Raw genomic sequence first — 144,179 nt, forward strand, 5'->3', positions numbered from 1 at the left:
AACCATATCAAAGAGATAAAAGGACTTACTCAAGATGGCACAGCCAGAATTGAAATCCTGGCCTTTCTGGGTCTGGAGCCCCGGGTTCTTTCCCAGAGGGACAAGCAGGGGCGTGCAGGCCCATCCTACCTGAAATCCACCAGGGGTGTTCATGTTTCCAGCCACCACTGCCCTCTGTCCCCCTGCCTTCTATCCCATCTTCATGGCAATTATTTTAAAACCAGGCTTTCTAATACTCAACATACCAATTTAGTCTCTAATCAGGGGTCCAACTAAAATAACTGGATCACTCTGTTACTACTTCCTGGTAATCAGATCCTGGTAATCAGATGCCAAGGGTGACTGCGTTCAGCCTGCTGGGCTAGTGTTCTGGAAATGACACTCCAAACAAGGGATATTTGTTTACTACAACTTTAATAAAATAATTGCAGGCAAACTATTCATTTTGTGAAATAGACCAAGTCAGTGTCTTTGAAGATCCAAGGAATCTTTACTCAGATCATTTCCTTGAAACAAACAAACACCCATTGGTACTTTTGTTCACTTTTAAAAAAATAAGGTGTTGCAATTTACCCCTTGTCATGCTCACTAATGAAGCCAACACAAATAACCTTCTTTAAAAAAAAAAAAAAAGTAAAAAACGCATGCCAAAAATACATTGCTTGGAAATTCTTTTTACCTTTTGAACTTCCTTGGCCTTATAACCTGTCGGCAGAGAAAAGTGGGGGCCAGTCTGCCACAGTCATAAACACCACCACCCTTTTAATAAGTCTTTATTCTTTGGAAAGGTACATGTGTGTGTTGAGAAGCATTAACTGAGAAAGTAAATGAGCAGCAAAATGATTATTTTGCATTCAGTGATAAGCTGCCTCTGGTCTGCTTGTTAACAAGGTAAAAACTTGATCGGCTTGGAAAGCTGACGCCTGCCTTCTCACCTGGGGGAAAGACGTCTCCTGACTTTGCACTTGTCCTGCCTGGACCTGTCCAACCCCAGAGCCTCAAATAATTGTTGCCCTAGCAGGCTGTGTCCCTGCTGGCCTCTCAGCCAGCCCTTGTAGTTCTAACCACAACTTAAATTGGAAATTTAAGGCAGAGAAAAGGTGAAAATAAATCCCACAGAGATTCTCTACACCCAAGTAGCTGAGGTGGCCTCCTTCCTGAACTCTCCTGATTCTGAGGGACGGGCAGGTGGGATGTGAACATACTGTTCATTCCCTTCCCTCTGCAGTCTTGTCTCGGGTGGCACCTGCTCCAGCTTAGGCCCACCCTCTCCATGGAGCCCTGCCCGTCTATACCTGGCAACTCTGGCAGATGAATGCATTTACCTTCACAGGAGGACAGGGCTTCCAGTAGAGAGTAAATAACATATGCATCCTTGTCGCGACAATGAGTTGTTACCAAATATTCAAAATAAATCAACTAAGTTCATTTTATATGAAAGTGAAGTGTATATTTCCAAGTGGTCACCTGGTACTGTAGACTGTTAGTCACTGTTAAAACAATCCTCTCCTGAAGGGCTCTGTTCTCTGCTACAGTGATGTCCTTAGGTGTGCTGCCCGTCTGCGGGAGCTCGGATCGGTGTGACTTGAGTTTCTCCTGCTTGTCCTAGTCGCTCTAGTCTTGCGCATTTGAGGAACAGTCAGTAAGTGCTAGGTGAGTTAGCTCATCATCACTGTGAACAAAACACCCGACAAGAACAGCTTAGAGGAGGAGTAAGTTTATTTTGGGCTCTTGGTTTCAGAGGTTTAGCCCATGTTCAGCTGGCTCCATTGAACTGGGTCTGAGGTGAGGCAAAACATCATTGCAGAAGGTTGTGGCAGAGGAAAGCTGCTCAGCTCATGATAGATGGAAGGAGAGAGAGAGAGAGAGAGAGAGAGAGAGAGAGAGAGAGCGCGCATGAGGAGCATACATAATCTCCAAGGGCACACTCCCATGCCCACCTGCCTACAGTTACCACTCAGCACAGTAGTACTCTTGATTTATTAATGCATCCACTGGACTAATTCACAGATTAGGTTACAACTCTCACCATCTACCCATCTCAGCTCTGAACATGCCTGCATTAACACATGAGCTCTCTGGGGTGACACCTCATATCCAAACCGTAACACTAGGAAATTAGAAAACTGAAATTTTATGAAGTGTTTAGACCATAAGAATAAACTGGCTTTGGGGGAAGTGTGGACCTCACCTCATGAAGTCTGATTGTCAAAGGTGGGATCAGGGAGGAAGGGACAGGGTGGGAGTATCTGGAGGGAATGCAAATGATCATCCCAGTGCCTGCCCCGCACTTCAGACCAAAGATGGCGGCACATGGAGGGGCATTAGGATTCCCTCCAGCTTTCCAGACCCTTCTCAATGTGCAGCCATGTCGACAAGCCCCTGCTCTCTCTGACCTCATCACCCATACTCTTGGCCAAATGAACCAACAGTGCCAACACATGGTGTGGAGGGAGATGACAGCAAGCTGGGGAGACAGCCTCCAGGCCAGCGAAGCCCCCAGCTCTGCTCTACCCACTACCACTTCAAATACAGAACATCCATCTTCATGAGAAAGGCTTTGCCTGAGCTGAATTTTCAGAAGTCATTTTTTATTCCACTCTTTCTAGAAGGGTGCACATTCTCTATTTGGGTCCTCAGGATGTCGTGGATACATTATAGTGTTTCTTGGTTTGTTTGTGAATTTTCAGAGGACTTATTTAGTACTGGATCTCTGAGTCATTTCCATTTCCATTTCAGAAAGTATGTGGTAAGCCACTTATTAAATGTCGAATGCTGGGCGTGGTTGTGGGGACACATGGTATGTGAAGGGTCCTCGAGACACTCCCCTGGTTGAATATTTGCTATGAGGAGTTGCAATATAAAGTTATGTTCACAGGTAAGATTATTTACAGTGGTGCAGGGAGGGTGCATAGCCCTACCAGAAGGGAAAAGGACTGGGGAAGTCCACGCACAGGCTTCCTTATGCTCTCTCCCTCCCAACAGGGGCCAGGCAGAGTGCCTGTAGGTGAGTGACAATTCAGGGTCATGCCTGTGATGCCTCTGCCCAGGGAAGCCCATTAGAGACTCCATGCCTAAGGCCATTTTGGGGGTTACTGGTGTAGGCACTCTCTGTTCACCTTGAATCAAAATTTTAGAGCACCAGGAGGAAAGCAGGTGTTCAGCATAAACCATGCTGCTTATCCCAGCAGGATGGTACAGAGAGTCACTCTGATCTTATCAGTATTTCATTCATTGTGAGGACCTGTTTACCAGATGCCAGCTGAAGATCAACTTTGCAAGCAGACCTTTCTAAGGACACCATCGCAGGTCTGCCATGATGATCCCTTCTGCATGAAAGAACACTAAAACGGACCCTGCCCGACAAAGCTCTGTGACCTGGGAGATAAACACTAATCTAACCGTTAGACCTACAAACAGAACGAGTCTCCCATAGGCCCAGGAAGGAGAGGTCAAGGATGCAATGACAGACTGGTTTGTCCTGGGTTGTGCTGTTAATAAAAAGCTATCCTAGATATTGTGATATCACAAGGAAGGTGGCAGGTAGGTTCCCAAATGGTACAGAACATCAGTTTATCAAGTCACTTTATGGGAAAAGGATTCAGTGGTAAAACATTTTTGGGAGACTGAAAAGAGCGGGCATGTCTAAGGGCTTTTACAGTGTCTGTTCAGATTTGTGCTCCAAAGTCAATCAGGAAAGAAATTTATTGAATTTAGCACAGCTCACCAACTCTGCCACAGCCCCTTTTCCTTTTCACAGGACACTTACTGCTACCTAGCTTCTTGGCAATAATGACACAAAGAAAAATGCGTCTCACTCTCCCAAAAATGCCTCAACAGTATTAAAGTTTTATAATCTCCTTCATTGAACTGTCAGATCATGAAAAAGCTGAGGGTGAAATGTGACACTAAGTTAGGATCCTGTAATTTTATGTATTTCTAGAAGTGGCCTAGACAACTTTGAAACCATTAATACTCCATCTTGACTCATCCCTATAAACCTCTTTTGAGAAACCAAGTGCTAGCACTCAGGAATCCAATCTCTAAAGTTCTTGCTGTGAAGTCGAGCATTTTGGCTAATGTTATGGTTTGGGTCTGGAATGCCCCCCAAGACCCATGTATTAGTGGCTTGGCCACAAGCCTGTGGTGCTATTGGGAGGTGATTGAACCTTTAGGAGGTGGGGCCTCGTGGAAGGAAGTTAGCTCATTGGTGGCTGTGCCCTTCAAGTTCCTTCCCATCTTTCTCTTTGATGAGCAGGCTTCCTCTGCCTCACACCTCCACCATGATGTACTGTGCCATCACAGTCCCAAAGCAATAAGACTCAAGTGACCATGGACTGAAACCTCTGAAACCACAAACCAAAATAAACATTTCCTTCTTCTAAGGTACTTGTCTCAGGTATTTTGTCACAGCAACAGAAAGTTGACTAATAGTTACTGTCTGCTAAGGAAAAAACTATGAACACTGAACACGAGCAAATGCAAAACATTCTGTTTTGTACCCTCCTCAGTTGGTTGTATGTTTTTCTTCTCCTCAATTTTGCAGACCAGAATAGTAACTCTCAGGCCTGGTGGTGATATACCCTAGAGCATCTGCAATTATTTCTAGGGCTCTAAGGAGAACTTCAAAGCAAAATTAATTGATTTCAGCATCCATGTTCATGTCCCAAACACGACATTAAAAACAAATCATATATTTCTGACTAGATAAGGGGGAAGGGTCAGGGAATCACATAGTAAGTATCTGAAACCTTTGAAGTTCTGGGGATAGAAGAAGAACCACTATTTGATTACTAGTAGCTAAGCATCATTTTATTATTTACTGAGCACCCACTTGAATATAAAGAATAGAATAATGAAATGTATGTACCATGATTCTCCAAAAACTGGCTAAATGAGGCACAACCTTTTTTATAATCTTAAGAGAGAAATAATTTTAAGGAACTAATTAACCAATGTGGAATTCTAACATTGTTTTTTATTAATGTAATAGTAATATGTTTATCATAGAAAATTCCTAAAAGAGGGAGGAAAAGAAAGAGAGAAGGAAGAAAAATTGAGAAAGGATGGGCAAGGGAAGAAGGGAGACAAAGGGAGAGGAGGTTGCTTGTATTTTCAGTAATGAATTTTAAATACAATTTTTCTAAGTCCTCCAATTTTAGGGTTTTTCCTGCCAATTATTTGCTATTTTAACAGTTCCACAATGAATGTTCTTGCAGCTAATCTTTGCACACATTTATGATTTTTCCTAATACTGTACTTCTAACAGTGGGTATTGCTGAGGCACAGGGGAGCAGAATCTCTGGACTTCTGATATTTATTTCCAAGTTGGCATCCAGAAGTTGTACCTTTTTATATCCTCACCAGCAGTGCCCATTTCCCACTTCCTCTCTAGCTCTGAACACGACTACTTTTTAAAAGTCCTTGGCAAGTTGGTGGGAAAGAGGATCTGACTTTATCTGCCCATCAGTGACTCATGCACTGAGAGTGAGGCACATGCAGTGTGCTCATCACCGTGGGCACGACTCTATTTGAGACCCAAGCCATATGGTGTCTGCACTCAAGTGAGTTGGCCATCCAGCTGGAACAGCCTTCCTTTTGGAAGCAGTGGGCGTGGAGAGGAAAGGACTTGAGAGTGCTAGGGTTTTATATCTGTTGATCTGTTATAATTTTAATTTTCCCACGAGACATTTCTGAAGGAACGATTCAGTAGAATTTGATTCTGAAATAAAATGATGGAGTGAATTGCAGAAACAGTAACTATAGGACTGTTACTTAGAAAAAGGACAGAAAATGGACAGTGGAAATTGGGTAACTAAGAGGTAGGGGTCCCTTTTGCTTTCTCTTTCAGTTGGAATGAATTATGAATTACTTCTGTAATGAAAAACAATGACATGAATTTTTGTCATTTTCATGGTGTTGAATGTGAAGTGTTCGCAGTTCTTAAAAGTTCAGAGGCCAATGGAACATGAACTTGGGGCACAAGTAAGAGAGCAAGGCTTCTAGTGACCACTTGGGCATTGCCAGTGTCCAGTGGCTTTGGGGTGTGTGTGTATGGAGACATTGAGAGACTGTGGAGAGAGGAGGAAGACAGAGAAGTAGAGGGTCAAACACCTGGTTGGTAAGTGAAGCCAGCAGTAGAAACAGAAGCGTAACAAGAAGTCTTCCACAAACTGGGGAGCCTTATGCCTCTGGGACCATGGAGTCCACCAAGAAGTCTCCCAACAGCAAGTCTGTCCAGAGGAAGGAGAGATAAGGGCAGAGGTCCACCTGCATCTGACAGCCACTATGGTAGCAGGCTTTCTGTCCCTGAGATGAAGTTCTGAGAAGATAAATAATTTGGTCAGACACAGAACCTACTCACCAGTAGCACCATAGAGTTGGCAATTGCTTTGTGTCAAAATATACACCGACCTCCAATGACAGTGCTTGGGACTGTACAAGGAGGGGTTGGGGAATGGCAGATTTTAAACTCCACACTGTGTGCAGAACCATGTGTCAGGTTCTTGATCCTTACCCAAAATGGCCTGGGTTTCAAACAGATCTTTCCATAGAGCACCACCTCCCAGAAGCCGGTAGTCTATCTAGAATTCTACATTGACTTTCTAGAGCTGGGGTTCTGGAGAGGAAGATTCACTTCTCACCTGTGGAACCAAAGGAATGTTATAAGTTCCTTGAGGTGAACAAAAATTTCGACATATGAAAGGAGGCATTAAAAAATTATAGACTACTTGCTAGAACCAGGTTCAGCTAACTTGATGGAGTTAGAAATTTAGAAAAGAATTATTTCCTAAAGATGAGGTTGGGGGTTCCATTAGAATGCAGGAAGATGAACTGAACCACAGTGACCCCACTCCTTCTGCACATCAAGTGGATGAGCCTGCTTGAACCCCTGGAAAAGTTTGCACACCCCACCCCCTCCTCCTGAAACTCATTCACTAGGCACTAGAATTTCTCCTAAATTACTTTTTGGCATCTACTTCTCATATCCTATGCCCTCACTTTAAAACATAATAATACACATACCAAACAAATCTTTTAAAAATGAAGCAATGTTTATGACTCCATAACTCTAAGCCATCATAAAATGCACATGTTTAGATATTGTTCTGAACCAGAAGCTGCCAAGTTGATAAGGAGTAAGGAAGGGTCAGGTTTTTGGTAAATATTTAAAGCAAGGGTTGAAACTTGGTTTGCTAGTGCTCCCAGTGTAGAATCCAGAGCTTCCGTTACCACGGACATATCAAAACACGCTGATCTGACCCTAGTGGGACAAGCCAATATGGTCAAGCCTAAGAAAATACTGTGACAGAGCCTTTTCCTCTGGACATCTTGATATCTGATGCAGTGTACTGAAAAGAGCCACACTCTTATGGGGGATAGGCCTAGGCAGAGGCGAGGTGGCTCAAATTCCTCAGATTCACTATGGGGATACCTCCAGCTCAAGGGGAAATGCCATTGCCTATTAGTGATCAAATAAATAAAGGTTTCATCCTTGGCCCCTTAAAATACACCTATCGGCACTTGGTGGTTTTCTAGAAAGATGGAAGACAAAGTTCTGGCTCTTGGAGGTGTCTGAAGTTGCACAGGAAGCAGCCAAGCCTTGCGTGGAACTGGGTCACTTGCCCCTTTTCACTCTTCGTGCTGCCATCTAGAGAGGAAAAGAAAATAGTCACCTGATAACCCATGCACCAGCTGCGGTTTCTAGAACAGAAGGGCAAGGCAGACTGTTCATACTGAGTTGGTAGCCGTGCATTTTCCCTTCCAAGAGAGGCCCTCAGGTGGAGGAAGGGGTTCCCAGGTGACCAGCACTGGCGAGCTCACTCTAGGGCTAATATCGGCCCCCTGGACAACAGGTCAAGAAGCACATTTTTTCCCCTAATGTTCAAAGGCTATAAAATAATGTAAAAAATACAAAATAATGTTAGCATCACCCAAACTTCTGGTACCAAATCCAACATTTTAGAAAAAAAATAGATAAATACACACAGAAAATAACAGGAGCATCAGATTCTGAGATGAATAATTCTTAAACCATTTTTATCTTTTTGGCTTGTTTTTCAGAGCCTGTTTCAAAAGTCTGAAGCATTATGTAGACTCCAATGTCTAACAAAATAGATGAGCACAGACTTATAGGTACACGTTAGTAATCCCTAATGTTCCTCTGAAGAAAGTAATTGATCAAGTGTAATTACTACCAATTTTTTTTTTAGTACAATGTTGAAAATCCTGAAACTAAGTTACAAAACAAAATGTGGATGGAAATCAGATTTGTGTACTGTACATAAGGTGGATAAGATACAAAGGCAGCAAAGCCTTCCTTGACTCCCAATCCCCAGATCCTGTCCTTACTCTGCTTCGCTTTTCCCAAAGCCCCCACACTACCTAATACGCCATCTGCCCACCTTAGAACAGAAACTTCTCAGGACAGGGATTTTTTTCTGCCACGTCGGCAGCTTCATATTCAGTACCTAGAACATTTGGCATGTAGCAGGTGCTCTGTGCAAATTCTCAGAGGAATAAAAGGATCTAAGCTTATTCCTTGGCTTTTTTTTTTTTTGCAAGAACTAACAACACGATTTTAGTTTTATACATATTCTGACTAAAACCCACATGTAACATAACAGTTCTTTTAATATCTATGAAGATGCTCTGAGTCCTTGTGTAAATCTCATTTGGTGCCTTCTCTCTTTTCACAAGGGCTTGATTAGCGTGAGACCATCAAAATCACATTTATTAATGAAAGTGTAGTGACTGATGATAAAAAGTTGACAGCTGAATGAAAGATTTGACAGGCAAACGCACCAGCTAAGTAGAAGTTTTTCTTACATTCTGGCTTGCCACTCTGCCAACGATCAGTTGACCTGTAGAATTCATTAAGAATACAGCAAGAAGACGAAGCAAAATAAATCTGCTTTTTTTTACTTTCTTAAAATGAAATTTGTTATTAGGACGGCCTATATAAAGATAAGTGGCCATAAGCTACCCAGACAATGGCATGAATAAGAGCCTGGGTAAAACAAAGGGAAAGCAGTCTGGGCTCACATGGAGCAGGGAGGACACCCAGGCTCTGACACTTACAGTCACTAAGCCCTCACTTTAACCACCTGTAAAAAAAGGGTACCACCCCTTTTCTGGTGTACCTTGAAGGGTTGTAAAGATTAATTTAAATACAGATCAGAGATTGCTGAGAAAATGTAAATTACTGTCATATATTGCTAGAAAACCTTTTGGTCGTTCTAATGGCCCCAGGGAATGTCTAAACCTGAGGAGTGTATAAAAAGGTTTAAAAATCAAATCAGTTCTTCTGGCTATTCAGACAAGATCAAAGCCACAGAATATCTTCCCAGCACACTAAGACAATGCCCTCTCGCCTCCCTGGGCCTGGGCTGTCTTCCAAGAGAGAGGTTTTGCCTGCATGATGCACCTAACTCCCAGGATCGTTGAATTTTGGGTTAGTCCTGTAGAAAGGGGTGACTGGGAGAAATATCCCTTTGTGATACAAGATGGCTAGTCAAATTAGACTGGCATAAGAACAGGAAAAGATGGTCAATCCCTAAATGACATGAAGAAGCTGTCCTTCAAATGTAGTGTTATGGTTTGGATGTGAGATAGAACAAGAAGGTTTGGAGGAGAAATGATTGGGTTATAGCCTTAACCTAATCAGTGAATTAATCCCTGACAGGACTAAGTGAGTGATAACTGGAGGCAGTTGTGGGGGTGGTTGGAGGAAATGGTTCATGGGGGTGTGGATATAGGTATCTGGCCAGTGAAGTCTCTGTCTCTCTGCTTCCTGATCACCAGGGAACTGCTTACCTCTGCCACACTCTTCCTCCATGATGATCTGCCTCACCTGAGCTCCGAGGAATGGAGCTGGCCTTCTATGGACTAAGACCTCTGAAACCATGAGCTCTCAAATCAACTTTTCCTCCCCTAAAATTGTTTTGATTGGGTCTTTTAGTCACAACAGTGAAAGAGTTGACTAAAACATATGGTGAGGAGGGACTTCCTTGGATGTGGCAGCAGTCTAGGGATGGCCTCTGGCGAAAGACAGTTTGGGGTGGTAGAGAGATCCCAAGTTGAAGTTCTGGCTCCTTATTTGCTAGTTAAGTGATCTTGGGCAAATAAGTTGGTCTGGCCTTGCTCAACTGTAAAATGGGAGAGATAAAATCACTTGTGCCATGTTTCTGGATGGATTAAGCACATAAAATCCTGAGAAAGGTGTTTTAAATATTGCAAAGTACTCTGCTAGACTTTGTGATTACTTTCTAGTAATTGTGGTCTTTGGAAATTGAAGGCAATAAAAATAAACACATATATCCCACAGACACTACAACGGTCAGTACAAGTGTTTTGGTGTATTTCCTTCAGATTTTCTTCCAGCAAAACTGATGATCATCCATCCAAAGAGCTTAGAGGAGCGCTGCATGCGTTGTCCACATCTCAGGAATGATCCCCCTAAATGCACCTTCCTCCCAGGAGTAAAGGAGATGAGGCGCCCCAAGAACCAGCGATTTTAGGAAAGAACATAAAATGACTTAGTGAGCTAGTCCCACGTCACAGAACAGGTAACTGGACCAGCAGTGCCAATGATGTGGACAAGGATCAGAGTTAAGGCAAGATGGGGACTTCAACCAGGAACAATTTGGCAACTTTAAATTCATAGGTCCTTTTGGAAACATCACCACTCATTTAGTCTCTTTTTCACTTCATTTACACTTAAGATTTAAGATATATTTACTGTTGTCACAAGTTTGCATACAAAATAAACAACACTCCATTTTGTAAGTAAATGCACGTCTAGGGTCCTACTTCCAGATTGCCTTCCCGTCTTATGAAGTTCCCCTCAAAAAAGATACACGCCGCCATGGAGACATCATGAAATAGACCAGACACAATCTGCCTTAAACCTACAGAGAAGAAGCTCCCTGGAAGTACAGGACCAAAGTACAAACCTTGAAAGGTCAATGGGACTGAAGATTGAGAATACAAGGAAAATTTAAATTGAAGATAAATGAGACATACAAAGGAAAGAATGTTGTTGGTAATCTGGGATCAGTTTCAGAAACATGTGTGGTCTGATGAAAATGATAGAGGCCCTTGTATGTATGTGCAAGTGGTTTTATAGTTTGCAGAAATTTTTTGAAGCTTTTCCAAACTCAGCACATTAATAATAATAATAATAATAATAATAATAAATGATGTAAGAGAAACAAGGGACCAAAGAATTGAGTAAGCTAAAGCATCCTAATGTTTGGTATAAAAAGTACAAAATGGCTGTAATTTGAAATTCCTTTAAAAGTTCAAAAGAAGGGTAGGCTACACATGTCTGTGTATAGGTACACATGTATGGGTATATTTATAATTATGTGCTTCCATGTAAGTCCAGATTGATTTGTTCCTAATATTATTACCCCAAACAGCATCTGCACCTGTAACATCTTTTGTTTTTCATTTTTCAAGTATTATCCAACTCTTGGTTAATGTTGCACATTGCATGTAAGATCAGAATCTTCATCTTGGTGTCAAAGGTTGCTACGGTTTGGTTGTGAGTGTCCCTGCAAAGCTCCCGTGTTAATGTTCAGAGGTAAAATAACTAGATTATGAGAGCTATAAGATAATCAGTGAATTAATTCAGATGATGGATTAATAATTTGAAAGGACTGTTGTAGTATGTGCTCTCAGCAGGTGGGGTGTGCTGGCAAGGTGTGGCTGAAGGTCATAGGTCATTGTGGACATGTCCTTATGGATTATATCTTGACCTCCTGGATCCTCCCGCTCTCTTTCTGCTTCTGGGCTGCCATGAGCTGAATCATTCCTTCGCCATTCCCTTCTGCCTTATCTTGGGCTCAGACAATGGAGTCGGCCAACCACGGATTAAGACCTCTGAAATCATGAGTCAAAATAGTTTTGCTCCCCTACATTGTTCCTGTCAGGTATTTTGCTCACAGCAATAAAAAGCTGACCAAGACAAAGGTAAAGTCAAATATGCAAGAAAACAAAGTTGCTTATTTCCCAAATTTCCATTTAATTTGTGGCTAAGCCATGATGTAAGCTTCTATTTAAAGCTCCTGGGAAGATAAGGATTTTATAAAATCTCACATATTCTCAAACTTTAAGAATTTAGGTTGTGGGCTTGTATAAATCTCTAAATCCCATGTGAAAGCAAATTTATTAGCATTGGCACATTATTGGAAATAATGTATTTTAGCTGTAGGTCTTGGGACACCCAGGTAAAATGACTGCAGCAAGTGTCCAATTCACAGCTCTTTATTCAGAGATTAATAATTCTACTTAATTTAATGACCAGAATCATTAGCATACGACTTTAAGGCTCATACACATTTTGCATGAGTTTGTGAATATGTCCTTGGACTTTAAATACTAGAGCACCATAGAAAACGCATTCACAGCATGAACCTTGAAGTTCAAGTTTCAGCTATGAGGTTGTTGAGAACTTCAGTGTACTGCAGAACACCTGCCTAGGTGTTCAGTGTAGATGGATTGATCGGCCGGTTAATCCCTAATGCAACATCCACCTCTCTTTGCTACCCTCTAGCTGAATATGTATTTGCGCAGCAGTCAGGCAAGGGCCTCTGGAGAGAGGAAAGCAGGAAAATGGGATGGAGGGTGTCTGAGTAGGAGCATTGTAGAGGTAGGCAAGGAGGTTAGGATTGCTTCCCTGATTTGGGCGTGATAATGACAAGATAGAACAAATCACCTGAAGAGCTGAAGAGGCATAGACACAAAATGGTCATACAAAGGTACCAGTGTGGGGAGAGCCTGGTGTATTCAAGGACCAAAAGGAAGACCAGAAAACAGCTCAGGCACTTTGAAAGGCAAAGTGGATAAAGAGCTTGATTTACGTCTTGGGAAAAAACAGTGGTCTCAACTAGTAAGGATACTGGTTAGGTTATTTAATTGTCTGCCTATCGAGTGCATACTCTGTGCCAAGCACACTGCAACAAGCAAATCTGAATAGTCCCTGCTGCTCGGACCTTCCAATAGGGATGATAATGCGAGTGTTTCCGTGGCCTTTCCTTTTGTCCTTTTCTCTCTGGGTTGGTGTCACTATTCTGGCTCCTACCATACCTCATCCTGCAACCACAGGAATTACATGAGTATTACATGCAGTGTTTAGATCAGTGCCAATCACATGTTATCCAGTGTCTGCTGTTATTATTGGTTGTTAGTAGTACTATGAAATGATTATGTGAGAAATAGCATACTAGCACAGTTCCTAAGTATCTGAAAAACTGAGGATCATTTTATAAAACAACCAATCAATACTCTCCAAAGTGTCAAGGTTCCTGAAAGACAAAACAAATATGGAGGGACTCTTTCAAATCAGAAAATATTGAGGAGATATGACAACTTTACACTGTGAGGTCATGTATTGGATTCTGGAACAGACAAGTGACATTAGTATAAAGAGACATTAGTATAACTCCAATAAGGTCATAAATTAGCTAATAGTAACATCATTGCAAATTCCCTGATTTTGATAATTGTACTGTGGTTATGTAAAGGGTTAATATTGTGGGAACCTGAGAGGAGGGTAGACTCTCTTTTTTAGTATTCTTGCAACTTTTCTATAAGTCTAAAATTATTTCAAAGTAAACAATAGTAATGGAGAGAAAGAAACAAATTGAAAAAATGGGCACAGAAATGACAAACTAACAGACATCTATGTAGCTACTTAAACCAGAGTATCTAAAGGAAAACACAAATATATGAACAGAAAAGTAAGAAGACATAAAAAAGATTCAAATAGAACAAATAAAAATTCACTAATGGCGGTTAGTGGAAGATGAAATCCTACATCCAAAATAAACTTGAAAATACAGCAAGAGAAACAACTGTCTACAAAAGGAACAGGGGAAAAAAAAATCAGAAGCTCCATTTCAGGACTGCTATCAAGTGGCTCAGAACACATGTAACTGGGGTCCCAGAAGCTGAGGAGGTGGGGAGAAAGGAGGGAAAATAACTGAAAAATATTTGAAGAAATGTTGGCCATTTTCCAAATTGCTTGAAAACTATAAACTCAAAAAATAAAGACGCTTAATTGACTCCCAAATAAGATAAAGAAAACCACACCAACATGTTGGAAACTAATATGAGGGATGGGACTGGACACATTATATGAAGTAGGAGAAATATAAGAATTAAAACAGATGTCTTATCAGAAATGATGCAAGCCAGAAAAAAATGGTTCTTCAAATGGATAAAAGGAAATGGTAAGCTTTGCTTGAGCTAATGAAGAAAACAAATGACATGATGACAAATATCAGGTATGAAAAAGGAAACATCATTATAGAAACATAAACAGTAAGAGAATACTACAAATATAAACAATTTATACCAAGAAATTTGACAACTGACATGAAATAAGAGACATTTCCTAAAGGATATAAATTACCAAAACTGGCACAAGAAAAAAGAGAAATCTTGAATAGTTTTATTTCTACTACAAAGATTGAAATAGTAATTAAAAACCTTCCCAAAAAGAAAATCACTGGTTCAAATGGCTTTGAAACAGCTTCTTCTTCTTATAGCTTCTCCTTTAAACTTGACAAATTTGAAAAAGACCTAACAATTGTCCTGCTAACCTGTTCTTCATTTCTCCATCTTAGTTTCCAACAGGCAATCATCTCATGCTGCGATCAAAATCTGAATGGAAACTGCACTCCAAAGCCCTGGCCCATGCAGCCAGGAGGATGCCATCAAGACCCAAAGACCCTAAATACAACCTACCTCTGACCCATAAGACTAACTAAATATACATATGCAAGTCTCTTCCCCCACCCGCAGCCTCCCCGAACTATTTATGTTCTTCTCCTATTTAATCCTAACTCTGCTGAGACCCCCAGTACCAGCCTCACTGGTGAATTTTGTTCCACACATAAGGAAGAAACAAAACCAATCTCACACAACTCTTTCAGAACATAGATTATGTAAAGGTATTTCCCCACTTATTTTATAAGGCTGGTTTTACTGATACCAAAATCAGACAAAATCATTACAAGTAAAGAAAACTATAAATCAAGATTCATAAATAGAAATATGTAAGTCCATAACAAAATGCTAGTAAATAAAAAATAAAACCCATTGTATATGAAAAGAATAGTGCATTATGACAAAATAGGGTATATTCTAGGATTATAAGGTTAATTTAACATTAAAAAATTGAGATCCAAGATGGCAGACTAGAGAGAGGCTGTGTTCCTTGTCACTCCATAACTTAGGTTTCAAGCAGAGGAAACTCTGCTTCTCTGAGGCAGTATTTGCTGCTCATTGATCCCCTGCTGTTTACCCCATTTGTCCACCTGGATCACCCAGCGTCTGCCAGCATATTGTCTGCTTTTTGAGTGCAGATCGCTCACTGACTGCCGCCTATCATCCTCCATTTGCCTGTTTGCCTGCCTCTTGCCTGCCTTTCACCTACCCATCACCCATCAGCCAAGGTCCACCTGCTGATCGTGTGCCAGTAGCCTGCCAGTGGATCGCCTGCTGCCCTATGTTGCCTGGAAGTCCATTGTCACAGTACCTGCAGGTTTGGTTACACATGGCTGCCACCATTTTGGGACAACAGCCAGGAACTGCAGGACCCCCGGTCTGACCAACTGCTCCCCGCCTCCAGGACTCCCAGCCCAACCAACCATCCCCACGCAGACTCGGAGCCCACACCCCAGGCAGTCAACATGTTTGGAAGCCAGTGCAGCCATCTTGGATTATCCTGGAAGTGGAAGCTCCCTTCTTTAGGTGGGGCAAATCCCACCCTGAGACTCATGCTGGAGACTGGAAGTTCATTGTCAGGTACCTCTCATGCATCAGGCTACTGAAGACTGGGAGGTTTGAATAGTATATGACTGTTAGAGTGTAGATTATTTTTCTGTCCTTTTTGAAAAAAAATTAACTTTTTATTTCTTTATTTTTCTTGCCCTATTTTCCTTTTGTTACCTATTTCCTCAGAGTCTCTTTCTCTCTTTTCTCAACCAATTTCTTTTTATTCCGTTTTCACTCTTCCTACAATCTAGTACTAATATATACTCTTTTCTCACCCTATTAACAGTTACATCCTACACCCCTTCCTATCCTCTTTGTTCACCATTAGAAACTATAAAACTCATTGCAAATCTATTGATTATACTGTAGATAACAATTGAACTCGTCCTCTCTGTTTATTATGACAGTACTGTTAATGTCTTAGTAGGGTCTGTTTGGTTTAGGGCTGCATATTTTCTGTACTGGGAGCTGCTAACATTGATCTCTGCCTTAAAGAAGAGGTTTTGGAAGCCTGCAGGGTCACTATAAGCCTATAGGAGGGAAACTGAAATACCCCAGATCCACACTGCTAGAGGGGAAGATATGTGAACAACATGAAGAAACAAGGGAAGAAAGTGTTCCAAAGAAATCAAGATTCTGTTATTAACAGAATCCAATGACAGCATGGTAGAAGAAATGTCAGAAAAGGTGTTGATCTGCAAATACAGACAATGAACCATCACTCCAACAAACAGTTAAAAGAGCAACTGCAGGAAGCAACAGATCATTTCAACAAAGAGATACAGATTCTGGAAAAACAAAACAAAACAAAACAGAAATCTTTGAAATGAAGAAACAATAAATCAAATAAAAAACTCAATGGAAAGTATCACCAACAGACTAGATCACTTGGAAGACAGAACCTCAGACAATGAAGACAAAATAGTCAATCTTGAAAATAAAGTTGACCAAACAGAGAAGATGTTAAGAAATCATGAACAGAACTCCAAGAACTATGGGATATCATGAAAAGACCAAATTTAAGAATTATTGGGATTGAGGAAGGTACAGAGATACAAACCAAAGGAATATTGTTCAATGAAATATCCGAAAATTTCCCAAACCTGAAGAATGAAATAGGAAATCAACTACAAGAGGCTTACAGAACACCAAATGTACATAATTACAACAGATTCACACCAAGGCACATTATAATGAAAATGCCTAACATCCAACATAAACATAGAATTTTAAAAGCTGTGAGAGAAAAGCATCAAATTACATACAGGGGGAAACCAATATGGCAATCAGCAAATTCTCAGCCTAGACCCTAAAAGCTTGAAGGGCCTGGAATAACATAAGTTCTGAAAGAACATGGCTGCCAACCAAGAATCCTATACCCAGCAAAACTGACCTTCAGATTTGAAGATGAAATAACATTAAAGAATCATTATAATTCAAATATTAAAAGGTACTCCTTTATTAAAGGAAAACTGTCAGGTTTGGTGGCACATGACTATAATCCCCAAAACTTGGGAAGCTAAGGCAGCCTCAGTAACCCTAAACAATTTAGTGAGATCCTGTCTGAAAATAAAAAATTAAAAGGGATTGGGGGTGTGACTCAGTAGTAAGTGCCCTCTCCCCCATTCAATCCCAGTACTAAAAAGGGAAGATTCTGATCATCTCAAAAGATGCAGAAATTATCTGACAAGTCAATAGCTTTTTATGATCCAAACTCTCAGTGTAGTAGGAATAGAAAGCTTCCTTAACCTGATAAAGAGACTCTACAAAATACCACACAAATACATATACACTGATATACTTGGCTTTAGAAATGCTGATCTGAGTATATAGTGTATATATGTATACACACACACACACAATTTCTGGCTTTGGACACTAAGCAGTGTTGTACCAATAATAATGAAAGCACTTACTGCCTAGCTGTTGGTTTCTAAACACCATTCTCTACTGAAAGGAATAGGGCTCCTTGGAAAAAAGGCTGATTCAGGCTTTGGGCAGGGAAAAGTTCAAAAAGAGCCTGGAATTCCCACTGCAGAAATAAGAAAGTACCAAAGAACAATAAAAACATACCAAAAAGATGTAGGAGCAAGATTAAAGGGTCTCCCTCTAGCTGTTTTGGAACAATATGAGCATTAAAATTAATACTAATACCAATACTACTACTACTAATATAATTCCCTGGATAAGATGAAAAGCTACAAATTCATACTGACATAAAATCATAAATGAATAAGTAAGTGGACAAGGAAGGCTCTTCCTTACAGGAGGATGCCAACCGATGTAGAAGACTTGCTAGTTAGAAAAATCATCAGTAGTTCCTAAAAGTAGTGAGTGAACATTTCATGTGGAATAGGCTATTTAAGAGTTCCAGGATGTTTACCCCCAAATTACTAATTAATTACAAAGATAATCAAGAATAATTTACAGTGGATAAGCCTATGGACAGCACCCTGAGTGACTGAGGTTAACAAGATTGATATGGAGCAAACTGTGACTCCTGATATGGTACAGTAAGAAAGCACTTCAGCACTTCTTCTGTGGGTGCCTGAAGTGTAAAATTTGGATTTAATCAAGAGGAAAGTCAGACAACCCCAAAGTGAGAAATATTATACAAAAAGGTGGCTTGTACTTCTAAAACCTGTCACATAAGACAAAAAATGGGTAAGAAATTCTTCCTGGTTAAAAGAAGTTGTAGTAAACAACAATAAAGAAAGCCTTCAGTGCTAGACAGTTTTGCCTCTGATAATCTTTTCAGAAATAGAAATAACCACCATGGAAATCAATATGGAGTTTCCTCAAAAGATTAAGAATGGAACTGTCATATGACATAGCTGAAACACTTCTTGATACCTTTGCATAAGAATTAAAGTCAACATTCTTTAGAGATATATGCATACCCTTGTTTATCAAAGCACAATTCACACCAGTCAAGTTATATAATCAATCTAGGTGTCTGTCAACAGATGACTGGATAAAGAAAATGTGGCATATACACAAAGGAGAGTTATTCAGCCATAAAGAACAAAATTATGTCATTTGCAGGAAAATAGATGGAACTAGAAAGCATTATGTTAAGCAAAATAAGCCAGACTCAGAAAGTCAAGGGTCATATGTTTTCTCTATATGGAAGTGAGAGAAAACATAAAAAAAGAAAATAGAGTCAGGGTCTCAGGGGGAGGGAGGAGGAGAGGGAAAAAGAAGGTATTAGGGAATTAAATGGATCAAATTATATTTATGTACAAATGTCACACCCACTATTTGTTAAAGTGGAAGATTCTGTCAACTTTTTTGAAATGTATTTCCATAAATATATATTTGAAAAATTTAGTTTTGAACCTGTAAACTCACATCTAAAAATCTATTCTAAGGAAGCAATGAAAGATATAGACAATATAATCTGATTCTTCAAACACTGAACATATGTAAATAAATGTTGAAATAAGGACATTTATTAAATAATCAAATACTGAATGAATGAAAAGGATATTGTCATTTAAAAATCATATTTGTGAAGACTACCTAGTAGCCTGGGAAAAATCTCACAAAATGATGTTATAAAAATGGACGTTCTAAAATTACTATTATAATTTCTTTAACATTTTTTTAATATAAGAAAATATGCCAAATTGTTTCTGGGGAATGAGAAGGTAGATTACAATTTTTGTTTTATTCTTTTCACTATGCTTTTTTTTTAAACTAAGAACATATATTCATAAAAACAGAAAAATTCCAATAAATGTAAAATTTACGAATACTATTCTATTAAAAACCAGCAATTTACCTGACAGTTTTGTTCTTCATTTTCTCAGTATACTGAAAACCATGTTGTTAAAGCTACTGTGTAGCAAAATTACATAAAATAACAATAACTCTAATATTGTCATAGGTCAATTAACAGGACACTGTGATGCTATATGTTAATTCTGTTCACTTGATTACTTTTCACTGTGTCAAAAACTCCAAAGGCCACAGTCATAAAAACCACACAATGACTTTCCCATATTTTGTTCAGAAACACAAATATCAAATCCAAAAAAATGTTCAAGGGAACCTGAACGTTGCCATCTCTTTTTCTCCAAAAGGTGGTGATCAAGGGTCAGGAAGTACAGCAGCATGAAGAATGAAAATGGAACACATAAAAAGAAAACATGTGTTTTGCTTTATTAGACTTTATTTTTTAGAGTTTTTAACATTTCCAATTTTTTTAAAACTTTTTGTGCCAAAAAAGGTATCGATACTTTTCATTCCACTCTTGTCAACTTTAGCCAAAGCCTTCTGAGCTGCAGTCAGTTTGCTAGTTTTCTGTTTATGAAAATAACAGAGAAATATGGTATGAATATAACATTAGTAAATCACATATGCAAATCAGACAATATTGTGCATGTCTCAAGGTTCATCAGGGAGGAAAGCCCTGCTACTTACATACTTTCTAAGAGAATGAATACAGTTCTGATATCTATTCATAATTCAGATGCAGAATATGTTAAGACAAGACTGCTGCCGTCTAAGGAGTGAACTGTTACAGTCAATGGTCTACTGTGGGGTGAATAATTCTGGAGGGTGCATTAAGTGTAATAACACAGACAATAGAACTGACACAGGCGGAGATTGTCAGAGGGAGGAATTACAGCCTTGTATTATTACCACTTGATGAATAATTCACATCAATTTACCATTTGATTTTATTCATTTGCTCTATGGGAAACCAAGGACAATTCTATTATATTCAAAAGATGACCTATATTACAAAACATCCACTGGTTTTCAACTAGTACTGAGAAGTACTTCTTCAATAAAGAAATACTTTCTAAAAGCTGACTCCAAATACCTCTGCCTTTTGGATTTTTCTCTCTTCCTGGTCACTGTATTATTCCCTACCCTATGCCCTTTAAAAGTACTAGAAGATGGTAAATAGCAGCTGATTTTACTCAATGCCTCACAACTTATTGAGAAGAAGCATAAATAATGGAAATCAGTAAAGAAAAAAAAATCATCTATCTCCCTGGGAACTGTAAGACAAGTTCAAGGGCACAGCATATGATTCCTGAAATCCCGTTTCTCATATTCAGTCACATGTCATTTAGAAGCCTTAATTTTTGATGGGAAGGTGAAAAGTGGCTGTCTAATCCAGAAAAATTGTTCTGGGTGTTTATTCACCTGCCATCCTGGTCCAACCCTCTTTTCTTACTGGTGCTATGCTCAAGTGGACACACTGGGCACTGGGACAGAAGGATTTGTCTCAAAGAAATTCAAAATGTCCCTGTTTACACAGAGCATTGAGTTGTTTAGGTAAATCTTAATGTTGGATTATTCTTTGATATCATGTGCCCCAATAAATGACATATAAACTCTAAGCAGACTATGCACTGCTAAAATCTAAATGAAAGCTAACTTATCTTGGGGTGGGTAAGGCCTTTCTAAGCATAAAAACATACTATACCTCAGAAAAAAATTTAAAACAACTAAAACATCAAATGAAAAGTTTAAAAACATATTGGAAAACTTATTTGTACTTTATATGAATCACAAAAAGTGTTAATAGTCTTAATTTAGAATAAGTTCTTAAAAATCAACAGAAAACATTATTATCCCAACATAAAAACAAGGGACACAACAGACATTTGCAAAAAATGTAAATTAACAGTAAGTGATTAGGAAGACAGATCTTTCCAGTTAAAGAAACTTGACAGGAAAATATTTTCAAGAATAAAAATAATGCTTTCAAGAATGCTAGATAAACAGTTATTGGCAATGATGTTTGGGACTACAAATTTCTGCTATATCTTTGGAAAACGATTTAGCTATATATTTTAATGAAAGAGTTCATGTTCTTTAAGCACTTACTCTTAGTTCTAAATTGTGTCTAATGAAATAAACAGAGATGCAGATTGTAAATAACAATGTCTATCACTTCATTAAAATTTTTTTTTTAAAAAGCCAGAGTACTCCATCTAAAACATTAAAGTATATAAATTCTATAAAAGTGAGTTGACAGAAAGTGTACTGCATATATAACTGTGAAATAATGCATATGTGGCTATATCAAAATAATAATTCATTTGCTGTCCTTACTTGGAAGTTATTTATTATGCTAATATTTTGATGTGTTTCTGATAATCAGTATATAATTGAATTAAAAATCTAATGTAAATTCCATATCTTTAAAAAAAAAAAAAAAAAAAAAAAAAAGCCAGAGTAACCTGTAAGTCCAAAACCAGGGGACTGATTCCATTCCATTCCATATGATGAAGTAAATTAACACTTGTGATTGGATATGAAAGGATGATCAAAATTTCAAAGTGTTTAATAACATGTGAACATTTTCACAAATAATGCTAAATGGAAAGGCCAGAACCAAAAACTATGTAAGCATTATAAAAGCTACATGTTACTTACAACGCACATGTAAGATAAAAAACTTAGTACAAAATGTTACCCAAATAACATTTATGGGCACATGCTAAATGGTAGAGTTATTCATAATTTCTGGGACAATTTTGGGCAGTAGGATTGACTTAGGATTGACTAAAAATTTATCTGTAGAGACTTCTTCCCTTACCACCCATCACTCTATGAACACTTGGTTAAGTGAAGGTACACCCTTGGCAAGTGAATTGCTCTTCTCTGATTTGTAAAAAGTTTGAATTGCTTAACATTTTCATTGTCATGCACAATTTTGAGTAAATGAAGCCACAGGTATGCAAGTTAATTTTTCATGGTCAAAACTAATCACAATCAAGTGTGCAACTGTTCCTGATGTCTACGCACATCACCCATGGCGAATGTACAGGATACCACCACACCTGGACGCATACCTTTTCAGTCTTCAAATCTTTCGTGTTAAACTTAGTGTAATCTTCTTTTGCTTCGACAGGCTCATCTGATAACTTTAGTTTCTGCAACGTTAGAGCAGTGAAGAGGTGTCAAATGTCACCTTGCCACTTATATGATCCATTAAAAACTAACAAATGTGCAATTTGGACTCACATGGGCCAAATGGAGCACAGACTTGGCAATGGATTTGCTTTTTACAAACTCCTTACATGCTGACAACTGTATAGTGAACTGAGCCACATATCACTTCCAAGAAGCAGCCGGGGTGATGGGATATGACTAGGTAGGTACATGACTCAATCTCTCATCCTGTCTAGCAATAGAAATAAACTCTCACTTTGTGTATGTCAGGTCCAGTGAGAAACTAGGTGGTTTAGACTTTAGGGACAGCGTAGGGCTAAACTCAACACGTGGACGTCAGAAAAGAATTCCTTAAAAGTGGATCAGATATCCAATTGCAACTCTCACTTCCCTCACCTCCTAGGCTGATTAATATCCACTGAGGAATACGGGAGCAACATTATTCTATTATTACCATTGTTGCATAGCTTCGTCTCCTTACTTCCTTTCAATTTAATTATTTTATCCACATAAGAACTGTATAACAAGGAGCAAGAGAAGGAAGTGAAATTAATAGCTTCAGGATCTTAGTAGAGGATGTGGGGTGAGATTTCAATTTTTATGCAAGTATTCTTCCCATTAGGTCCAATGCAGCTACGTTGGACCGTCCCTAAATATTTTCACCTTTCACATGAGTGTTTTGCACCAATATATGCGAAAATCCTGTCAGGAGCTGGACTGCGACCTTAATGACCACTTTTTTTTTTTTTTTTAAAGAAAAAAAAAAGAAGAAAAGAAAGGTTGTCATGCAGGACTGACTGTATAAGACCACTGCATGGTGATCACAATGGACTTTCACAGATCTTCAAGCTCTTTGTGGAGATAGCCGGTGGGTAAAATCCAACATGGTTCTCCCCTGGGTAAACAGACTCACCCTCAGCTTAGTTCTTCACACCCCTGCTTTTCTAAACAAAGAACTCTAACAGTTTTAGTGCTAACATATGCCACAGCCTGTACCACACAGGGGATAAAACTAAACGAAATTCTGATTTTTTTTTCTGTGCAAAACAGATGAGCATCCTGAGACTATATCACATACTGTGGGAAAATCTCTTGACCACATAGCAACCTATAGCAAATCAATTGTGCAAAGCAAGTCCACTGGTTCTCTGCAGAAGGAAGAACAGGAACAAAGACCCTGAGGGAACTCAGCAAATGACAGACTAGCGGCACCCAGTGAACACTGGCTGTTCCCTGAGATTGCAGCTGCATCATGAGGTAGGAGAGCTGAAGGAAAGACCTGAGCTGCAAAAGGCTTGTCTGCAGCCACCAGGTGAAAACCAGAAATACTGGTTCTTGGAATAAGAGAACTGATAAAAGAAATGGTGTACACCAGCACAGGAGGCAGCCTGGTTGGGAAGGGGAGCTCCTTTCTGGTGAGCTGAAGCAAACTCTCAGGATTCAAAAAAATACAGACTCAGGCAAACATGGAGTCTTAGCACAAAGGAGATTTGGAACCTGCAAGGGAGCCAGTATGGGAAAGGAGGTTCCCTAACTGACCTCATGGTTTCAATGAAAACTGGAAAAGGGAGCCATCTTGAAAGGGACTTCATTGTCCAGATGAAATGTGCTAGAGATCACAAACTTCTAGCCTTCCTTCCTTCCTGTCTTCAAAACCCAGTGGTCACTTCTTTCCTTTCACTGGGTCAGTGGGCACTACCTCGAGTCTCAAGCTGGGATCAGGAGACTATGGCACTGATCTGTTGGCAGCTCTGAGAAGCACAAGGTGGAGGAGGGTTCCCTTTGAAATTGGTGACTAAACTTGATAATGAGGGGCAAACAGGTGGGGTGTGGACTTGGAATGGGAGTCAGAATGGGAGAGATGAGATTGGGTCTGGTGAAAAGCTTGCTGCCCAGCACACCATCCCAGCACAGACTCCAGAGGCATGACCACCCCACTACCTATACTGAGTCACCACTGCGAGTTGGACACTTTAAAACACAGAGAGAGAGAGAGAGAGAGAGAGAGAGAGACACACACACACACACACACACACACACACACACTAAGGCATTCTTCAGGATGTGGGGTGCCAAGCAATCCGGATCAGTTCACACTATATAGCCATGCCCATCCCTTCCTCTGGTATAAAAATCATAAGTGAATTTAGCTCTGAGCAGACCACGTTTCCACCACACTTGCTGTGGGGCAAGGAGAGGCAGAGCTCAGCATACAAAGTCTCTGAACAGGTTTGGCCTTCTTGAGTCAAAGAAGGAACCAACTGTACAGTAAATGGTAACTGTGTCCCACAAACCTCCCCATAACTGGTGGACTCAAACTGAAGCCCAGGAAAGAAGTGTCTCCATTGTTTTTAAAATATTTTTTGGTTGTCAATAGACATTTATTCATTTATTTATTTATTTTTATGTGGTGCTGAGGATCAAACCCAGTGCCTCACATGTGCTAGGCAAGCGCTCTACCACTGAGCCACAACCCCAGGCCAGAAGTGTCTCCATTTTAAATACCTCAGCACGGACAAATTTTAATCTTTTTACATTTATTTTTACATTCACTTTCATGGTCAATTTTATTGTCTTTCCTCACTGGGTTTTTATAGTTCTAACTTTAAGTGTTTTTATCAATGAATAATATTTTCATCATTCTTCTTTATCATTTAAATTCTCTTCCCTTCTTTTCTTTCTCTCCTTTCTTCTCATACCCATTTTTAAGTGTTCCTTTTAGAAATAATGACAATAGAATGTATTTTCACATATTATATATAAATGGAGCGTATCTTACTCTAATTAGTATCCCAATCTTGTGGTTGTACATGATGTGGAGATTCACCAGGGTGCGTTCATATACAAACATTGGAAAATTATGTCTGATTCATTCCACTGTTGTCCTATTCCCTTTGAAACTGGTGGTCTAAGCTTTGGGACGAGCGGCAAACAGGTGGGGTGTGGATTTGGGACAGGAATCAGAATGGAAGAGATGAGACTGGGTCAGGTGAAAAGCTTGCTTCCCTTCTAATCCATTGAACTTAAATTCTTTCCTTGCCTCCACCTCCCCCACCCCCTTGTGTGTTAGCATCTGCATATCAAAGAGAACATTTGACATTTGCTTTTTTTGGGACTGGCTTATTTCACTTAGCATGATAGTCTCCAGATCCAGTCATTTACTAGCAAGTCATTTTTTTAATGGCTGAGTAATACTCCACAGTGGATATATATATACACCAGCTTTCCTTTATCCATTCATCTTTTGAAGGGCACCTAGGTTAGTTCCATAGCTTAGCTATTGTGAATTGAGCGGCTATAAACATTGATGTGGATGTGTCACGGTAGTATGTTGATTTTAAATTCTTTGGACATATACCAAGGAGTAGTATAACTGGGTTAAATGGTGGTTCCACTCCCACATTCCCAGTTTTTTGAGGAATCTCCATACAAATGGTTACACCAATTTGTAGTTCCACCAGCAACATATGAGTGTGCTCACTCCCCCACATCCTCACCAACATTTTTTGTTGCTTGTATTCTTGACTATTGCCATTTGGACTAGAATGAGATGAAATCTTAGGGTAATTTTAATTTACATTTTCCTACTTTGCTAGAGATGTGGAACATTTTTCCACATATTTGTGAACCATTTGTATTTCTTCTGTGAAGTGTCTGTTCAGTTCCTTTGCCCACTTATTGGTTGTGTCACTTGTTTTTTTGGTGTTAAGTTTTTTGAGTTCTTAATATATCCTGAAGATTATGCTCTATCTGAGGGGTAGGTGGCAAAGATTTTCTCCCATTCTGAAGGCTCTCTTTGTACACTCTTATTTCCTTTGCTGTGAATAAGCTTTCTAGTTTGATACCATCCCATTTGTTGATTCTTGATTTTACTTCTTGCATTTTAGAAGTCTTGTTGAGGAAGTCAGTTCCTAGTCAACATGATGGAGTTTTCCAGTTTCCCCAGCACCATTTGTTGAAGAGGCTATATTTTCTCCAATGTACGTTTATGGTGCCTTTGTCTACTATGAGATAACTGAATTTATATAGATTTGTGTCTGTGTCTTGTATTCTGTTCCACAGGTCTTCATGTATGTTTCAGTGCTAATACCATGCCGTCTTGGTTACTATAGTTCTATAATATAAGTTAAGGTCTGGTATTGTGATGCCTCCTGCTTCACTTTTCTTGCTAAAGATTGCTTTGGCTATTCTGGGCCTCTTATTTTTCCAAATAAATTTCAGGACTGCCTTTTCTATTTCTATGAAAAATGTCATTGGAATTTTAATAGGAATTGCAAAAAATCTGTGTAGCACTTTTGGTAGTATGACTATTTTGACAATATTAATTCTGCCTATCCATGAACATGGAAGATCTTCAGTTTCTTTCTTCAGTGTTCTGTAGTTTCCATTTTACAGGCCTTTCACCTCTTTTGCTAGACTGATTCCCAAGTATTTTTATTTTATCTTATTTCATTATATTTTATGCTATTGTGAATGGGATAGTTTTCCTAGCTTCTCTTTCAGCTGATTCATCATTGGTGTATAGGAATTCAATTGACTTATGGGGGTTAATTTTATATCCTGTTACTTTGCTGAATTCATTTATGAATTCTAGAAGTTTTTTGGTGGAGTTTTTTGGGCCTTCTAAATGTAAGATCATGTTGTTTGTGTGTTTACCCACCTAAAGGTATGGATCTGAGGCAGTAGAGTTTCTACCCTGTGGATTGATAGTGTCCCTAAAGGTTTCCAGTTTAGGGGAAACAAAATAACAACAACAACCAAAGCAAAAAATATACAGCATTAAACCAAATAGTTCCTACGATGACATCTACAATGTTAATTGTAACAGTAAGCAGAAATGATGTGACCAGTTATTGCCCACATTAAAACAGTAAGTTTGCAAAAGGGTTTATAATTTTGAATGGTGAACAGGGAGAGAAGAGACATAGGATGTAAGGATTATGAGAAAAAAGAGAAAACAAAATTTAAAAATTAAAGAAAGAGTGAAAAAGAGAACAACAGAGTTTGGCTGTTATTAGAAGAAAAAGAGAATAAAGGGAAACAGATAAGTGATAGATAAAATTAAAAAATAAAAATAGAAGAATACAAAACAACACTGAAATATACTAATCAAACATTCTAGCCCTCAAAAGACTAAACCATGAAAAATAACTGTCTTCAAAAAATGCCGGAACTGAGAAAAAAAAGAGACAATATGTATAAGTGTCCATGAACCATTCAGTTCACAATTAAACAGAAGGAAAAAAAAAAGTGTTTGATGAAAAGAATTGTTTATGTTGGAGTTCAAAACATTCTCCACTTCCCTTCTCAGCAGTGTTAGGTGGGCAGGGCTGGAGTGTGGTGTCTGCTCCACACTCAGGCTGGAGTTGCGGGAGTGCTCTGTGAGAGGAGATCCCACGGGTAGAGCTCCTGGAGGTGGGGTTTAGGTCTACATAGGCTTCAGCTTCTTTGTTGAATGGCAATTGGTCTGAAGATTTTAAATCAGTGTACTTACAGGGTCCAGCAGGGCCCACACTGGGAAACTGCACTCCAGGAATCTTCCCTGGGTTCCACTTGTGTGGTGGAGGAGCCAAACTTTGTTCCCTCCATCAATCAGGGGCCCCATGTCTCTTGATTTCTCAGGTTCAGTCTCCAAACTCAGTCACTTCTGCCCCTGCCCTTTTGAATTCCTGGCCAGATATGGGCCTGCTAGCTGTCCTGCAAGCTCCCAGACTCAAGGGTGCAGGGGGAGCCAAGTGGTTTTCCACGACCAGTATTCTGTGTAAAACCCCGTTCATGTTTCATTTAGGCATGTGCTCTGTTGTTCTGTGTGGGTTTGCCAGACTCAGATTTTAGGGCATGTGTGGGTTTGCCAGAAATCAGCTCCCAAAGCTGCCAGGCAGCCCCACAGCATGGTTGCAAAATGGCTCCTTACTTTGTCCTCTAAGGTCAGCTGGGAGAGATGCAGCCTCTCTTCAAGAAAAGTGCAGCACAACTTTCAGGTTAGTCTGGCAGTATCTTTGATCTCTGATCTTTCCATACCCAGACATGCCACAGGCCTCCTAAACATGTGGGTTCCTTTAATTTCCTTATCCCTCCACTTTCCTCAAGGGGGCGGGGCCCACTCTGGCTGGCGCTGGCAGTGGTGGGGGATTTCTTCTTTATCTTATTTCATCCAAGTTCCTGAGTACCCAATCTGATTTGAATGTCCAGTATTAATTCCCAGTAAAGTCCTTTTTTTTTTTAACCCACCTTAATGAGAAGCTGGCTATCTGCTTTCTTGGTTTCACACCAAACCTGGCAGGATAGCAACCTCCTATATTCAGCCATCTTGACTCTTCCCCCACCCCATTGTTTTTTAACCTCTGCAAGAAATCTTAATTTTTCATGTTTTTATATTCCTTTTGTTATAAGTGGTTGTGTTTTCATCATTATTTGATTTTTCACAGTTCTAATTTCATGTATTCTCAACTAGATTTTTTCCTCAGTGTCTTTTCTTATTTATTTTTATTTTTTTCTTTCAATTTTTCTTGTGTTGCTCTTCACTACCCAACACTCTTTTCTTCATTTCCTTTCTTCCTGTACATTTTAGAATGAGACATATGAAGGTTAATGCCTCGTTTTACAGACTAATTTATATAGTCTCTTACCCACTTTCCTCTTTGGTTAGTAGAGTTGTGGAGAACATTATTAAATTTTTATTCTGTGTTGATATATGGTTTGATCTTAAGTCACTGCTGTTACTTGTGGTTATTCTCTCCTCTTAAATAAGAGTTGGTAGCTTGATCTCACGCTCTGATCATGCTCATTGGGTGCACTGATGCTGAGATATACCCCACAGCCTAGGGCATATTTTGAGAGACAACTGCTCACTAGAAAGACCATCACATGACAGAGGACAAGAAAGGCATCACCACAGATGCACAAACCACAAGGGAATCAGAAAGCATGAGAAAACAAGCCAACAACATACTTTCAAAAGTGCATAATGTCCCAACAACTGAATCCATAGATATTGAAGTGGATGAAGTGCTAGACAAAGAATTTAAAAAGCTCATTATTAAAATGATCAGAGAATTAAAAGAAGAACTAAGGAATGAGCCAAGGAAGTAAATATGGGAAAGAAAAATGCATTTCAATAGATATTCTGCAAAAGGATCAAACGAACCTTGGAAATCTCAATAAATCAAAGCAAAAAAGAAAACATACATGTCAATAAACTAAGCAATAGACTAAGCAGAAGAAAGAATATCAAGGCTCAAAGACTATGTGGATGAATTAGAACACTCAATCAGTAATAAAGAAAGAAAAGAAAAAAGAAAAAGCCAGGCAGAATATACAAGAATTTGGGGACAATGTTAAAAGGCCAAACTTTAAGACTCATAGGTCTTAAAGAAAGAAAGAAGATACACAAAAATGTTCTAGAAAACTTTTACAGTGAAATAATAGCAGAAAACTTCTCTAATTTGGGGTCTATTTCATAAAACATGCAGAACTGAAGGCATTTAGAACTTCATATAGGAACAAAAAAGGACCTCTCTACAACATAGTTAAATTATCAAAAAATTCAGAACAAAGATTCAATCTTAAAAGCTCCAAGAGAGGGCTGGGGTTGTAGCTCAGTGGTAGAACACTCACCTAGCACATGTGAGGCACTGGGTTTGATCCTCAGCACCACATAAAAATAAATAAAATAGAGGTACCGTATCTACCTACAACTAGAAAATATTAAAAAAAAAAAAAAGCTATGGGAGAGAAGCACTAAGTCACATATAAAGTCAAACCCATGAGAAAACAGATTTCTCAGAAGAAACTCTAAAGGCCATGAGAGTATGAAATTATATATTTCAAGTCCTAAAAGAAAATAACTGCCAACCTGGACTATTATATCCATGAAATCTGTTCAGAATTTAAGGAGAGGTAAAAACCTTCCAAGATAAGCATAAATGAAAGGAATTTATGACCACCAAGCCAGCACTGCAGAAGCAACTTAAAAATAGTAAACACAGAGGATGAAGATAAAAATAACCAAGAGAGCTTGGGAAAGAAGACATTTCACTAGAAGAATAGATAAGCAAATGAGAAGAATGATTCAAACATTAGAAATAAAGCAAATGACAAAAAGTTACACACACCTCTCTATAACACTGAATGTAAATGGTCTTAATTCTATAATTAAAAGACAGAGACTGGAAGATTGGATATGACCCAAATAGGTTGTCTCCAAGAAATACACCTCACAGGCAAAATCCTTCACAGACCGAAAATGAAAGGATGGAATATGAGATTCCATGCAAGCAGAATTCAAAAGCAAACAGTGTAAGTAGCTACTCTCATATTAGACAAAGCAGATTTCATGCTGAAACTAGTGAGATGAGGCAAAGAAAGTCATTATGTAATGGTAAAGGGAACAATTCAACAAGAAGATATAATGATTATAAATATTTATGCCTTAGATGCTTGTGCATCCTATTTCATAAAGCAAACATCAAAGACACCACTCTTACTAATAGGTCATTCAGACAGGGGGGTAAAGGAGTAAAAACACAACAGATTTAAACTAGTCTGTAGATCAAATGAACTTAACAGACACTTACAGAATATTTCATCCAATGACAATATACTTTCTTTTCATTCACTTAGAACTTTCTGCAGAATTGATTGTATAATAAGCCATTAAGCAAGTCTGAGCAAATACAAAAGAAATGAAGTAATCCCCTATATCTTTTCAAATCATAATAGGATAAAATTAGAAATAAACAGCCAGAAAAGTTACAGAACTACATAAATACACAGAAATTGAATAATGCACTTTTTTTATTGCTGTTTCTTATCTTTTTGTATTTAGTACCAGGGAATGAACCCAGGGGCACTTAACCACTGAGTTACATATCCATTTTTTATTTTGAGACAGGATCTTGCTTAGTTTCTGAGGGCCTTGCTAAGTTGCTGAGGCTGGCTTTGAGCTTGCAACCCTCCTCCCTCCGTCTCTCAAATCACTGGGATTGCAGGAGTATGCCACCATACCCGGCTGAACAATGAATGATGAGTGGGTCATTGAAGAAATCAGGGGAGGAATTAAAAAAATTTTGGAAACAAATGGAAATGGAAACACAACACGCCAGAATCAGTGGGATACACCAAAGGCAGTTCTAAGAGGAAATTATAGTTATGAGTGTTTCATTTTTTAAAAAAGAGAAAGATCTTAAATAACCTAATGATGTATCTCAAGGTCTTTAAAAAATAAGCCAATCCCAAAACTAGTAGAAGAAAAGAAATAACAAAGATCTGAGTTGAAATTAATGAAATAGAGACTTAAAAGAACAATATAAGTAATCACTTGATTGATTCTTTTAAAAGAGAAATGAAACCAATACGTCCTTAGTTAAACTAACTAAAAGAAAGAGTGGAGACACAAATTAACAAAATTAGAGACAAAAATGGGAATATTACAATAGACACAGCTGAAATCCAGAGGATCATTAGGGCTTATTTTGAAAACTTTTATTCCAAAAAATGGAAAATCTAGAAGAAATGAATAAATTTCTAGAAACATGATCTACAAGAGCTGACCCAAGAGGATATGGAAAATAACAAGAAAAATCAGACTGAAGAAGTAATAAGATACCTCCCAACAAGAAAAGTCCAGGATGAGATGGATTCACAGCTGAATTTCACCAGATCTTTAAAGAACTAACATCAATGTTCCTCAAATTATTTCATGGAACAGAAAGGGAGGAAATGCTTAAAAATCCATTCTTAGAGGCTATTATCACCCAGATATCAAAGCCAGATCAGGACACATTAAGGGAAGAAAATTACAGATAAATATTCTTGATGAACACAGACATGAAAATACTTAATAAAATACGAGCAAACTGAATTCAATAATACTTCAAAAAGACTGTCCATCATGATCAAGTTGGTTTCATTACAAGGATGTAAGAACTGTTTATAACTTATGCAAATCAATAAATATAATCAATAACCACATAAATAGAACCAAGGACAAAAATCACATGATCACCTTGATGATGTGGAAGAAGCCTTCCCCTAAATTCAGTACTCCTTCAAAACAAAAACCCCGAAGAAACTAGTGGTAAAAGGAAAAACAAAGGAACATCATGAAAACAGACGGAGGCCATTAAGATGAAAACAGGGAGCAAAGGGTATGAGATGCTGGGGAATGAAATTGATGAAATTACATTGGGTGCATATACAAATGTACCACATTGAAAGTCACATTCTACAAGTTGCCACCCTCCCCCCAAAACGCATGCAGAGGGGAAAAAAATAGGCTACTTCACCACATATGAACTACCTACCACTATAAAGTGGACATATACAATGAACATATACAACTTTTTTAAGAATACATGTTTCTGTTTAAATTGAGACAGTAAAAGGTGGTTAGGGTATATATATTTTTACTATAAAGGTATCCTCTCATGGTTCATAATACTGAAGGTTATCATTTTCAAAACTCAAAGAGCACAAGGTCATGAGGATGTCTGTGTTCCTTATCTGTGGTACAATGTTTCTAACACAGATATATCATTATAAATACTGGGACATTATTCACTTCATTGATAATTCAAATAAAAAATACCCATACCTAGAACTTAAAATAAAGGTACTTGTCACCAAAAAGAGATTTGAGATCTACAGGGGCAGAGATGTCTCCTTGCACCTTCCAGATTCTTGACCATGTTGCAGAAATGAATTTAAGAGCACATCAGGTTTAAGATAGCAGAGTAAGAGATTTATTAAAAAGGGAAAGTACACACACAGGAAAGGGAGTGCAGGCGACTGCAGAGAGCCCTGGGCAAGCCTCCCTGCATATAATGCCAACATTACTATATCATATGCTGAGTGATCATCACATATCTGTGGGCATGAGGAAATGTGGGAAGTCCAAGTAGAAACCAGTCACTTGATTAGCAGCTCATATCTCCTCCCTCGTGGGTTTTACTATTACAATGGGGGGGGGGGAGGTTTTTGGTCACATCTTGGTCAAAGTCCCTGATGAGCATGCTACATGGAGTTGTGTGTTCCTCTGGTTGCCTTGGAACTATTCTGTCACAATGTCTTTGGTGTTGTTTCACTGGCTAATCAGTAAGGATCCTCAGGGCTTAAGGTGACAGAACGCAGGTAGGTTTGCTCACGAGTTGTTTTGTATGTCAATGGTTTCACAGGCATGCCTCTGTTGAGACTCAGTACTCTCTGTACCCCTCAATTTACCTATCTTATCTCCTGCATGGAGACTTAGATCCCTATTCTTAACAGGTTGCTGAAGGAAGATGGTCTATCTTTTGGAGCTGCTTCAAGCTGGAATGTGATGTCATCCCTACTTATGCAGGGATCTAAAGTCTCTTCCTGCCTATCTACAGAAGACAGAGAGAGGCTAGTCTCAGTTGCTGGAAAAGGTCAAAGTCTATTCACTACCATCATTCTGGCTACTTGCCTAGAAAAACAAGTAGGTAGTTGAGATAGTATTCCAATGCCACAAAATAATCCATGGCACAAAAGTAACCCAACACCTATGAGGGTCATAAGGAACATTAATATTTTTTCCTAGCTATTTCCTTTATTCCAACAAGAGAGTCAAACATTTAGGCTAAGGGTAGAATCATCAGTCATCACCTTTACCTGGTAATGCAGATCTTACAGGGCTACAGTAATGTTGCCTCATTATTGGGGATACATATACAACATTTAGTTTTAATAATGGCACAGGCCCGTGACTGTGCAGATGTTAAGATGTCAAATGCCATATGATTCTGGAGCACTGTTTTTCTCACTAAGGCTACCTCAACACTTAATAGGGTTATTCGTTTGGTGGTGTCATTTAAAGCTCTTTGAGTAAAACTAATCAAGGCTTCTATGTGCCATATTACATTTTCTAGCCCCGTCTGAAGTACAAAGATGGAAGCTAAATGGTCATACCAGTAAAGGACAATTTGTGACCATGTGTCATGAACGTCTAGGAGGTTAATAAACTCACTTGTTAATCCAACATCTATGCATTCAGGGATATCCTAGGGTAACATCTACCCAATCACCAAAGGGGAAGCCATGGACTCTCTGGTAGGGCATTTCTAAACAGGTGGAAGCTGTCTCTAATTCCTTGAAGCAGCACCTTCCAAATATATTAAGCAGTTTCTATTGTGCCACGGTCAACCCATTCAAAAGTAAACTGTTCACTGTGACCCACGTTGTAATGGGATGCAAAGAAAGCATCCTTGAGATCAAGGCCAGTGAACTATGCAGATTAACTCATTATTTGAGTCAAAATAATGTATGGATTTGGGATTATGGGTTGAAGGGGGATTAAAGCCTCATTAATTGCCTGCCAAGCTTAGAGCAGTCGACAGCCCCCTTAGGTTTTAGGACTGGGAGAATGGGAGTATTGCATGGGGATACCATGCTTAAGATAGAGATAAGGGGTTAGAACCCTTGGCAGGCCTCAGGCTAGTAGGGGATTGTTGTTTATGGGGCTATGTCTTCGGGTCTTCTCGAAAAATAAAGATTGACTAGGCATTTATTGCCTTTCCTGGTATCTTAATGTCCCAAACTTGAGGAACCATTACCTTCAAAACGTCCTCAGGTAGACCTCCAATCTCTCCCTAGATGGTTCTGTTATCAGCGCCCCAATCAAGGGGGGGTGAATGTTTAGGTGCTAAATGAAGAGTTACATACATAGAGCCTAAAAATCTTTCCCTAGCAGAGGAGAGGGGCCTTCCAAGAAAACCAGGAAGACTTGAGTAATAATTAGTTCTTCAAATCTGAGTCAGAGATGCTATAAATCTTTTGACTTCAGAGATTCTGTCAATACCAGTCACAATACAGGTTTGATTAGAAAGTGGTCTAGAAAGTTCAAGTAAGGCAGAATATGAAGCCCCATATTCCATAATTTTACCTGCAATGTCAAGAATCACCTGAAACTCTTCATGAGTGATGTCCAGCTGGTCAATGGGGGCAATAAGAACCTTGGGCATACACAGTCCTCAAGAGCAGTCATCATGGGAGTGGCTGTCCATCCCAGCTTCCCTGTGGAGGCAGGGGCAGTCTCTCCCCAGTGTGTTCCCTTCCCCCTTTACATAGGGACAAAGTCAGTATGATGTGGTTACTGTTTAGGGCAATTTTTCCTCCAATATCCAGATTCTCCACACCTGAAACAACTGTCAGGTCTCCAGTTTTTCCCCTCTGGACTATATTTGCCTCTCACCCAGAGACTGCATGGTGCTTCTCATACCAAATGAAATTAATCAGCCTTGTTCTCTAGCCTTCTGTCATCTCCTCTGGGCCCTCGTAAACTCTTCCATTTATTCTCTGTGGAATGCCACAAAGGCCAAATCTTGCAGCTCCTTCAAGGACAAGAACTGGTTCATGGCCTTTTGAATCTCTTTTTTGATGTGTGAGGTAACCTGGTAGATGAAAAGTATCCCTAATAGCAATTGCACATCCACAGAGTTAGTATCAACAGAAGAATATTTCTGGAAGGTCTCAGTCAATTAAACAAAGCAGGATTTTCATCTTTTTCCTGTTTTACCTTCCAAATATTATCAAAATTTTCTTGCTTCTCCATATACTTTTTCATTCCTTTGATAAGACAAGCTATCTTGTGGTTACACCTAACAAGGTTGGTGTGTCCTGGTTGATAATTCCAGTTAGGGTCCTTATGAGGTATGGCTATATCTCCTAGTGGTTGGTTAAAGTCTTGGGTAGCCAGGCTGTCTGCATATGCCCAAGCTTCACACAAAATACCACCCTTTTCTTCGGGAATGCAATAGGAGGAAAATACTACATGTAGGTCAGACCAAGTGAGATTAAAGGTCAGAGTCAGGGTCTGAAATTCATCTATAAATCAGTTTGGATCCTCTGAAAATTGTCCTAACTTCTGTTTGCCTTGAGCCAAGTTTGACAGAGCAAAAGCGACATATACTTCCGTGATTTCTCCATCTCCATTTGAGACTTCCTCGAGTGGATGGAGACTGGAGAGTATGGGGTCTCCAGGAAGGTAAGAGGTTCTGCTGCAGGTTACTCCTGAAGGGCTGTTCCCCTTGGATAGAGGCGGGTATGTGAGTTGATGAGAAGGTGGGCTGAGAGGTGGACCAGATGGGATGGACTGAGAAACCCATGGAATTAGTCTGGGGAGAGTGGCAGGTTTTCAATGGGTTCGTCAGATCCCTTTGCTTGTAACTGAAGGGGAGGCACACATGGCATTCTAGGGCCACTGCTCAAAGTACATCCTCTAGAGGAGCACTCTCTTCCTGGACTTCAGTTAAAGGAAAATGGGCATTATGTAACTTACAGAGACCCTCAAGTTTTGGGTCCTGGTCCTCGTTTGCAAAAGAGATCCAGTTACAAGATGGTGTTAAGTTTTAAGGTCCCATTTTCTGGCCAAACTTCCCAACTTTCCAATTTGTATTGAGGCCATACCATGTTGCAAAGAAAAGTTAGTCTGCTTTTATTTATACTATCAGCCTTAAAGGCATCACAGTTATTTAAGATGCAGCCCAAAGGAGAATCGGTGGGCACAGATGAGGTATTATCCATTTGGAGAGGTATCATTATCTTGCTTAGTGATGAATATGCCCCTCTGCTCTGGAAAAAGAAAAGAGAAATTGAAATAAACAAAGTCCTGTCCACTAGGTATGAACTTATATCATCTTAACTGGTGTCTTATGACAGAAAAGTTAGATATCCTTGTCTCCAACTGACACCTTTGCTGCTAGTCATCCTTATCCTTGGAGCCCCAGGATCCTTCAAGTCTGCTTGAAGTCCTATATAAGAAGAGACAGATAGGACTCTGGAAGCCAGGCTTGGTGGTGCACACCTATAATCCCAGCAGCTTGGGAGGCTGAGGCAAGAGAATCACATGTTCAAAGTCAGCCTCAGCAACTTAGTGAGACCCTGTCTCAAAATAAAAATAAATAAATAAATAAATTTAAAAATGGGCTGTGGATGTGGCACTGTGGTTAAGCATCCCTGGGTTTAATCCCTGGTACAAAAAAGAAAAGAAGAAAGATCTACAGAGCTCTGAGGATGTCATTAATGATGAAAAAATGGTTCACATTTCTTTTATTGGCCCATGAGCCTATCAAGGATAAGGCTTAAGATGACCATAGGACCTTTTTGTGAACTGTCTCAAATCTCATAATCCACATCTCTCCCACAAGCCCAGAGCATATGAACAGTATATATTTTATGATCAAAAAACAAGTGATTCTGGGGTTTGCACTTATACCAAAAGGGGAACAGAGCATCTGGGTTGCTGGTACAAAGGAGTTTGGCAGTTGGAAAGATTATGAAAAAGAATCAAAGAAAGCCTTAAAGGAGGGTCTCTAGATACCATGATCACCCAAATCCCAGATCACACAGAGGATAATCAGTAACAGATGAACACAACAAGCAGCAATGATGGAGGTACTGTAAAAGGGTGGCAGAGCGACCCAGTAGGAAATTTACCAGTGCCTGGAAATGATGCAAGAATTCAGGTTTCCACAGCAAAGAAAAAAAAGTGAATGAATACAAAGAGCAAGGCTGGAAGGGAAGAATGCCTACCGTCCTCTTCATTATGCAGGGATTCTGCAAGGTTTGGATTACTGTGTTGATTTTGGAGGTCGCCTCTGAGGCTGTCACCCCCAACGTGAATTTCCTCTGCTGTGTCTCAGGTGTGACCTACATGTTTTAGGAAACATGAGGGTGCTGAAGATACTGAGTGATCAGCCCTTATGAGTGTCTCCCCAGATGAGTTTGTTAAGATCCACCTAACCCAGTGCCTCTTATCTTTGATATCTTTATGATCTGACACTCGTGTTGCCCTAAACCCAGAGGAAAGGAATCTGCAGATATTTCAGAGGGAGAGTAAGAAAGAGAGAAAGAGAGCGAGAGAGAGAGAGAGAGAGAGAGCGCCAATGGATTCCCATTCAATGTGGCATGGTACTTCCTAAACCCACAGGATGATGTTAGAAGTCACCTGTGTGGTCCTTGGATCTGCTTAATATAACGAACTAGTGCTGAACAGGGGAGCCACAACCAGATAGGAAGGTTGAGATTATGTTCATGGGGAAGGAAAAAAAACAGCTGCACTTTCTTAAGAGTGCAAGAAAAACATGTCAGGTCACTCACTGGGGGTCGGTTCTCACCAGTTTACCTCCTGGAGGGCTCACCAGAGCAATGCTACTTATACAAAGGTCCAAGAGATCTCCAGTAGTAGAGGACACCTCTACCTGGACCTTGCAGATTATTGACTATGTCACAGAAAAGAATTTAAGGATACATTTGGTATGAATAGCAGAGCAGGAGATTTATTAAAAAGGGAAAGTACACACACAGGAAAGGGAGTGCCAGGCGACTGCAGAGAGCCCTGGGCAAGCCTCCCTGCATATACTGCCAACATTACTATATCATATGCTGAGTGATCATCACATATCTGTGGACATAAGGGAATGTGGGAAGTCCAAGTAGAAACCAGTCACTTGATTAGCAGCTCATATCTCCTCCGTGGGTTTTACTATTACAATGGGGGGCGGTGGGGAGGTTTTTGGTCACATCTTGGTCAAAGTCCCCGATGAGCATGCTACATGGAATTGTGTGTTCCTCTGGTCACCTTGGAGCTAGCCTGTCACAATGTCTTTGCTGTTGTTTTACTGGTTAATTAGTAAGTGGTGGTCAGGGCTTAAGGCGACAGAATGCAGGTAGATTTTCTCACGAGTTGTTTGTTCTGTAACAAGTCAATGGTTTCACAGGCATGCCTTTGCTGAGACTCAGTACTCTCTGTAACCCTCAATTTACCTATCTCACTGCCACTGGAATATAAAACATTTAATAAGCAAAATGATTTCAATCAAGTGTTTTAAAAGCTCACAACCAAACAATGTGAGTTATAGGTTCTTCTTTAAAAAAAATAAAAATTATTGTGGTACCTCTCTGCACATAACTAGCTTTTGTTATTCCCAGCACATTGTTGAATATGTTGGAAAAAAACATTAATGGTGAAGTTTTGTTATTTAAAATACCCAATCACTATGGAGTGACAGGATATTTCAGCAGAAATGGACAAGTAGCTCAGAAAGACAGTACTAATAAGGATGTGACTAAATGGGTGCAAATCTGGGAAGAAAAGAACATACACCAGAGTAACATGAGGATTTGTTAGGCCTGGTCTTCTCACTATTAAAAAAGATTTGCAAAAAGGAACTTGGGAACATCTCTAAACCCACTGGTGACACCCAACTTTGCTAGCTGATAGTGACAAATTCAAAAGATTGCAGGGGAGGAGGGTAGGAAGCTGAGCTCAACAAAAGCAGAGATATGACAGTAAGGGAAAATGAGGCAAAACTAATTTTGATGGCAGGCTCCCTGCTGTCCATTCCAACTGACACAAGGATGCCTGGTGGCTGCTGGGAAGTATTTCCTGAAAATGATCACACATACTGCTATAAAAAATCAATTGAATTCTTGGCACAGACAGGAATGCTAGCTGAAGACATAGTCTATGCTTGCTTAAACTGTGGTACATTATCCAGTCCAGTTTGTAATGTGCATACCTCATCCAGGAGATAAGGTTGAGGCTTAGGAAGGACAAGATGCTGAGATCTGAATCAGAGCTTGGCAAACTATGGCCCACAGGCCAAATCCAGCTGGTCCTGGGTTTCATAAATACAATTTTATTGGAACCTGGTCATACTAATCATTTATGTATTTTCTATAGCTGTTTCCTCCCTACAACAACACAGTCACTGGGCTGTAACAGAGACTGTATGCTTCAGGGAGCTGAGATATTTACTGTATAACCTTCACAGAAAAAGTTTGCTGACCCTAGATTTAAATCAAAAATGACAAAACCACAAACGACTTAAATTTTGGAAATTAAAATAAGAAACAGAAAAATGGAACAGAGAATAAACTTATGAGTTACATTACTCTAGAAGGTATCAAAAGCTAGCACTTTCAAGACTTAGTTTAGGTCAATTCATAAATTATATCAGTTTCTAAGGAAGATAGATATGTGGGAGAAAGGAATGCACTTTGTTTTTTGAGGCAGAGAAACAAGAAACACTTTCAGAGCACCTATCTTCTTAGGTAGAACAAGACAATTACTTCACTCTGTCCCCTGGATACTGCAGAGACTGACTACTGCACTGGAAGAAGCATTGTCTGACCTAGGATGTCCTTAGGTCTTACAGCAACTGACTTCTGCCCAGTGCTCTTCTTCAAGGGGGCAAAAGATGCCCCTTCTCTGACAACCGCTGAACGTGGCCCCAAATAAACACGAATACACTTCCAATTTTCAATCCAAGTAAGCTCAACAAAAGCAGTTTTTTAAACTGCTAACCCCACCTCCAAACAGAACATGGTAGGAAAAAAATTCCTGAGCATGCTAACTACCAAGGCCAGCTCACTGCATGTACCGGGAAAGAAAAGTTGTTTTGCATCTGAGAGGTGACCACTGCACATTCTGAAGGCACACTTCCTCTGCGGCTGGAGAATGATCTCATTGAACAGCAGTGTTTCTGTTTATTCTCCGGCCTCAGAGTCGCACTTACTCAGCTGAGATTTGGCTTAGACTAAGGGATGCTACAGAGTAGGTGTGGATTATGACTAGCTTTTCTAGTCTGTGGATCTGGGAAATAAACAAGCTATAGAGAAGCTGGGGAGAGCAGTTTGAGAATGTTTGGAAGAGGAAAAGGATTCCCACTAACAGATGACATCATTTCAGATTCAGACTAGAAACATGGTTCTCCTTGTTCATCTTTGTGCTATAAAACTCATGCTCTATGAAGCTCTGGGCCAGTTGCAATTAGATTTGGCAAAATGAGTTTTAGTTATATCGTTCTGGGTCATTAATGAAATTAATCAAATGGTCTAGCTTAATCAAGAAGTCTTCATTTTAATTATATATCTATAATATTTTTATAGTGGTACCTTCTAAAATGAACTTGGTTTTCACATTTGGGTAAAATCTATGATAATTAAAAATACTGATGGAATATATATTCTATGTTTTACCACTCCATGCAAGATGAATTTTGTATGCTTTAATACATAGTAAAACAAATTACACTCAAAAATCTTGGTCATAGTTCCTTACCTTTGATGGAGGGTTTGGCAATGAAGCTGAAAGTTCTGGAAGCCTAACGAAGTTAAAAAAAGATCACAGTCATAAGTTTTCATAGGCAAATAGAGGCCGGGCCAACATAAGAGTTAGTGAGTCCTACTTTTCATATAGTTTTGCCACTACAGATCCTCCTGTTCAATCACCTCAGAATAAAGAATGGAATCTCTCTAAATCAACGCATCTTCATTTTGATACTTAATTCCTTATGTTGAAGCTGTTTAAACCGAAAAACAGAAAAACCCTGAACCCATTTGTTGAAACACAATTGGTTTTTGTTGGCCTCCACAGATTAGAGTTTTGGCACTAGAGTGTTTTTTCTTCATAAATTATGATGTTAGCATTTATTTAAAAGTGACAATCATTTTAACAGTTGACAAAAGCCACACAAACTTTACCTTTTCTCCCATTAAAGAGAAGTTTACCTGGCATAATCCTCTGCCAAAGTCTTTAACCCAAACTTGAAATTTTAATGGAAAGAAAAAAAAAATCTAAACAAATAATGGAATACAAAGATGCAGTCTCTAGTAAGACAAGCATCCACAAAATCCCAGGAAATGTTAAACAGAAGGATGGCTATCAATTTAAAACAAGTTTTCAAGATACTTTAGTAAAGGGACCAATTTTCACTGACTATTTTAAAGTGGGACCTGTGGAATTTGCTAAAAAACAAACAAACAAACAAAAAAACCCAACTCTATCATTATCTATTATGGATTTAAAAAAAACTATATTATTCCCTATTATGGATTAAAGAAGAAAAAGCATTTAATAAGGATCAGGAAAAACTATTAAATCATCCACACAATAAGCTCTTACTAATTGCTAAAATCTTGAAAATAAGCACATTTCTTCAACAAAAGTATTTTCTTTATATTATAGTAAAGATGTTTATAAAGAAAGGAATATAAATCAAGTCATTCTTAAAATTATTCTTCCATTCCTCAAGGACAGAGATTGTTTTTCATGTGACTTTCAGTTTGAAGTACTCAGCATTATGAAGGCACTTAGTGAACATCTAATAATAGTGAAAATGGTATAAAATCTTTAAATGCAATCTTCAAAAATATTCTACAAGGCATCTACCCTTTCCTCTCCCCTCTTTCTCTTAAAACGATCATAAAGAACCAAGTTAGTTAAGTCTCACTGGGGATAAAACTTTAAACATTTTTGTCCTCTAACATAAAAAGCAATAATTCCAATCCCCAAACCCGCTAGTTGCTGCAATCAGTTTCCACCACATCAGTTTGTTCCAATCGATATCTGTTATAAATCCTCTCCACTCCATATAGTATATGACAAAGCTCAAGAATAATCTCTTATTACACAGTTACATGATATGCCATAGAGAAACCTGTTGCTGGGGAAACCAAGAAGCACAAAGGTACTTGTTAATTAGGATTATACCAACACTTACTTTAAATATTTAGATAAGTCACCACTTAATTCTTTAGGGATGTAATCAGATACCAGACCATGGGCATAACGAATATAATCCTCTGAAAGAAATGAAAGAGAGTGAAAGAAGATAATTAGGAATAATTATGGTGGTTTTATAGTCAAATTGATCACAGTTCAAATTCTTAGTCTATCTGAACTTAGGAAACTCAATTAGGCTCTAACCTCAGCTTCCTTGTTGGTAAATGGTGATACTAATACTATGTGTCAGAGCAGAGACATGATGGATGAGATACAACACAGTATGATACCAAAGATATAATAATATAATATATAATACCTACTAAATTTAACAATACAAAAAGCAAAAACTCGGGGTTGCTTTGTTAGTTGAAGTCCTTGAATATAAATAAAATTTAAAAATCAGTTGTAATAATACAAAATATTAGTCTCTTTTTTCTAAAGCTAATCTTTTCTAAGTCTGCTCCAAGTGATTAATCATTGAATAGTAGTGAGAATACTCATTTAAGGTAAATAAAATATAAGTTAACTTATGACTTATCTGTTAGATATTAGCCTCATAAGAACTTTGAACATTACATATACTTCTAAACTAATAAAATGCCTTTTAAAAACTGAAAAACAACTCACACAGCAGAATATAATCATTAGTTCTAGAATATCTGGAATTGTAGTACTAAAATGCAGCTCTGCCATTGATTAAAAACAGACAATAAAATTTGTTTCTAAATGCTGCTCCTTAACTCAGCACTATATACAGATTATATGGGGCAATCAAACTTTATCAGGAAATGGGATAACCACGGGGGGATATGAACTATCAAAAGCAAAGCCTGGGTCTGCTGCAGAGATGTTCACTTGCTTCCTTTCTTCCCTTCTTTTCTGCCTTCGAGATAAAGGAACAATGTACCCTAGTATTACTCAGTAAATGACTGCCGTCTGGTAGTTAACTGATCTCGAAAATCTGTAGTAGGAGATTTTCATGGTTGATGTAGAACAGAAAGTTATCATTGGATCCTTCTTAAAATGTGCTTGTGATTCTGGGCTAGTAACTTATACAGTTACTCTTGAAGAGACAAAGAAAACTATCTTAAGAAAGTCAGCTTACAGGTTATTCTCTGCTTCTGGTACCATACATACCCCATGCTAAGAAATGTAAAGCTTATTTTATGGCTGGAACATTAGACAGCAACACAACCAAGCCCAGAAACTTAGATGTAAAGTCTTGGTGAAAGCCCTGGACTCAGAGCATAAGACCTTACTTATCAGCTAGGATAAGGCATCCACCTCTCTGAGACCACAGTCATCAATTTTTAAAGTAAGAAGATCTGTCTAAAAAACCCTGTAACAGGGCTGGGGAGATAGCTCAGTTGGTAAAGAGCTTGCCTTGCAAGCACAAGGCCCTGGGTTTGATCCCCAGCACCGCAAAAAAAAAAAAAAAAAAAAAAAAAAAAAAAAAAAAAAAACAACAACAACAAAAAAAACCCTGTAACATCCCTTTTCCTACCAAAAAACAAAAACAAAAACAAAACAAAACAAAATAAACACTATATATGTATATATGGCTCCACTGGTCAGCCTCCATCCATCTCCCCATGTGGTTCACTCCTTCCCCTTCTTCTGTCAAGGCCAATTAAAGACACTGACAGTTCATGAATTTGGTATGGAAGGCATGCTGTTCACCACCCCCAGAATGGCAATGGCCAGCTATGTCTCTATGAGCAATGAGTTATAAAACATATTTCTGCAAATCAAAGACTGTCTGAATAATCCATCAAAAAAGGTCACTGTTTCTCATGTTAATTTTTTTAATGGCTAAAGTGAGATATTAGAAGTTGTATACCCAGAACAAGGGAACACAGAACCTTGAAGCTAAAGGTCAGAATAATTTCCATCTCATCCTTTCAGAATGGTAATTGTATTATATAATTATTTTTATTTTTTAAAAAATGCACATACACATACGCTATACTGAAAAAAGCAAAAGAATGTAATACCTTAATAATCTAAAAGATAAGTGAGTCATTTTTCATCTAAAATCAAAACACTGAGAGCTATCTTAGGAATTATGCTTCATAGGAATAAGATGCAAAAAGAAGCAGCTCACTAGAAACCCTGTGCCAGAGGAAAGGTACAAGAAAAAGGCAAAAAGTGTGAGCTTAAGAGTTGGATAAGCTCCACCAGTAGTTCAGTTTTGTCATTTGCTGCTGGGTAACTGGACTGAGCCTTGACTTTCAGGACTTTCTGGGATGATCAGGAGACAATGTTTGTATGCTAGCAACCTAGGCTCTGGAACATAATATATCCTTAATAAATGACAGCCAGGGTTCTTAGGGTTGCTATTACTATTGGTACAAAATAATTATATGCTGAATGAATGATTCAAGTACCACTCAGCAACAGAACTGATCTATGTTAGAAACAGCATTTGATTCTGAAATACCATGCACAACTGCCCTAAGCTCTATGAGAACACTGTAGAGAATATGGAGCTTCAGTGACATTAAAGAGCTTTAAATTCTTAGATATGCATTTGCACATAAGCAACTTACTCAGACAAAAATTATTTCTGATGAACTGGTTTACTTACCTTCTTTGCTGTCCAAAACCTGGTCACAAGAGAAAAATGCAGATGACTGCACCCGAGCATTAACGTTGACATTATTGGTTTTTAAGGCTGCCACAGTTTGATTAACCTACAAAGCAACAGTAAGGGGAGAAATTGGGGGATCTTCAACTTTATAAATTCATGACTTTCAGATGGCCCTCAATCCCTTTAAGATCTGGGAAGAAGTGTTTGAGAACCTAGCAATAGCTCCACTGAATTCTGCATACTTGGAGAGAGGCTGAGAGCAGCAACATTTCAGGATGATCTCAATATGTGGACTTCCTGAGCCCACACAATATGAGAAGCAACGTACTGTGGTGACTGAAAGTGCCGACTCTGGAAACAAGCTCCTTTGGTTTGCTCTTTGACCAATCACTTAACCTATTTGTGCTTCTATCTGTGTAACAGGCATAAAAAGTATTCATCCCATGGAACTGCTGTGAGACTGAATGAGTTAAGCATGTAAAGTCCTTAGAAGTGAACCTGGTACAAAGCTTATAAGTAATTTCTAGACAGAACAAAAAAATATAAAATATCCCACTTCTTAGGAAACTTGATCAGTAAACATAAACTTCACTTTACTGGTCACGTCATTATCATTTGCTAAGAGCAAAAATGAAATGCCAAGATTTTGCTCAGCATTTTCACCTATATACAATACTGCTATAATATAGCACGTGGCAAGAGGAACTTGGTGCTACTTACTAAATTTTTATTACTTTGTACACCTGGAGCCTGATTAACTCTACAGTGTTCATTTGCATGTTTCCAGATTCCCAATGTGCTCAGTGATATAGTCCAACAAACAAACATGGCTTTCACACGTAGGATCCAAGGGAACCTTAGCAAACAGAATTATAACTACTGGTATCCATTGATTCTTTTTCTTTTGGGTACTGGGGATTAAACTCAGGGGCACTCAACCACTAAGCTACATCCCAGTCCTATTCTGTATTTATTCAGAGATAGAGTCTCACTGAATTGCTTAGTCCTTCGCCATTGCTGAGGCTGGCTTTGGACTCACAATCCTCTTGCCTCAGCCTCCCGAGTTGCTGGGATTACAGGCATGCGCCACCATGCCCAGCTCCACTGATTATTAATGCAAAGTACATGATACTTTCTTTAGACCAGTGGCTTTCAAAGTTTTTTTTTTTTTTCTAACTACAACCCATAGTAAGAAATATACAGCAATTCAAGATCAAACACACACACAAATATACATTTCATACAGTACTCCTTAACATTTACTCATACTCTGTGCTACATATGAATCCATTCTGTTCTACCCTAATTCACTTTGTCCTGCTCCATTCCAAGAGAAATACTGGTTGTGATGTATTAAATCAATTTGAAAAATACTGCCCTGGACCTTGTATTAGATCAAAATCACTAAGACATAAGGTTTCTGTCTTCAGTATTTGGATACTTAGAGTGGACATTGTCTAAGGTCTGAATACCTTTCTCCTGCCATCTCTTGCCTGGCTACGTGAGCAACATCACCCTGGAGATACCTGTGCAGTTAATACCAGCGAAGAGAATCAAGCTTGGTATTGTCTGACTTGGAATATTCAAATCTGTACTAATCAACAGCAAGAAATACTTTCATTCAGGACCAGGGAGAAATGAGGATTCAGGTCAAAAGAAAACACCGTTTCTTTTCAATCTTGTATATCTTTATACAGTTTTACCATTTTTATTACATATACAGGATGGTCTTTGAATTCAATCTCATTGCCTTATCTAAATATTTTTAATATGTGTACTTTTTTTTTTAATAAACACATTTAAAAAAAAATCACAAGGCACTAGAGAGGTACTATACCTTTTTTTCCAGCCACTTCAATGTCTTCTCTTTGCTATACTTGTAATATTTCTTGTTGCCTATTTCTGGATTGATGGGGGGAAAAACCCTTAGTACAGTGAGTTAAACAAAAAGAGAAACTCAAAGTAACATCATATACAAGTTAACAATTTTAAAGCTTTCACAATAGTTTATATTCTTGAAAAGCCCAACCTATAAACTTGAGAACATACCTGGTCCATTTAAAAAAAAAAAAAAAAAATCCCCAGAGTTTGGGTACCTCAGAAATTATCTAATCAAAGAATGAGTAGGAATTAAAAAAAAAACCCTCAAATTATACAAACGACACTAGAGAAAAGGTAATTTAAAAAATGCAGTAAACTAACATGATAAACAACCTTAATTTTTCTGAATAATTTTAAGTTCACCTCAATGTTTTTGAAGAAAAACTTTCCTTTCTAAAATAAAAATGGTAATCCCGGGGGGGAAAAAAACACTGGAATCAGGCAGATGCCTAAGAAGGTCGCTGTCCATGTTCAGGGGCAAAAATAAATCAAAAACATCTTAACTACTCAGTTTTGCCCTGGTGGGATTAATGCAGCTTAAAGACAGCTATATCCATCTTTCAATGTATTACCAAATATAATCATAGCTATTTCAGGGGAATTCAGATTTAGTAGGTTCAACTTGGCCCTTTATGGGTATAAAAGTTCTACCTCTTAGATATTGTACTTCTCTGCACCATCCACCTAGCTTCATACATTATGTCATTAAACCAGGATTTCCTCTGAAACATGTTTCATTCATGGGGTTTCTTCTTCCTGTGTAATTAGCAAAGGCAGCGCTCCCACTCCAGTCTTCTTTATGACCATATAGGAGTCATCTTTATGGCTACCGGAAACCCTAAGGTCAATGCAGACCACCATCTGTGAGCTATACAGAATGACACGTCCCCTTCCTCCCCTCCATATGGTGGAAAATGAAAATTGCTTATTCAGGGGTAGTTTTTTGCAGTCTGTTAAAAGGTTTGTATGGAAGAGAGGCTGAAGGCCCCCACCTCAGTCTATTTCCTCCCCATTTCTGCACGTAGCTGTCAACGTGGTGGGTAAAATGAGGCAGGATGGAGTGGGAGCTGGACCTCCGCACCCATCTCCTGAGGATGTGTCACTGGAATAACAAGGAGGAGGGACAGAAGCATATGACATTGTATCAGAAGTATGAGGATTTCTGCTCTCCTGGAGCCAGGACAGCCTGGAAAAACAGCCCGCTGCAGAAGCAAGGCTGGATTCAGCTTCTCTGGAGACAATATCCCATCAGGATTTCAGGGGAAATTTAACAGGCACAGCTCACCCAGTAAGTGTACACTGCTGAATGCCTTTTAGAAGTTCCATTCACCACCTGAGTTAGGACTCTAACAAAGCTCAGTGCAAGCCTCTCCTAAGAAATCCCACCTTCTGTGCGTCCACTTCTCTTGTTCCTACCTCCAAATTTTCTAAAAGAACTGCAACTTGCCGTAGTTTTTGTTCCTGGTTCCCACTCCCTGAATCCCCTAGGCAGAGCTCTCCTCTCCCTCCTAGAAATGGTCTCTCAGAAGAGGTGGAGAATACAGACAGCCATACTGCCAGGGCTCACGCACACCCTTGCATGCCTTGTCACCTTGGGAAGTCACTTCACTCCCCAAAACTGTGTTCTCAGGTGAAAGGGGAGGGTTATTTTGAGCATGAAATGGAATAACCCCTACAAATCCTAGAGCGCAATGCCCGTCAAATAGAAAATAGCTGATATTAGCTAAGCAAAAATGATGACAGTTGATAACTGTTAATAATAGTGTCAAAAACTAACATTTATTCAGGCTTTTTACATACACTTTCGCATTGATGGTCAGAATGGATTGCAAGTGAAAAGCTTTATTTGTACCCATCATAGAAAACCAGGTTTGAGTGACTTTAAGTAAACTGTCCACAGTCACTAGCAATTAAGAAGTAGCACTGGCATTCCCACTCAAGCTGTCCTTCCGCTGTGGATCTGATGCTCATTTTACCAAGAGCAATGAGCTCTACATGCTCCCTTAGGAACTTCTGTCCTCCCTATTCTCTGTGGGGAAAACCTCTCTAGCATGGTACCCACAAACTGCTTTCCTTTGGTTTTCTATGTTTCTGATGATTTCTCTTAAGTCTTTTTCCAACTCTCCTCCCGCCTTCTCCAAGGACAACTGCACCATTCTCCTGGAGTGGCTTTATGTCCTAGTTCAACAAGACTTTAAACAAACTCAACCAGTAAGTATAAAGCCCTGAGCCAAGGTTCAACGTGTCAGAAACCAAACTGGTAATCTTCTTCCTAAACCAGACTTCTGGCCGCCCAGGCTAGTCTCTCTTGCCTTGCCTCCCACACTGCAGCACTTGATCCCAAAGGAGATGAGAAGTGTGGAGAAGAAAGGAGTCAACCTTACCTTGAGGTTGGGGAGGGAAAAAATACTGAGTCAAAAATCAGGGGGCCTAGCTTCTAGTGCTAGATCAGTAACTACTTCATGTTTTAAAAATCAACTTTATGCAATCACGTCCTCATCATGTCTACAAGTTCCCTCGAACCTTTATGTAAACAATTCTCCCAGCCCTCCCCAGAACACAGGGAACCACTGAGCTATCTTTATAGATTGGTTCTTGCTTTATTCTGGAACTTCTTAGAAATGGAATCATATAGTGTATACTTTTTTGTGTCCATCTTCTTTTGCTCAACACAATTTCTATGCGATTCATCCTTTTATTACTATTTCAGTATGTTCCTGCTTGATTTAAGAAAGAAAAAAAGTTGATTGTACATAGCCTAAGGCAAGTCCTTCTAGAGGGATTCCAGAAGGACTGCTATCACAGGAGATTAACAATCTGTATTATTGCCCCTGAAAAATTTCTAAAATGGTCCAAAATGTAGAGGTGGCAGAAAGTGATAGTAATGATCATGCCTCTAAGTAGGCCTTAGCCTAGTATGTGTTTACATCTTAGTTTTTAACACAATTTAAAAAAAAGAACTACAACAACAACAACAGAAGAAAGCTTACAGAACAAAGATGTAAAAAAGAACCTTTTTTTGAGGTTATACAATGGGTTTGTACTTTAAGATATTATAAGTCAAAAAGTTTAAAAAAATTAAATTTATAAGGTAAAAAAGGTACAGGAAGCTAAGGCTAATACATTATTGAAGAAAGAAAATTTTTAAAAAATAAATTTACTGTAGCCTAAGTATACAGTGTCTGTAAAGTCTCAACAATGGACAGGAACGTCCTAGTTTCCACATTCCCTCACCACTCACTCACTCACTGACTCACCTAGAGCACCTTCCAGCCCTGCAAGCTCCACTAACAGTCAGTGCCCTGTGTAGGTGCAACAGTTTTAAAAAATTATACTTTTTACTGTACTTTATTTATGTTTCCATATGCCAATACTTACCACCCTGTTTCTACTCCTACAGTATTCACTATAGTAACATGGTATACAGATTTGTAGCCTGGGATCAACAGGATATACCAGTAGCCCAGGTGCATAGCAGGCTACACCACTGGTTTGTGTAAGTGCACTCTGTGATGTCCATGCAAAGATGAAATTGGCTAATGGAACATTTCTTAGAATATACCCCCACAGCAAAGTGATAAATGACTATGCTGATAAAACTGATAAAACTGATGCTTGTATGTTGAACTTATATCCTGAAACCCTGCTTAATAAGTTCTAGGAACTTTTTCTTGGTAGATTCCTATGGACTTTTTACATACATGATGATATTGTCTATGAACAAGGACAGTTTTACTACTAATTGTCCAATCTCTGTGCCTTTTCCTTTTCTCTTTTTCCCTTGTTGCATTGAACAGCTAGGGCTTCCACAATAGTGAATACAAGTGATGAAGCAGACATCTCTGTTTGAACCAAGTTCTAGGGGAAAGGCATGTTCAGTTTTTCACAATGATGATGTTAGAAATCTGCACCGATATCCTTTACCAGATTAAGTTAAGTACCTTCTATTCCTAATTTGCTGGAAATTTACTTCATGCCTGAATTTTGTCAAATGCCTTTTCCATATCCATTGAGGTAATCATACATTTTTCTTTTGTAATATGTAAATTTGTGAATTATCTAATTGATTTTTCTAATGTCCAACCAACTTTGCATTCTTGCAATATGTCTTACTTGAGTCTGACATGTTGGATTTTTCTAATATTTTGTTAAGGAATTTTCAGTCTATGAGGCCAAGGAATATTGGTCTAATTTTCTTTTTGTAACAATTTTTATTCTGGTATTGAAACACTTCTGGTTTTATAAAATTCATTTCATAAAATTCCTCCTTCATCTATATCCTGAAAGGGATTCAATAAGTACTACTTTCTTTGAATATTATTTCTTTCTTAAAATAGTGTAGAATTCACCAGTGAAGCCAGTTAGGCCTGGATTTTTCTTTCCAAGAAGTTTTTAAATTATAAATTTATTTTTAAACAAAATATTCCCTGGACAAGATGATCACTATCTCTCAGAATACTACATAAGATTCAGTGTATAAACTACAGCTTAATTTTGAAATTTCTAAATTTCTAAAAGCAAGGAAATCTAAGATATTCACGAAGACCACAGACAGCCCATAATTATGAAAAAAAGCATAGCATGTTCATCCGTGTCCTAAACTTAATATTTGTGAGACTCAGAAAGTTGGACAATACGTGCACATGCTGGATGGGTTTTTTCCCTTATGTGTCTGGTGCCTATAAAACTGGCCTCAAACATCTGGAAATACTGGGTTTACAAAATAAAGATGGAATAAAAATGAGTCCACAATTAAATAACATGTTCAGCAATTGGGTAATCAGTTCACAAACCTGAATTTCCCTGATGTATTGTTGAACAAACTGCCTAGAGCACATTTTTACTTCTGCTTTCTCAATGTTTTCCATAACTGAGAAACTCAGGCCGTCTCTTTTCCCCTGCCTTCTGGGGATAGAAACTTGGCAACTGCACTTGGGGTATTTTAATCAGGTAAGTTTTCCTGGCTCTTCCCATTAATTGCATCAGACAGTGCAACACAGCTCTGGCTTGCAACATGAAGCAGAGAGTTACGTTCAAGGCAAAGTCCATGACCCTATATTAGTTGTCTCCACTGAATGTGAGCTTCTTTGGGAAGAAATGTGCTCTGAGCCCTAGAGTTAGTAAGTAGAGCCTTTCCATTACTAATAAAGCAGGCAAGGCTAGGGTCATGGCCTTCATCATTCACAGCACCAGCAGCAGTGGTTGGGCTTACTCATCAGAGGGACCGAGAAATATTAAACATGTACATTTGATATGTACATATCGAATTTCCGGGAATTTGAGTATTTCAGGTTTTCCTCTAGCTGTACAATGCCTGTATGATATGGTTTCAATGTGAGGTGTCCCCCAAAATCTCACAAGTGAGACAATGCAAAAAGGGAGAATCAATTGAGATGTGAGTCTTAACCCAAACAGTGATTTAATTCCTTGACAGGGATTAACTGAAGTGGTAGGGTGTGTCTGGAGGAAGTGGGAATTAAGGTGTGGTTTTGGGTATAAGTATCTGGCGAGCAGAGTCTCTCTGCTTCCTGATCTCGTGTGAGCTGCTTCCCTCTGCCACACACTCCACCATGATGTTCAGCTTCACCTCAAGCCCCAAGGAATAGAACTGGACTTCTAGGGACTAAGACCTCTGAAACTGTGAGCCCTCAAATAAACTCTTCCTCCTCTACAACTGTGCTGGTCAGATCCTGTAGTCACGACAGTGACAAAGCTGACTGAAACACCTGTGCAAAGGACAAAAGTCCAAAAAAAGTCTCTCCTTTAATTTTGCCCTCTGCTGAGCATGTCACTTGACCACTCTTCAGTAGTCTTTCTTTCTTATTTAAAAATCTAGAAATAAATGACACTGAACAGAAACAAGCACTATTTTATCAATGAATGACAATTCAAATTCAAATAAACAGCCAGTACTCAACACAATCACTGAGAAGAACTGGAGGGCAATACAGTACCTAAAAACAACAAAGACCACTGCAGGGGTGAGAAATGTCTGTTCCTTAAGGAAGCTATTCCAGTTCTGTCTCCTTTCCTATCTTTTTGCCATGGAAAGCACAATCATTAAGAGGGGATACAAAAGATTTAAAAAAAAAAAAAAAAAGTGTTTTCTGTTTTTACAAGATATTATCTAAAAACTCTAGCAGAATGCCCTGGAAGTACTTTACAGCTCTAAGAAGGAAGAGCAAGTGTCACTTCAGACAGGCTTGGGTCCGAATCCTGGTTCTCCTACTTCATGTTCTGTGGTGTCAGGCAAGTTACTTAAACTCTCTGACCCTCAGTTTCCTTGTTTTTAAAAATGCAGGTTATAACAACAATGAAAGGGACTTACCGCAATGATTAAGTAATATATGTAAAACCATAAGCACACACCTTCTGCTGTAGTGTAGTGCAGATCCTATACCCTTCTCTCTTAGGACAGGCTATAACAACCAGTGGTAAACCTCAGAATGCTAGGCATTCCCCTGCAGATCTTCATGGAAAAAGACATTTATCTTAGTACACTGTCTGTGTACACAGACCTCACATGAAGAAAATATTTCATATATTTATATATTGAATGAAGGGATGAAGCAAGTATTATAGGGTTGCTTATACTGGAGTATTTTGATGAAGACAGCTGATGAGTATTTTGATGAGGATGAGGCATGGGGAATCTCATTTTTTTTTTTTTCTCCTTATTCTTAAATTTTTTTGGTTTTGCTTTTTAAACTTTCCATTATTTCTAATTTATAAAATGCAGTTCATTAAGGGAAGAGTCTGATTATAAGGAAACTGCCAAATCTCTAGGGCACTGCACATATCTTTTACTATGGGACATTTAATCTGAAAATATTTTGCTTTGCCTTACCATCACTTAAACACAAAGAAAGAAAAACTTGAGGTCTGGGGCTTTAAAATCTGACTTACACACTTTATAGAAAGGCTAATAATATAGCCACTTTGAAAAATGGAAGCACAAATCTTCTAAAAGTCAGGCAATGTTGAGAAGTGATGGAGATTGGGACAGAAGTCCACACAGTGATGCAGCAAATGCCCAGACAGAAAGGGCTGGGAGAGAGAAGCAGACTTCAAGTGAACAAACACAGAGGCATTAATACTGTTTCAGAATCATGACTGCTTTTACACAGTCCATGGAAGAATTCTGAATAGCAAGTTAATTGCATCTTCAACTCACGTTAAATTAACAAAAATTAAAATGACTTGTAATTATTCTTCATTACTTTAGTTTTCAAAAATGGTTATGGTCTACTTTATTTGACACCCACAAAAAGATGCTATCTTCTGCCAAGCTCAGCATCAGGGAATGCCTTTAATGGGGCTACTTTGATAAAACCTTGGCTCCACACAGTCCTCAGATGCAAACTGGAGCCCCAGGCATGGCCAAGTAGGAATTAGTAGCCCCTTCAACATGAAATGCAACCAGTGAGGCATTCCCCTTTCCCACTGTAAGCATACACTTCTTGGAATCACCACTTTCTTGGTCCCAGAAGAACTGTCATAGTTGGCAAACCATCTGTGACCCCAAACGGCCATAACTTGCAGGCCTGTTGTTCTGGTTCTCACACTGTTTCCAGATTAACCCTGAAACTACTTGGATGATTGTTTGAGACCCTGATGCTAAATGTGTACAGTGTTTTTAACTTGTTAAAACACAAAACTTGTTTAACCCAACACACGATATCTCACCTCTTCTTCTCAAAATTCAAAAGAGTAATATCTAGAATTCACCTCTTTGTCCCCTCACCTGCTCCTCTGGCACATGTTCCCTGTCTCCAGGATGTCACCACTGTACATCCTCTGGGTCAAGGCACAAACCCAGAAGTCATTCTTTACTCATTCTTTTTCCTGCCCACCATTCAATCACCAGATGTGGTGAGTTCTACCTCTAAATTGCTGCTTCCTACTAGTTCCATCTCCTAAGCTCAGGCTCTCATGACATTCTATCTAGATTGCAACTATAGCCCTGTGGACCTGGCCTTGGCTTTTTGAATATATTCTCCACATGGCAGCAATGTCTTGGTGAAAACCTCAGAGATGTGCCACCATCAGGTGCATATAAGGTCCTCCCCACCTGAACTCTTGCCCAGCATTCCTACCCCATTCCTAACCAGCCTGAAACCCTTCCAGCTGCAATGAATTTCATGGAACTACCTAAACAGGACAACCTTTTCCATATATCCATGCCTTTGTTATGCTGCTGCTCCATTCATCCTTCAGGACTCCACTTAGGTCATTTCCCCCTCGAAAGCAACATGGTATTCACCCATCAGCACCCCACCCAACCCAGACCAGGCCTGTGCATCCCCAGGAAACACATGGTTACTTCCAAAGCACTGTTGTTTGCCTCCATCAGATTCAAAGAAAAGTGAAGGAAGGGACAATGTCTTATTCATCCCCAAAGCCCAGCACTATTATTCAATATACACTTCTCACTAAGTACTCAAATGCCCCTTGGGTCACGAACAGTAACTTAACAAATGAGAAATCTGAAGCAAAAAGCAGTTAAGTGGCTTGCCTTTGGTCACAGAGCTAGTTCAAAGAACTGAGGCTAAAGCCACGTTTTGTGATTTTTGTCTGTGGAAGAGGCCAGAAGATTTCAGTGGTTGTAGTTACAAAGAATACAATTCTTTGTAACCCAGGAATAGTACTGACAAACAGAAGCTCGTCCGAGTAAGAGCTTCGCCTGCCACTGACATAGAATGAGCATTACAGCTAAGGAGTCTTTAAGCAGCTACATGTTCTAAGAAAGGCCAGGTCTTTCTACCAGGCACAGCCTGATTTCAAAGGCCCACATACCATACCTTTTTCCTCTGTCACATGGTGAAGAACCTTCTCAAGCTCAGGAAGTTTCAGCAATAAGACACAATTTGGAAATACATCATCCACCACCACTTGATCTAGGGGCTGAAACTTTCCCTGGAAAAAAACACTTTAGTCAGTTAGAATGCAAGCTTTCCAGTCAACACACACATGAAAGAGGAAAAAGGCATATTATCTCATGGTTTCCCCTTTCAACTTAGTTCAGAGCTTCTGTTCCATCTAAGAAATCCCCAAATTTGGATAGGTTCTAGGACTAATGAAGGACTCCCTTTAAGAAGCTCTTTATGAGCACTTGGTTTCCAAACAGCATGCACCTATCCAGGGGCACAGTCAACATATGAAACAAGGAACACAATTCTAGAAATATACATGAAGACACAGAAACTTGCAAAGATGACAGTGATGGCTCAGGGCTGGTCCAACCATGCAACTTGAAGAACCACAGAGCAGGAGTCCTGACCATCACACAGGCCTGGAACAAGACAGATAAGCCCAGCCAGAACATACATCTGCCTCTCCATCCTCATTCCCTGGCTGAAGAAAGAAAATCCACCACTTAAAGAAAAATACAGAAGTGAATCTACTCCTGTTAGAGCTGTCAGATAATGCTTCCAATTTAGACAAGAATTAAGAGACAGAGAGAGAACACTAAAGGATATGTCAAATGAGGGTGCACTCAAGCTAAGCCAGGCTTAGTTAAGTCTGTAAGGTCTGGCTGCCCAAAGAGGAGAACTGCAGAACCCTTTTCCTCTCCGTTAGGCTTAATGTTTCTTGGCTTTACTAATTACAGAACTAGCCACTTTCTCATGGATATTGCTTGTATTTGAAAACCCACTATAAATCAGTTTGGATTCAGGTACTGAGCAAAACATGAATGAGGCAAGCCTGTCACTTCAAGGGAAAGAAAGCATTTATAGCCTATACTAAAACTTGAACTTTCAGACAAAAATTAGAATTGTAGAAAACTTGTGTCTCCCACCATCACAGCTTCTCAATACTTAAAAGAATTTTCTGATGATAGTAACTGATAGGGTATGAATACGAAATCTGATGGCCATTGTGGCTCATGGGAGCTGTTTAGGGGAGGGGCCCTCGTGAACGGATTAATGCCTTTCTCAAGTGGACTCTTACAGGACTGGATTAGGAATTACAAGAGCAAGTTTATCCCTCATGTTCCTTCTTCTGCAGTATGTTTGCACTTCTATTTTCTACCATGAGTTGAAGGAACTGAATACCCTTACGTATGCCATGCTTTTGGAATCCCCAGCCTCCAGAACCATAACCAAAGCAAACCTCTTGCTTATAAACTATCCAGTTACAGGTGTTCTGCTGTAGCAACCAAATATGAAGTAAGACATTTACAAAGGGGTGTGTGTATATAAACTGGGATATAATAACATTTGGAAGATTGACATAATTCAGTGAACCAATATTTTTCAAATAAACCAAAGCATGATGTTATAAAATCATATATGGGTAAAAAGATCCATGGTAAGTGAAAAGATAAACCAGTGGATTTCAACGTAAGACAGCATGAAAAGATTACCGACAAGGGTTCAAAAGGGTTCAAATTCCACAATACTACTAACTTTAAGAAACAACTCCTTATTGATTTTTGTAGTAGTATCAAAGAAAAATATTCATAATCATCTGAAAAGGCTATTATGCTATTCCTCCCTGTTCTGATTACATCTCTGTGTGAGACCACATATTCTTCATACACTTCCACCAACACAATACAGAGAAAGAGACTGAATGTATAACATGAGAATTCAGGGGTCTTCTTTTAAGCCAGCCATTAAAGAGATCTGCAAAGGATATAAAACAATGCCAAATGCCTTATTAAATTTTGCTGTTTCATTAAAATTATGTTATTTATGTCAATATATAATGGTGTTACTATTTTTAAGTTTCTCAGTTTTAATATAGTAAATACTGATAATTAAGAGTCCAAAAGAACATAACCTTTTGGGAACCCTAAATATTTTAAGTCCAAAAGAACATAACTTTTTGGGAACCCTAAATATTTTAAGTGTAAACATATCATGAGATCAGAATGTTTCAGAACTTCAGGGTGAAACTATTATTTTTAATAAACTGTCTTTATATTACAAGGGTAAATTTTTATTTATCTGGGATTTCTTAAATCTAAACCACACCTTCCTCAATGAGTTTTTATTAGGTATATCCCTATTTTATGGTCGTCTCACAGAAGATAAACCCTTCTTCTAATGCTGATGGGCCATTTTTTATGTGTATCTGGGCACTAAATGACAAAAGTTTTCATTGTTAGGCTTTGTCAACCATTGAGACACAGAGCACAAGCTAGGCAAATCAGAGGTGGCGGACAAGCGAGAGTCCAACTGGATCAAGATCATGGCACTGCTTCTAGGCCTGCATGGGGGTCTCTGACCTGCTCTAGCACACACGATACACACCTTCCACAATAACCATTTGAAAAGGAGAGAAGGAAGATGAGGCAAGACAGTCTCTTCAGTTCCCTGACTGTAGATGACCCACATTGGGAACTCACCTGTTTGTTGGCCTGTATGAGGTAGTGGAGGAGCAAAAACAGGGGATCCATGGGTGTGGCAAAGTGAAGGAGACCTCCTACAGGTTAAAAGAACAAAGAGACTGTAGGGCTCAGAAAGACAACCTTGTTAATTCATCTTAATCTCAATATGGAGACCATTCACTGACAAATTTATCTGAAAAGCTCTTCTTATACAGGTCAAAGAAATGTACTTTTTTTTTTTATCATTTTCTTAGGATATAATCCCCAAAGTAGAATTGTTGGATAAAAAGTAGGCATGTTAAAATTTTTATGCCTACTGCTGGATTACCTGTTGCCTTTTTTTATTTATGTATTGTTTTTGTAGCCCATGTGACAGCTCATCATAATAACTCAGTTCACAAGTGGCAAGAAATGCCTCAATTTGAACGCTGTCATTTTTTTCAAATCACAGACTTCCCAGACTTCTTACCACCTTTACACAAATCTTGCATTTTTCATGTTCAAACAATCTAAAAGGGAAGAATACGCTCCATGAAATTTTACTATAAAAAGCTTTAAATCCCATGTGAAGAAGGCAGCTAAGGCACTGAAATCTGATTTTAACTTCCCATTTCTTTTTTAGAATTCATATTTTATAAAGCCTTCCATCCTCAAGAAATTAAGGTTGGGGGAAGCACAGAGGGAACCCAACCCAGGCAAACACTGGGAAACTCATATAAGTCTATCTAAACGGAAGCTATGGGAAAGCATTATCATTCTCTTGGGACAGCTTCTTCTGGTGCCTGGGGTCTCAAAGCTCATCAGGTATGTCACTACCCCAGATCCAACACCAACCCGTGCCCCCAGTGGCAATCTAGCTTGAGCAAACCAAAAATGCAGCTCTCTGGCTGAAGGGACAAGGGCAATCACAAAAAAGGCTCCTGTTTCTCCTTCCTCTATGGAACTCCCTCCAAGGATCCCAGACAACCTGCTCCTGCCCTTCCATAGAACTGCTTTGGAAGAGGTATTTTCATTAAATGAAACAATAAACAATTAATTTACCCCTGCCCAAGCATTTAATTTTGGTTTCAGGAAGCATATGTTCTTCCTTTTATTTTTCTAATTGAGCAACCTACCTATAGAGGCAGGAAATCCTAACCCTAAATTATAAAAATATATATTTATAATTTAGATCATAAATATACATTTACATAAATATATTTATAATTCAGGGTTAGGATTCATGTATATATACATATACATATATTTACACATACACACACACACATATATATATGAGAACCCATTTCCATAGTAAGTAAAAAAAAAATTTCGTAGAAATTTCATAGAAAGCAACAAAAAATTTAAAGAAGCAATTTTATATTACGACACTATTTAATTATTTTGAAAAGTAAAAGTTCATGAAAATAAACCTACCAGGAATAACTTTATATGAGATATTCATTATATGCAGGAATTAGAAATAGGTTATTAGATCTAATAGTGATATCCTGGTAGTTATTCTTAAAAACAGCTCTTTCTTTAGAATTAAGTTTAAAAAAAGACAATGGTAAAAAAATGTATGTACCTTTGAAGTGAACATAAATTTGTTCTTAAAAAACAAACAAACAAACAAACAAAAAACCCAGCCTATTTTAAAAAAAGGAAAGAGCCAGGGGCAGTGGCACACCGTAATCCCGGTGGCTAGGGAGGCTGAGGCAGGAAGATTGCAAGATCAAAGACAGACTCAGTAAAAGAGAGGTGCTAAGCAACTCAGTGAGAGAGACCCCATGTCTAAATAAAATACAAGATAGGGCCAGGGATGTGGCTTGGTGGTTGAGGGCCCCTGAGTCCAATCCCCGGTACCCATGCCCCCATCCAAAATAGGAAAGAAAAAAATGGGTACCAACTCAGACAGTCCAGGACAGATGAGCAATAACAGCCTCCCAATATTTTCCAGTTTTTATCTGGGTATTTCTGTGTTCTGTGTGTCTCAGCTACACTTGACTGCAAGTACATTACATTAGAAACCGTAACTCTCACATATTGCCAAATGAATAAATGCAGCAACAACAATGGAAAGGAATATGTACTTGTCACCCTCCAGCTACACACAAACTACCATTGCATTTTCTCAACTAAAAACAGTTTCAATTTCTTCATGTAAATAGGTATGCAAAACTTATCACAAGCAACAAATCCTCCTTTTGGAATGTCTTAGAAGGTAGACAAAACGGCATGTGTACCTTAGCACTAAGTGGCAACCCAGTGCCAAGAGAAAGCAGAGGCTGTATAGGGAAACTGAAAGCACTTTTGAGATCAAACAAGGAGGGTACCTAAAGAGGGATGAAAAGCAGTGGAATAGAACAGAAGACACAGACACAAACCCACATAAACAGAGTTATCTCACACTAAACAAAGGTGCCAAAAACATACAATGGTGAAAAGATAGCCTTTTAACAAATGGTGTCAGGAAAACTGGAGATTCATATGTAGCAGAATGAAATTTAATCCCATCTCTCACCCTGCACAAAACTCAATTCAAAGTGGATCAAACACCTAGGAATCCTACGCCTGCTAGAAGACAATATAGGCCCAGCACTCCAATAGGTCAGCTCAGAAACTGACCTCCTTAACAAGATTCCTAAAGTGCAAGAAGTAAATTCAAAACTGAATAAATGGGATGGCATCAAATTAAAAAGCTTCTTCACAGCAAAGAAAATGATCAAGAGCATACAGAGAGAGCCTACAGAATGGGAGAAAATCATTGCTACCTGCTCCTCAAAGCATTTAATATTCAGGATATACAAAGAACTCAAAAAACTTAACACTAAAAAAACCCAAATAATCCAATCAATAAACAGGCAAAAGAACTAAACACACACTTCTCAAAAGAAGAAATACGAATGGTCAACAAATATATGCGAAAGTGTTCAACATCTCTAGCAATTAAGAGAAATGCAAATTAAAACTACACTGAGATTTCATCTCACTCCAATCAGAATGGCAAATATCAAGAATACAAGTAAAAATAAATGCTGGTGAGGATGTGGGAAAAAGGTACACTCTTGCATTGCTGGTGGGAGTGCAAACTGGTACAACCACTATGGAAAGCAGTATGGAGATTCCTAAGAAAACTATGGAAATACCATTTGACTCATTGTCCCACTCCTCAGTATACATCCAAAGAATTTAAAATGAGCATACAACAGATGCAGTCACATCAATGTTTACAGCAGCACAATTCATAACAGTCAAACTATAGAACCAACCTAGATGCCCTTTAACAGATGAATGAATGGATAAAGAAACGTCATATATATATATATATATATATATATATATATATATATATATATATACACACACACACACACACACACACACACACACACACACATACACAATGCAGTATTACTCAGCCATAAAGAATGACTTTATGGCATTTGTGCCAGTAAATGGAGGCTATCATGCTGAGTGAAATAAGTTAGTCCCAAAAGGTAAAAATTCAAATGTTTTCTCTGATATGTGGAAGCTACTCCAAAATAAGGTGAAAGGGATTAAAAAATAAAATTAAATTAAAAAGAATAGAAGAAAGAACAGTAGAGTCAACAAAGGGGAATGAAGGGAAGGAGGAGGGTTGGGATAGGGAAAGACAGTGGAATGAATCTGACCTAACTTTCCCATGTACATATATGAATATAGCACAATGAAGCTCACCATCAGGTACATCCACAAAACATTAGTTAAAAAAAAAACAAAACCAACTGAAGTAAATAGCAGAAAGATTCGTGGAGTAGAAGGAAGCAAACAAGAGGTGAGAGGACAGGAAAGGAAGTAGTGGGATCTGAATTAGAACGAACTATACTCCATGCTTCTATAATTATGCCAAAATAAATTCTATAGTCATGTATAACTAAAAAGAAAAAAAAAAAAAAAAGAAGAAGCCATGAGAGTAGGCAGAGGAACTGCAGAATCCTCACATACCCACCACTGCCCTACTCCAAACAGCCCCAGAGCATGCATCAGAACATGGCTCTCTTGGTACTCTTTTCTCCCTCTGAATCTAGAACTTTGGTGGTAAAGGTGTGTGTGTGTGTGTGTGTGTGTGTGTGTGTGTGTGTGTGGTTGGGCATGCTATAATTTGAATCTGGAATGTCCCCTAAAGACCTATGTGCTAAAGGCTTTTCCCCCAGAGTAGCACTATTGGGAAGTTATAGAACCTTCAAGAAGAGGGACCTAGTGGGAGGTCTTGGGTCACTGGGGGTTTGCCCTCAAAGGGGACTGTGGGACCCCAGCCTCTCCTAATTTCTCTTTTGTTCCTGGCTGATGAGCAGTTTTGTTACATGCTGTCACCATGATGTTGTGCCTTGTCATAGGTCCAGAAGCAACAGGGCCAAACAATCATGGATGGAAAATTCCAAAACTGAGCCAAAACAACCCTTGTCTTTTTATGAATTGATTATCTCAAGTATTCATTACGGTAATGGAAACCTGAGTAACACAGGGGGACAGTAATTTATATGAAAAGTAATTTTTTTAAAAAGGCTGCTATATTCTAGTATATAGCAGTATCCAGTTTCAAGGAAATGATGTTAAAAACTTGAATATCCTCAAAAGAAAGTTTCCAGACAATGTGATATGCACTCCATGGTACAAAGGTAATTAACTTCTGCCTGAGGATATGGTAGTGTTTTAGGAGACAACACCGGTTAGTTTAAACTTTGCTACCATCAAAAACACAAGTAATAATCTTTCCCTTCTCTTTGATTAAACCCTGCTCTGCTGCCAAGGAGGCTATGCCAGTGACCAGACTCCAAACCAGGTGGATGGACCCATAAACCCAGGTGTGAAGACTGGCAAAGCAAGAGTACATACTTAGTTAACAGAAATATTCACCTTAGCCACTTACCTGATTGAACTGATTGATTTATAAACCAAGAGTGATGCTTTTCCTTGAAAACTCTGATCTCAAACAGCTGCTGTAGACACATATTGAACAAGTAAATGGCTCCTTCCCCTGTAAGGCAAATGTTTTTTATTTCTAAGTTCTCTCTCTCCCTCTCTCTCTCTCTCTCTCTCTGTCACATACACATACACGCACGCACACACACACACACACACACACACTCACAACTCACACACATATCGAAATATTGCCCAACAGTTCTGAGGAATGTGCTAATATGAACATAGACATACGCAGATACACCCTATACATGCTGACTCCCAGAAAAGCTTAGAGCTACAGTATGCAGGTGCTTATTTTCCAGCTTTATTATCTTCACTGAACTTAAACCAAAAAAGCAAAAAGTGCAAGTTATTTATCTTGACCATCACAAAGACTCTGCATCAGATCGGGGAGAAGGAAAGTCACTCCTAAACTAGCAAACCCTAAGAGTTCAGCTAGATGGTGTTGAGCTGCCACATGGGTCCCTGTCTCCAGGGCAACACGTGGCTCCCCTCACACAGGGACCAAGTTCTCTTACCCCACAGGTCAATCCAAGTACGGAAGACAAGGATCTGCTTCAAGATATAGGGAGTAAGTAAAGCCCCACTCAGCTGAAAAGCTGAAAGGATGAAAAGAAAAAAACAAACCAAAAAAAAAAAGATCTTTCCAACTGGAGCACCATCTCTGGAGTCAAGGACCCTGAATCTGAAGTTGTTGAGAGCTGGGCATGTCGAGAGCTGGGCATGCACCCTTGGGGAAGCTACATAAACCTTTTTGTGCCTCTCCTTCCACATTTGTAAAATGGGGCAATATTGCACCTATCTCAGAGTTTTTAATAAGGACTGAAAAAAAAAACAATGCATATAAATTTCTTAAAACAGTACTTGGCATATAGTATGTACTCAGTAAATGTTGGCCTTTATATTTTCTTGCTAGTATAGCAAATAAAAACATTTGTCCCTCTGTTCCTATGGATAGTTAAACAAGACCAAATTTTTAGAAGAAAGCTGGCTTTCTTTTGTACCTATATTTTTGTTAAATGCTTTAGAATCTGTACTGCTACCTAAAACTTCTCCTGAACAAATATTTCTCACTTCAATTTTGGTTTATGCGTAAGTGAGAGTTCCAAATAACACCAATTACGTTCAATTTCATTTTAGGAAAAAGAACACTGGAGGAAGTCATGAATTTTTTCACCTCCCTATTGCTTCTATTGATGACATCTCTCCAACAAGAGGCACTGCCCATTTGCTTTCCCTTATTTTGCTATTCAGCATTATGGTCACCAGAAGAATGCTCTCATCTGCTAAGGATCAGGAGTCTGTTCAAAACCTTATAACTTAATGGAAAAACAGTTCCATAATGAGATAAAACACCACTGATATCACTATATACTTCTACATCGAGTATATTTTAATATTTTTGCCTAAAAATTAGGAGATAAAACTGAAAATAAAACTGTTATCCAAGAAAATATCAATCTCTTCAATATATACTTTTAATTAAAAAAAAGAAATCATCCCTGACAGGAAAAAAAAATGCACTACTTTTTGGTCAGAATAAAATAAGAGAAGTACAGTTAAAAATGAAACTAATCAAAATCTTGGCATGTCAAGTAAAAGCCTTCTGCTTTTTTACTTCATTTGTTTATTTTACTTTGTAACATAAAATGAATATAAATGAAGGCTAACATTGAATAACTACTCTAAGAAAAGTTGGCTTAAGAAAGCCAAAGAAAATTCCTCTGTTTTCAGAAAAAACTCAAATATGCTACTTTTTTATTTGACAAAATTTCTGATGGACAAAAAATTCTGTGGATTAGGACTAAAAGAAATTTTTCAAAAAGAATGTCGAGGTCAAATTATCTGGGAAAACTAGGAATGTCATCGGCTTGCTTTTGTCACCTCATGACACCACCTTAACGGTAAAAGCTATTTAGAAAGAAGACACACCAGCAAATGCGTACATGCACTGACCAGCCACACCAGCCACATGTGGGACAACATTCAGGCTACATCACCAGAGGAGAGGGGAGAAAGGGAGAGCTCACCTGAACAAGGGTTAGCCAATTTTACAAACATAAGGCCACTTTTCATCTTCTTTGAAGCATCTTTTAAATATTCTGAAAAGAAATGTGGGTTATAAAATTAAGAGATGCTTACTCTGCTGCTCACTTTGCCTACTTCACTGTTTTCCTTCCTAAAATTTTAATTCAATTTATCACTTAACAAGCTGATGACCAGTTGCTCCGGGGACTGCAGTGGAAAATTTCAGGAGTTTTAATTGATCTATTTGAAAAGTAATGAAGTGCAGGCTCTGGTGTCAGATGGCTTGGGTTATGATTTTTGTCACCTTGGGTAAGTGACTCCTGGCTCAACTGCCGTTTATAAGGTGATAATAGGACAATTGCTTTTTAAAGAATTTAAACTAGCTAATCTATAGAAAGCATTTATTATAATCAAACAGCCATTATTAGTACTATTATGAAGCCGAATATTTTAAAATAAATATTTTAAAATAAATATTTGTTGGACTTTTATATTTTTTATCCACCATCATTACTGAATCATGTCTTTTTTGCCCATTTTTCTAGTGGAGCATTCACCTTTTTTCCTCCTACTTTATAAGGAGTCTTAAGAGGAGTCTTTATAAGGATATTAACTGTTTTTAACTGTTTATAATGGATCTTTTCTGCCACATTAAAAATATGAAATCTTCTTGTAACCAGATTAATATTTTTCATTATGTTTATACCTTTTGTGTCTTACTTAAAAGGCTTTCTCTTCCCCCAAAAGAATGTGAATTACCCATATTTTCTTCTAATATTTTAAAGTAATATCTTTAATCTATCTGAATATATCTGGGTATAAGATATACGGAAGAAATCAAGTTTTAATTTCTTTTTTGACAGTTGGCCAGATGTACCAACACCATCTATTGAATAAACTCATCACAGAAGTATCACCATTATGCAAAATATTTAAAATACATTTCTAGATCTGTCTAAAGACATTCCACTTTTATCCACTAAGTATCTCAGTATTTTATTGAATATGGATTTAATTCTAATATCTAGTAAAACAAGGTCCCCTCATTTTGTTTCCTTTACAATACTTGACTGTAGAGCTTTAATAATGTAGATTAAAATATAAAGTTAAGCAACGTCCCTGATAACATCTTTCATACACTGTGAGTGGCACACTCTGAGAACTGTTCTAAGAGTTCTTCTCCAAAAGGAAAAAAGGGGTTCTGATTAGGAAGGTAGTGTAGTAACAATCTACAAAAAGAGCAAAAGAGAAAGGTCTGGGGAGGGAAGGGAACTTTTATTCTCTATGGTCTGTACTCCCTTTGCTCCATTTCAGATCTATATACACTTAGATGTAGCAAGCATGTTGAGAAGGTGGTTTACCCATAAATGATTAAAATACAGGCTTTTTCCTAAACTAAAAGTGCTACTAAACATAAAAGAAAAAGACAACCTGATTTTGAGATTTCCACTTTCCACTGAGATACAGTAACTACAATTCCACTTTCTCTCCCACTTGAAATAAAACAAACACCACCAAAATATAGGAAACCACTATTCTCAAGACACTAATCATTGTGTGGATATGATGAAACTACTCAAGGGACAGGTGAAAACCATCGGAACAGGTTAGAGGAAACAACCCCTCACACTTGACCTCTAAGCTGCCCTTATTCCTACTCCTCATAATTCATAGGGCATTAGGTAGAGTACTCAAAAGGGTATTGCCTCAGTAGTGGGCAACAAGTGGACTTAAATTAAATGCTCCCCTGGTCTCGCCAAACTAATTTTAAAAGCAAAACCTAAAAGGACCAAACTCTTCCCAAGTAACTTAACTTATTCTTGAAGTTAAAGAATATTTGCAGAAATATTAAAATATTCATCACCTAAAAAGGTAAAATTCACAATGCCTGACATTGAATCAGATACTATTAGGCATTCAACAGAGTGAAAAAATATGACCAATGGTTAGGAAAAAAATTCAATTATTGAAAGAGGGATACTGATATTACACACAAAGTATAAGAATTTACAAAGGCATTGAAAACAGCATTTCTTATGCAGAAAAAGTTAGGTATAGATAAAAGATTTTTTTTAAAGGGTCAACCTGAATTTTTAGAGATGAAAAATACACCAGAAGGGATTAATGGCAGAAGAATAGATTAATGAATTTAAAGACAGAAACAAAGTCTAAAATGAAAACACAGGGAAAATTTTTAAAAGAGGAGGATCAGTGAACTATGGGACAAATTCAAGCATCCTAATATATACCTAATTCAAGTTTCCAAAAGAAAGAAGAAAGGAGTAAAGAAAAATATTTGAACAAAGTGTGCCTGAAATGTTTCTAAATTATGAAAACTGTAAACCTTCATATCCAAGAAGCTTAGTGATTTCAGCCACAAAAGAACCAGAGTAAAACTATATATCATAATCAATAGTTCAAAAATAGCAATAAAAAGAAAAATCTTAAAAGCAGTCAAAGGAGGAAAAAAGACAATTTTGTACAGAGAACCAAAGCTGAGAATGACAGCTATTTTATTGTGAAAACAATGGAAACTTGAAGACAATGGAGAAACATCTGCAAAGTACTAAAATAAAACACCACAATTCCAGAGAAACTACCCTGAAAATCAAGGGTAGAAAATAGACCTTTTCAAATATACAAGAGTTGAAAGCAACATACCCATACTACAAGGAATGCTACAGGAATTCTTCTGGCAAAGACTGTGATATAGGGCTAGGGATATAGCTCAGTTGGTAGAGTGCTTGCCTCGCCTCCATAAGGTCCTGGATTTGATCCCCAGCAACACACACACACACACACACACACACACAAGACTATGACACCAGATGAAAATTGAAATCTAAACAAAAGAACCAAGAAAAGCAGGTAATGGTAACTGCAGGGGTAAATAAATAATAGTCTTTGAAGATTACTGTTTAGACAAAAAGAACAATTTACTGTGGAATTTGTAACGTATGCATAAAATGTATGACAACAGTAAAACCAAGGCCAGGAGGAAAGAAGCATAAGGATAAGCCTCTAAGTTTCTTATACCATGTGTGAAGAACAAATATCACTTGAAGACAGCTGTGATGACTTAAATATGTGTACAATAAACTCATAGGCAATCACTACCATAAAACAAAAAAAAAATGCTCTTACTAATAAGACAACAAAGGAGATGAAAAAGAACTGCAAAAAACCACTCATTTAATCCAAAAGAAGGTAGAAAAAGAGTAAAAGGCACAAAGAACAGATGAGACAAACAGCAGGGCAAATTCAACCCCAACCATATCAACAATACATTTAATGTACATAGTCTAAACATCCCAACTAAACACAGAAATGGTTAGCCTGGATTTAAAAAGGTAAGATAAAATTATATGTGGCCTGTAAGAAACACACTTGAGTTACAGACACAAGTAGAATGAAAGTAAAAGGAAGATTATATTGTGCTTATCATGCTAACGTCAGTCAAAGGAAAGTGATTATACTGATAACAGAAGAAGACTATTACTAGGGATAAAGAAGGCCAGTTTATAATGATAGAAGGGATTAGCTCAGAGGACATAACACTTCTAAATATACCCCAAATATGGGGCTTCAAAATGCACAAAGCAAACTGATGATACTCTCTGCCCCCATCCCTCACCCCAGGTCAACATTATTCTGTTTTCTCTATAATTTGCCATTTTATGAATACTATATAAATGGAACCATGCGGATTTAATTTTAAGAATCATTTAAGACTTTCCTTTCTGCAACTTATTTCCAGATAAAGTTTAGCACTGTTAAACATTTTTCCAAAAAACTCAAGTGTGGTTTTCCTCCCTTCCCCTCCTGCTGATTCCATCCAGCCTGTCTCCAGCATCATGTATCTTCATACCTCTTAAGAGCCAGAAAAGGTGACCTCCTTCTGTTAGCAATACATCACTTTATCTTAACATTCACCATAACAGTAGACCTTTCAACTTTAATTTGATGAATTATTGTTGACTTTCTGTTTCTTTTTTTTTTTTTTAAAGAAAACTGGATCTAGTGAACCTTACACATTCTCCTTCAGTTTTCCCCATTCCTCCAGAGACTAAAGTAATTAAAAATTTTAAATACTAAAAGTCTAAAGAATATATTTCTAATAATTCTCCAAGGGAAGCAGTGTTTTTATTTTTCCCAGGAAAAGCAATACGATCAGAGGATTAGCTATGACCTAAAATGTCAAGCTGTAAGAACGTCTAAAATCGCTAACTACAAATAAATACTGACATTAGTGCATTATGTTGCAAATGCCAATATTCTGTGAAACATTCTTTGGGATATACAAATGTAGACAACATTGAAATGTCTATTTAGTGGAGGGAAATAATCTTTTCTCACATGGTGCAGAGAAAACAACATGCTGTTGGACTGAATCTTTCAACATGGAATTCCAAGTGAGACGCTGTACTCAGGTGTTGCCTCTCTTCTCTACAGAATATATTTCAAAGTATGGTTCCTATGTCACTTATTAATTTATCAATTATTGACAACTAAAAATAGACCTAGTCCCTATTCATATGGAGTTCATGCAAATTCCACGAAAGAGATGATTTTAAATCAAATAATCACTGAAATGTAGACTGTTAGTGTAACAATTGCTAAGAAGAAAAAAAATACAAGGAATATAAAACCTCATGATAGAAGATATGGGAAGGTCTGGCAAGGCTTCCTGTGCCTTCGAATTGCTTATTTCTCTGTTTTTATGGCTAAGGGGTCAAGGGGATTATATATTCACTTCACCAACTAAATCTTTAGCTAGTTCCTGGGCCAAAACCAGTACAAAGAAAGTTTTTTCAAAATTGATACTTAATAATTGTACATATTTATGGGCTAGAGTATGATATTTTGATACACGTATGTAATGCGCGATGGTCAAATCAAGGTAATTAGCATTTCTGTCACCCCAAACATTTCCAAGTATTTTGAAATGTACAATAAATTGTTGTTAATGTTGTCACTTACTGTGCTATAAAAATGCTTGTACTTATTTATCTTATCTAATTGTAATTTTGCATCCCACTAAACAACCTCTCCTTAAACCCTCGGCCTCTGGTGACCACAATTCTACTCTCTACTTCTATGAGATCAACTTTTTTAGCTTCCACGTGAGTGAGAACATGCAGCCAACCTATTTCGACAAAGGAGTCAAAAGCGCATGTTGGGTAAAGGAGTCTCTTCAGTAAATGGTGTTGAGAAAACTGGATATTTGAAGGCAAAAGAATGAAACTAGACCCCTATCTCTTAACATACAGTCAACTCAAAATATATTAAAGACATAAATGTAAGACTTGAAAACTATGAAACTACTAGAAGAAAACAAACAGATTTGATCTGATCAAAGATTTTTGGATAAGATACCAAAAGCACAGGGAACAAAACCAAAAACAGACAAATGACATTGTATCAAACTAAAAGTTTCTCCATAGCAAAGGAAACAATCAACAGACTGAAGAGACAATCAGCAGACTGTAGAATAGTTTTGATATGTTCATTTTTAAAAACATCATTTAGATATCAATTTTTGAAAATTAAATGATTTTATATAAAATGCAGGTTTTCAAATATAAATTTATTTCCCTAAATATGAAAAAAAAAAAGCCATTAGGTAAAGATTTTGCCTTGCACAATCAAAACACCCTGGCAACAACAAGCTCCCATGAACGCACGGCACCACCAAGCTCTGGTTCCTTAACACCCCCTTTAGCATCCTCAACTCATGACTGGACAATTATCAAATGCATGTCTGCCCTAACTAAACTGCCTTCTCATTTGTACTCATGGCAGGACACCACTGAGCGACAAACGGCACCCTCGTATACCAGGACGTTCATATACCAGGTCAGGCAGTGGGGATCTAGCTGGGAATATAACAAAGCTCCCGCCCAATGTATCTGTTTTTGTCTTAAACTCTATTTCATCTGGTATTAGTGTGGACATTCCACCTCTCCTTTAGCTACTGTTTATAGGGAATATCTTTTCCATCCTTGTACTTTCAACCTCTGTGTGTGAATCTAAACTGTGTCCAATAAATAGCATAGTTGGATCATAGCCGCCCCAATTCTGCCAATCTTTGCTTTTTTTTTTTTTTAACAGGAAATCCATTTTATTTTTAGAAGGTTGCTACAAATTCACAAATATGAATGAATAAAGGATTAAACTTTTTTGGTAGCATTTTCTAAGAGAAATCAGGTTGGCTTATATTAACAACCTGTTTTTTTCAGCTTTTCCAATACCAGATAGGGAGACACCCACCAAAATGAACTTCTAACTAAATGTTAGAACAAGAGTTCAATGCACATATCACTGGGGACTGTTTTGGAAGAAGTACCTATTTTTTTTTTTATTGTAAACAAACGGGATACATGTTGTTTCTCTGTTTGTACATGGAGTAAAGGCATACCATTTGTGTAATCATAAATTTACATAGGGTAATGTTGTTTGATTCATTCTGTTATTTTTTCCTTCTCCCTACCCCTCCCATTCCTCTTTTCCCTCTATAGTCTTCCTTCCTCCCTTCTTGCCCCCTCCCTAACCCTAACCCTAACCCTAACACTAACCCCTCACACCCCCCATTATGTGTCATCATCCGCTTATCAGAGAGATCATTCGTCCTTTAGTTTTTTGAGATTGGCTTATCTCACTTAGCATGATATTCTCCAATTTCATCCATTGCCTACAAATGCCATAATTTTATCATTCTTTATGGCTGAGTAATATTCCATTGTATATATACCACAGTTTCTTTATCCATTCATCAATTGAAGGACATCTAGGCTGGTTCCACAATCTGACTATTGTGAATTGAGCAGCTATGAACATTGATGTGGCTGTATCTCTGTAGTATGCTGATTTTAAGTCCTTTGGGTATAGGCCAAGGAGTGGGATAGCTGGGTCAAATGGTGGTTCCATTCCAAGCTTTCTGAGGAATCTCCACACTGCTTTCCAGAGTGGCTGCACTAATTTGCAGCCTCACCAGCAATGTATGAGTGTACCTTTTTCCCCACATCCTCTCCAACACCTATTGTTGCTTGTGTTCTTGATAGTCGCCATTCTAATTGGGGTGAGATGGAATCTTAGGGTAGTTTTGATTTGCATTTCTCTTATTACTAGAGATGTTGAACATTTTTTCATATATCTGTTGATTGCTTGTAGATCTTCTGTGAAGTGTCTTCATTTCCTTAGCCCATTTGTTGATTGGATTATTTGTATTCTTGGTGAACAGTTTTTTGAGTTCTTTATATATCCTGGAAATGAGCACTCTATCTGAAGTATGAGTGGCAAAGATTTTCTCCCACTCTGTAGACTCTCTCTTCACATTACTGATAGTTCACTTTGCTGAGAGAAAGCTTTTTAGTTTGAATCTATCCCAGTTGTTGTTGATTCTTGTTTTTATTTCTTGTGCTATGGGAGTCCTGTTAAGGAAGTCTGATCCTAGGCCAACATGTTGAAGATCTGGACCTACTTTTTCTTCTATAAGATGAAGGGTCTCTGGTCTGATTCCAAGGTCCTTGATCCATTTTGAGTTGAGTTTTGTGCAGGGTGAGAGACAGGGGTTTAATTTTATTCTGTTGCATATGGATTTCCAGTTTTCCCAGCACCATTTGTTGAAGAGGCTATCTTTTCTCCATTGCATATTTTTGGCACTTTTGTCTAGTATGAGAAAATTGTATTTATTTGGGTTTGTGTCCACGTCCTCTATTCTGTACCATTGATCTACCTTTCTATTTTGGTACAAATACCATGCCGTTTTTGTTACTATTGCTTTGTAGTAGAGTTGAAGATCTGGTATTGCAATACCCCCTGCTTCACTCTTTCTGCTAAGGATTGCTTTAGCTATTCTGGGTTTCTTATTCTTCCAGATGAATTTCATGATTGCTTGCTCTATTTCTGCAAGGGACGTCATTGGGATTTTAATTGGAATTGCATTGAATCTGTATAGCACTTTTGGTAGTATGGTCATTTTGACAATATTAATTCTGTCTATCCAAGAACATTGGGAGATCTTTCCATCTTCTAAGATTTTCTTGAATTTCTTTCTTTGGTGTTCTGTAGTTCTCATTGTAGAGGTCTTTCACCTCTTTTGTTAGACTGATTCGCAAGTATTTTATTTTTTTCGAGGCTATTGTGAATGGGGTAGTTTTCCTAACTTCTCTTTCTGAAGATTCATCACTTATGTATAAAAATGCATTGGATTTATGAGCATTGATCTTGTAACCTGCTACTTTACTGAATTCACTTATGAGTTCTAAAAGTTTTCTGGTGGAATTTCCTGGTTCCTCTAATAATATAATCATGTCATCAGCAAACAGGGATAGTTTGAGTTCTTCTTTTCCTGTTCATATCCCTTTAATTTCTTTGGTTTGTCTAATTGCTCTGGCTAGAGTCTCAAGGACAATGTTGAAAAGAAGTGGTGAAAGAGGGCATCCCTGATTTGTTCCAGTTATTAGGGGGAATGCTTTCAGTTTTTCTCCATTTAGAATGATATTGGCCATGGGCTTAGCATAGATGGCCTTTACAACGTTAAGGAATGTTCCCACTATCCCTATTTTTTCTAGTGTTTTGAGCATGAAGGGATGCTGTATTTTATCAAATGCTTTTTCTGCATCTATCAAAATAATCATGTGATTCTTAACTTTAAGTCTGTTGATATGGTGAATGACATTTATTGATTTCCGCACGTTGAACCAACCTTGAATCCCTGGGATAAAACCCACTTGATCGTGGTGCACTATCTTTTTAATATATTTTTGTATGCGATTTGCTAAAATTTTGTTGAGAATTTTTGCGTCGATGTTCATTAAGGACATTGGTCTGAAATTTTCTTTCCTCAATGTGTCTCTGTCTGTTTTAGGTATCAGGATGATATTGGCTTCATAGAATGAGTTTGGCAGGGTTCCCTCCTCTTCTATTTCATGGAATACTTTGAGAAGTATTGGAATGAGCTCTTCTTTAAAGGTTTTGTAGAACTCGGCTAAGAACCCATCTGGTCCCAGACTTTTCTTTGTTGGTGGGTTTTTAATGACCTCTTCTATTTCATTGCTTGAAATTGATTTATTTAAGTTGTGTATGTCCTCCTCATTCAGTTTAGGTAATTTATATGTCTTTAGAAACCTGTTGATGTCTTCGAGGTTTTCTGTTTTGTTGGAGTATAGATTTTCAAAATAGCTTCTAATTATGTTTTGTATTTCACTTGTGTCTGTTGTGATATTTCCTTGTTCATTCCGAATTTTAGTAATTTGAGTTTTCTCCCTCTTTCTCTTTGTTAGTGTGGCTAAGGGTTTATCAATTTTGTTTATTTTTTCAAAGAACCAACTCTTTGTCAATTTTTCCGATTGTTTCTTTTGTTTCAATTTCATTGATTTCGGCTCTGATTTTAACTATTTCCTGTCTTCTACTACTTTTGGTGTTGGTCTGCTCTTCTATTTCTAGGGCTTTGAGCTGTAGTGTTATGTTGTTTATTTGTTGATTTTTTCTTCTTTTGTTGAATGTGCTCCATGAAATAAATCTTCCTCTAAGTACTGCTTTCACAGTGTCCCAGAGATTTTGATATGATGTGTCTTTGTTCTCGTTTACTTCTAAGAATTTCTTTATTTCCCTCCTGATATCTTCTGTTATCCATTCATCATATAATAGCGCATTATTTAATCTCCAGGTATTGGAGAAGTTTCTGTTTTTTATTCTGTTATTTATTTCTAATTTCAATCCATTATGATCTGATAGAATACAAGGTAGTATCTCTATCTTCTTGTATTTGCTAACAGTAGCTTTGTGGCATAAAATATGGTCTATTTTAGAGAAGGATCCATGTGCTGCTGAGAAGAAAGTGTATTCGTTCTTTGTTGGATGGTATATTATATATATGTCCATTAAGTCTAAATTGTTAATTGTGTTATTGAGATCTATGGTTTCTTTATTCAATTTTTGTTGGAAGATCTATCCAGTGGTGAGAGAGGTGTGTTAAAATCACCTAGTATTATTGTGTTGTGGTCTATTTGATTTCTGGGATTGAGAAGGATTTGTTTGACGTACATGGATAAGCCAATGTTCAGGACATAGATATTTATGATTGTTATGTCTTGCTGATTTATGTTTTCCTTAAGCAGTATGTAATGTCCTTCTTTATCCCTCTGACTAGTTTTGGCTTGAAGTCCCATTATCTGAAATGAGGATGGATACTCCAGCTTTTTTGCTGTGTACGTGTGCATGGGTATGTTTTTTCCCATCCTTTCACCTTTAGTCTATGGGTATCTCTATGAGATGAGTCTCTTGCAGGCAGCATATTGTTGGGTCTTTCTTTTTAATCCAATATGCCAGCCTATGTCTGTTGATTGATGAGTTCAGGCCATTAACATTCAGGGTTATTACTGTGATATGATTTGTATTCCCAGTCATTTGACTCATTTTTGTTTTTTGATATGATTTGGTTTCTCCTTTATTTGGCTATTCCATTAGGCTAGTTCCTCCCTTTGCTGATTTGCATCGTTCTTTTTCATCTCTTCCTCATGGAATATTTTGCTGAGAATGTTCTGTAATGCTGGCTTTCTTTTTGTAAATTCCTTTAGCTTTTGTTTATCATGGAAGGATCTTATTTCATCGTCAAATTTGAAGGTAAGTTTTGCTGGGTATAAGATTCTTGGTTGACATTCATTTTCTTTCAGGGCTTGGTAAATGTTGTTCCAGGCCCTTCTAGCTTTTAGGGTCTGGATTGAAAAATCTGCTGATGTTCTTATTGGTTTCCCCCTGAATGTAATTTGATTCTTTTCTCTCACAGCCTTATAAAATTAAAATTCTGTCTTTATTTTGTATGTTAGGTATTTTTATAATAATGTGCCTTGGTGTGGGTCTGTTGTAATTTTGTATATTTGGATTCTTATAAGTCTCTTGTACCTGGTTTTCCATTTCATTCTTCAGATCTGGGAAATTTTCTGATATTATTTCATTGAATAGATTGTTCATTCTTTTGGTTTGTTTCTCTAAGCCTTCCTCAATCCCAATAATTCTTAAATTTGGCCTTTTCATGATATCCCATAATTCTTGTAGATTCTGTTCATGATTTCTTACCATATTCTCTGTTTGTTCAATTTTATTTTCAAGATTAAATATTTTGTCTTCAATGTCTGAGGTTCTGTCTTCCAGGTGTTCTATCCTATTGCTTATGCTTTCTATGGAGTTTTTAACTTGGTTTATTGTTTCCTTCATTTCAAGGATTTCTGTTTGTTTGTTTGTTTTTTTCAGTATCTCTAACTCTTAATTGAAATGATGTTTTGCTTCTTGTATTTGCTCTTTTAACTGTTGATTGGAGCAATCATTTAATGCCTGCATTTGTTCTCTCATCTCTTCCTTCAATGCCTGCATTTGCTCTTTCATCTCTTCGTTTTCTTCCCTGATTGTTTTAATTATGTACATTCTGAACTCCCTTTCTGACATTTCTTCTGCTGTGCTGTCATTGGGTTTTATTGATATAGTATCTAGATTTGTTTGGGACATTTTCTTCCCATGTTTTCTCATATTGGTCAGATATCAGTGGGACTCTGAGATATTGCAGTTTTCCTCTATTGGCTTATAGTGTCCCTGTAGATTTCCAGTATATCCCTTCCCAGCCTTCAGTAGCCTGAAGTCTTGGAGGAACTTGATAATGCAGTGCTTCCAAAGTAAGCTGCCCCTGGTTCTGCGTGGAAATCCTCTCACTGGATGGGCCTGCTCCTAGAAGCTGGCTATAGACAGAACCTGCCACCTGACGGAGCCAGGCTGCTCGGGGAAAGCCTCTCCCTGTCCTGCCTTGGTCCCAGAAGCCGCCTGCGGGCCGGGCCTGCCGCTGGGTCCGGGGCTTGGGGTTGGCTCTGTGTGGAAAAGCTCCCACTGGGTGGGCCTGCTTCAAGAAGCTGGCTGTGGATTGCGCCTGCCGCCTGAGTGAGCAGGGCTACTTGGGGAAGTCTCTTGCTGCCCTGCCCTGCTCCGAGAAGTTGCCCCCCTGGTGGGAGAGACTCACCCCATGGCTCTATGTTGGTCCGAGTCTCTTAATACCTCCCCTTCTTGAATCCTGAGTTCTGGAGCGACGGGAGATGCAGTCACCCTCTAGTCCGCCATCTTGGATCTGTCCCCAATCTTTGCTTTTTAATAGGAATGTTTAATGTATTCACATTCAAAATAATTACTGATAAAGTAGGATTTATGTCTGCCATCTATCTCTTGTTTTATACATTATGTCTTTGTTCCCCTGTTTCTGAATTACTGGCTCCTTTTATATTAATAGATACTTTCTAGGGCACTATTTTAATTCCTTTCTTTATTTTGGGAAAATTGTATTTTGGTGATTGTTCTGGGAATTGCAATTAGCATTTTAACTTAAAACAATGTAGTTTGGATTAATACTAACTTAGTTCAATAGTATTTAAAAACTTTCCTGAAATATATTCCTTTTCCTTCCTGCTCCTTTGAGCTATTATTGTCATACAAGTTATATCTTTATATATAGTACATGCTCACTTCCAGTTCTGTATTATTGCTTTACAAAGTTCTCTATCAGATGGAAGAGTTACAAACAAAAATGCATTTATACTTTTATACAAATATTTTATATGGTATGTGCCCATTACACAGTTATCTTTCCCAGTGCTCTTCCACTCTTCATGTGAATTCAAGTTACTGTCTAGTGTCCTCTCCTGTCAACCTGAAGAATTCCTTTTGATTTTTTATGAGACGGCTTTTCTCCCTCTAGTATGACTTTTAGAGTGTATAATGAATGCATTCACATTTAATCACCGATATATTAGGACGAGTCTGCTTGTAATGAATTTTTGTTTTTCTTCTTCAGAGAATGTCTTAGTTTCTTCCTCATTTTTGAAGGATTAGACAGATATAGAATTCTTTGTTGAGAATCCTTTTCTTTCAGCATCTTGAGTTCGCCAATGCCATGCTACTACCAACTTCTAGTCTCTGGTTTTTGATGAGAAGTCAGGTCTTAGTTTTACTGAGGATAGCTTCAACTTGATGAGTCATTTTTCTCTCGTCTTTTGACAATCTGACTATGGTGCATGTAAGCCTAGAGCTTCTTGAGTTTATCCTATTTAGAGTTTGTTGCACATACTGAATGATTTTTTAAATCAACTTTGGAAAGTGTTTGGCTATAAATTCTTCAAATATTCCCTCCACTCTTCAGTCTGGATAATTTCAATTATATCTGATTCCTTTCTCTGCCAGCTCAAATCTGTTCCTGAAAGCACTGGTGAGTTTTGCATTTCAGTTACTACACTTTTCAACTCCAGAACTTATAAATTCTTTTATAATTTTTCTCTATTGATACCCTCTATTTGATGAAATTCCATTATGACACTTTCATTCTTTAGACATGCTTTAGTTCTTTGTATATATTCATAGTACCTGATTTAAATCTTTATAGAGTAAGGACAACACCTCAAGCCCCTGAGGGACAATTTCTATTGACTACTTTACCCCTCTGTTTATGGACCATTCTTTCCTCTTTGTGTGTGTGTGTCTTATATATTTTTTAAACTGGGCATGTTGGATAAGATATAGTAAATGTAACAGTTCTGGAAATTAGATTCCCACTCAAATACTTAACAGCTCTAGATATGGGTGTAGCCTTCTAAGTCCCTAGGAATATGTCAGAGTTTTCCAAGCCCCTTATGGACATCTTGTTCCCCATATCCTCCCTTTAAGTTTCTGGCCAACTACTGTTGTCCAATCAGAAGCTACAATGTTATACAACTGCCACTGATTGTTTCTGACAAATGAACCAGGGATAGGGCTTTTCCCAAAGTGCAACTCTGAATTCCAAATCAGGCCAAGTAGCAGCGCCCTGCAAATGGGACTTTTCTAAGGAACAGAGAGACAGGTGGAAAAGGGACAATGCTCTAGGAATGGGACTTTTTGAAAAGCTTCAAACCAGGTCTATCCTTTCCAGCAGCTGAAAGGTTGCTAGCTTTTACAAGTACCATGTTTCCAAGACTGCTAGTTTTCCAGGCTACCACAGAACTAAGCAGAGAAAAATGGGAGTAGTTCAAGTTACATGCCACAAACCCTGCTGTTCCTGATGAGATTCAGCAGCTTTTCTTGAAAAAAACACTTTCCCGACTGTTGGAAGTCTTTGGCTAATTTCAGGAGTTCTAAAAAAGTTGATTTTGACTCTCTTGGTCAGTGTTTTCATTGCTTTTATGGAGGAGTGGGTTTACTCTCACTGAATTTTAAAGGCTTATTATGAAAAAAAGAATTGTATTGCTATAATACCTTCAATTTAAGTCCTCATTCTGTATCTGGTATTATTAGGCATGCAAATCATTTGTGACTAGAGGTTAAAGGTTCCATCAAAGTTAAAGAATTTTCATTTAAATATGGTAAACCCTGGGTCATCCTGTGGGCTAGTTCCTCACTCACCAGGTGAAATTGCATTCTTTTTTAACATCTACTTTTACCTGCATCTAGCACAGATAAGTAATAGCTAAATTACTTAGGAAGAAAAAAAAAAAATCCTGCTTTTTAGAGTAACGACAGAGAATCAGAAAAGGAAAGAGGGACTATCAAGAGGACCCTCATCTATGAACCCGTTTTTAACTGGTGAATATTTCTTCAATAATATTAGCACAAAATGAGCCCCGAATCAGGATCAGACAGGTCAATTTCCAACCCCAGCCCCTCTTTTTACTCAGCAGTGTGACAATGGGCAAGATACTCAACTTTTATGTGCCTCAGTTGTTTCAATTATAAAATGGGCACAAACATATTTAGTATATAGGTTTTTGTTAGATTGAAATTAAATATATATGAAAGTGTCTAGAATATGGTAAAGAGTACTCACTAAGAATCAGTTTCCCTTCCCTCAAATACATAGAAACAAAGAACATTTTGGGACTAGAAGACCAAAATTTAAATACAAATTCCAAACAAAGAGTTCCTAAAGACATAACAATTAGCCTTCCTAGAAAAGATTAAACTAGAATCAATGTATCTTGCTTAAAAAGCCTGAACAATGTGTTTCTATGTGTGTGTAAAAATCAAGAAAATGTATAGTTCTCAGTAGCTCTTTGCACATGAAATATGCTTAAAAACTATATAACGTGTTCAATTTTATAAAAAGTTCAATAAGAAATGATATAACCAAGTTTTGATACTTACAGAATCAAACTTTTCTTATGTAGAAAAATTTATTCATGTGAAATACTTTCCTTCAAACTATACTGAGAGGGCTGGAGTTGTGGCTCAGTGGTAGAGTGCTTGCATAGCATGTGAGAGACACTGGGTTCGATTCTCAGCACCACATACAAATAATGAATGAAATAAAGGTCTATCAACATCTTAAAAAATATTTTTAAAAAACTGTACTGGGAAAATGAGACTTTATTCACACTCTATTTTTAAGAATAAACTTGCACTTTTGCCTTTTGATTCTCCCTTACATAAGATGATATATGCCTTCAAGCTCAATAAATAACTTAAGAAGTAGTTTTTGCAAAAAAAGAAAAACGAAAAAAAGAAAAAGAAAAAGAAAGAAAAATCAGAAGCAGGCATCAGTCTTGCCAGCCATTTCAAATTCAATTATCTTAAGCCTGCCGCTCTGGCTCCTTATATCTAACTGATTCCACAACAGTTTTCTCTCATGGTCTTTGTAAAGATCCAATCATGCCCCACTGGTCACCTTTAACTGGCAGCAAATCTTCCATCTATTCATCATCCTGCTCCATCATCTTGCATTCACAACTGAAAAAGGAAAAGGAGTCTGTGGTTGCTACTTTCCTGATATTTGAAGTCTGAACAACACACACAAGTGACAAAGAGACAACTAAGTTCAAAATAAATATAACAGCTATCTTATTAGCCAATTACTATGTGCTAGGCTCTAAGTCACACAGTATAATTCCAATATCATTTCTATGAGACAGGTACTGTAATAACTTCCATTTTTTTAGATGAAAAACTTGTCCAAAGATCACAATGCTAGTCAAATGTAGAATCAGAATTTAAACTCAAGCAAATATTATTGCAAACCCAACGTTTTCAACTACAATACCGTAATTCCTTCATCTTCGTAACTCAAAAGTCACAAACTGCAGCTCTGAAGCACGGTATTTATCTAGGGATGACTTTCTTCTGTTACACAAATGTCTCAAACTATCTGTCCCCAACCTGTAGAATCCTCCCCAGATGTCCTCAGGGATATCTAATCAGCCCTTAGTCTAACCCAGCCAGGAGACCATAATGTCAAAGAATGAAGGAGGGGAGTAGACAAAGTCAAACACAGAAAGGGGCAGGATCCAAAAAGCACATAAAAAACAGAAATCTCTTGTGGGATATAAGAAACATCTAAAAACAGATAAGTTCAAAGTTGATCAACAGTAAGAAAGAAAATAGATGTATTATTAGGAATTATAATATATACATCACTGGGTATACTCCCCAATTATATGTGACATTTCAATGCTTGAAACTCAGGGTACACTGCACGTATCAATGCACAGACTTAATCACTCTGTAATTTTGAAAACATAGTCACGAAGTTTTCCACAAGTCAAAAAAGTCCATTATTTTTCAACTACAAACTATACAGTATGGGCTGCTGCACAGTTGATATGAAATTATTTATCAACCAGTTTTATCAACTTGGCAGCTCTTTTTTATCCCTCTCTTGTTTAAGACAATTTTCTTTGTATTATTTAAAGTTCAAAGACATGAGACAGGAGAGAGAAAGAATCACCTTTTTGCCAAGGGCTCTTATGACTTGGAAGCAACGGACATTTGTTCAAGATCCTGTCTGATTTTTGGCACATAAGAGATAAGCTCTGAGAAACCCACGCCCATGTTACGTGGAGAAGAGAGACATCAAGGTTCCACTGGCTCTATTTTTAGATAACATATCAGGGCTATTCGGCTTTTTAAAGAAGATCCAATATAAAAAAAAATGAGATTATCACAGCCATGTTCATGTAGTAAGTGTCCTAAATGGCTCCAGTTTAGCCACTGGAACAGATTCAGACCCCCTGGTTCCCTCCTGCCTGGTTGCCAGAGCATCTTCCTTGGAAACACTTTGCTAGCACACAAAGATAATGCATGCAAGACAAATCAGCACACTTTTCAAGTTCCTTGCAGCTTCCAGGAATGCTAATTTCAGTAATAGCTGTATGCCTTTCCCCTCACAAGATGTGAGCACCACCATCAAAGAGATGTGGGTCATTTTCTGGGCTTTGAGGCTCTGTTTCTTCAAAGACTACAGAGGCAAATCCAGAAGGAGGGAAAGGAAAGCAGGGAGAGAGAGGAGGAGGGAGGACAGAGAAGGGAGGGCAGGGGCAGATACTAGGAAAATGATTTCCAAGTGATAGGTTCCTCGAAGTATAACTTTCTTTTGAAGTTTTAGGGAAAAAAAATTAAAACTGGTCTTCACCAAGACCATGAAAAACAAAACCTCCAATCTTTCAAGGCTATCCCTATTGACAGCCATGTTTCTACGAATGGCCTGGAAAATGAACTGAAGAAAAAGCTGGTGATAAAATTCAGGTTCACAATCAGCTCAGAGTCAAAGATACTAACAACCTATAGAGATGGGGCTTGAAAAATCTAGGAAGAAGGAAAAATTTTAGAGAGGTAGAAAGGACAGACCTGACTGGGATATCTGACAGCAGCAAGTGCTGGCTCCAGAAGAGGTGTGTGTGGTCCCAGTTAAATCAAGGGAGAAGACTCAGCCCTTCCAGGTCCCCTGTCTCCTCCATGGTGCTATGATACCACCGTGCTGGATGCCACCTTTCAGGCAGTAGGATGGCCCATGGAATAGAGCAGGGGTCCTGTCACTGAAATCCTTCTGCCTGCTGAATAGACAATTTGACTTCTGAGTCTTGGTTTCCTGATGTGTAAAACAGTAATATAAAACTTGCTTTAACTGCTGCCCAAGGTCATTGTGAGGGTCAAATACCGTAACATACACAAAAGTGTACTACAGAGTTACAAGAGATACAAAATCCAAAGACAAGAGATGGGTCATAAAAATTACGTAAACCTTGAGGAAATAAAGGCAAGTAAAATCAGCTATCCATATCCAGATTCCACATTATGGACTCAACTAACATTGGATCAAAAATATTCTGATGGAAAAATCTGTCTGTACTGAAACTAGACAGACTTCTTTCCTTGATGTCATTCCCTAAGCAATACAATAACTATTTACATAGCACTCACGTTATATTAGGTATTTTAGGTAATCTAGAAATGATCTAAAGTAAAGGGGAGAACTGCCTAGGTTAAATGCAAATACTACACCATTCTATAAAAAGGGATTTGGACACTCAGATTTTTGTAGCTGTGGGTGCCCTATAACCAATCATCCTTGAATACCAAGGGACAACTATAAAAGCTGCAACCAGAATCTAATTCTCCATACAAATAAACCTCTACCATCTATGCATAAGCCAGTCAGAGAGGCCCAACAACTGAGATCAAATAGGGCTAAGGCTTCTGGCCACAGCAGAATTCCACTGGTAAGTGAAGGCAGCAGCTAGTTCTTGTGCTGTTCATCCTTTTCTTCCAGCAAAGCACACCTCACCCTCAAGTTCCCTTTGTCCTCCTTTCACCTTGTGCCTGTAGTGGAGTCTACCCTCTCAGCCACATTTAACAGGGGTGAGGGTGGAGATGCCTGTGACCACAGGGGGCCCAGTCAGAAGGCTGTCTTGAAAAGTTTCACACCAGGAAACCTGAGGCCTGGGGACAGGGTGCAGCCTGTTTTCCACTATGTGGAGGAAGTTGTTTTGAGCAGAGGAAGTTAACACTCAGGCAGAAACCCAGGCCTCCTGCTGCCATGACACCCTGTTTCCAGATGTCCTCACATGCTCCACACTCCATTGCCCTGCCCCAGCACACAGCTGGCCTCTCCTAGGAAAATGGGAACCTGCTCAGGAACTCCTGGAGAAGTTCAAGTCAGGCTTTGTAATACACAACCCAGATGCATTGATCCCACAGGAAAAAACAGTAAATAGTTCCATACTAAGGCAGACTCAGGCACCATTCAAACTGGCTTCCTGCTTATGCCCAGTATACAGAGGAAGGTATGCAGAAGGCTGTCCTCAAAAATTCAACCCATTCCGGTGGCTTTCAAAATGTCCTAGTTTACCACTGTATCCTTTAGAGCTCTGTGAATTTATCTTCATCTCTCTTGCACCATTTGTATTTTCAATCTTTATCCATTTTTAAAGATAATATATTCCAAATGTATATCATCTACTGAGTGAACATAAACTCATGCCTCTTCAATGCTTGAAGTATAATATACAAATTCGCTTTGTCAGCTTTGTTCATATTGCAAGTTTTTCTTTTTAGGTTTGTGTGTGTGTGTTGTTGTTGTTGTTATTGTTTCTGAGACAGGGGTCTCACTATGTTGCCAGGCTAGTTTCAAACTCCTGGGTTCAAGTGATCCCTCCCACCAAGTTTCCCAGTAGCTGGGATTACAGGGACAGGTCGTTAACAGAAAAATATTCCAACCCCTCAGTTCTTTGTTAAATCAATGTTAACTGTTTTCTCTAATTCCATGTAGAAATAGTACCATATAGCACTTTTCTAGAATCCCAACTCCCCTGAATGTTTTAGTATTATTGGACATCAATAGTAAGAGTAAAGAATGAAATAAAGGTGGAAACAGAAAAAAAGAAAAATTTTAAAGCACTGAAATTCCTTTTGTGATACACATAGCATAAAAGAAATGGAAATAAATATCTCTAAAATTTCTATTTCTGGGTGGCAGAATGATAAATTATTTCCTTTTTTATTTATTTATTTATTTATTTTGCATTACTAAAATTTCCATCCTGGGTACTACCATTCCATTTTTTTTAAGTTAATTAAAAAATAGTAGGTGAATAAAAATGTATAAATGAAGAGTTAATGAGTCAAAAATTCTGATATTGAGAGCAACAACAAAAAGTTTAAAAACAAGGTAAATTACTGCAGAACTTTGGCATAGGATCCTCACAGGATCAGCTCTGGGAAGCAGCTACGCCAGACTGCAGCCTAGCAGTTCCAGGGGAAGATAATGAAAGAGGCACCAGAACATACAGATCTGAGTCCCTTACGAGTCTTTTCACTGGTGGCCCAGTCCACTTCGCAAAGTCATCCTTAGAAAATAAAGTCACAAAGAAGTTCTGAACAAAAGTCCAGAAGTTTTAAGTGGCATGCTCTGCTCTTTACAAGCATTAGGAATGACTGTGCTCTGAAGCTGAAGGCCAAGGGACCCACCACTTAGAAGCCACTGGCTACTCAGAGAGAACATGCCTGGAAACCTCCCCCAGCTCCTGGCCTGTGTAAGGTGTTCAGTACGTATTTATACAAAAACAATACTGAATAATCATGATGACATGTGTGACCAGAGGTACCACTAACTTGTACACTTAATAGGAGGACAGGCCCAGTGGGAAGGCTTCTGGTGGAGGTGACCCTGAGGTAGGTTTAAAGGATAAGTAGAAAGTGGAGAAAAGCAGGCAGAGTTCAAGGGAGACAGAAAGCCATGGATATTCAAAAATAAGTTGGGTTCCAGCAAATGGCTTGGTTTTGTGGAAAATAAAGTTGAACCAAGCCTTGAAGAATGGGTAGAATTTGGACAGAAGTGGAAGGAGAGGAAAAAGGACAGTGTAAGTAAAAATACCACAGGAAGAAATAGAAGGAGAGACATTCTTTCAGTAAATATTTATCAAATACCTACTCCAACCCAGGCCCAGTTAAACTGGAGAAGAGTTGGGAGTAATGGAGCTACAGACAAGTACCCCATTAGACTAGTACTCGTCTCCCCACTGCAGAGATGAGGAATAGACACTTCACAATAAGGAAGCAATTCATTCAAGGACACAGAGATAACAAATAGCACAAATTTAGTTTTTAGGTGTCTTTTAATATATCCAGGCTTTAGGAAGTACTGACTGGGTTGTTTTCCTGTTTGCAGTAGTGGGGATAGAACCCAGGACCCTCCAGCATACTAGGAGAATGCTCTACCACTGAGTTATATCCCTGCCCCAGAGTTGTTTGCTTTTAACATCACAGTTAAAGCTCAGAGGGTGTGGGAGAACCCCTGAAGTCCCTAATTCTCTATTCAAATAAAAAATTATAAACACTGCTTTCTTTTCTTTTATGAAATTTTTTCCCCATGGAGGATAAATACGTGGGAGCCATGAGTCTTACTTGTGCCAGGTCTTTTGGAACAATACTAAGACGAGATCAGGTTCCAGGAACAGTCTGATTACACCAACTGGCAACTGATTTAGTCCACCCATTTCAGAACGTGCTCAGATAGCCAGGGGAGCAGATCCAGTGGCCAGCTGAGAAAGGTCAGATGGGCCCTATCAAAAAAAATGTTCTTTAAAGGTAAAGACAGACTCAGAAAATGTTAAACATGCTCCATACTGGAAAACTCAAACACCCATACTGCTGCTGCCTGCAGGAGACTGCTGAGTAAATGACATCTTCCTAGAAGCTGAGCTGAATTATTCAGAGGCTGTCTCAAGTCGGCACTTGAACTAGCCAGGTTCTCTACCTCTGCCAAGGTATGCCCACAAGGCATATTTCTAAACACAAACATATACATGCATGCATATATGCAAACAGTTTTGACAAAGGGCAGAAAACCTGCTTCAACTTTTCTAACATGTGCCCACCCTTAGGCAAAACAGGAAAAAAAAGTTGGTTTTTTTGTTTTGTCGGATCACCAAGGTCTATGGTAGTTTGTCCTACACTTTCACTTTCTCCTCTCGTCTCTAACAAGACATGTTTCTTCAGGGCTTACAGAAAGCTACTGGACAGATCAGAAACAACAACATTATACTATAAATTTCCTCCATCATAACATAGGAAGTTGGTTTTTGCTTTCAAATTTGATTTATTTTTTAATCTTTAAAGAGAACACAGTTCTAAAGGGTGAATTCATACAATACTTTCACTTCTGTTTTTGCTTTCCATTTGAAGAGGCAACTCTGATATTGTTATTTATTTTATCATGATGCCCACCTAAAAAGCTCTTATTGTACTTGAAATGTCTATGAAAGGCAGGCTTGGAATTCTTATCTCTCAAAAACCTACCCATCATCCACCCTCAAGAAACTGACCCTCACTTGGGCCATCTGTTAGGGAAATGACCAATACCACCTTTTCTAAAATAATTTCTAACATTTATTTTCATGAAACAAAGGGGGAAAGTCCTATAGCAATATAGAAAGAAATACTTGTTGAGAAGTGAAGATTCGATCTGAAGTCCATTTTGGTCTGGAAACCTTTTACTCAGGGGGCTTATATGGAAATTTTAATCAGGCCACACACAACATTGGGTTTTCCCACTTCCTGGGAGGTGAATCCTGCTATTCAGTCCCAACGGCAATACACAAAGTCATCAGTCCCACACTCAGCCAACATGCTCCCAGCAGATCCTCACCCCTGGGTCATCCCAGCTTAGTAGAACTGACTTGTGTACAAAACTTGGACTAAAGAAAAATATTAAAGATACGAAACATTTACTTTTAGGGAAGCAGAGAGGGACAAAACCACTAACATGTTCTAAAAAGCAGAGTTGTTAAAGGTCTCTTAGAGAAACTAAAACTGCCAATAACATAGTATGCCCAGATTATTTTAGAGAAACATTAAAAATACCCCAAACTTAGAAGTGCTTACCTAACAGAAATGAGAAGCATTTCTGTCTCCACCTGCCTATGAAAATACAGGTGCCAAATCTGAATACCTTAAAGGTTTCCCTCCCAAGTTCCAGCTTTTGCTTATCTGGGATATTCGAGTTTTGCCAACTAAAATTGCAAACGAGAGGCAGAGTGACCCAAATCCAACTCTTTAATATAATCCTTCATGATATAATAGTATAGTAGTCAACTTAGTAAATATGATTTCAATGTTGGAAAAAAGTGCCATCACAAGGTTAGGTGGCTTTACATTGTCACATGGAAAAATCCCTTTAAAGTTCTGTTATTCTGGTGGATAATGTGCTGAGTTTTCAATACACAAGAGTTTCTCCAGATCCCAGAAGTTTTCTAAAACTGAGTACACACTGCCTCTACCAAATACTCTTGAAAATTTTCATAAAATTTTTATTTCCTTTACTAAGGATCCAACCTCACTGTGGCTAAGGTGCTCACTCAGCAAAGGGCATGCAGTTTCCTACTGTTGAATGCATAGCTAACTGAACCGATTCCCCATCTCCTGGAAAAAACAGCAAGAAGACAGGCCTCCTACACTGAACTTCTTTGTACCTGCTGACATGTAAACTCTGCCCGTGGCAAAAAAGAGCTCTAAGCCTGAGGTTGGGGTTCCTATATTTCAGTCTAGATCCCAAGGGCCGAACCTCACTGAAGTGGTTCTCAGTAGAGTCCTTGGACCAGCAGCGGCAGCAGCACTTGGGAACTCATTAGAAAGGCACATTCTCAAGCCCCAGGACTTCTCCGGGTGGGGCCTGGCTCCCAGGTGGACCCACGCCCTCAAGCTTGAGAACCATTGTGGCGCTGTGGTACCTACCAAACTGTGTGTGTACCTTCAGAGCCTGAAGGTGGCACTAAAGGCCAGCTGGAAGAAAGAAGGAAGGGAGGGAGCTCAAGTTTTAAGAGTTCTAGAAGCCAGGCCTTTTTCTTCCTCCACCTGACCATACAGCACTATCAGTTCCCTGATGTTCAGTCTCCTGAGTGCTTAAAAGGTGACAGTACATCTCAGCTTTGAACAGGAACTGAGCCAAAATTCTTCACCACCCCTCAGTAGATATATTAAATCTTCAATTTTCAGGGACACATTCAATATTTAATTATTTTGGGGGGTTGTGTTTAATATAACGAGGGTACAAATACACTTTAAGAATCAAAATGTCAATACTGAATAAACAGACAACAAAATAAGAAACAAATTATCAGATATTGCATATGTCTGAATAATAACAATGCACTTGATTCTGAAAAATGAGAGTTCTTATTCTGAAAATCTAGTTGTATTTATGTGACAAAAATGAGATGAAAGGAGAGCATGTATATACAGCTAGACTCAAGTCAAAATCCTGAATTTTGCAGCAGGAACTTTCATGCTCTGCTGGTGGGAGGTGGATCAGTACAACCACTTTGGAAAACCATTTGGCAGTGGCTACTAAAGCTAAATATCTATGCAGTACCTAGGACCAGTCACTCCACTAGAGTATATACCCTAGAGAAATGAGTATCCACGTTCACCAAAAGCCTCACAAGAATAGTCTTAGAAGTACAACTCATAAGAGTTACAAACTGGAAACAATCCAAATGTCATCCTCAGTAAAGGAGATAAATAGCATGGATATTCATACCATGAACTACAAGCAGCAATGAAAAAGCCAACCAACCAACCAACCCACCAAGAAACCAACCCACTGTTATCCACAACATGGGTGAATCTAACAGATAAGGATGGTGAGAGAAAGAAGTCAGAAACAGAAAGGTACACTGGTAGCCAAATAGGCAAAACTAATCTCTGGTGAGGTCAGCACAGGGACAACTGGGGATATCTAGAGGAGGCACCAGGAGAAGCTGCTAGGGGCACAAGAGACAAAAGGCTGGGTGAATTACACACTTGAAATCCCTATATTTTACTGCATGTATATTATAACTGTTTACAAAGGGATGGGGAAAGTAAGCATATATGCAAAAAATATTGACATACTGCTATGAAATTTTCATGTAATTTTATAAAAATCTAGATTGCTGGGCAAATGTGTCATATTAGTGTATATTATCTGCAAAAACACTCTGCATTTGCTAGGCTAGATCTCGACATTAAATACAACGAACAGGAAATTTTCCTTCTTTCCAAAGTTACACGATCAAAAGTATATGGCATTTACTCTGAGGCTTAAAGGGTCTCTTCATGTGGCCCCCTCCACCTACTTCCCTGCATACCCTAGATGTCTGGTCACCATTTGCAGAGAGGCCAAAGGGCCTGGTTCTGAGGCTACTGTGGTCATTATCCTGCTGAGCTAAGATCATCCTTTGCCTAACCTCTTGCTCTGCTTTGCCAGGCCAGTTCCAGGGAAGGGGCCCAGTAAAAACAGCACAGTCTCCGAGGCCACTCCAGGCCTACTGGATCCCTGTTTCAAATGCAACAGGCTTGATGACGCTCAACTGGGGACACCAAACTACCCCCACGTGCAGGAGTCCCAGGGGCACCGGGGCGCACCGGAGACTTCGACCCCGCTCTGCAGGCGGGGTCGGCTCCCTTCATCTCACTGGATCCTAAAGCGATCGGGCCGGTCCCTGGTGCGCTTCCGCGTTTGAAAACCGCGGCTGGCTACAGCATGTGACCAAGAAGCGGCGCAGGGCGTCTGGGAGAGGCCCTTCCGGCCCCCTGGGCGGGGGCGGCAGCCGCAGGAGTTGGGGGCGCTGAGGCCACGCACAAGCCGGGCACTGCACCCCAGCGGGTGGACACGGTCCCGGCGGCCGCCCCGCCTGCCGCCCCGCGCGGCGGCCGTATTTACCTGGAACCAGGAACACGTGCTGCTGAGCGCGAGCCCTGTCCCCGCAGTCCACGCGCGTGGCCATGGCGCCCGCCTCCTCCAGGACGCGCGCGCGGCAACGCACCCCGCTGCCACAGGCCTCAGTCCCCGCGCCCCGCCGGAAATGGCGGGTGGAGGGTCTATTCCGGGTGGCGCGGCGCGCTGAGGGGCTGGCGAGCCGGGAGATGGCCAGCGGGTTGAATTCGGTTTCGTTTCCGGGACCAGCCGGCGCTTGTGTTACGTTTTTAAATTTAGCGCCAGGCCCAGGCGCCCGCAAGAGCGGCGCAAGGCCGCGGGCCGGGGAAGAGCCACTCGCTCTCCCCTGCGCTTCTCCACCAGTGGTAGGTGCTCGCCGCGCGCCCCAGGGACAAGTGACGCGGCGGAGGGGGCGGCGACCCTGGGACTCGGTGGCGGCGGGCGGAGTCGCACAGCCCGACCGCCGGGGCACTTTTGTGAGATGGTGTAGAGGCCGGGGTCCCTGGGGTGTGGAGCCTGGAGGACAAATGACGCCCGCCGCACTCTCAGGACCTGCGGGACTCCTGGAGCAAGAGCTTATTAAGGACGATGCTGTCACGTACGAAGCTTTTTGTAACCCGTTTTGGCCCCCAATTCTTTGTGAACCTATCTTAATATCAGTTAGGTCTGCTTTGGAATTAATGTCGGAATGTTGTGTACGTGGTGGTTTACAGTACCTACCAGCCGTCCTCAAATTTTAAAGTGCACAATTCGGGGCTGAAAATGTAATTTTTTTTTTTTTTTTTTTTTTTTTTTTTTTTAGAGAACTCTGCAAAACATTTTTTAAAAATTATGTTTAAGAAGTCGGGACCTAAAATTACATTTATGAAATTTATGAAATGGGAGGTTAATTTTTTTAAATAAACTTTTAATTGAAAAATTAATACCTGGTACAGGGTTTTTAGAAAGCAGAAAATATTTATTTTATACTTTGAAGTATGTGTCCCCCTTGCAGATCCCCATCACTTCCTTATCTTTTCAGAATTTTCTCTTGCAAATACAAGTTCATGTGTCTTATTTTTTTGCACAAATGGTATAATATGCATAACTTATGTGTTTTGCTTTTCTTGTTTAATTCTGAAAATACTTGGATTTTGCAACACTTAGATCTAACTCAGTCATTTGAAAATATTTTTAATTTTAAGCATGTTTCCCATAGGCTGAGACAAATGCAGCTGAAATGGACTGCAGGACACCAGTGGTAAAAGGAACAGCATCCCAATGCAGATTCTGGAACAGACAGCAGATTAGTACTGCTGTGACCTTCCTTCTCGACTGTACTATAAACCCAAATCCCCATGCTGCTTACTAAAACAACTACAGGAGAGATGCTACCCATGGTTCCCTTGCTCTGCCATGCGTGACTGTTTTCATTTTTCTCTCATCCTTTCCAGCCCTTGGCTGTTTGAGTGTGTATTTTTATGTGGTTGTTTTCACAGTATAAAGACAATTCATCTGCTTTTCTCACTGAACATTGTCATAAAAACGTTTTGCATTGTATCCAGCACTATCATTGTTAATGGAGGCATGTTATCTCACTGCTAATCTAGGGTTAGTTAACCATTCCCTAGTGTACAATATTAAGATTATTTCAAACTTACTATAAATAATTTTTCAGTGTGTACTATGTATGGTCTGGTTGTTTCAAACCACAAACTGGATGCACATCTAGCAACATGGATGCTTTATAACAAAAGAAAAAAATTAGATGCAGGAAATAATTTATAGCAAAGTACTATGTAGATAAATTAAAAACATACATGAAACCAGCACTATATATTTTACAAGGATACATGCATATTTAAGTCCTTGTGTAAAACAAAAATGGGTGTCTTTAAACCAGAGGTGAGTGAAACAAGGATAAGAAATGAAGGGCAGAAGAAATCAAAGAAAAGAAGGACCAGCCTCACTTGGGCCACATTCATCTCATATGAGAGTACAATGAACTCTCTGCACCTTCTCTAAACAATTTCTTTCGTCCCTTGTGGTTTGAATGTATTCTGTCCCCCCCCCCAAAAAAAAAAGCATGTGTTGGAAACTTACTCCCCAATGTGATAGTGCTGGGAGATGGAGACTAATGGGAGGTGTTTAGGTCATGAGAGTCAAAGGCACTCACCAGATGCTGACCCCCTTTCTTGGACTTCAAGCTTCCTAAATCCAGAGGCAAATAAGTTTCTGTTCATTATGAATTACTCAGTCTTGGGTATTCTCTTATAGCAGCACAAAACAGACTAAGACAGCCTCCCCCCTCTTTAATACATATCAAGTGCATTCTTGAAAAAGAGACCAGTAGTAGTGTGGATACTGACTCTAGATCCTTGTTGTCCTCAAGGTAAAGTTCAAACTACTAGATGCTAATTTTTTGGCGGGAATAAACTGTGGGCAGGGGAATAGTTTGGTGTTGACCTTTAGCAATATGCTTACTGGTGATCAAAGCAGAGAGATATTGAACTAAGGATAGTGGAAGGATTTTTTTTCTCCTATGGATTATTGAAAACTTAATACTTCTTTCAAAATAAAACTGAAAATTCACATTTATTGGGAGAAAAGGTTGCTATCTTGTTTTGTACTGTTACCAAATGCTCCTCCAGTGACAAAGGAGAAAACAAATGTGATCCTAAAGCATGAGATGGAAAGCAGATCAACCCTCCAAAAGGCAACTATTTGGTGAGAGAACCAATGAGTAATAATTGTTTTTCCGGGTAGAATATCTTCATGTTTTCTCTTATCTATTCTAACTTCTATCGTTTGGATCTTAAATGTTGCCCAAAGGTTCATGCATTGTAAGCTTGGTCCCAAAGCTGATGGCACTATTGGAAAATGGAGGAAATTTTTGGGGTAGGGCCCAATGGAAGGAAGTAGGTCACCAGAAATGAGCCCTTGTAGGGGTTATTGGGACTCTTCCTCCTTGCCCTTTTCTTCCCAGCCCCCATGAAGTGAGCAACTTTCCTTTGTTACCTGCTCCCTGCCATGATGTTCTGCCTCACCACAGACCCAAAGTCAATGGGGCCAAACAACTATGAACTGAAACCTCTAAAACTGTGAGGGAATATAAATACTTTTCCTTTTAAGTTGATTATCTCAGGTATTTTGCCATAGCAATGGAAAACTAACACAACTACCTATGCTGAATTACACTTTTGGGTAGCAAAAGAGGCAACTTAACATGTGGACACACAAAAATTATGAGATCTTCCAGTTATAGAATAAGGATGAAGCTATTGAGAAAGGATGAAGAGCAGCCCTTGATGTCAGAAGCTGGATTGACTTTCATGGCTAGATTCTTCTGTCAGACTTGAGTCATTTCGGAATACCCAACTCTGACAAGTCTACTCTGAGACCTTGAAGAAACAAGACCGAGCCAGTTCACTTCATAATTTTGTCTAAGCACAGATTAAAAACAAGGTCGCTATGTTACCCATAAAATACCAAACAACCTATTTCTTAGCTCAGATGAGGACTGCTATTTGTTAACTAATCACAGCTTTGTCCTCACATGAGAGAAAGAGGAGGCATTTATTATGGGCGAGAGCTAGCTAGTAACTCTCAGACCGCTCTGCTTTCTAACAGCATCCAATCTAGAGTGAAACCCTGCTTCCCTAGACCCTCCCTCAAGCCATCCAACCAGAGCTTAAATCCTATACAGGTTCTTTTTAACATCTTTCTGAGATGCCCAGGATTCCATCAGTATGTATTCTCCCTCACTGCAGTGAATTTCAAACCAAATTTGTTCTACTAAAGAGAATTTCTAGCTTCTTTGGCAGAAACTTATGACACTGCTTACACATTTCCATGTGCATATGTGTTTGTGTGTGTACACAGATAAACACCATACATATATGGTCATATAAAATCAAGGTAGCTAGAAAATGCAGGCAATTCAAGCTCCAAAGTATACTTTTATGCCTGAACTCTATGTAGAGGTAGGCTATCACAATCAAATGAATCAGATAACCAGATAGTTCCATGTTTTGCTGCATGGGAGGCTAAAGAATCACCACATACTTTATATAATTTTATATCTTGATGTTTCAGTTATTCTCAATTTGTTTTTATATATGCTCTTAATATTTTATACAGTACAGTGCATTGGAATTGTGTTTTTTTCTTTCAAGCAATGCCAACAAGTTAATATATTGAGAAATACCAAAATATTGGTTATTTTATATTTAAATATCTATTTTTCAGAAGTCAAATACAAATTTGTGTAGCGACTATGCTCACAACTTTTTTAAAAAGTTAATAAAAGTCTGTCAACTAAATGTAACCACAATTCCCCTTGAATCATTTTTCTACTTTGAGATATATTTTCTAAAATTGTTGTTAATATTTTAATTTGATAATGGGAATAGTTTTAATTCCTAGTTTTATTTTACTCTGTGCTTCCTCCTATGAACCTAAAGAATAACATTCTGGTTCCCTTTTGGTATATGCGAGTCACTTTTATCAATAGTTTCTACAATTAAGAGGCTTCAGAAAAGTAATCAATGAAGCAGCCCATATCTGCTGCTTTTTCCCTATAATTAAAATACTCTTCAAATTCTAGTAAGACACAGTATTTTATTAACCCGTTCTAACAAAGCATCTGAGAACAGGAACTGTAACTGCTAAATATGACTGATGTGGTGTCAAAAATGAACACATTTTCCAGTAATGTGAGAGTTTTGCTCAAAGCAAAAATAAGAAATGTTGATTAAGTATTTAAAGTGGAATTGTTGCAACTTCTACAGGATAATAGTCAATGTCGTGTTGACTCTTGTAATTCGATTATGCAAGAACAATAAGCCTGAAAACTTCCTCATTAGTTCATCAAATATCCCTAAGTCTTTGAGAATGTAATTCAATTAATAAAAGGATGATCCTTAAAAGTGCTTATGGTTTTTCTAGTTTTTAGCATGAACATGAAGCATCCCTTTTTCATGTCTTTATCAAAACTTCAAGCTCAGAGCAAATGAGTAACATAAGTATTTCTTAATAAGATCATACCAGAGGTGAAGAATTTGTAGCAAATCAAGCATCCTTTGTGCTGGAGTTGGGAAGAAACCAAAGAGATTTCAGAATGATTTAGTGGTTAAAATGTGGAAGAATTGCACTGTACTTAAGCACAATATTTATTTCATAGCCTTGGCAACAAGAGACTAAATTGTGACTAAATTAACTAAAAAGTGACAGGCCTCTAATGACACAGATTCTTTATTGTTTTCTTTGTGATTGGGAACTCTCCAGGCAGGTTTCTTCTTATTTGAAATGAATATTAAGATTTGAAAAGGAGAAGAGGAGGAGGAGGAAGAAGTATGAACAAACTGTTGTGTGATATTTCTGGCTTCAGAGGTAAACACTGAGATAAAAGGAAACTTTACAGTTGAATTTATGTTCAGATTTCTCAGACCATTAGCACAGACTGGGAGAAAGGAGGAATAAACTTGGGGAGAAAAGAAAAAAATATTGCTTTCAGTTTTTCATATAATTCTAACAGTATGTGAAATAAACGAGCATAGGTTAAGGCACTATTAAAAGAAAAGATTACATCTTCGGACATCCCTGCTGAGCTTTTATGAGTTTTTCCATTTGTTTAACATTTATATGATGTCCGTCTACTTGAAATTGCCTCTTTTTTTTTTTTATTTCTGACATCAGATGTCATGATCCATCCTACAAATGACATCCCTACAACCATACAACTGAAGTGACTTTCTCCCATTTTTCCAGAAATGATTGATTTAGTAATAATCTAATTCTTATTCAAAAACAGAGAGTACTTCGTAGTGCTCCTTCTGACAATGTCTGGCTCAAGCTAACTTTTGTGAACAGAAGTCACACAAAGTCACTATAGACTACGTTAAACTAGGTGTGGTGGTACATGCCTGGAATCCCTGCAACTCGGGAACTTGAGACCAGAGGATCTCAAGTTCAAGGCCAACATCAGCAACTACAGACTACTTGAGGTGTAGGGAGCAGGCCCTACCCCTCACTAACCAAGGTGGAAATTTCCAAGTGGGAAATAAATGAGATGTCCAAGCACATCGCCCTCTTCCTCAGCAGTAGAGCCAACTCCACTGCTTACTTTTTCACCAACTGGTTGGCTCAGGGGAAAAAAAAAAAAAAAAATCAGAGTCCATTGCATGGATCCTATTATTTTTCTCCCTTAGTTTCATGTTGTAAACCAACCAACCCAAGATTTATCTTCTGACCTTCTTTACTATTTCCTTTTCTATATTAGATAAATAAGTTCAGCAGAGGCACATGTTTTGCTGATTTTGCCTAGATTCACTGTATTAAGACTATAAATTGTAACCAGAGGCTCAGTTTTTAAATTTCAAACACTCCTCCAGGATGGTTTCCTAGGAGGAGTTGATCCAAGACCTTGCTCTAGTCTTATACAGCCAGATGAGGACTGGGCCCCTGAAAGACAAAAATGCAATATAGAGTAGCTACTTTAAAGATGAGTTTGAAGTTTTTGATAAAAGACAGGAAATACCCTAAGAATGCAAAATGAATGTCCTATAAATTTGTATTTAATGCTTGGTGTCTTTCTCTCTCTCTCCCTCCTCTCTCCCTCCTATGATCTGAGCCAATCTGAATTGACACTTAGTCTGTGCCAGATACTGTTCTGGTTGCTTGTGTTAAGTCAGTAAACTAAACATAATACCTGCCCTCCAGGATTTTACATCCAGCAGAGAGAGAAAGAAAAGCAATCCATGTAATAAATAATTTCTAGGGCATAGTGGAAGGTGGTTAATGCTTTGTAATTAAAAAAATACAACAGGAAAGAGGGGTTCACAGATGAGGAAGGTTATAATTTTAAATATTGTAATATGGTCAGGGTGGGCCCCACACAGTAGGTAACATTTGAGCCAAGACATGAAGGAAGAAAGGAGTCAGACATGTGAATGTCCGAGGAAAGGGTGTTCTGAGAGAGGGAAGAGCCAGTGGGTGCTCTGCGGTACTGCTTTCATTGTATGTCAAGGTCAGTTACGGAGCTGAGGAATGAGCAGGAGATGAGCCTGGAGAAGTGAGGACCTAGTACCCATCAATGGTACTAAAATAGGGTCCTTCATGGGCTGACCAGGGAGGGGTTAAGGAGCATACTCGTGCATTGAAAAAAATCACCTTGAACATTATATGGTCAAGAGAAAAAAATTAAAACAATTTTAGTTTCAACTAAACACCCGAAGGAAACTCATTGTTTCTCAAAATATTTTCACTGTCTAACACAATCAAAAATACATCTTTCAGCAGACTTAGAAAGTCCATCAAAAGATACCCAGAATTAAAACAAAGATTTCACACACCAGTATCTACACATTGTGTTCAACATGGTCTGGTATTTTTGGTGCTGTTCTAATCTATTTTGTTTCTTTTCTTTATTCGGTGCTAATAAAATTGACTAAATTGATTTCACAACCTAGTAATGGGTTATGATCTGCAGTTTAAAAAGCATTGCCACAGGCAATGTGGTCATTTTGGGTACGCCCTAACACGTGGATAATATAATCAACATCATTTTCAGCTCTGAGTGTGCTTTGGCTAAAAACCATGTAGGGCTAATGACTTTAAACAGGGAACCACCGTTAGTTCATTAATCAAAATCCAATGTGTATTATAAAATATCCCACTTTCATGACAGCTGTCATTATATAAAAATATTGTGTGGGCTGGGTCACTAGTAGAAATGTAAAACATGTGAAATTCGGGTACATCATTTCTGACAGGCAGCCAATATTTATGGTAGTTGGCCAGAGATTTTATTTCAAATAAACAAATGTTTAATGTTTTCATAAAAGCATGGACATGACCTTAATTAGTAAATTTGCAAATAGATTTTTCTTCGTTATCTCCAGACCAGTCTTTAGATATATTTGTTTTAGAAACAGTGCAAATTTTAGAATTGTATCTCAAAATGTCCTGAGAGTCTTTTTTAAAAATGTTTGAGAGCAGCACAATTTATGAGTATGCAAGAACTGGTACTTTCCTGAACTGTTAAAGTGCCCTTTCAAAACTCAATGTTCATTTTCAGCTGGATTACAGCTTTAAAGATTTTTTTTTTTCAGCTGCAGAAAGGTCTTAGATTTACCACTGAATGGTTTTAAGTGTTACAAATAATACACTGAATCATCCTCTCAACCCACTTAATACACAGCATGAGTGCCCAGTGTTCTCTGTGAGATCTTTCTGCAGTAATAGGAATGCTCTGTATCTGGGCTGTCTCCTAAGGGATCCACTAGCCACATGGGAGCTTTTGAACACTTGAAATGTACATGTGACCAAGAAAAGGAATTACTGATTTTGGTTTATTTTCAACTAATTTAAATTTGAATAGCCATGTGGAACTAGTGGCTACCATATTGAACGGCATTTTAAAAATGAAAAACAGACACAATAGGTGTGGGGGATGGGGAGTGGAGGTTCACCAGATTGGAACAGTGGGGAATGGGGGAAAGGATAGGGGGATAGGAATGGGAAAGACAGTAGAATAAATAGGACACAACTTTCCTATGTTGATATATGAACACATGACCAGTGTAACTCCACATTGTGTATAACCACAAGAACGGGACATACTCCATGTGTGTATGATGTCAAAATATATTCTACTATCATGTATAACTAAAAAGAACAAATTTTAAAAAGTTTTTTTAAATGAAAAAAGGAACGAGTCATTTCTTTGCTTTAACCCCTCCAGAGACTTTCAACAAACTTCCAAATAAAATCTAAAAATCCTCAATTTGTCCCAGTAGCTCAGGAGGCTGAGATATAAGGATCTCAAGTTCAAAGCTATCTTCAGCAACTTACCAAGACCCTAAGCAACTTACTGAACTCTAACTCAATAATAAAAATAAAAAGGACTGGTGATATAGCTCAGTGGTTAAGTTACCCTAGGTTCAATCCCTGATACCAAAAAAAAAAAAAAAAAAAAAAAAAAAATCCTCAATTTGGCATTCTTAGTCATCACAAGTAGAGTAGACCCCTGCAGTCACTTGGTCACTGTGTGCAATCCTCTATCTGTCCCTCCAGCAGGCCACATCCCTCCCACCCTTAAGGACTTGGCACAGATTGGTCCCTCTGCACTCCCTTCTTCTGATGGATGCCTGTTCCTTTTATGTCTTCTCTTAGTAGTTCACTTATTCATATTCATTCAGCAAATATTTGGTAAGTTTCAGCCACAAGTCAGGCATTGTGTAGATGCTGGAGGATGGAAAGACAAGAGACAAAACAAAATAGGCTCCCTGTGGAGCTCATAGTGTAGTTGGGATGATAGACTTTAAAAATAAATAGCCAAAAAATAATAAATTTCGATAAGTGTCCCGAAATGGGATGCTGATCTGGACCAGAGGATGATGGTGGCTGAGGAGAAAGTTCTCAGAGGATGTTTCATTTTCAGTGAGACCCTGCAGGGAAAGAAGGAGGTAATTATGTAGCTTTTTGTTCATTTAAAACAAGGTTCAAAAAGAAAAAAAAAAAAAAAAAAACTGTAGAAGATTGGTGAATCTGAGTACATTAAATATTTTTTGAAAACATGAATTATACCACATCACAAACTGGAAGAAGACATTGTAAGGTATGATACTAGAAAGAATGGGAGGAAGGGCCCAAGGAACACGTATGCCAGCTGTACCAAGCTGCCCTGTGATCACATATTTAATTAATTTCCATAGGCTCCACCAAGACAGGATACCATCTATCTTGTCTTTATTCTTTTTATACAGTGACTGGCACATAATGCAAGCTCAGTAAATTCTTGTTCATAGGACATACATAATTTTTCAAAATCTAAATATATAGAATAATTGCTTCAGAATAATTATAAAAGGAAAAATTATTCATTATTAAAGTTATCATTTATTTTACCTTATAAAGATTACTTTATTCAAAGATTTAGAACCTTTAAAATATAACCTGTGAAGTTCAAATAATAATTTCCTGACAATTAAGATTTTGTTGATATTCCACAAATTCTCAGATCATCTTGATGAAGCAGTCATTCCTTGACTCTCAGCTTCAATGCCGAAGTTCCTACTATTTATTAAATGAAGAACTAAAGGAGACCATTCCTTCCATGTGTGCTCTGGATCCCCTCTTGGCAATTCAAAATAAAAGACACGCCAGCTCAAAACTGTCTACTCACACTAGTCCACACAAGAAATGTTTGTAGGCATGAGATAAAAATTGAGAAGGCACATATCTTCCATTATCAAGCAAGATGAACGTCCTTATAGACTGTCAATGGGGAGGAAATGCAGTCAGTTGGGTCTGGTATGGCTGTCCTATGAGCCTGCTGATCCAGAGTCAGGCAGAGACAGCTGGGAGCTCCGTTCCAGTGGGTCACAAGGACTCCAATACATAAGTAAATTCTAGAGAGATACATACTTAGTAGTAAAAAATAGGAACATCCAAAAATGGTACATAATGTATATGGAATATTTGACTCTAGAGTGGAATCATAAGAGATAGATAAGTAATAAGAATCATAGATAAGTAATAAGCAATGATGTTAATAATTGATGTTTATTGATGTCATAGCAATAAGCAATGCATGTCAATGAGCATAGACATATGTATATGATATGTGTATATTATAAATGCAGGTGTATATGTATAATTTAAAACTAACTAGGAAGAATATGCACCTAACTTCATAATGGTCATTATCTTTGAGGAGGGGGAACAGGAAATGGTATGAAGGCAGAATCACCTGTATCTATAATATGTTCATTTTTTAAAAATAAAATATTCAAAGCAAATATGACAAAATTTCTCTGTATGTTCTGTAGTTTAACTTGGTAAAGAAAACAATTTGGTAAACACATTTTTGAAAAAACAGTGGTGGGGTGTGGACATGATTTTCAGCAAAGAAAGTCATAGTTTTTGTTTTCACTCAGGGTCGTGATAAAGAGAACAATCTTGAGTCACAGCTAGAGACATTTAGATTAGACATTAAAATTAACTGCACATGTGCAAGATGCTTGAGACTTCCTAGGGATTTGGGGGAACAAGAATTCTGCTGAATCAGTATAGGTCCCATCCTACTTAGAACTAAAAGGGAATTATCAGCATCATAGGTGTCTTTTGAAGTTTGAGATTCTCTCTGCCCACTCCTTATGTATGAAGATCTTTGCTGTTCTGCTCTGGAGCTACAGCAAGGCAGAAAGTAAGCCATGGAAGAGATCAAGAAAGCCTAGTGTTCAGTTCTCCAGAGCTCAACTGATGTGAGTAGCAACTAGTACCCAGTGGCAACAGAGGATTGGGGAGGCAGGGATGCAGAGAAGGGCACCTTTTCATCTGTATTCCAGTTATTTCTGTCCATCAATTGATAAGCATTTGTAAGGGAGCTTTCAAATTCCATGCTGTGCAAAGTGCTCTGTAGAATGAATCTAAGAAAGAAAAATAGCATTACTTGTTCTTAAAAAGCTTACAATCAAATTTAAAAAGAGCCACACACATGAAATAATTAGAAAGACATAGGGAACAATTGATAGCACAGCAGTGATAACTCTCAAATATAGCATATTAACAGTTGAATTCCAAATTCCCAATATAATGTTTATATAATGTTCATGCACTGTTGGGAGAGGGCATTGGGATCGAGCCTAAGGCCTCAGTGGACCAGGGCAATAGATTGAGCACAGAACCGTGGGCTCTGTCCTGTCCCTGTCTCTAGTCCATTCTTTCCTTGGTCAAGTCACTTCCCCACTCCAGGTTTCACCTGAAAAGAGGGGGATTAAGCTGGATTTTTAAAAACCTGATTTGCTTAAACTTCAAATAAAAGCACATTTCTTCATGAATCTGGGTTCTAGCTTGACTCCAGCTGGACACTCTAGGGCACAGCAGGGCCTCTTTTATAGGAAAAGTCAAGCTGCGCGAAGCTAGAATTCTCCAGAGAAAGTAACTCATTCTAAGAGAATGGAGCACATGTGCTTGGTTCAATCACTCTTCCCCAGCACTGGTGAGCATATTGCACACGTTGTCCATTACTGAGAGCCTCTTCTGGGTTAGTCCTTGTAGATTAGTGGTTGAATTTGAGGAAAAATTCAGAGACATTGGAGTACAAATTGCTCATGAAATCACTAAAATTAATTGACTAATTTCAACGGCAAGGAATCAAAATCCCTGACTCAAGCTGATATAAGCAATGAGAATGTTAATGTATACAACTGAACTCCAGAGATCTCCTTGTGTCCTAGGGTAACTTCCAGTGGCAATGGGAGAGTCAGCATTCCTGGTTTACATGAAATATAAATCTTCCTTTTTCCCCCCATTTCTGAGGATTGAACCTAGGGCCTCATGTATGCTAGACGAGAGCTCTACCACTGTGTTACACCCCCAGCCCTTGAATCTTTCTTTCTGTTATGTCTGTATCATCTCTGATAAGGTGCCCACCCTTGGCCTAATCTCAGTGGATGGAGATCGCTTTTGGCTTAAACTAATCAGGTTCTATCTTTGGTTATTTGATGAAGTCGAATCTCCCTGAGATGTGTGAAATAGAGGTAGGTTTCTTAAAAGTGCTTTGGTTCTGTATGGTACCAATGAATATTGTCCAGACACTGAGCATCTCCCATGACTCTAATCTAGGGTCTGGACTGGTGGGAGACGGGAGTAAGCATCTTATGTGAGGGCACCAGATCACCTGACTGTTGACAAGTATGGATGTCTAATGCTTCTGTAAAATTTGCAAGGACATGTGTTCCTCAAACTAATAAGCCCACCAAAATGTAGTTCGGTAATTCTAATGGCTTCTCTTCTTTAGTATTAATTGGGTTTCTCATTTATAGCTATCGATCTGAGTTGAAATCCCATGTTCCAAGCAGCTGGAGGATGTTACCTAAGAAAAACACCCAAACACATGTGAGAGTTGGAGACTATAGCAAATGAACAGATAATGAACCTGCTGGCCAGGATTTGGGATGAATAAAAATTCAAGAAATATATCTGGACAGACCTCTGGAGATTTAAAACAGAATGGCAGACATTTGTAAAACCGTCTTGCCTTGATTCGTGGGATAATTACACTTTAAATCATGCATCTAACCTATTTTTTGATCGGTGGGTTTGAATCGAGAAATTCTAGTTGAACTTTTCCCTCTGTCATGGCATTATTTTAATGTTAATGCCAGTTTACATATGGCTCCTTTCTTTAATAATACGACTTACTTGAGCCTATTAGGGGGCTATACCATCTGTGAAAACCCTGCCTCTCTCAAAGCATCTACTTTGCATGTAAACAAGGAGCCTGGCCATGGGCTAACTGAATTTCTACCACAGGAGTGTGGTTTCCTGATAAAGAAAATGAAACCCTGTCTCCACACCATTATGAATCCAACATGCAGGCTAACTTTTTGCTTTTTTAACTGTGCATCTGACTCACACTGAACAATCCTCTATTTCAATTCCAAGGGTAGGGGGGAGTTTAATTTATGTTACATGCCTGCAAGGCATTTTAAAGTTAATGGGGCCCTTTGGGTCTAATTTAATTTGTGTAAGATTGCTGTTGATGATTAGGATAGCTATTTAAGATTTTTGTTAACAGTCTGTTACGTGGGCTTAATGGAAGCCCTCCAAAAGCGGGCTGTTCACTTTCCCCTGTCAAATTCAGGTTACAGAGCCTTCACAGATGTTGTGAGTAGACATCAATATGGAAAGGGGATAGAACACAAATTAAAATCAGAAGTGTACCCTAACTGCCAGTATTGAGCTTTGCTTAAAAACATCTGTCACATAAAAGCAAACATCCAGAGCCATTGCATCTTGTAATAATAGTCTTTATTTTTCATATCTTTGGCATGTTCATCATTTTATGTTACTGCTCTCTTTGGAAATTTTCTTAGGAAAAATTGCTTTCTTAACATCACTGATTTCTTTATATAAACAATATTTGTAAGGCTTTGGTACCAACACCATCCAGTCAGAGAATCCCAAGCAGAAACAGAATTCAGATGGGTTCATAGAATCTAAAAAGTCATCTGACCCTTATAGGGTTCTTGAATGAAGTGATCATATCTAACTCATACAGCCAGTGTTAGATCAAACTCTCTCTCTGATTTTTCTACAAGGTTATTTTTTATCATTTCAAAATTGATAGCTACTGTCCTTATTTCACAAATGTCAATGACCATGAGAACCTTTAGACCAAGTCTTCTTTTGGTACAATCAAGAAGGTTTCAGGAGGCTAGAGTCACTCTTCTGTTATTTGTTATAAAATACGATATGAGGATTTTGGGGTGAAGGGTCTGGCTCAGAAGGTTCCAAAAGTCCACACTTAATATGCCAATCAAAGAGACAGTTGGTGGCAAAGGGCAGGAAAGAAGCTTTAATCAGTGTGGCAATATAGGAAAGGACAGATACAGGGGTTCAGTGACCAAAGATCTGTCTTTAAAGTGCTGACAAAAACTTTGAGGTTTCATAGAAAAGGAGAACAAAGGCAAGGGTCAGGGGCCTGTGGGGATGAGGAGTTCACATACCTGGTAGAGTGAGTCAACCTGGTCAAACCACTGTCTGATCCACTAGTATCTCAGGGCTGGGTCTGGAAGGTGGCTATGGAAAAGTCCTTTTCACTTGAGGGGCCAGTCTGGTTCCCATAGATGATCGCTCCTGCTTAGTGGGGCAGCCTCAGTTCCTGTCAAGGGATCATTGCTCCATTAGGAGTGTGATCTCATCAAGGGATGATCTGCCTGTGAGATTGCACTGTCCCTGGAATCCAAGGTGACTGCATGTTTAGGGCAATGACTGGAGACTTCTAGGCACCAACATAGAGAGTTTGGACGAGGACATGATGTTGTAAAGGCTGGTAGTTTGAAGTCCCTGCAAATCTTTGAAAACAATATAGTTACTCTTACCTTAGTCTTGAACTGGGATGAGATAGGTTAGTGACATTTAGGGTTGATAAACCTCATATTGCATTCCTCAAGTGATTATGGCTACATTCAGAGCTGAGCAGGAATCTGACTCAAAGTTGAAGGTAATAAAGGAGACAGAAAAATGAAGGCAGAGATGCCAACTTTATCCTGGTTTTAGTTATCCACTGGGCATTGGCAGGCCCAAGTGAAGAGTAAGTGCTTTTAGCAAAAGCAGCTGCTAATTCTGTTATAATTACACACTTTTTTCATAGCTTTTAAATTTTTATTCCTTTTTTCTGTTTCCATTTTCTGTTTTTCAGGCTTTGTGTGTCAAAACCACAGTCTGTCGATTTCACCTTTCCTCTTCCTGCCTATCTTCTCCATGTCCCCTTTTGCCTTCATTTACTTTCATTTCTTTTAAAGAGTGAGTGATTTCTCTGAAAAAAAAAAAATTAAACCTGGGGTGCTGTTCTATCGAGACACATCCCCAGCCCTTTATTTTAATTTACTTTTTCTGTTGAAGACAGGGTCTCACTAAGTTGCTTAGGGCCTTACTAAATTGCTGAGGCTGACCTCAAACTTGGCAATCCTCCTGCTTCAGTCTCCCAAGTCACTGGGATTATAGTCTGAAGTTATTATAAGTGTCCTATGGGCTCCAACCAAGATCCAATCCCCAAAGATAAAACCAAGAGGACAAATGAGTACCATCTCCCCCAGATCCACACTCCCCTACCCAGAGAACTGAGCCTACAATACACCTCAGTGACTGGTGGGATGAGGGCTAAGCCCAGCTGCAAAGGCACTAAGAGATTGTAGGCAAGTGTTTTGAAAATAAATTTTCAAGGTTATTTATTCATGTAAGTAGAGTAAAATATTTAGATTAATCTTATTCTTTAATTTAGAAAAGAAATATAGTGTTTTATGTAATGAAACTGACCTTAAGAGAAAGGATTAAGCCAGTAACAGTGGTCCATGCGTATAATCCCAGTAGTTTGGGAGGCTGAGGCAGGAGGGTCACAAGTTCACTGCCATCCTCAGTAACTTTGTGAGGCCCTAAGCAACTCAGTGAGACCCTGTATCTAAATAACATACAAAAAAGGTCTGGGGATGTGATTCAGTAGTTAAGTGCCCCTGGGTTCAATCCCTGGTACAAAAAAAAAAAAAAAAAAATGAAGTTGGGGCGGGGTTAAAAAAGAAACTAATGGAAAAAGTTATCGATCATTTCACCCCAATCACTTTCTTCCTGACCCCTGGGTGCTCACCAAGATCCCTGCCTCCTTATGCAGTCATTTGCACCATGATGAGAGTGTATCAGCTCTCACTTCCTCTGTTCAAAACAAAATCTCTTTCGTATTCCAATTGAGAAGAAATGTCCACTATCAGGAGTGCTAAAAAGCAAAAACTAAGACCTTGCAATCACATTTCCCCCATAACTAATTATGTAGTTTCAAAGTTTTGTCAGGTCTTTATATGCCCCCTCAAACATATCTGAAAGAATTTTTAAATTAATTTTTTATTTCTATACCCCTGACAATAATGATGAAAACACCTATCTCCCCCACATCTATCTCCTTTGTAATACCCTTAATGAAAACAAGAGGTCACTGACACTGAAATAGAAAGATCTGGTGGCTTTTTCATATTTATGTAGCCTGTGGAGATCTAATTTGAATATGGGCACCCTTTATAAAGCTTAATTTGTCCTCCTGCATGAAGCTATATTGGCTGCGACTTGTGTTTTAGGAATTGGGTTCACTTCCCCCCATGGTTCACTTTACCATGATGTGCTGGTAAATGTTAACAGCTGACTGGAGGGAGGAGGGGCGTGGGATTAGTAGTCATTGCTGATTTCTATGGTGAAAATAATCCAGAAATGCACATTTTAAGCCTTCAGCTTGATATTGCTGAACCCCAAATGATGTGCACACTTGGCCCTTAAGAGCAGGCACCAGCTGCTCGGATTATTATACTACTCCACAAGCCCTTACCTACTGCTAGCCCACTGATTTTCCTCCTGTGGGAGGAAAGGGTATATCAAAGAGTGCTCCCAGCCCAAGAGTGAAAGACACCAACAGCAATGGCCAGAGAAAGCTGTGTGCAATAGTGATCCATAAACTCCACCAAAGAGACTCAGCCAAGCCCACAAGAAAGGAGCAAAGTCAAGAAGTAAGCTTGACAAGTGCTGAGGGTTCCTGGCACAGAGGGCAGGAGGGAAGGCGTGCTAGAAGAAGAAAAGCCTGAAGGTCCCCAGAGGCATGGAATATTCTTGGAAAAGACAGACCATATTTTCCATCACTGAGACTGCCTGATGACCCCCAAATAAGAGGTTTTTATTTTTATTTTTTTAAATTTTTTTGTATTTTTTACTATTACAGGAGATTCTTGCCCTACTTACCAGGCAGGCATATACATAGTGCTTCTTTTGATCCTACCTAATGATCTTGGGTAAAGGCAGAATAGAATAGGTATTATTGGTACTATTATTATTCTAACTTTATAAATAAGGAAACTTAAAGGGGTTTAAGAACCTCATAGATTAATAATAATAAATACATTTGTATGCTTTTCTTTGACAATCTGGCTCTTACTGAAGGAATCTCAATCATGAATCTTGTGATGGGTGAGGAAAAGATTGCTTTTTCTCTTCTACAGCTCTCTTACTGGGAGGTATTTCCATACAGTAGCATTTCAAACACAAGACACTGCATGTAAGTGGAAAGGATCCATTTTTCTTCATAAAGAATCTGAAGGACTGCCCTAATGGCTTTGTAAAGAAGAGCAAAGTCTGTCTCTCCCCTAATACTCCACTGGAAAGGGCTGTGGACATGGGACAGTGGAAAAGTCAATGAATTGTGTTTCACGAGAGCTAGATCTAACATCATGACCTCATGATAGGGAAACCAGTGTGTAACATATTAATTGGCAATGTCGTTCATGAATTCCTTGAATTATTGTTATTCAGTAATGGTGTCTTTATTGTTGATTTACTTAGTGTACTCTCAATTTTTCTGATCCTTTGAATTGCTACTCTGAGTTGTAGTATTTGAAAGTACCCAGAAAATTCCAAAAGATGAGTGAGAATCACTGACTTAGTAGACAATGAAAAGAGTTACCCTAAGAATGAATTCAAATAATACCTGCTAGTAGGGTGCATCTTAGTCTGTTTGTTTTCTGATGTTACAACAGAACACCTGAGACTGAGTAATTTATAAAGAAAGAAGTTTGTTTATCTCATTTCTGGAGACTGGAAGTACAAGATCCTTCCACTGCATCTGGTGAGGGTCTCATGCTACAGCATAGCATGGCAGAAAAGCCTAAGGACAAGCAGAAGAAACAAAACACAAGGGGTTGTCCTGCTTTATAACAACCCACCGTTACATTAACTTATCCAGTTCCATGATAACTGTATGAATTGCTTAAAGCAATCTAATCACCTCTTAAAGGTCCTATCACCTCATAACACTGCTATATTGGAGACCACATTTCAACATACGTTTCAGAATGGACAAACCATATTCAAATCATCACCCTGGAAGAGGAGTGGGCTGCACTTCCATCACAGCCAGAGTCATTGCAACTATATCTGTTAGACATATTTAGCTTCCATATAATTTACTTTTAAAAATCGTTCTTAATGAAAAACAAAATAAAGCACTTTGAAAATCAGTCTTTGGGCTGGGGCTGGGGCTCAGTCATAAAGCACTTGTTTAGCACATGTGAGGCAGTGGGTTCAATCCTCAGCATCAGAAAGAAAGAAAGAAAGAAAGAAAGAAAGAAAGAAAGAAAGAAAGAAAGAAAGAAAGAAAGAAAGAAAGAAAGGGAAAGAAAGGAAAATGAGTTTTCATTGCTTTCATTTTTCTAGTGTGTCTTGGTATTTCCTGGACTTTAAAAATTGTTCTATTATGGAAACTTTCAAACACCCAAAGAAAGGTCTCTAACAAGAGAACTAGTATAATGAACACCATTTACACAATATCCAAGTTCAGCAATTCTTAGCATTTTGCCCATCTTGGTTTTATTTTTTTAACTATTTCATATTACTGAATTTTATTTGCACATAATGTGACACTAGAATATTAGACATTTTTCTACAAAAATAACTGATTATAAACACTTGCACATTTGCAATAGGAATTTTCAAGAAATTGACCGGGGCACTCAGTACCCACCAAGCACAGGCCTAAAACACCACCACCCTTCCTTCTTGCTTTATGTGTTATCTCTTTTCTTAATACCATATTGTTTCACCAAGAATTACTACAGTTGTGTGTAAATCTAACAGATGAGAATCTTTAAAAATCATAAATTCACAATTCCATCTATTAAAAACTACAGTTCTATAATTTTATCTATTAGCTAATCCCTGTTCAAATTTTTCTGTTTTTCTTAAGTATTTTGCAGTTCTGTTGAAATCATAGATTAAGGTCTACACACTGCATTTAGTTACAAGGTCTCTTACAAATCTTCCCATCTACAAAAAGTTCTCCTTTCCCCTTTTCACTTTGCTGATTGCAGCCTTATTAAAACCATTAATCTAATCACTTGTTCCTCTATACCCTGAGAATTCTCTTTGGCCAAAGGCCTTGCTCTAAGTCCCACCCTCTGAGTTATCCCTATGTTGATGTGAGTACGGTGTGTTTATTCTAATTGCTACCTAGTCTTTTAATCTATGGTAAATAACGTTTTATTTAGTTCTTTGCAAATCTTTTGTGCAGTTACAAAATGTTGTAATGAGTGTGCCCACTTTTGAGTGTGTGCATGCACACCCGTGTGTGTGTCTGTATGTGTGTGTGTGTGTGTGTGTGTGTGTGTGTGTGTGATTTTATATACAGTGGAGAGATTCTCCAGGGTCAGTCTGTACCTGTAAGTGGAACAACCTCTGTTGTAGATTTTGTGTGCTGCTGGCTTTGTTTAGCACTAAATTTTTTCCAAAGTGATTATAGCAATTTGCTCTGGAAGGAATGATTTTTCTTAGGAACTCTTCTTCTTCCACACTGTCACCAACATTCTGTGTTGTCAGTTTAAGAAACAGCAAATGGATTAGTGTCTTTCCAGAAAAAAAAGAGTCAAGTTGTGGAGATAGAGCCTTGAAGATAATGTGTGAGAAGACAGTGAAGAAAATAAAATGAAAATTGCCTGCTTTCCTAGATTTATCTCCCCCATTTTTTTTCCTTTAACCTGACAAATACCTAGTCCTCAAAGACTAATTTAATGACATCGTCACAAAGTCTTTCTTATCACTCTCAAGCAAAGTTGAAAGCTTCTCTTTCCCTATCTCAGAGTGCCTTGTTCATGCTGTTACAATGAAATTTTAAAAGACCTCTAAGTATTTGTTTTTTGTCACTTTCTGTCATAAACTGTGAGCCCTTGGGTGCCTATATTATTTTCTATTCATCTTTGTGTTCCTGGTTTCTAGAACAATGTAAACAACATCAAGACTGGTCCCATGAATGAATAGTGTTGAAAGCATCTATAGCTTTAAAGTGGCCTTCATCTAATTAATTCTTCCTCAAGAAGAGGAGACCTAACTACTACAGTAGTCTGTTGAGAATCCATTTCCCCAGCCACACTCACGGGTGGTTTGTATTGCACTGATGTGATGCTCCCTCATAGATTCCATCATCTCAGTCGAAAATACTTCAAAATAGTGTCATATTTCACCCACAACACACAGGCAGCCAGCATTTCTGCCTTTGGTCACTCAGGGATCACCTCACTTAGTGTAAGACCTGCTATTTTTTCTGGAGAGCTGAATTACAGCTCCAATGCTCCCAACTCTTTTTTGAGGGTTGACAAACTGTGACCCAAAGATTAAATGCAGAATGCTGCTTGTTTCTGGAAGTGAAGTTTGTTGGAACATAGCCACACTCGTTTGCTTGCCTGCTGTCTACAGACACTTCTATTCTGCAGCAGTAGAACTGAGTAGTTATGACAGAGACTAAAGCCTAAGCCATTCGCTTAGGCTTTGAGAAAGTTTGCTGACCCCTGCTTTGGTTGATAACCTAAAATGAGGTAAGTAAACATAATTGCACATCTTAGATGAATAGTTTAAGCTCTTAATATCATTCCCAAATTATATCCACCATAAAATGCATTCTTCCATCTTTCATAACCTCAGTGAGTAAAGTAAAAGAAATGAAGGCTACAAGGCCATTCAGGGTGTACTACATTTAGGTCAGCTCTTCTCCCGCTGTTTTCCTCTGTCATACATATGGCCTTCTTAAAATTACAGATGAAGACCCATTGGAACTTCTGTTAAATTATACTGGATTGCTTATTAAGTAAGCATTATTACCCACATTAAATCTGTCACAGATGAAAAAATTATACACAGTGAAGAGTGTAATCTCCTCATTAGCCAGAGGCCCCAGGGCTGCTTAAATGTGCACAGAGGCCCGTGAATACTTGGTTTTCACATAGAGCTCTGATTTTGCTGAAAGAATGCTAGAAACTGATGGAGTCAGTCAGCTCCCTACTGGCTGCACATCTGTATAGAACTCAGAAGCATTGTTTATTTCAGCAGAGGTCTGGAATAAATTATCCTTAATAATTTGGCTCCTGAAATAACTGTTTCAAATGCTAGGCTGTAGTGAACTTGCATATTGTGCACCACTCACAGCTAACTCAGGATTCTTTCATTTTTCCAGAAGTCCACTGGAACATAAGCTTTTCTATCTCCTGGTCCTGAAACAATCTTTAGTACGTAATAGGTATGCACTAAACGTTTGTTGACTAAACTTATTATGTGAATATCTTGGGGGGGGGCAATTTTGAAGACCAAAGAGAGTTTAGGCTCTTCTACCTTTGGTTTGGATGTTGAACTTAGAAGTTTTGAAGCACTGCTCAACCATTTTTTTTTTTTTTTTTTTTTTTTTTTTTTTTTTTTGGTGGTGCTGTGGATTGAACCCAGGGCCTCGTTTTTGCAAGGTAAGCACTTTACCAACTAAGCTAAATCCCCAGCCCCCATTTTTTAAAATAAATCTGTGTAGGGGTGTGTGTGTGTGTGTGCATGCACACACACATGTGCATTTAAGGTAACTTAGGGACATGCACAACCTATAGTCTGAGGACAGTGCACAAAATCTGAGGGAATAAGACTTCACTCTATAAAATGTAGAAAGTGGAACATTTCAATAAGAACAAGACAGAAACACTACAAAACCACATTTTTTTGTTGTTTTTATTTGCACCTTTTATGCCCATCAGACAACCCAGATAATAAACACAAGTAAATAAATAAATAAATGTAAGGAAAATAACTAAATTTCAGAATGGATCAAGCCCTTCCTGGAAGAGAAGACTCCCACAGCGGCTCTCATCCCTAGGGACATGCCAGAGAATCACAGAAAGGGAAGGGAGAAACCACCCTATTTTTAAGTAAATCTGGAATGATTGTGTGTGGGCTGGCATAATAGACTGGAATTCCAAGATGCCTCAGTGAGAAAGCTAGTCCAGATCTCCCCAGCCTCCACTGAGTCCATGGGAATCACACATTGCAAGTTGGTGCCAGGGTAGGAGGACCAAGAGATCCTGTAGATGTACACCATGTCTCCCCAAAGGACAAGAAAGTGGCCTGCTGAACACTCAAAGCAAGGCAGGAGAGGAGAGAGGGGTTGGTTCTTCAAGATCTTTGAATTTCATCATTTGTGAGTCAATCTTTATTAAAAATTTGGGGATGCCTGGCATGAGGACAATGCCTGTAAATCCCAGTGGCTCAGGAGGCTGAGGCAGGAGGATCGTAGGTTCAAAGCCAGCCTCAGCAACTTAGCAAAACCCTAAGCAACTTAGAAAGACCCAGTCTCAAAATTAAAAAAAATAAAATAAAAAGGGGTTGGGGATATAGCTCAGTGGTTAAGCACCCCTGGGTTTAATATCTGGTACCAAAAATAAATTAATAATAAATAGGGGGGGCAAAGTAGGAAAACTGGGAAGTGTCCTCACCTAAGAAGCATGGGGCTCTCAACAAGCTCAAGGGAGCAGTCTGCAGAAACTGGAGCAAAGTTGGAGAAGGGAGAGAAATTCTTCCCTTCTTTTCCCCACCCTGACACATCAGGTGTTTTTCTTAGCATGTTGTAGCCAGGTACTGAATGCTCAGACAGGGCATCAGGATAGAAAGAGCTATCCTAAGGCTCTGCAATGTGGAGGCTCCAGCAATCCCAAAGTTGGTGGCCAGGCTGTAAATCTTAAAAAGGTCTCCTGCAATTTAAAAAGTGGGGGGTTGGGATATGAAGATCAGAGAAATTTCTAGAGACTTGTTGGCTGTAGGATTCTAAGATAACTGAAAGAAAAGTCCCCATCTCACTCTAAAAACACTGAAAACAGTCATGAACTGAATTCCAATAAGCTGCAACAAAGCTCAGATCCTGCCCACTTACAAATCAGAGGGCTCTGTCTCCCAGAGGACTGATAGAGCATTTTATAGGAGGTCTCATTATTGCCTTAGTCACTGTTGTGATTTTACCCTAGACAGCCATCAAACAACAACAGCAAAAAAATCATGACACACTGAGAACAACAGGACAATGTGAATCATAGTAAAGAGAAAAGAATGTCATTAGACCCACAGATGGTCCAGATATTAGAATCAGTAGACAGGAAAATGCTAAATGATGATAGATTCATCAGATAATTTAGTGAGAAAGGTGGATAAGATGAGAGAAGTACGTGCCAAAACTGTCAAGGCCGTTATAAACAAGGGAAGTCTGAGAATTGGTCATGGTCTGAAGCATCTCTGAGGGAGTAATGATCAAACACAACATGCTATCCTGGATGGGACCCTGAAGCAGAGAAAGGACATGAGGCAAAAACCAGGGACATATGAATAAAGTACAGACTTTATTTAATAACATATATTAGTATTCATTATCAATTGTGGCAAATATACCACAGGAGTGCAAGACTTAACAAGGGTAACTGGCAGTAGAGTATATGGGAACTGTACTATCTTTGTACCTTTTCTATAATTGAAAACTTTCTTTTAAAAATTTATTTTAAAACATGTAGGAAATACCAAACCATCTCAAATATTTGTAATAAGGGGCCTATAATAAGACATAAGAAAATGAAGAGGAAGAGACCAGGTACGGTGGCGCACATCTGTAATCCCAGCAACTTGGGAGGCTGAGGCAGGAGCATTGCAAGTTTGAGGCCAGCTAGGACAACTTAGTGAGACCTCTCTCAAAATAAAAAATAAGAAGGGCTGGGGATGTAGTTCAGTGATAGAACATCCCTAGGTTCAATCCTCAGTATAAGGAGAAAAAAGAAAATAATAAGCAGAAGAAATTTTTGAGAAAAAGAATGACCAAGACTTTTTTAAATTGTTGAAAGACACCAAGCCACACATTTAACAAATTCAGTGAAGATCAATCAGAATTAATGCAAAGCAGACCACATCTAGGCACATCATAGTCAAACTGCTGTAAGTCAAAGGCAGAAAGAAAATCCTAAAAGCAACCCAAGAACAAACAACAGTAAGAATGTCGACTACTTTTCTCTAGAAAAAAATAGATGACAAAAGACAATGGAATAATATATTTATGAAGTAGAATGGAAAGAAAAACATCAATATATAGTTTGATATATATCTCTGCACTTTTTAGTAGTTTTAACCATATTCAGAAAGCAGAGAAGGGAGAGAAAAATGTGTGGGTGTTTCTACCTAATGTTTATAGTTTTAACTAGCTGATAGTTTTAACAATGTTTAAGATAGATAGATAGATAGATGATAGAAAGATACTGATAGAAAGATAGTGATGATAGAAGGATGTTCACGAGTTGAAGATTCAGTATCACTGGTGGCGCATGCCTGCAATCATAGCGACTGGTGAAGCTGAGGCAGGAGGATCACGAGTTCAAAGCCAGCCTTGGCAGAAAAGCAAGGTAGTAAGCAACTCACTGAGACTCTGTCTCTAAATAAAATACAAAATAGGGCTGGGGATGTGGCTCAGTGGTCAAGTGCCCCTGAGTTCAATTCCTGGTACCCCCCCTTCCCCCCAAAATGTCAAATTTGCCAAATTGTTCCATAGATTCATCACAATTCCAATCAAAATCTCCATAGGATGTTTTATAGGAAAGGATAAACTGATTCTAAAGTGCATAAGAATGCAAAAAACCTAAAATAGACAAGTGAATTTCAAAACAGGAGAACAAAATTAGAGGATTAAGATGATCTGATTTCAAAGCTGAGCATAATTCCTCAGAAATCAAGGTAGTTTGATATTGGCATAAAGATATATATATATATATATATATTTCAAAACTCAGTAATAAGAAAGAAACAACCCAATTAAAGATTGGGCAAAAAATTTTAACAGACACTTTACCAAAGAGAGCAAATAATATATAGAGAGAGGTATCAAATATACAGATATCAAATTATATATATATATATATATATATATATATATATCGATATACATATACAGATCCCAAATAAGTACATGAACAGATGCTCTACATCATTAGTCATCAGGCAAATACAAATTAAAACTTCTATAAGTGAATACTCCATGCCTATTAAAATGACTAAAGTTAAAAAGACTCTCAGGTGTGGGGATAGGAGAAATGGAAAGAAATATACCTCTATATACTGCTGGTGGGAATATAATATGGTCCAAGCACTTTGGATGATTTTTTTGTTTCTGAACAAAGGAAAGATGTACCTTCTACATGACCTAATAATCACTGCACTCTGTGTTGGTTAATTTTGTATGTGAAGTTGACTGGGTCATGAGTTGCCTAGATATTTGATAAAGTATTCTGAGTGTGTCTATAAGGGTATTTCTGGATAAGGCTAACATTTGAATTGGTAAACTAAGTAAAACATACCCTTCTCAATGTGGGTGGCCCTATACAATTTTTTAGAGCCTGAATAGAATAAAAGACTGAATAAGAAAGAATTCTCTTTTTCTGCTCAACTGTCTTCAAGATGGAACACTCCTGTTTTTGGTCTTGAACTTAGATGGGAATTCACACCATTGGCTCTCCTAGGTTTCCAGTTTGCCCTCTGCACATCTTGGACTTCTCAGCCTTTGCAGTCACATGAGCCAACTCCTTACATAAATATATGTATATCTCCATCCTATTGGTTCTGCTCCTCTTGAGAACCTAGATTGTTACACACCCCTAGGTGTTTACCCAAGAAAAATGAAAACACAGATCTACACAAAAATGATTATGGCAGATCTGTTCATAGTAGTGAAGAACCAGAGAAAACTTCTATGAAAAACTTCTATGTTTCAACAGGTGAATGAATGAGCAGACAGTGTGGTCCCCATACAATTAAGTACTACCCATCAATAAAAAGGAGTTCTTTATATACACAACCACATGATAACTCTCAAAACAATCATGAAGAGTAAAAGAAGCTAGATACAAAATCTATATATTGTATAGTTTCATTTATATTAAGTTCTAGAAAGAACAAATTAATCTATAGTAATCGCTGATCAGTGGAAGGAGCAAGGGAGCATAAATCACCTGGGACTGCAAGGGGCATAAAGGACCCTTTGTGGGTAAAGGGAATGTTCCATGCTTGGATTATGGTAGAGATTTAATAGGGATGCACATCTGTCAAACTCATTACATGGTCCATTTTAAGTGGATGAAGAATAGTCTATGTAGCTTATACTTCAATGAAGTCCCATTTTAAAAAATGGATATATGCCTTTATACATAAACAAAGACATAGAAAATGGTTTGGATGGTCACTTTTGTACCAGAAAATAGACTGGGTGTTTTACTCTTATGATACACAGTTCCAGTTTTTTTTTTTTTTTAAATGTATTATAAAGTATATTTGTTCCTTTAAAAAATAAAATCTAAAATTTAAAAATCTATTTTTATAACAAAGTTTAAGAAAGTTAAAAAGCTTCTTTGCTTGACCAAACTTTAGACAGGCCCCTGAACCTTCTCCTAGGTCCCACTGTGTACTCCCTCATGAAATCCAATTTTAGCCAATTTTAGCCTGCTAAGTCAGTTTAGCAAGAACCTTCACTCTTGATATCTGATCACCTTCAATACCCAATTGGGTTCCTCATCCTCTGCCATCCTTCAGATTGCCATCTGATCATTCTGGCCTGTTTTCATCAAGAATTCTGTTTAGTCAGATTCCCTCTTTCCTGTCATGTTTCCTCTTGGTAACTTTCTACCCACTGACCCCCCCATCTGCTTCTTGGCTATAAAATCCCTTTTCCCCATGCTCTATTCAGAGCTCAGCCCAATTTCTTTCCCCATACTGCAAGTTGTCCTTGCTGTGGTCCCCAAACCTATCTCAGTGGTCCTGAATAAAATCTTCTTTACCATGATTTAGCAAGCATCATTGAATAATTTTTTTTTTAACAAGGTACAGCAATCTTCCAGAAAAAAATTACAAATTTTCCATAATCTCATCATTTGGAAAAAGTTTTAACATTTTGATTCAACTTAAACTAGAATCATGTGTGGATGTGCTTGGGAGCATAATTTTACACATGAACATAAAATTGAGATCATTCTGTTGGTAACTTGTACCAGTTTTTTTTTTTTGTTTTATTGAGTATTATATCACAAGCATTTCCAAATACTCTTACTTAGTTTTTGAAAACATACTTTATGGGAGCGTAGTGTTTTACTATATAGAAACATCATAATTTACTTAACCAATTCCTTGTGGTTGAGTATATGGATTATTTCTTATTTTTACAATCATAAATAATTCTGTATGTTAATCTTTTTATACATCTTTATTACCTAAAAAATAGATTCCTAGAGGTGGAATTGTTGAATATAAAGCAGTATAAACCTTCATTTTTCATGGTTCTGCTATGATTGAGTTTCTGGTAAACACAGAGCCATGTAAAGAAAGGTCTGCCTGCATTTAAAGGTTATATGAATGCATATGGCCATGCTCTTCCAAGAACTGCTTAATTGCATTTTCACTAGCAACCTATGCTATACCCCAGCCAAAGCTGGATAATGTCACTGTTAAACTTGTGAGAGGCAAAAGCATAGTATTTAATTCTTAACTGATTTTTCTTTGATTACAAGAATGATTTAACTTCTATCATATGCTTTTGTGGGTCATTTGTATTTCTCCCTTCCTGAACTGTAAACTGCTTTAAATTTTGAAGCTAAATGTTCTGCCTGGGCAAAATGAGATTTTTAAATAAACTTTATATCTCTATAGTAATCCCTCTACTCTCCATAAAACTTTTAAACCTTTAAAACACCACAATATAATTTTTAAGACAAATCTTAGATAATATCAGCAAGGATAGATGCAGTGAATTAATGGCATATAGTAAACACAGGCTGCCAGAATTGAAATCAATGAAAAATAAAAGTAGAATAAACCAATATCTTCCTTTAGTTTAACTCAAAACTTTCAAGCCCATAAAGTTTGGGTGGACTCAGAATTCTAAATCAAACCATTCCTTGGACATACAATTTTCCATTTCCTATGAGGGGAAAGAAAACTTTTCAGTTTGTTTCTTATTAAGTTGTTGGAAATACAAATGTTTCAGGTTTATAGTGTATTTATAATATATAACTTTCCACTATCAATGTAATAAAGATGTATTTGAAATGATGAAAATTGTCATTAAGAATAGGAATAATATGACTTGTTTGAAACACATCTGTTAAGATAACTGTTTAGTGGCTATCAACCCAACATGATCTTTCCAGTTTAAGGGTTTAGCAGGGGTTGGGCACATAGTAGGTACTCAGTAATGAACTGCTTTAGCTGTGGTAAATGATGATTGAATACTGTTCCTACTTTCTTTGGATGCTTGTTTTTATTTGTTAGTAAGGTATGATTTATAGACAATGTAATGCACAGAATTCAAGCAGACAGCCTAATGAATTTTGACAATTATTTATTCCTCTGTCATCACCATCAAAACAAAACACAGAATACCTCTATCACCCCAGAAAGTTTCTGCATGCTCCTTTTCTCTTACTTACCCACCCCTCTTACCCAGAGACAACCATTCTCTGATTTCTACCATCAAAGACAGTTTTTAGTGTTCACGGATTTCATCTAAATCGAATCAACATTATGCATTCTTTCATGCAGAGATTATTTTGTTCAATACAAAAATTTTAGTATTCATCCATTTTGTTGTGGGTATCATTCCTTTTTACCTCAGAGCAACTATGAACATTGGATCTTCTATGCTTTGTTTATCTAACTTCCTATTGAAGAATATGAGGTTATTTTAAGCTTGAGGCTATTATGAATATTGTTACACATTTTGTGGACATTAAGTTTTCATTTTTCCTTAGATAAATTCCTGAGTATAATTGCTGAATTATGGGGGTAATGTCTATTTAACTTTGTAAGAAACTGTCAAACACTTCTCCAAAATTGTTGTACCATTTTATTCCCTCACCAGCAATGCATGAGACTTCTAGTTTCTCCTCATCCATACTAGCATTTCTTATTGGTCTTATTTTTATTTTATTTTAAAAATATAAAAGACACATAGTGGTGTCTCATTGTATGTGTCCTTTACCAGAGGCATAAAGTTTAAAGAGTTCTGACAATTTTACAAAACCAGGTAATCACTACGTAAAACATAGAGAACTTTTCTATTACCTGAGAACTTTCCCTGTGCCGCTTAGTTTGTTCTCCTCATTGATAGGTAACTGCTTTTGGACTTAGATCATCATGGCATTTTGCCTGTTCTAGTAATTCAAGTAAATGGAATCATATGGTGTGTTAGTTATCTATTTCTGCATAACCAATTGCCACAAACTTAAAATAACAGCCATTGATCTCAGTTTCTGTAGGTCAGACATCTGGCAGAGTGTGGCTGAATTCTCTGTTCAAGGTCCTGCAAGGCCCAAATCAAGGTACTGGCTGAGTCTGAGGTTCTCCTCAGGCAGGTCTCCTCTTCCAAGCTTGGATTGTTGACAGAATCTCTTTCTTTTGCATTTTCCTCTTGTACTCCTCCATCTTCAAGCTAGATTGAATTCTTCCCAGAATCCCTCTGACTTCCCCTTCAACCTTTGCCTTGAAGGGCTCTGGTGATTAATTGCATCTACAGGATAATCTTGAATAATCTCCATCTTAAAGTCAACTGACAGGTCACCATAACTACATCTGCAAAGCCCTGCAAGCATTACAACATAATCAATGTCCTACCGGCCAGTTTTGAAACCTATGGTAATAGTAAGTACTTTTGTTGTTGTCGTTCATTTGCTGCAACCAGATTTACACTTACCTGCAAAATTCAAACATATTTTTGCAACTATAAGTAATTTTAACTCTTTTTTAATTCTTGCGACGTATTCCATTCTGTGAACGGATCATGGTTGTTTATCCTCTCCCCCAGTGGACTGACATGTGTTTTTGGCTATCGTGAATATTCTTTTATAAGTCTTTGGTTAACATATGTTTGCATTTTTCTTGGTAAGTACCTAGGAATGTCGTTGTTGAGTAATAGGGAACATGTATGTTTAATTTTATAAGAAGTTGCCAAACATTTCTCCAAATTGCTTCTATCCTTAAAATTGTTCCTATCCTTTTTTACACTCCCACCCTCAAAGTACTGCTCCTTATCCTCCTCATTTTTGTAGTGATCAGTTTCCAGTTACTCTGTTGTTTTTAAACCTTTCTAGGGGGTGTGAAGTTATATCACACTGTGGTTTTAATTTGCCTTTTCTAGAGAGTAATGAAATTCAGTTATTCTTCTTGTGTTGTTGGTTGTACATGTCTTCTCTTGGGAACTGTCCAAGTTAATTTTTACTCCTTTTAAAAATTAGAATGTTAAGTTATTAATTTGTACAAATCAAGATATAAGTCCTTGGCTAGATATGTAGGTGAGTATTTTCTCCATTCTGTGACCTGACTGTTCATTTTCTCAATGATGACTCTTGAATAGGAGAAAGTTAAATTTTGATGAATCTAATTTATTGATATTTTTGCTATTATGGTTAGTGTTTTTTGGAACTCAGATTATTTTACCTATCTTTGTAGAAGCCATATGATTATAACTTATCTACGTTTAAAGCTATGATGCATCTCAAATTAAATATTCTCCATAGAATGGCATGGGGGTTGCAGTTTATTTTTAAGGTAGGTACTCAGTTTTTTCCTAGCATGATTTATTATTATTTTTATATTTCTGCCAAACAAATTCTAATAAATTCTAATAAAACTATAATGCTTTCAGCACTATTAAAAATTCTCCTGTGCAGGGTGCAGTGGTACATGCCTGTAATTCCAGTGACTTGGGAGGCTGAGGCAGGAGGATTAAGAAATCAAAGCCAGCCTCAGCAACTTAGCAAGGCCCTGTCTCAAAATAAATACAAAAAGGCATGGGGATGTGGCTCAGTGATTAAGTGCCCCTGGATTCAATCCCTGGTACCATAAATAAATAAATAAATAAATAAATAAATAAATAAATAAATAAAATTTCCATTCTCCTTTGAATGGGCTTCTTACATTTGTCAAAAGTCACTGGAATATATATGAACAGTACAGGTTCTCTAGCTTCATTCTTCTTTTTCAGAATTGTTCTGGCTATTCTAAATCTTATGCAATTATTCCAGCATGATTTTCAAAAAAGATTTTCTTTTCCCATTTAATTGCCCTAGCACTTGGTCAAAAATCAATTGACTCTACCTGTGTGGGCCTATTTCTGGACTCTCTTCAGATCTATCCTTGGTCTGTCTGCTTCACTCATTCAATACCAATCTGTCTCAATAACTAGGTTGGTGAAAAGTAGTGAAATAAACACCATTCTTCTGCAAAGCTGTGTTGGATATTCTGGGTTGTTTCCATTTTCAAATGAATTTTAGTTTCATTTTGTCAATTTATGTGAAAAACTCTGTCAGTATTTTGAATGAGTTCATGTTGAATCTGTAAATTCATTTGGGAAGAACTGCTTTGGTTCTTTTGATTAATGCAATAAATCTCTCCATTTATCTCAGTCTTCTTTAATTACTCTCAGCTATATTTTGTCATTTTCAGCAGGCAAGCATTGCACATGTTTTGCCAAATCTAGTCCTAATTATTTCATATATTTATGTATTCTTTTTTTTTGTACTGATTATATATTTGATGATAATATTTCATACATTTTGGGTTAAATACAATACATATTTTTTTTTATTGTATACAAATGGGATATATGTTGTTTCTCTATTTGTACATAGAGTCAAGGCATACCATTGTGTAATCATACGTTTACATAGGGCAATGATGTTTATTTTTTGTTCCCTTCCCCCCCACCCCTCCCACCCCTCTTTTCCCTCTATACAGTCCTTCTTTCCTTCATTCTTACCGCTCTCCTTATCCCTAACCCTAAACCTAACCCTAAACCTAATGCTAACCCCTCCCACCCCCCATTATATGTCCTCATCCGCTTATCAGCGAGATCATTCGTCCTTTAGTTTTTTGAGATTGGCTTATCTCACTTAGCATGATATTCTCCAATTTCGTCCATTTGCCTACAAATGCCATAATTTTATCATTCTTCATTGCGGAGTAATATTCCATTGTATATATATGCCACAGTTTCTTTATCCATTCATCAACTGAAGGACATCTAGGTTGGTTCCACAATCTGGCTATGGTGAATTGAGCAGCAATGAACATTGATGTGGCTGTATCTCTGTAGTATGCTGATTTTAAGTCCTTTGGGTATAGGCCAAGGAGTGGGATAGCTGGGTCAAATGGTGGTTCCATTCCAAGCTTTCTGAGGAATCTCCACACTGCTTTCCAGAGTGGCTGCACTAATTTGCAACCCCACCAGCAATGTATGAGTGTTCCTTTTTCACCACATCCTCGCCAACACCTATTGTTGCTCGTATTCTTGATAATCGCCATTCTAATTGGGGTGAGATGAAATCTTAGGGTAGTTTTGATTTGCATTTTCCTTATTACTAGGGATGTTGAACATTTTTTTCATATATCTGTTGATTACTTGTACATCTTCTTCTGTGAAGTGTCTGTTCATTTCCTTAGCCCATTTGTTGATTGGATTATTTGTATTCTTCGTGTAGAGTTTTTTGAGTTCTTTATAGATTCTGGAAATTAGCGCTCTATCTGAGGTATGGTTGGCAAAGATATTCTCCCACTCTGTAGGCTCTCTCTTCACATTTCTGATAGTTTCCTTTGCTGAGAGAAAGCTTTTTAGTTTGAATCTATCCCAGTTGTTGATTCTTGCTTTTATTTCTTGTGCTATGGGAGTCCTGTTAAAGAAGTCTGATCCTAAGCCAACAAGTTGAAGATTTGGACCTACTTTTTCTTCTATAAGATGCAGGGTCTCTGGTCTGATTCTGAGGTCCTTGATCCATTTTGAGTTGAGTTTTGTGTAGGGTGAGAGATAGGGGTTTAATTTCATTCTATTGCATATGGATTTCCAGTTTTCCCAGCACCATTTATTGAAGAGGCTATCTTTCCTCCATTGCATATTTTTGGCACTTTTGTCTAGTATGAGAAAATTGTATTTATTTGGGTTTGTGTCCACGTCCTCTATTCTGTACCATTGATCTACCTGTCTATTTTGGTACCAATACCATGCCATTTTTGTTACTATTGCTTGTAGTAGAGTTGAAGATCTGGTATTGCAATACCCCCTGCTTCGCTCTTGCTACTGAGGATTGCTTTAGCTATTCTAGGTTTTTTATTCTTCCAGATGAATTTCATAATTGCTTGCTCTATTTCTGCAAGGTACATCATTGGGATTTTAATTTGGAATTGCATTGAATCTGTATAGCACTTTAGGTAGTATAGCCATTTTGACGATATTAATTCTGCCTATCCAGGAACATGGGAGATCTTTCCATCTTCTAAGGTTTTCTTTAATTTCTTTCTTTAGTGTTCTGTAGTTCTCATTGTAGAGGTCTTTCACCTCTTTTGTGAGATTGATTCCCAAGTATTTTATTTTTTTCGATGCTATTGTGAATGGGGTAGTTTTCCTAATTTCTCTTTCTGAAGATTCATCACTTATGTATAAAAATGCATTGGATTTATGAGCATTGATCTTGTAACCTGCTACTTTACTGAATTCACTCTCGAGTTCTAAAAGTTTTCTGGTGGAATTTCCTGGTTCCTCTAAATTATATAATCATGTCATCAGCGAACAGGGATAGTTTGAGTTCTTCTTTTCTTATTCATATCCCTTTAATTTCTTTGGTTTGTCTGATTGCTCTGGCTAGAGTCTCAAGGACGATGTTGAATAGAAGCGGAAAAGAGGGCATCCCTGCCTTGTACCAGTTATTAGGGGAATGCTTTCAGTTTTTCACCATTTAGAATGATATTAGCCATGGGTTTAGCGTAGATTGTCTTTATAATGTTAAGGAATGTTCCCACTACCCCAATTTTTTCTAGTGTTTTGAGCATGAAGGGATGCTGTATTTTATCAAATGCTTTTTCTGCATCTATTGAAATAATCATGTGATTCTTAACTTTAAGTCTGTTGATATGGTGAATGACATTTATTGATTTCCGAATGTTGAACCAACCTTGCATCCCTGGGATAAAACCCACTTGATCGTGGTGCACTATCTTTTAATATATATTGTATGCGATTTGCTAAAATTTTGTTGAGAATTTTTGCGTCGATGTTCATTAAGGATATTGGTCTGAAATTTTCTTTCCTCGATGTGTCTCTGTCTGGTTTAGGTATCAGGGTGATATTGGCTTCATAGAACGAGTTTGGGAGGGTTCCCTCCTCTTCTATTTCATGGAATAGTTTGAGGAGTATTGGAATGAGCTCTTCTTTAAAGGTTTTGTAGAACTCGGCTGAGAACCCATCTGGTCCTGGACTTTTCTTTGTGGTAGGCTTTTGATGACCTCTTCTATTTCATTGCTTGAAATTGGTTTATTTAAGTTGTGTATGTCCTCCTTGTTCAGTTTAGGTAATTCATATGTCTCTAGAAATTTGTTGATGTCTTCGAGGTTTTCTGTTTTGTTGGAGTATAGATTTTCGAAATAGCTTCTAATTATGTTTTGTATTTCACTCGTGTCTGTTGTGATGTTTCCTTGTTCATTCCGAATTTTAGTAATTTGAGTTTTCTCCCTCTTTCTCTTTGTTAGTGTGGCTAAGGGTTTATCAATTTTATTTATTTTTTCAAAGAACCAATTATTTATTTTGTTAATTTTTGCAATTGTTTCTTTTGTTTCGATTTCGTTGATTTCGGCTCTGATTTTAACTATTTCCTGTCTTCTACTACTTTTGGTATTGGTCTGCTCTTCTTTTTCTAGCGCTTTGAGCTGTAGTGTTAAGTTGTTTATTTGTTGATTTCTACTTCTTTTTTTGAATGCGCCCCATGAAATAAATCTTCCTCTAAGTACTGCTTTCATAGTGTCCCAGAGATTTTGATATGATGTGTCTTTGTTCTCGTTTACTTCTAAGAATTTTTTATTTCCCTCCTGATGTCTTCTGTTATCCATTCATCATATAATAGTGTATTATTTAATCTCCAGGTATTGGAGAAGTTTCTGTTTTTTATTCTGTCATTTATTTCTAATTTCAATCCATTATGATCTGATAGAGTACAAGGTAGTATCTCTATCTTCTTGTATTTGCTAACAGTAGCTTTGTGGCATAAAATATGGTCTATTTTAGAGAAGGATCCATATGCTGCTGAGAAGAAAGTGTATTCGTTCTTTGTTGGATGGTATATTCTATATATGTCCGTTAAGTCTAAATTGTTGATTGTGTTGTTGAGATCTATAGTTTCTTTATTCAATTTTTGTTTGGACGATCTATCCAGTGGTGAGAGAGGTGTGTTAAAATCGCCTAGTATTATTGTGTTGTGGTCTATTTGATTTCTGGGATTGAGAAGGATTTGTTTGACGTATGTGGATGAGCCAATGTTCGGGGCATAGATATTTATGATTGTTATGTCTTGCTGATTTATGCTTCCCTTAAGCAGCATGTAATGTCCTTCTTTATCCCTTCTGACTAGTTTTGGTTTGAAGTCCACATTATCTGAAATGAGGATGGATACTCCAGCTTTTTTGCTGTGTCCGTGTGCATGGTATGTTTTTCCATATCCTTTCACCTTTAGTCTATGGGTGTCTCTTTCTATGAGATGAGTCTCTTGCAGGCAGCATATTGTTGGATTTTTCTTTTTAATCCAATCTGCCAGTCTGTGTCTTTTGATTGATGAATTCAGGCCATTAACATTCAGGGTTATTATTGTGATATGATTTGTATTCCCAGTCATTTGATTCATATTTGTTTTTGACATGATTTGGTTTCTCCTTTATTTGGCTATTCCTTTAGGCTAGCGCCTCCTGTTGCTGATTTGCATCGTTGTTTTTCATCTCTTCCTCATGGAATATTTTGCTGAGAATGTTCTGTAATGCTGGCTTTCTTTTTGTAAATTCCTTTAGCTTTTGTTTATCATGGAAGGATCTTATTTCATCGTCAAATTTGAAGGTAAGTTTTGCTGGGTATAAGATTCTTGGTTGGCATCTGTTTTCTTTCAGGGCTTGGTATATGTTGTTCCAGGCCCTTCTAGCTTTTAGGGTCTGGATTGAAAAATCTGCTGATATTCTTATTGGTTTCCCTCTGAATGTAATTTGATTCTTTTCTCTCGTGGCCTTTAAAATTCTGTCTTTATTTTGTATGTTAGGTATTTTCATAATAATGTGCCTTGGTGTGGGTCTGTTGTAATTTTGTATGTTTGGAGTTCTATAAGCCTCTTGTACTTGGTTTTCCATTTCATTCTTCAGATTTGGGAAATTTTCTGTTATTATTTCATTGAATAGATTGTTCATTCCTTTGGTTTGTTTCTCTAAGCCTTCCTCAATCCCAATAATTTTTAAATTTGGCCTTTTCATGATATCCCATAATTCTTGTAGATTCTGTTCATGATTTCTTACCATCTTTTCTGTTTGGCCAACTTTGCTTTCAAGATTAAATAATTTGTCTTCAATGTCTGAGGTTCTGTCTTCCAGGTGTTCTATCCTATTGGTTATGCTTTCTATGGAGTTTTTAAGTTGGTTTATTATTTATGTATTCTTAATGGTTCTTCATTTAAAATTTCAATTCCTAAATGTGTGTTGTTAATGTATGGGATTATGATTGATTTTCTTTATTGACCTCTATTTTGCAAACATGCTATACTTATTAGTCCTAGTAATCTTTATTTTTTGTAGATTTCCATTAAATTTTCTATATGGATGATCATGCTATACGCAGATGCAGTTTGTTTTAGTTTCTTTTATTTCTCTTGACTTATACTGACTAGACTCTTCTTAAACAATGTTAAATAGAAGTGATGACAGGGACATCTTTTTCTTGTCCCCTTATCTTTGGGAACACTCATTCAATCTTTGCCTTTATAAGGTGAAGCTGTATGTTTTTCAATGAGACAAGTTTTTAGACTGTGAAAGTTTCCTTTCTATTTCTAGTCTGCTGCAAGTACTATACCACTGGAGAGAGATATATTTTAGTATTCCACTTTAATTATTCTTGACTTTATAGCTATAACTCTGCTCTATTTTTTTATGTAGGCATTACAATATTTAACATAGCTCTGTCTACTTAGAGTTTATATTTACTTCCTCCAGGTAAAATATAGGAATCTCACCCAGTTTATTTCCATTTACCTTCCCTCCTCCAATCTTTGGACTATTTTAGTCAGATAGATGACATCTTTGTATGTTTTAACTCATCTATGCATCGTTTTTTGTTTGTTTGATTTTTGCTTTAAATAACTTTATGTCTTTTAAAGAAATTGAAAGATTTATAGTAATTTTTATTTACCCACATTTTCCCATTCTGGTTCTTGCTTTTTCCTGTTTGTTTCCATTTCAATTTCTTCCTGGTATTATTTCCTTTCAGCCTTAAAAAAAAATCTCCCTCTCTCTCTCTCTCTCTCTCTCTCTCTCTCTCTCTCTCTCTCCTTTTTGCTTTCTACATTTGCTGTAGTACAGGTCTACTTGTAGCAAATTCTCTATTTTCACTTAACTAAAAATATCTTTGTCTCACCTCTTATTTTTTGAAGGATAATTTTACAAGATATGGAATTCTTAGTTGACATTTTCTCCTTCTGCACTCCAAAGTTTTGCTTCCATTGGTGTTTTCTGGTGATCTTTTATTGTCCTCATTTCTGTGACCTGTGTTTTTTCTTTCACTGTTTTTAAAGATTTTCTCTATCTCTGCCTTTTAGCTGACTGATGTATCTAGGAGTGGCTTTTCTTGAGTTCATCCTATTTAGGAATTATCAAACTTCTTAAATATGGGAATTCATGTTTTCCACCAAACTTGGAAACTTTTTAGATATTATTTTCTCAAATGTTTTATTTCTGATTCTTTATTTTCTATTTTCCCCCTAAGATTGAAAGTACACATATTTTGCACTCTTTGATATTGTCACACATGTCTCTGAAATTCTGTTCATTTTTCTTCAGTCCTTTTAGTCTGCTTGTTTTTCCTTGGGTAATTTCTATTTATCTACCTCTTTGCTGTAATTTGCAATCTTCCATCAAGCCCTTATGGTGAATTTTTAGTTTTTGCACTTTTCAATTCTAGAAAGTATTTTTTAGAGTTTTCATTTCTCTGTAGAGTTATCCTATTCTCTTATTCAGTGTCATAATATTTTCCTTTAAATCTTTAAACCTAATTAGAATTGCTATTTGTAGTCTTTGCTGTTAACTTCAACATCTGGACCCACTTGTTGTCAAATTCATGGATTATCTTTATTTCCTTAGCATGGTCTTACTTTTTGTTTTTGTATATGTTTAGTACTTTTCAGACAATTTACTGAATACATCCCAGTGACTCTGGATTTCCTGAGTTCTTCAGGGATGATTGATTTTTATTGTCTTAGGTAGTAAACATGGGTGAATTCAAACTACAAACTTTGCCCTGATGGGTGCAGTGTGGAGATCTTGCTCTGTTTCATGCTTTCCCACCACTGCTTTGTGGCCTCTTCTGTGCATAATTTGTCAGTGATCCAAGTTTTGGGGCATAGATGGGGTTCATTCATTCCATGGTTTCTTTGTTTCTGGGAATCCCCCTAATTTCCAGCATCTCTGCTGACTATTGGCTTTGTCCTTTATCTTCAGGCCTATAAAGATTCACATTTCTGAAGTCCAAGTTATTGCATGGTTCAGGAATACGCTATGTTAAAAAAAAAAAGTGACAGCAAATTCATAGATCTCGCCTTGTAACTGTGTCTCTCAAGAGTACATTTCCTTCTACATGCCTTTTTTTTTGGACCCCGTGAGTCTCCTTTGTGTCTTTTAAGTTTAGCTGTTAGGAATTTGGGCAGAATTTATATTCACCATTTGTGTGTTACATTTTCTCTTGTCCTTTCATGCCCAGGACTTTCCCTTTAGATTCTCAGCTGCTTTACCATCCCTCAACTCTTATCTCTGGACCCTTTAACTAATAAACATGTGGTTCCCTTCCACCGTTTTTCAGTCATAGCCACAGGGATTGGGCAGTATCCTTGGGCCAGAAAGCCACAAACTCCTCATTCTTAACCCTTGTCATTGCAGTTTTTTGAACTTTAACTCTCCCACAACCTCAATCAGACCCTCTTCTAATACATATTTTCTGTCTTAAAATATTTTTATTTTATCCCTTTTTTATAATTATTATTTGAAGCATGGGTTTATGTGACCAGTTCACTCTTCTGCCATTGCCAGAAGTAGCAATAGGCACACATCTTTTTGAGTGATATAAAAGAAACCATTGGAATCATTGTATACTGGTCCTATGACTTTAAAAATAATACAGTGTGTCTTGGCTATTTTTCCATGCCAGTACTTACATCATTCTTCTATGTTTTCAGTGTATTTCTTAGTATAATCTACTATAAATTATTTATCCACCCTCTTAATTAAGTAAATGAGGTAAAAGAAAATAAACTTTACAAAACAAATTACCCAATGACCAAGCCTTAAATAATTAATATTTTGGCATTTACACAATTTATTGACAAAAATACATACATTGTGCATATAAAGGTACCCATATATGTATTTGTATATGAGAAATAAGCTTGTATCAAAAGAATGGTCACCTTTGTACCAAAATTGATTGCTTCTCCATGGTTTCTCTGTCTTTCTATTTCCTAATGCTGCTTCTAAGAAATGAGGGAAATGCCTAACAGCAGGTCTCTGTGCATGTGGTCATATTTCCTATTACATCTCAGAGATGAGAGTGACTTAGAGTATAGTGAATTTTCTCTGTTTTACTCTGCTCTTTGCCACAGATACCTGCATAGTTTCTGAGCAATGATTACTATTTTATCTGACTGGTACCTCTTTAAGCTATATCATGCTCAGCATTCTATCATAAGCAAAATTCCTAACCATATCTTCAAAATCATAAAGACCTACTAAAATTTTAAGTTGAAGCTAAAATTGTGTAACTGAGAGAACCTCACATCTCCATAGAACCCACATGCAACATCAGCACCCTTGATGTTTACATTTGTGCTATGCTCCCGTGGCACTCTCAGAGACACTGGGAATGTTGAAAGGCCTCACAGCTATCATTTTCATTGGCACCTGAAGGGCTACCATGATATTTATAAAGCATCACCTATTGCCTCAAAATGACTCTAAGCACAAACTTTCCCACAAAAGAATCGGTGTTAAAGTTACTTCTTCAACAATAACTTTAAATACATGAAAGTAAGTTTATTTGTTTTCAGCTATTTTTTGAATGTCATGTGATATATAAAGATTCGAAGAATTTTTTTTCATTCTTCTTGCATTTTCTATTTGGGGGAGATTCCTTTCTGTCGTGAAAAAAAGCATATAACATCAAACTTACCATCTTATCCATTGTAGGTGTACAGTTCTCTAGTGTTAAACATATTCATTTGCTATGAAACAGGTTTCCAGAAAATTTTCATCCTGCAAAACTGAAACTGTACGCCCACTGAGTAACAACTCTCCATATCCCCTGTCCCCAACCCTGGTGACCACTGTATACTTTCTGACTCTATGCCTCTGTTTACATTACATAGGTCATGTAGCCAGTCTTGTGGTGCACACCTGTAATCCCAGCAGGTCCGGAGACTGAGGCAGGAGGATTGCAAGTTCAAAGCCAGCCTCAGCAACTTTGTGAGGCCCCAAGCAACTCAGTGAGACCCTGACTCAATAAAAAAATAAAATAAAATAAAATAAAATAAAAAGGGATGGGGTTGTGGCTCAGTGGTTAAGTACTCCTGGGTTCCATCCCTAGTATCAGAAAACAAAACAAAACAGAACAAAATAAACCAAAACCAAAAAAACTCATGCAAGTGGAATTAGATAGTATTTGTCTTGTTGTTACTGCCTTATTTTACTTGCCATAATGTTTTTAAGGTTAATCCACATTGTAGCATGAGCCAGGATTTCCTTACTTTATAAGATTGAATAATTTTTGGTTATATGGATGTAACACTTTGTTTTTCCATTCATCTGTCAATGGACATTTGCATTGATTCTACCCTGCAGAGAATCTAAATGCTATGAACACGGGGATACTAATATCTCTTTGACAAACTGATTTCCACACCTTTGGATATATATGCAAGTAGAATTGCCAGATCATTTGGCATGTCTATTTAAAAAAAATTTTTTTTGGTACCAGGGATTGAACACAGTGGTGCTTAACCACCGAGTCACATCCCCAGCTCTTTTTATATCTTATTTAGAGACAGGGTCTCTCTAAGTTGCTTAGGGGCTGGCTAAATTGCTGAGTCTGGCTTTGATCTCTCAATCCTCCTGCCTCAGTCTCTGGAGCTGCTGGGACTACAGGCATGCACCACCGTGCCTGGCTATTTTTAATTTTTTGAGGAAACTCCACACTGTTTTTCATAGCAGTTGTGTCATTTTGTAATCTCAATCCACACGGATTCAAATTTTTCCACATCCTCACTAAAACTTCTTTTCTTTATTTTTTTAAATAGCAGCCATCCTAACTGAATATGAGATGATAATATCTCACTGTAGTTTTGATTTATATTTCTTTTATGATCAGTAATACTGAGCATCTTTTCATATTTTGTTGGCAATTTGTGTATAATTTTTGGAGAAATGTTTATTCAAATCTAATTATTTTGTAATTGGGTTATTTGATTTTCTTGTGGTTGTTTTCAAAATATATTTTTTGATGGATATCCCTTTATCAGATACATGATTTGCAAATATGTTCTTCCATTTCATAAGCTGCCTTTTCACTGTGTTAATGCATGAAAATTTTTAAGTTTGAGGAAATCCCATTTGTCATTTTTTGCTTTTGATGCCACACCCAAGAATTCATTGCCAAGTCCAATGCAATGGAGATTCTGAATTGTTTTCTTCTAGGAATTTTATAGTTTTTGGTCTTAACATTTTTGTCTTTAATTTATTTTGAATTAGCTATTGTATATAATGTAAGGTAAGGATCCAACCTCATTCTTTTGCATGTGGAGATCCAGTTTTCCCAATGCCATATGCTGAAGAGACTGTCCTCTATTGTGTGGTGTTGGTCACTTTGTTCAAGATAATTTGATCATTATATTTAAGGGTCTATTCTGGACTCTGTTTTGTTCTATTGGTCTTTATGCCAGTACCACATTATTTTATAACATATTTTGAAACCAGAAAGTGTGAGTTTTCTAATGTTGTCCTTTTTCAAAATCGATTTTGCTATTTAAGGTCCCTGAAGATTCCACATGAATTTGAGGGTAAATTTTCCAATTTTGCAGAAAAAAAAATCCATTGGGATTTTGATAGAAATTGCGATGACTCTGTAGGTTGCTTTTGGTAGTACAGACGTTTTAAGAATATTAAATATTCCAACTTATGAACACAGTTTCTCTTTTCATTTATTTGCATCTTCTTCATTTATTTTACCTTCTTGTTTAGGTTCATTCCCAAGTGTTTTGTCTTTTTCTGATGTTAGTATAAATGGAGTTGTTTTCTTAATTTCCTTTCCTGATTGTTTATTGTTAGTATACAGAAATTACCTTTTAAAAAAACAATATTTAATTAAAGGTATACCTATGATATAAATATAGAGTTATCCTGCCCTCCACCACCAACTACTAAAGGAAATGAGGTCCTAAGTGAAGCTGTCTTTCTTCTCAACCAAATACTCCTGCCTTTCTGGGTGATCTCATGGGAAGACATGTTTGACGTGAGGAGAAGTAGAAGCCAGATGTGCAGATATTGGGGCATGAGGACCTGATCTTGGATTTAATATAAACCTAAGAAGCTAAAAATAGAAGTGGTGGATCCATTGATATTTTAGAAGTCATAATAAGAGCCAGCATTTAAGGAGAGTTGAAGTGTGGTGGGCCTTGTTTTCAGCTTCCTACCTATCTTAACTCATTCATTGTGCCCAGTAACTCTGCCAGTGAACTTGTTCCTGATCTGCTGACCTTGGATAGCCCCTCTTTCACTTGACTCTCTCCAGAAAGCAGAAGGCACACATATCAAAAGCTATCAAAATCAGCTTGAGAGTTACTGCCATCTGAACCATAAACTTTAAGCTTTGAGTCTGTAGATAATAATTCACAGTCATCTTTCTAGAAATATCACATATTTAACATTTAATTCTTTTTTAAAATTTTAAAATATTTTTTATTAAATTTAAAAAAATTTTTACAGACTGCATTTTGATTCATTGTACACAAATGGGGTATATCTTTTCATTTCTATGGTTCTACACAATGTAGTTCACATCATTCATGTAATCATAAATATACATAGGGTAATACTGTTTCATTCTACTATCTTTTTATTCCTCACCCACTCCCACCCCATTTTCCTCTACACCATCTAAAGTTCCTTCATTCCTAATTTAAATTTTTTTACTATGTTAAAATAAAATAGAGGAGAATGATATCAGGAATCCCCAATCTGCCCATTTCTCAGATTCTGAAATTATCAAAATTTTGCCACTCTTAGTCTTTTCTCTTCTTTTTCCTCCCTCTTCTTCCCTTTTTTTTCTCTCCCCACCTCCAAGGATTTTAAAATCAAACCACAGAGAGCAAATCATTTCACTCCTACAGAACTCAGCATGTATCTTTAATACAAGTATATTTTCTTATTTAACCACAATGCTATTATCACATACAATAAAAGTACCAATATATCTTTGGTGTCATCTAATAGTCTATATTCATCTTTCCCAAATCATCTCAAAAATTGCCCTTTTGTTGGCAGTTGGATTTTTGGAATAAAGATCTAAAGAAATGGTACACATAACATTTGAAAATTATATCTTTTAAGTTGCTTTCAATAGATTTTTGTGTATTTTTCAAAACCTACATGAAAATTTATTTTACAGAAAAATAAAATCTCACATTTGACATACAATGATGGTACACACTATTTCTCCTATTTCTAAGGATTTCCGAGGATGCTAATACATAATACAATATACTCAGAAAAACATTACAAGAATGAAGACAAAACTAAACAACAACAGCTATATATAGTTATGGATACATAGATATATAGAGAACACACATAAGTACACATGTATATAAAAATACACACATAATAAACATGTATATTTACAAAAGTAAAAGTGTAAAACAGAGGGAGAGATTGGGGGAAATCATTATTTAGAAATCATAGCATGAGAAAAGCCTCTGATTTGATCAATAAACATTATCCTCAGTTTCCGACAGCCAAAGCAGGGAGGGGAAATGATTGGCAATATGACTTCATGCCAGTTCATCAGGAGAGGAAAATTTTTCAAAGCTCTAAGTTCCATCAGAAACTTGCTGGGAGGATGAACCTCTGTCTGAGGGATGTTGAGATTGATAATGGATGATGTTCTTAAAAGCTGTTTTTCCCAAATACCATGAATATATTCTAAAGGCAATCTTTGCTTAATGCTACACTTGGTGACAGAGGAAGACTGACATTTAAGGACCAAAGAGAAAAAGGATCCACAAGGAAGGATTATTCAGGAATTGGGTGGAAACCCTTAAAGGATGGTAGCAGAAGCCATGAGAAGAGAGCTTTTCAAGAATGGAAAGGGTAAGAGACTGGCAAGTGGCCTCTGAATTTGCAACAAGAAAGTTGACTGGATCTCAGGAAGGGCACCCCTGCTGGAGTGCAGGAGGGATGGAGTGTGGGTATGGAATTAGAAGTGAGGACATGAACACAGGGAGAACACAAAGGTCTTTTTTAAGAAGTCTGCTTCAGCAGTGGAGGATGTGAGTAAGCTGGACTGAGGAAAGATGGAATTCTTAAGCTATGGAAAGGAACAAGTATATTAGGTGAAAAGAAGACAGTATAAAAAGTGTATTTGGAAACTTATACAAGGAAGAAAAAAACTTAAAAATATTCAGTGATTACTTTGTGTTTTAAGTACTTCATATATTTTTTTATTTAATTGATACATTAATATTTATCCCTAGTTTAAGATGAGGAACTCGAATCTCAGAGTTGAGGTAAATTGTTCAATTTTCACAGTTAGTCATAGATGATGTGAGACTAAATCCACATCTCAAACTTGCTTATGCATTATAAAAATGTTTTTTAGTGGGGTGGGGTGATGCACACCTATAATCCCAGTGACTCAGGAGGCTGATGCAGGAGGATTGAGAGTTCAAAGTCAACCTCAGCAAATTAGCAAGACCCTAAGCAACTGAGTGAGAACTTGTCTCTAAATTTTAAAAAATACAAAAAAGGACTGGGGATGTGGCTCAGTCATTAAGCACTCCTAAGTTCACTCCCTAGTACAACAACAACAACAACAACAACAACAACAAAATGGTTATTAAAAGTTACTCAGGAAATTCAAGGACATGCTTTTTTGGTAAAATACCTAAAGAATGTAGAAATCCACTGTTAGTCATTTGGTTTCGATTCTCCCCGATATGTAGGTAATTTTTAAAATAGTAGAATCAAACTACTACTTTCCCAGAGGCTTCCCATATTTTAAACCCAGTCCTTGGAAACACTGGGTCAAATTTATTGGGGAAACTGGATGTTTATATAGTCTCAAAATATCTTTATATAAGTGATTTATTAATTACAAAGGAGAAAAGTTACCTATACATAGAGACTAACTTACATGAGTGATCAAAAGTTTATACCACCAAGGAAACAAATGGACGTCATTTGTCCACCCACATGATCAATGTTTTCATGTAGCACCACTGCCAAAGACACAAACTAATTGAATCATGAAGTAAATTTTAATGTGGGTCCAAGCTGAAGGAAAATCTACCAAAAAACTAAAAACTTGCCTGTACTCTTAAAAATATTAATGTATGAAAAACAAAGACTGAGGAACAGTTCCAGCTTAAAGAAGACTAAAGATGCATGACAATTAAATGCAAGGTGTGACCCAGGAGAAAAAGGGATGGGGGAATTTCTGGAGGACATTATTGAGGCAATTGGTAAAATTTAAATATATTAGATAGTCGTGTCCTATCAATGTTCTATTTCCTGGATGTGATAATTATACTATGGTTATGTAAGAGTATGTCTGTGTTAGCTTTCTGTCACTATGACAAAATACCTAACACAATCAACTGGAAGGAGTAAAGTTTTATTTTGGCAAACGGTTTCAGAGGTTTCAGTTCATGGTCAGTTGACTCTGTTGTTTTGGGGCCTGTGGCAAAGCCGAACATCATGGCAGGAAGCACAGGGTACAGCAGAGCTGCTCATATCTTGGTGGCTAGGAAGTAGAACAAGAGGAAAGGTCCCGGGTTCCCACTATCCCCTTCAAGGACATGTCCCCAGTGACCTACCTGTTTCCACTAAGCTTCACCTCCTAGGTTCCACCACCTACCAACAGCACAATTAGCTAGGGACCAAGCCTTTAATACCTGAACCTTTGGAGTTTACTTCCAAACCATAGAAATAATCTTTTATTTAGAAGCCTCATAAAAAATCTTTAGGGGTTAAAAGACATGATAGCAGCAATTTACCTTCAAAGAAATTTAAAACATGGTGAGAAAGAGACAAAAGGAGAGCTGAAGCAAATGTGGCAAAATGCTGATCACTGATCACAATTCTAGGCAAATATTACAAAGGAATATTCTTGCAACATTTTTTTTTCTTTTCAAAATAAAATGTTAAGAAAAAGTCCGATGTTCTTATCAAAGGCCCTGTATGTGATCTGGTTCCAGCACTTTCTCTTGTTCCATCACAGTTGCCAGCACTCATTCTGCTCAGACCACAGTCTCGTGGTTCCCCAAACACCATCAACACCTTCCCACCACGGCCCTCGCTGTAAGCCCTCCCGTCAGACCCAGACACCTACCTGGCTCACCTGCCATCCCAATTCCCACAGGTCTCTGCTCCACTGTCTCCACGCTGCCCACACCACCCAAAGGAAAGTCCCCGTCACGTTCTATCCCCTTACTCTGTGTGGCACACATTTCTGACTCTTCTTTTTTGACAGCCTGTTCTCTTAATGCCATAAACCCCAAATAGTTCATTTCCCTGTCTTCTTTTCAAGTAAGGGTTGTTGTATAAAAGGAGCTCTGCTGTTGTCTGGATTATTTCTTCCCCACCTTTGTGACTAGGATGCTGGCCTACTGCAGGGAGGTGCAGTGGCCATCACAAAGCCAAGGAGACAGAGGCCATGAGCTATGATGGTAGAGCAGGAGACTAGGAGGAGTTTCTCCATTCCTTGATGGTCTGCTCACTAGCTTCTCCCCACCTTATTGAGTGTCTGTTAAACATGCTAAATACATCCTTATGTAAGTCTCTACTAATTGGATTTTATTGTATAGTTGAATACTGTAAAAAACACAATAAACTTTATTTTTCTCATAGCACTTATTATTGTTGGACATTGTGGGTTGTATTTATTTGATTTGTTTGTCATCAAACTTACAGTAAAATGGAAGCTTTTCGAGGGAGGAATTTGGTCTTATTTGTGTGTCCCTGCTCCTAGGGCAGTGCTTGGCCAGGGAAGATGCTCAATCAGTATTGATATTTGGCAGGTGAGTGGATTGTTTCATGCCTTCCATCCATGTTAACAGTCAGAGTTCTTCATCACATTTAAATAGTATTCACTGTAACAGGAACCTAACGCTTCTCGGCATCTCAGGGTTTTATTTGTCCATTCCATTCCCCTACACACAGGATTTCGGTTCTCCCCACCACTCCTTCCTCTTTTATTTTATTATACATACAGTGCATACAACCGTGCTCATGGGTCCGTGTTTCTGTAGGACAACAATTATCTTCCAAAAAGGCTGAATCTGCATATTCCCACCCATGGCATATCAGACTAGCTATTATCCTACATGGCTGGCAAAATGTATATGAACTGACTTTTGTTTCAGCCAGTGAAGGATTGGGGAGTAGGAGGATCACATGGCATGTTGATTTAATTAACATTTTCCTGATTACTAGTGAAGTCGTTATGGTTTGAATATGAGGTGTCCCCTAAAAGCTCACATGTGAGACAGTGCTTCCTGGTTCAGAGGAGAAGTGATTGGGTTGCAAGAGTCTTTGCCCAATCAGGGAATTAATCCCTGATGGGATTAACTGAGTGGTAACTGAAGTAGTAGAGTGTGGCTGGAGGAGATTGGAACTGGGTTGTGACTTTGGGGTATGTATTTTGAATCTGGAGAGTGGAGACTCTCTCTCTCTCTGCTTTCTGATACCGTGATGCAAGCTGCTTCCCTCCACCACCCTTGCCAGCCATGATGTTGAGCCTCACCTCGAGCCCTGAGGAATGGAGCTGGCTTCTATGGATTAAGACCTCTGAAGCCCTGAGCCCTCAAATAAACCTTTCCTCCTTTACAGTTGTGCTGGTCGGGTCGTTTATTCACAGCAGCAAAATAGCTTACTAAAGCAGAGGTTAAGCATCTTTTTAAGCTTGTTGAACCTTTAATTTCCTCTCTCTATATTTTTTGCCTACATTCAATCAAAATCCATGTCATTTTAAAAATGTGTGGTTGATCATTGTATATGTACGCATTCATCCTTTACCTGCTTTGTGATACAAAAGTTTTTTCCAGATTATCACTTGTTTTTAATGTTACTTATGATATCTTCCATCCAATAAAATTTTAAATATTTTATGTAAAAACATTTTATAGTTTTTTTCCTTATGATGTCTGAATACTGTATCTTGTTCAGAAATGCTTCCTTACTCGATGATTATAAATATATCCAACAATATTTTCTCCCAGTTTTTTTTTATAGTTTAGATATTTCACATTTGCTCTTTGGTCCATCTGTTATTTATGCTTGCACATGAAGTAAGAACAAATCTAACTTTACGTTCACCAAATAGAAAGTTGCTGTGATTTAAATGGCTTTGCCCCCTCCAAAATTCATGTTGAAACAATCAATCAAAGCAACAATATCAAGAGGTGTGACTTTGGGGAGATGATTTGGTGTCCTAACAAAACAGTTTGACGGAGGAATTTCATTCCTTTTTGCCTTCTCCCTTCAGCAATGTAAGGGCACAGCATGCATCCCCTCCAGAGGATGCAGCAACTAGGTGAAATCTTGGAAACAGAGAGAACAGCATTCACCAGACACCAGACTTAGCAGCCCTTGACCTTGAACTCCTGACCTCCAGAACTGTCAGAAATAAACTTATGTTCTTCATAAATTACCCAGTTTGGTATTTTGTTACAGCAGCACAAACAGATTAAGACAAAAGCCAGTTGTCATCCCTATTTTTTCACTGATCTGACATAAATAAAATATTTATGTGTACACATACATATGCTCTATTGATCTATTTTTGTACCATTTCCACAAAATTACTAGACCTTATAGTACATTTTGATATACAAAAAAGGAAGTTCCTCCTAATCTCATTTAAAAAATTTCCAGGATATTTTGTTGTTTCCGTTTGTGGATGAACTTTGGAATGAGCCTGAGGTTTCATTGGAATTGCATTGTCTTTCTAGATTAATTTAGAGAAAATTGATACCTTTATAATATTTGATTATTCTGTCAGAGAGGGAGTACCTTTTCTGTATATTTAGTTTTCTTTTATAGCTTTTAGTAATTTATATACATATGTATGTATGTAGTTTTTAATCATAGATCTTGAAAATGCTTTCTTAGTTGATTTCCAGTTATTTTATAAATTAGCTGTTATTATGAATTAATTGGGTTTTTTTCCTTCTGATACTTTAATTGGTTATTGTGGTATATGGAAAAGCTGATTATTTTGAATATTGATTGTACATATCTAAGTAAGCATTTGTTTATTCAAATTGTCACTCAACTGATCCTTTTGAATTTTCTAGGCAGATGTTTCTATATCCACAGAGACCCAATCTGTCAGCTTCTATACTACACTGCTTTGCCTACAAGGGTTAAATTTGAAAATACCGGCATGAAAATGTAAGGGGGCTAACGAAAAGATGAAATTTGAAGGACAGTATAAATTGTGTTAAATAAAATAAAGAATTTCAAGGCAGACTTATTATCCATCATATATACTATGTATTTTACCATGGTATTGGAATAATAGTTACTCAAAATTATTTAAAAAATAAGCCACTGATAAATAGAATCCCATATTAAAATTAACACAAGGTATTAGATTTTGGCTGGGCACAGTGGCACATGCCTGTAATCCCCAGCAACTCAGGAGGCTGAGGCAGGAGAATTTTGAGTTCAAAGCCAGCCTCAGAAAAAGCGAGGTGATAAGCAACTCAGTGAGACCCTGTCTCTAAATAAAATACAAAATAGGGCTGGTGATGTGGAATCCAGTGCCCCTGAGTTCCATCCCCAGTACCCCAAAACAAAACAAAAGTATTAGACTTTCTTCTTAGCTAAAATAAGTAGGACAATAATAATTCCCTTAATGTAATAATTATCTACCATTATCTAGGAACAATCCTTTATAATCTACAATTTAAGTTTCTGAGAAAGCTTACATATTTGAATGGAGACATGAAAGTTCCTCTAAATATAGCTTCAATTTTCAGGTGAAAGTACAAACCAAATAAAATTTATATATGACTTTTTGAATAGAAGCTTGAAATTTGATCACTTCTACAGCTCATTTGTGTTTTATGGTCAGATCAGCATCTATAAGTCTCTATTTGCTAATTAACAGTGAATAGTAGAGAACAGATGAGATTTTAAGAGGACATATTCTTTATGCTGGAATATGTAATATAATATTTTTATAAACATAAGTTTAAAAATCTTTTTACTTTTTTTCTCCACGTGAATAAAAGGGTCATTTTAGTCATGTTTATCAAATCTTTATTTTTAAAGCATCTTTTACCTTATTTCAACTCTTCAACTCATTCTCAATAATATTTTGAAATAAAAGTGATTAAAATGACCAAACAAATAAAATAAGCAGATCTGTTGGCTTCTCCTGTGTTCCTAGCTCAGAGAGCCAAGGTAGGGAGGCGCCAGCTCAGTGTTCAGTGCTGGTTTGGTTCTCTGGCTGTGCTTAAGGTTTAAGAGTTGGGAGATTCTTCCGCTGTAAAGTTCTGACTTCGTGCAAACACACCCATAGCGATCGACAAAGCTACACAACAGAACTATGTGTCCCTCAATCCCACCCTCCCTTTTTTCATTATAATTACCATAGGAAAGGGAGCTCTGGAAAAAGAGAAGGAAGAAATGAGGGGTGGATAAAACCCCAATGTCTGTTCAACCAGAAAGCCTGACAGAAAAGGCCCCCCAGGACAAGAGTAAAAATTTCCTTAGAGATGCCAGGCGCGGTGGTGCACGCCTGTAATCCCAGTGGCTCTGGAGGCGGAGACAGGAGGATCGCAGGTTAGAGTCAGCCTCAGCAACAGGGAAGTGCTCAGCAACTCAGTGAGACCCTGTCTCTAAATAAAATACAAAACAATAGGACTGAGGATGTGGCTCAGTTGGTGAGTGGCCCTGATTTGGTACTGCCCAATCAGAACCAAAAAAAAAAAAAAAAAAAAAAAAAGTATGTCAGGGAATGAGAAAGATGAAAGGAAAAGGAAGATTTTTAAAATTTAAAAAAAAAAATGTCAACCCAGGGCAAGAATTTCTGTCATATTAAAATTGTACCTACTGGAGGGTGAAAATGAGAAGCGTGGTCAACGCCCCACCTCCTCCACTGAGGTTAAAGCTCCTGGAATCTAGTTGAGAAAAATCATTAAAACACTTCCACATTTCCCCCTCCCCCCGTTTTTATCATGATCCCTGCCTTTCAATACTAGAAGGCACACCTGTGCAAACAATCAAAATAGTTTAGGAAATCAAGCAGCCTTTTATAATTTTTCCCTCCAAGGGAAAGGATAGTCTCCAGGGGTTACATTTGCCAGACTGTCCTCCTGAAATGATACTTAAGCAACCTGAAAACCCTGGGCCATTCCCTTACTCTTAAAAAATAATCATTGACCAAAGTTGCAATAATCAGAATAAAATTATATGTACTTCATATGTACTCCTTTAAAAGTCATTTTTTTCTGACAGCAAGAATTCTTCCTGGAAATAAACTTTGAAATAAACGAGTAAAAAGATTTATACATGTCCAGAAAGAACTGCATTTTGTGTGAAGGAGGTGTTGTGGGCAAATGCTTCAGAATCTGTCCTGACAGGCAGGTGGGACTCCACATTATTATCTTCCCTTTTCCCTCTCTTTCCCTCCCCCTTCCCTATTTTTCTTCACCAGCTTCACTTAGCTTCCCCAGCTTAATGGGGCCTGGGAAGGCAGCACATATACCAAGTCCCAAAAACACATTGTCTTAAGTAAACAATTGTTTTTGGCAATTCAGAAGTTTCATGGCAGAATTGCATTTTTATTTTTCTGAAAATCAACTGTTTAGGCCAAAGTTAGAACTTCATGTGCATTTTTATGACTTGGCATATTCAAACATTACAATTGTAAGTTTAAAAAAAATGGAATTTGATCTTTTTTGCTTTTTTTTCACCCTTTGGGTCCACACCTTTTTCTTGTTCGATTGTTTTCTCTTTTGCAGTACGTTTTTCATATCTTGGT

The 144,179-nt window shown here is 37.9% G+C and overlaps 1 protein-coding gene across 6 annotated transcripts; it reads right to left on the minus strand.

Moving 5' to 3' along the window:
- Positions 1-631: 631 nt before the first annotated feature.
- Rnaseh2b (ribonuclease H2 subunit B) lies at positions 632-91,898 on the minus strand. Of its 6 annotated transcripts, XR_007108789.1 has the most exons (12): positions 91,490-91,898; positions 66,015-66,086; positions 63,926-64,033; positions 59,053-59,129; positions 56,501-56,615; positions 47,656-47,720; positions 45,816-45,921; positions 43,224-43,305; positions 41,783-41,825; positions 6,518-7,651; positions 6,115-6,322; positions 632-1,672 (listed from the first exon to the last, which is right to left on the minus strand). XR_007108789.1 is itself a non-coding variant. In XM_047553390.1 (11 exons), exons 1-11 carry the CDS (start codon positions 91,551-91,553, stop codon positions 19,960-19,962), a joined length of 945 nt encoding a protein of 314 aa, XP_047409346.1. In that variant the 5' UTR covers positions 91,554-91,898; the 3' UTR covers positions 19,948-19,959. The 6 variants fall into 6 exon arrangements, 4 of the variants coding, with proteins under 4 accessions (XP_047409348.1, XP_047409346.1, XP_047409345.1 ...); XR_007108788.1 differs by lacking the exon at positions 632-1,672 and having other exon boundaries at positions 1,874-6,322; XM_047553390.1 differs by lacking the exons at positions 632-1,672; positions 6,115-6,322; positions 6,518-7,651 and adding exons at positions 19,948-20,091; positions 22,605-22,685.
- Between the last annotated feature and the right edge of the window lie 52,281 nt (positions 91,899-144,179).

The sequence above is a fragment of the Sciurus carolinensis genome, chromosome 5 (assembly GCF_902686445.1).
Source record: "Sciurus carolinensis chromosome 5, mSciCar1.2, whole genome shotgun sequence".
Classification (NCBI taxonomy): Eukaryota; Metazoa; Chordata; class Mammalia; order Rodentia; family Sciuridae; genus Sciurus; species Sciurus carolinensis.

Coding starts and splice junctions, on each gene's coding strand:
- Rnaseh2b (XM_047553389.1), bottom strand. CDS start 91,553: ATGGCCACGCGCGTGGACTGCGGGGACAGGGCTCGCGCTCAGCAGCAC. Junction 43,306..45,815: donor GGTTTTGGACAGCAAAGAAG/GTAAGTAAACCA, acceptor CATTTCTTTCAG/AGGATTATATTCGTTATGCC. Junction 37,291..41,782: donor TGCCAAACCCTCCATCAAAG/GTAAGGAACTAT, acceptor TTCTTTTTCCAG/AGCAGAGGGGCATATTCATC.